Here is a 144,179-nt window from a genome sequence, read left to right as displayed (position 1 = left end):
CGGCACCTCCAGACCCCCTACACTACCCGCTACACCTCCACCCCTTCTCCACCCGCAGCTCCTCCGGACCCCCTCCCCCGTCTGCGGCCCCCACTCCTCCACCCCCTCTCCACCCCCTTCACCATCGGACGCCTTTTCGTCGTGCAATATTTAAACACTAACAAAACTAGGAATGCAGGTAATACACAGCCGTTTTTTGAGGCGGGCGAGGTGTGCATTCGGACGGGGTGCCCGCTGCGGCTCTAGGTCGCTCTGTTTGTGCTCCCTCTCCTCTCCGTCATTACTATTCCGCTCGGGGAGCAGAGTTTCATGCAATGATGCGTTTGCGTTGTGACGTCACAATGCAAATGCATCATTACGCGAAGCTCCACCCCTGAGCGGAGTACTGATGAAGGGGAGGAGCCACCCGGGACATGGAGGGAGAGGCGGCCCAGCGCGGGCTGAATGAAGAGCCGGAAGCATGATGGAAGAGGACCTCTGGCCGGCAGATGCCGCTGCAGTGCAAACGTAAGTAAAACTTTCTCTCTCTCTCTCTCTCTTTTTCTTTGTAAAAGGGGACTGTGCCTGCCGTAATGTGTGAAATGGGGACTCTTGCCTGCCGTAATGTGTAAAATGGGGACTCTTGCCTGCCGTACTGTGTAAAATGGGGACACGTGCCTCCCGTCATGTGAAAAATGGGGACTCTTGCCTGCCGTCATGTGAAAAATGGGGACTCTTGCCTGCCGTCATGTGTAAAATGGGGACTCTTGCCTGCCGTAATGTGTAAAATGGTGGCCGTGATCTGTTAGTGCAGGGGCAAAAACTGGGGCGTAAGTCTTGCACTAGGAGCCAAATTGGCTAGAAAGTAACAGCCCTGAGGTAATACTCCATATTATACAAATATTGAACCCCGGAAAGGCGTACAGAGGTTAAGGAGGCGTAGCCCCTTGCAACGGTGTGAAGAGTGCCCGTAGGGCGCGATGAAGCACCTAGTATATATATATATCTCCTATATAATAGCCCTGTGACTCTGTGCCTGGGCCTCTAATGCTGGGCGGAGTCACAGTGATGGGTGGAGTCACAGAGCCCACCCACCACATGTGCAGCAAGTCTCTGTGCAGCGTCTTAGCTCCTGCTGACTGTCCATCTCACCCCTCCGCCATCAGCAACTCTGACTCCCCGGACACGGCGTCGGGGGAACAACAACAACTGCTGCCGCCGCCATACACATTTATGAGGGGCGGGTGGCGCAGCAGAAGGCATTTCAAAGCCCTCCCTGCGCCGCATACAGAGACCCGGCGCCTCCTCCGCACACGTGATGTTACAACAACGCTGCCTCCCACCATCCCCAGAGGCCCGGACTCCACACCACAGGGCCTGGCCTGCCTCCCAAAAGCCCTGAGATGGGGGATGACCCGGACAGAGTGGGTGATATCTGGACGCTGAACCAATTTCACAGGTGAGAGTGCACCACTGTGAGTGTCAGGTGCGAGCTGGGGGCCAGTAGAGAGCTCTGCCACCCCGGTGATGTGTGTGGGGTCACCCTGTCACCACTTCCACCACTGGTCACATCCACCAGCCCTCCTATACTTTCCCTGTATACCCGGGTACAGGAGCAGACTCAGCTCACTGCCCTATCTAACCAGGGCAGTATCATTTCCTCTTCTCTGTTCCCTTGGTCTCCTCTTCTGGTCTCTACCCCCTGCACTAATTTCCCTGCTCTCCTTATCAGCTTCCACACTGGGGACCCTCCCTACCACCCTGCGTCTCTGTATCCCCTCGATACCGCCCAGCGTCTCTGTACCCCCTCCCTACCGCCTCACGTCTCTCTGTCCCCTCCCTACCGTCCTGTGTCTCTGTATCCCCTCCCTACCGCCCTGCGTCTCTGTATCCCCGCCCTGCCTCTCTGTATCCCCTCCCTACCGCCCTGTGTCTCTGTATCCCCTCCCTACCGCCTCACGTCTCTCTGTCCCCTCCCTACCATCCTGTGTCTCTGTATCCCCTCCCTACCGCCCTGCGTATCTGTATCCCCGCCCTGCCTCTTTGTATCCCCTCCCTACCGCCCTGCGTCTCTGTATCCCCTCCCTACCACCCAGCGTCTCTGTACCCCCTCCCTACCGCCTCACGTCTCTCTGTCCCCTCCCTACCGTCCTGTGTCTCTGTATCCCCTCCCTACCGCCCTGCGTCTCTGAATCCCCGCCCTGCCTCTCTGTATCCCCTCCCTACCGCCCTGCGTCTCTGTATCCCCTCCCTCCGCCCTGCGACTCTGTATCCCGTCCATACCGCCCCACGTCTCTCTGTCCCCTCCCTACCGTCCTGTGTCTCTGTATCCCCTCCCTACCAGCCTGCGTCTCTGTATCCCCTCCCTACAGCCCTGTGTCTCTGTATCCCCTCCCTACTGCCCCGCATCTCTGTATCCCCTCCCTACCGCCCCGCGTCTCTATCCCCTCCCTACCGCCCTGCGTCTCTGTGTCCCCTCCCTAAAAACCTGCGTTTCTCCATCAGCTTCCTCACTGGGGACTCCCCCCCCCTACCGCCCCGCGTCTCTGTATCCCCTCCCTACCGCCCGCACCTCTGTATCCCCTCCCTACCACCCTGCGTCTCTCTATCCCCTCCCTACCGCCCTGCGTCTCTCTATCCCCTCCCAACCGCCCCACGCCTCTGTATCCCCTCCCTACCACCCTGCGTCTCTCTATCCCCTCCCTACCGTCCTGCGTCTGTGTGTTCCCTCCCTACCGCACCGCGTCTCTGTATCCCTCCCTACCGCCCCGCGTCTTTGTATCCCCTCCCTACCGCCCCACGTCTCTGTATCCCCTCCCTATCGCCCAGCGTCTCTGTATCCCCTCCCTACCGCCCTGTGTCTCTGTGTCCCCTCCCTACCGCCCCACGTCTCTGTATCCCCTTCCTACCATCCCGTGTCTCTGTATCCCCTCCCTACCACCCTGCGTCTCTGCATCCCCTCCCTACCGCCCTGCGTCTCTCTATCCCCTCCCTACCATCCTGCGTCTCTGTGTCCCCTCCCTACCGCCCTGCGTCTGTGTGTCCCCTCCCTACTGCACTGCGTCTCTGTATCCCCTCCCTACCGCCCTACGTCTCTGTATCCTCTCCCTACCGCCCCATGTCTCTGTATCCCCTCCCTATCGCCCTGCGTCTCTGTGTCCCCTTCCTACCATCCCGCGTCTCTGTATCCCCTCCCTATCGCCCTGCGTCTCTGTGTCCCCTCCCTACCGCCCTGCATCTCTGTTTCCCCTGCCTACCGCCCCGCGTCTCTGTATCCCCTCCCTACCGCCCCGCGTCTCTGTATCCCCGCCCTACTGCCCCGCATCTCCGTATCCTCTCCCTACCGCCCCACGTCTCTGTATCCCCTCCCTACCGCCCCGCGTCTCTGTATCCCCTTACTACCACCCCGCGTCTCTATATATCCTCCCTACCACCCTGCGTTTCTGTATCCCCTCCCTACCGCCCCGCGTCTCTGTATCCCCTCCCTACTGCCCCTCGTCTCTGTATCCCCTCCCTACTGCCCTGCATCTCTCTATCACCTGCCTACCGCCCCGCGTCTCTGTATCCCCTCCCTACCGCTCCGCATCTCTGTATCCCCTCCCTACCGCCCCGCATCTCTGTGTCCCCTCCCTACCGCCCTTCATCTCTGTTTCCCCTGCCTACCGCCCCGCGTCTCTGTATCCCCGCCCTACTGCCCCGCATCTCTGTATCCTCTCCCTACCGCCCCACGTCTCTGTATCCCCTCCCTACTGCCCCGCGTCTCTGTATCCCCTTACTACCACCCCGCGTCTCTTTATATCCTCCCTACCACCCTGCGTTTCTGTATCCCCTCCCTACCGCCCCGCGTCTCTGTATCCCCTCCCTACTGCCCCTCGTCTCTGTATCCCCGCCCTACCGCCCCACGTCTCTGTATCCCCTCCCTACCGCCCCGCGTCTCTGTATCCCCTCCCTACCGCCCCGCGTCTCTGTATCCCCTCCCTACCGCCCCGCATCTCTGTGTCCCCTCCCTACCGCCCTGCATCTCTGTTTCCCCTGCCTACCGCCCCGCGTCTCTGTATCCCCTCCCTACCGCCCCGCATTTCTGTATCCCCTCCCTACCGCCCCGCATCTCTGTGTCCCCTCCCTACCGCACTGCATCTCTGTTTCCCCTCCCTACCGCCACGCGTCTTTATATCCCCACCCTGCATCTCTGTATCTCCTCCCTACCGCCCTGTGTCTCTGTATCCCCGCCCTGCATCTCTGTATCCCCTCCATACCACCCTGCGTCTCTCTATCCCCTCCACTACTTCCCTTCCTTTCTCCATCAGCTTCCTCACTGGGGACTCCCCTCCCTACCACCCTTCATCTCTGTATTCCCTTCCTACTGCCCCGTGTCTTTGTATCCCCTCCCTACCGCCCTGCATCTCTGTATCCCCTCCCCACCACCCCGCGTCCCTGTATCCCCGCCCTGCATCTCTGTATCCCCCCTCCGCCCCCCCCCCCCTGTAATTACCGGTATATTGGTGATGCTCCGCTCTGCCGTCTCCTCCTTATCCCTCACACACCGAGCACGTGACTGCGCTGCCCACGCCCATTGGCCCTGGGAGCAGCGCGAGGCCCCGCCCCCTCCTCCTACTTCATCTGAGTGGGGCACGCAGATAGCGCATGCAGAGGGGTCTGGTGCACCTGAGGCGTGCGGCCGTGTGGAGAGCTTGCGTGCGTCACGAGCCTGCGTTTCTCACCTGAAGGATCAGACGGTGTAGAGACAGGACACAGCTGCCCCTGTTAGTCATTGTACCAGCACTCCCCTCTGTGTCTAATAACACCATATACTTCTTCATGCGGGTATGTCTATATCACATACACCCTTATCCGTGTCCTATATATTGTTACACATACAGGGCGCGATGAAACACCTAATATATATATATATATATAGGTAGCATGCCTTTCCCACCTGTGGCTCAGGTATATCAGGAAGGGACAAAGGCGGCACTCCAAGGACTTAAAAATATTTTATGTGCAAAACATGGCAAATACAGAAAAAACTGTGCAGGCAATCAAACCATGGAAACCTTACGACGTTTCAAGGCAGAGCCTTTTCATCAGGTAAGTTGACCCATGTAGAAGCGTGTAGTGGGGAACAGCAAGAACCAAAACGTACCAAGAAAAAGACTCACCTTTTAAACCGTGCGAGGACAGGTGTTCCCGGCGTCCGTGTTCATTACTTCCGGGTGCGGCGCCCGAGTGGCGCATGGATGACGTCATCGTTGCTGGGCAACGTGTATGCGTCCAGCCGCCGGAGAGACCCGTCATCGTTACTAGGTAACGTGAATGCGCACAGCCGCCGGGTAGACCCGTCAGATCAAGAAAATATGTGAATGAAAGTGATGTTGAGAAAAAATGTACGACACCCAGACTGGGTGAATGATGCTAGTGAACGTAAACAAGTGGTTAAAACCTATTGAGAAGTTAAAAAACAGAAGCTCCGCTGTAGATTCGAAACATGTAGCATGCAAGGGGATTTAAGAAGACACCATATGATTAACCAATATAAGGACATGCAGAATAATGGAGCATTGGGCCACAAAGGGCTAGCAAGCTGCGGAGTAATCAAATTGAGTCCCCATAGGGCTATGACACCCAACATAAGGGGGGGGGGGGGGGGGGAGGGAACGATGGACGGGTCTCTCCGGCGGCTGGACGCATACACGTTGCCCAGCAACGATGACGTCATCCATGCGCCACTCGGGCGCCGCACCCGGAAGTAATGAACACGGACGCCGGGAACACCTGTCCTCGCACGGTTTAAAAGGTGAGTCTTTTTCTTGGTACGTTTTGGTTCTTGCTGTTCCCCACTACACGCTTCTACATGGGTCAACTTACCTGATGAAAAGGCTCTGCCTTGAAACGTCGTAAGGTTTCCATGGTTTGATTGCCTGCACAGTTTTTTCTGTATTTGCCATGTTTTGCACATAAAATATTTTTAAGTCCTTGGAGTGCCGCCTTTGTCCCTTCCTGATATACCTGAGCCACAGGTGGGAAAGGCATGCTACCTGCATTAATTTAAGGAAGGCACCCAGGCATATTTTTGTTTTATCCTGAGTGCCGGATGTATACATCGATATATATATATATATATATTAGTGATGAGCGGGTTCGGTTCCTCGGAATCCGAACCCCTCCGAACTTCACCCATTTTACAAACTCGGATCCTCCCGCCTTGCTCGCTTAACCCGAGCGCGCCCGAACGTCATAATCCCGCTGTCAGATTCTCGCAAGATTCGTATTCTATATAAGGAGCCGCGCGTCGCCGACATTTTCACTCGTGCATTGGAGATGATAGGGAGAGGACGTGGCTGGCGTTCTCTCAGTTTGTTCAGTGTGCTGCAAATATCTGTGCTCAGTGTGCTGCAAATATCTGTGCTCAGTGTGCTGCAAATATCTGTGCTCAGTGTGCTGCAAATATCTGTGCTCAGTGTACTGCAAATATCTACGTTCTCTGCCTGAAAAACGCTCCATATCTGTGCTCAGTGTGCTGCAAATATCTGTGCTCAGTGTGCAAATTGCTTTATTGTGGGGACTGGGGACCACCAGTATTATATAGGAGGAGGACAGTGCAGAGTTTTGCTGACCAGTGACCACCAGTTTTATACGTTCTCTGCCTGAAAAACGCTCCATATCTGTGCTGCATTGTAGTATATAGGAGTACAGTGCATAATTTTGCTGACCACCAGTATATAATAGCCACTGCTCTACCAACCTCTGTGTCGTCAAGTATACTATCCATCCATACCTGTGGTGCATTTAAGTTTTTGTGCACAGTATATATATAGTAGTAGGACAGTGCATAATTTGCTGACCACCAGTATATAATATATAGCAGTACAGTACAGTAGGCAACTGCTCTACCTACCTCTGTGTCGTCAAGTATACTATCCATCCATACCTGTGGTGCATTTAAGTTTTTGTGCACAGTATATATATAGTAGTAGGACAGTGCATAATTTGCTGACCACCAGTATATAATATATAGCAGTACAGTACAGTAGGCAACTGCTCTACCTACCTCTGTGTCGTCAAGTATACTATCCATCCATACCTGTGGTGCATTTAAGTTTTTGTGCGCAGTATATATATAGTAGTAGGACAGTGCATAATTTTGCTGACCACCAGTATATAATATATAGCAGTACGGTACAGTAGGCCACTGCTCTACCTACCTCTGTGTCGTCAAGTATACTATCCATCCATACCTGTGGTGCATTTAAGTTTTTGTGCGCAGTATATATAGTAGTAGGCCATTGCTGTTGATATATTACTCGCATATAATTCCACACATTAAAAAATGGAGAACAAAAATGTGGAGGGTAAAATAGGGAAAGATCAAGATCCACTGCCACCTCGTGCTGAAGCTGCTGCCACTAGTCATGGCCGAAACGATGAAATGCCATCAACGTCGTCTGCCAAGGCCGATGACCAATGTCATAGTAGAGAGCATGTAAAATCCCAAAATCTTAGCCATCCAGCGACCTTGGTGCACCTCTTTTTTTCTTTGCATCATGGGCTGTTTGGGGACAATTTTTTTAATCTGCCATCCTGTCTGACACTGCAGTGCCACTCCTAGATGGGCCAGGTGTTTGTGTCGGCCACTTGGGTCGCTTAGCTTAGTCACAAAGCTACCTCATTGCGCCTCTTTTTTTCTTTGCACCATGTGCTGTTTGGGGACAATTTTTATAATCTGCCATCCTGTCTGACACTGCAGTGCCACTCCTAGATGGGCCAGGTGTTTGTGTCGGCCACTTGGGTTGCTTAGCTTAGTCACAAAGCTACCTCATTGCGCCTCTTTTTTTCTTTGCATCATGTGCTGTTTGGGGACTATTTTTTGAAGTGCCATCCTGTCTGACACTGCAGTGCCACTCCTAGATGGGCCAGGTGTTTGTGTCGGCCACTTGGGTCGCTTAGCTTAGTCACAAAGCTACCTCATTGCGCCTCTTTTTTTCTTTGCACCATGTGCTGTTTGGGGACAATTTTTATAATCTGCCATCCTGTCTGACACTGCAGTGCCACTCCTAGATGGGCCAGGTGTTTGTGTCGGCCACTTGGGTTGCTTAGCTTAGTCACAAAGCTACCTCATTGCGCCTCTTTTTTTCTTTGCATCATGTGCTGTTTGGGGACTATTTTTTGAAGTGCCATCCTGTCTGACACTGCAGTGCCACTCCTAGATGGGCCAGGTGTTTGTGTCGGCCACTTGGGTCGCTTAGCTTAGTCACACAGCTACCTCATTGCGCCTCTTTTTTTCTTTGCATCATGTGCTGTTTGGGGACAATTTTTTTAATCTGCCATCCTGTCTGACACTGCAGTGCCACTCCTAGATGGGCCAGGTGTTTGTGCCGGCCACTTGGGTCGCTTAGCTTAGTCATCCAGCGACCTTGGTGCAAATTTTAGGACTAAAAATAATATTGTGAGGTGTGAGGTGTGAGGTGTTCAGAATAGACTGGAAATTAGTGGAAATTATGGTTATTGAGGTTAATAATACTATGGGATCAAAATGACCCCCAAATTCTATGATTTAAGCTGTTTTTGAGGGTTTTTTTGTAAAAAAAACACCCGAATCCAAAACACACCCGAATCCGACAAAAAATTTTCAGGGAGGTTTTGCCAAAACGCGTCCGAATCTGAACACGGCCGCGGAACCGAATCCAAAACCAAAACACAAAACCCGAAAAATGTCCGGTGCACATCACTAATATATATATCTAAGAAGTGAATAGGCAGAGTGGGCGCTGCATAGTGTATATCAGTTTAATCTTACAGATATAAAACTTTATACTCCCAGTGAATAAGACAGGTAATACTCACACCCAGAGTTTCCTCTGAGTGGACTCGATACCACTAGGTATAATACAATAGCCACCGGCATTTACTGCTTTATCATCTGCTTGCTTAGGATTGGGACATCACCATGCACTGCATTGAGGACGCCAACCCTGCGCGCTATGAAACTGTCAGCTGCCTGCAGGGCAGAAAATCCAATGGAAACCAAGGGAGTCACCAGGCCACACCCCTATGTGATTCGTCATAGGACTTCGTCAGAGGGCTTGATAAAGTGCTGAGTGCAGTCTTGTGTCTGTAATACAGTGTTTCCTGTGCCTGTATGGCCACATACTGTAATGCAGTGCTCTTTTGCTCCTGTTCAGCCACATACTGTATTGCAGTGCTCTCTTGCTCCTGTACAGTCGCATACTGTAATGCAGTGCTCTCTTGCTCCTGTACAGCCACATACTGTAATGCAGTGCTCTCTTGATCCTGTACAGCCACATACTGTAATGCAGTGCTCTCTTGCTCGTGTACAGCCACATACTGTAATGCAGTGCTCTCTTGCTCCTGTACAGCCACATACTCTAATACACTGCTCTCTTGCTCCTGTATGGTAATATATGGTAATACACTGCTCTCTTGCTCCTGTACAGCCACATACTGTATTGCAGTGCTCTCTTGCTCCTGTACATCCACATACTGTAATGCAGTGCTCTATTGCTCCTGTACAGTCACATAATGTATTGATGTGCTCTCTTCCACCTGTACAGTCACATACTGTATTGTAGTGCTCTATTGCTCCTGTACAGCCACATACTGTAACGCAGTGCTCTCTTGCTCCTATATAGTCACATACTGTAATGCAGTGCTCTCTTGCTCCTGTACAGCTACATACTGTAATGCAGTGCTGTCTTGCTCCTGTACAGCCACATATTGTAATACAGTGCTCTCTTGCTCCTGTATGACAATATATGGTAATACACTGCTCTCTTGCTCCTGTACAGCCACATACTGTATTGCAGTGCTCTCTTGCTCTTGTGCGGCCACATACTGTAATGCATTGCTCTCTTGCTCCTGTACAGCCACATACTGTAATGCAGTGCTCTCTTGCTCCTGTACAGCTACATACTGTAATGCAGTGCTCTCTTGCTCCTGTACAGCTACATACTGTAATGCAGTGCTCTCTTGCCCCTGTACAGTCACATATTATATTGTAGTGCTCTCTTGCTCCTGTTCAGCCTCATACTGTAATACAGTGCTCTCTTGCCCCTGTACAGTCACATACTGTAATGCAGTGCTCTCTTGCTCCTGTACAGCGACATACTGTAATGCAGTGCTCTCTTGCTCCTGTACAGCCACATACTGTAATGCAGTGCTCTCTTGCTCCTGTTCAGCCACATACTGTAATGCAGTGCTCTCTTGCTCCTGTACAGTCACATACTGTATTGCAGTGCTCTATTGCTCCTGTACAGCCACATACTGTAATGCAGTGCTCTCTTGCTCCTGTTCAGACAAATTCTGTAATGCAGTGCTCACTTACTCATGTTTGGCCACATACTGTACTGCAGTGCTCTCTTGCTCCAGTACTGAAACATACTGTAATGCAGTGCTCTATTGCTCCTGTACAGCCACATACTGTACTGCAGTGCTCGCTTGCTCCTGTACAGAAACATACTGTATTGCAGTGCTCTCTTGCTCCTGTACAGCTACATACTGTAAAGCAGTGCTCTCTTGCTCCTGTACAGAAACATACAGTAAGGCAGTGCTCTCTTGCTCCTGTACAGCCACATACTGTAATGCAGTGCTCTCTTGCTCCTGTACAGAAACATACAGTAAGGCAGTGCTCTTTTGCTCCTGTACAGCCACATACTGTAATGTAGTACTCTCTTGATCCTGTACAGCCACATACTGTAATGCAGTGCTCTCTTGCTCCTGTACAGAAACATACTGTAATGCAGTACTTTCTTGCTCCTGTACAGTCACATACTGTAATGCAGTGCTCTCTTGCTCCTGTACAGCTACATACTGTAATGCAGTGCTCTCTTGCTCCTGTACAGCTACATACTGTAATGCAGTGCTCTCTTGCCCCTGTACAGTCACATATTATATTGTAGTGCTCTCTTGCTCCTGTTCAGCCTCATACTGTAATACAGTGCTCTCTTGCCCCTGTACAGTCACATACTGTAATGCAGTGCTCTCTTGCTCCTGTACAGCGACATACTGTAATGCAGTGCTCTCTTGCTCCTGTACAGCCACATACTGTAATGCAGTGCTCTCTTGCTCCTGTTCAGCCACATACTGTAATGCAGTGCTCTCTTGCTCCTGTACAGTCACATACTGTATTGCAGTGCTCTCTTGCTCCTGTACAGCCACATACTGTAATGCAGTGCTCTCTTGCTCCTGTTCAGACAAATTCTGTAATGCAGTGCTCACTTACTCATGTTTGGCCACATACTGTACTGCAGTGCTCTCTTGCTCCAGTACTGAAACATACTGTAATGCAGTGCTCTATTGCTCCTGTACAGCCACATACTGTACTGCAGTGCTCGCTTGCTCCTGTACAGAAACATACTGTATTGCAGTGCTCTCTTGCTCCTGTACAGCTACATACTGTAAAGCAGTGCTCTCTTGCTCCTGTACAGAAACATACAGTAAGGCAGTGCTCTCTTGCTCCTGTACAGCCACATACTGTAATGCAGTGCTCTCTTGCTCCTGTACAGAAACATACAGTAAGGCAGTGCTCTTTTGCTCCTGTACAGCCACATACTGTAATGTAGTACTCTCTTGATCCTGTACAGCCACATACTGTAATGCAGTGCTCTCTTGCTCCTGTACAGAAACATACTGTAATGCAGTACTTTCTTGCTCCTGTACAGTCACATACTGTAATGCAGTGCTCTCTTGCTCCTGTACAGCTACATACTGTAATGCAGTGCTCTCTTGCTCCTGTACAGCTACATACTGTAATGCAGTGCTCTCTTGCTCCTGTACAGCTACATACTGTAATGCAGTGCTCTCTTGCTCCTGTACAGAAACATACTGTAATGCAGTGCTCTATTGCTCCTGTACAGCTACATACTGTAATGCAGTACTCTCTTGCTCCTGTACAGCTACATACTGTAATGCAGTGCTCTCTTGCTCCTGTACAGCTACATACTGTAATGCAGTGCTCTCTTGCTCCTGTACAGAAACATACTGTAATGCAGTGCTCTCTTGCTCGTGTACAGCTACATACTGTAATGCATTGCTCTCTTGCTCCTGTACAGCCACATACTGTAATGCAGTGCTCTCTTGCTCCTGTACAGCTACATACTGTAATGCAGTGCTCTCTTGCTCCTGTACAGCTACATACTGTAATGCAGTGCTCTCTTGCTTCTGTACAGCTACATACTGTAATGCAGTGCTCTCTTGCTCCTGTACAGCTACATACTGTAATGCAGTGCTCTCTTGCTCCTGTACAGCCACATACTGTAATGCAGTGCTCTCTTGCTCCTGTACAGCTACATACTGTAATGCAGTGCTCTCTTGCTCCTGTACAGCTACATACTGTAATGCTGTGCTCTCTTGCTCCTGTACAGCTACATACTGTAATGCAGTGCTCTCTTGCTCCTGTACAGCTACATACTGTAATGCAGTGCTCTCTTGCTCCTGTACAGCTACATACTGTAATGCAGTGCTCTCTTGCTCCTGTACAGCTACATACTGTAATGCAGTGCTCTCTTGCTCCTGTACAGAAACATACTGTAATGCAGTGCTCTCTTGCTCCTGTACAGCTACATACTGTAATGCAGTGCTCTCTTGCTCCTGTACAGCCACATACTGTAATGCAGTGCTCTCTTGCTCCTGTACAGCTACATACTGTAATGCAGTGCTCTCTTGCTACTGTACAGCTACATACTGTAATGCAGTGCTCTCTTGCTCCTGTACAGCTACATACTGTAATACAGTGCTCTCTTGCTCCTGTACAGCTACATACTGTAATGCAGTGCTCTCTTGCTCCTGTACAGTCACATACTGTAATGCAGTGCTCTCTTGCTCCTGTACAGCTACATACTGTAATGCAGTGCTCTCTTGCTCCTGTACAGCTACATACTGTAATGCAGTGCTCTCTTGCTCCTGTACAGCCACATACTGTAATTCAGTGCTCTCTTGCTCCTGTACAGCTACATACTGTAATGCAGTGCTCTCTTGCTCCTGTACAGAAACATACTGTAATGCAGTGCTCTCTTGCTCCTGTACAGAAACATACTGTAATGCAGTGCTCTCTTGCTCCTGTACAGCTACATACTGTAATGCAGTGCTCTCTTGCTCCTGTACAGCCACATACTGTAATGCAGTGCTCTCTTGCTCCTGTACAGCTACATACTGTAATGCAGTGCTCTCTTGCTCCTTACAGCTACATACTGTAATGCAGTGCTCTCTTGCTCCTGTACAGCTAAATACTGTAATGCAGTGCTCTCTTGCTCCTGTACAGCTACATACTGTAATGCAGTGCTCTCTTGCTCCTGTACAGCTACATACTGTAATTCAGTGCTCTCTTGCTCCTGTACAGCTACATACTGTAATGTAGTGCTCTCTTGCTCCTGTACAGCTACATACTGTAATGCAGTGCTCTCTTGCTCCTGTACAGCTACATACTGTAATGCAGTGCTCTCTTGCTCCTGTACAGCTACATACTGTAATGCAGTGCTCTCTTGCTCCTGTACAGCTACATACTGTAATGCAGTGCTCTCTTGCTCCTGTACAGCTACATACTGTAATGCAGTGCTCTCTTGCTCCTGTACAGAAACATACTGTAATGCAGTGCTCTCTTGCTCCTGTACAGCTACATACTGTAATGCAGTGCTCTCTTGCTCCTGTACAGAAACATACTGTAATGCAGTGCTCTCTTGCTCCTGTACAGCTACACACTGTAATGCAGTGCTCTCTTGCTCCTGTACAGCTACATACTGTAATGCAGTGCTCTCTTGCTTCTGTACAGCTACATACTGTAATGCAGTGCTCTCTTGCTCCTGTACAGCTACATACTGTAATGCAGTGCTCTCTTGCTTCTGTACAGCTACATACTGTAATGCAGTGCTCTCTTGCTCCTGTACAGTCACATACTGTAATGCAGTGCTCTCTTGCTTCTGTACAGCTACATACTGTAATGCAGTGCTCTCTTGCTCCTGTACAGCTACATACTGTAATGCAGTGCTCTCTTGCTCCTGTACAGCTACATACTGTAATGCAGTGCTCTCTTGCTCCTGTACAGTCACATACTGTAATGCAGTGCTCTCTTGCTTCTGTACAGCTACATACTGTAATGTAGTGCTCTCTTGCTCCTGTACAGCTACATACTGTAATGCAGTGCTCTCTTGCTCCTGTACAGCTACATACTGTAATGCAGTGCTCTCTTGCTCCTGTACAGCTACATACTGTAATGCAGTGCTCTCAACATTTTCTTCATACCCATGATGTTGCTTATAATTATATTAGCATACCAAGCATACTGCAAAGACCTTCTTTTAGATATTTGCCTGGTCCAAACTACGGGAAGTGGAGAATAGCCGAAACTTCCCCCTGTTGGTATTTGATTGATCGGGATCCCAAGCATCGGCAAATCATACTTAACTGCTAGTGTAATAAAACAGGTTGGACATACCGTATTATAATAATAACCGTATTTTTCGGACCATAAGACGCACTTTTTCTCCCCAAAAATGTGGGGGAAAAAGTATGTGCGTCTTATGGAGCGAATAAGAGCAGATGCAGATGGAGTTCGCGTGTAGCGGCGGGTCCTGGATGCTGCTGCTGCTGCTGAGCCGTCATCAGCAGAGCGCGGCGCATCTCAGAGCCCAGCAGCAGAGCCCAGCATCATGTGACTCACCCCCGCTCCCCCACACCTCCTCCCTCCTCAGGAGTTTCCCTGCAGGCAGCGTTAGCTGAGTGCCTGGACATGGGGGAACCGGCGGGTCCTGGATGCTGCTGCTGCTGCTGCGCCGTCATCAGCAGAGCGCGGCGCATCTCAGAGCCCAGCAGCAGAGCCCGGCATCTACCCCACACCTCCTTGGTCCTCAGGAGTGCACCCGGGGCAAGCGTTAGCTGAGAGCCTGGACGCGGGGAACCACTGGTACTGTCTACAATATATGTGTGTGTGTGTGTGTGTGTGTGTGTGTGTGTGTGTGTGTGTGTGTGTGTGTGTGTGTGTGTGTGTGTGTCTGTGTATGCTGGCTCTGATGTGTGTCTGTGTGTCTGTGTATGTGTATGCTGGCTCTGATGTGTGTGTGTGTGTGTGTGTGTGTGTGTGTGTGTGTGTGTGTGTGTGTCTGTCTGTCTGTGTATGCTGGCTCTTTTTTTTCCAGTTTACTTACTCTAAAAACTAGGTGCGTCTTATGGTCCGAAAAATACGGTATTTAAAATACTGTACAGTAAAAGTAAAATAAATTTAATCATTGCCATCTGCTCATATTACTATTACTCAGGAAACAAACAGAAACCCGCCACACGATTCAGACTGAGAGAAAATGTTAACTGTGTAGGATTCAGATTCAGACAGTATAAAAGTATAATTCTTCCAAAGTCATTCCGTGTCAGCGCCCCTTCATGGCGGAAAATACTTTATATCGCTTAAACTCTTCATGTATGTCATTAAGTTGTCTGAAACTACCTCGGAGAACTATAAAGAGAGGACCGAATGTTCTAAACTTCCTATTTAACTCCACAGTTGACTAATTCCAGAGTGATCAAGTCGCTGTATGGCTAAATTGTTTCACACATAAAATAGAAAGAGCACTTGTACCTTTGTTAATGTGCAATCAGTAGCTGAACTGACAATATTGTTTTTCAGTAATGTATTATGCTGTACTGCATGCAGTGATGTGGGCTCGTGCTGCAGATGGAAATGGGGCTTTTACCGGAGATTGGGCTGATATTACATTTAGTAGGCGAGAACATACGTCTGATGCTGGAGGTAAAGTGCACAGTGTGATGCACTGTAACAATAGGAATGTGATTTGAGGGTGTCCCTCAGAGGAGATTATATAATGTGTGTGCAGCAGATGAAGGATTTGCAGTATTTCCACTTTGCGTGCATGGAAATCATCTCTGCGCCCAATCTGATCACACAGACGTCATTATCACTGCACACATGCACCAGCGCTATCCCAGATGTAAAGGGACCGTCAACAGTTGTAATTAGTTACTTGCACTCACAAATCTATGTACTCTGGGCCTAAGTCAGACCTTATTGCAGCAGCAAATTTGTTAGCAGTTGGGCAAAACCATGTACAGTGCAGGGGGGGCAGATAATAGGATTTTGGTTACCTACCGGTAAATCCTTTTCTCGCAGTCCGTAGAGGATGCTGGGGTCCATATTAGTACCATGGGGTATAGACGGATCCACCAGGAGCCATTGGCACTCTAAGAGTTTAATAGTGTGGGCTGGCTCCTCCCTCTATGCCCCTCCTACCAGACTCAGTCTAGAAACTGTGCCCGAGGAGACGACATACTTCGAGAGAAGGAATTACACAGATAGTGGTGAGATTCACACCAGATCACACAAACATGAAAATCTGGCCAACATGCCGGAACAACTCAGCAACAGCTGAAACAGTAAATAATGCTGAACTTACCTAGGAAGCAGGTAACACTGAACTATAAAACCAATGCAGGAAACGAAGTACTTGGCGGGCGCCCAGCATCCTCTACGGACTGCGAGAAAAGGATTTACCTGTAGGTAACCCAAATCCTATTTTCTCTTATGATGCTGGGGTCCATATAAGTACCATGGGGATGTACCAAAGCTCTCAGTATGGGAAGGAGAGCGCGGAGGCTCCTGCAACACTACTTGACCAAACTTGAGGTCATCAGAGGCCAGATTGTCGAACTTGTAAAACTTGGCAAACGTTTTCGACCCAGACCAAGTAGCTGCTTGAAAGAGTTGTACAGCCGAGACACCCCTTTGTTCTTCTTACCAGTTGAAGAACTGTTGGCATCAGAGGAAGTGGAGGGAACACATACACTGACGTGAACACCCACGAAGTTACCAGTGCGTCCACTGCCACTGCCTGTGGGTCTCTTGACCTGGAACAGTACATCCGCAGCTTCTTGTTGAGGCGGGAGGCCATCATGTCTATGTGAGGAACCCCCCACCAACCGTTTACCTCCTCGAACACCTCCAGATGGAGGCCCCACTCTCCTGGATGGAGATCGTGGTCTGCGGAGGAAGTCTGCTTCCCAGTTGTCTACACCCGGAATGAAGATTGCTGACATCGCCACCGCGTGCCTTTCTGCCTAGAGGAGGATTTTCGACACCTCTGACATGGCAGCCCTGCTCTTCGTTCCGCCTTGTCGGTTTATGTAGGCCACTGTGGTCACGTTGTCCAACAGCACCTGAACAGCCCGATCCTGTAGAAGGTGTGCTGCTTGCAGAAGGCCGTTGTACACGGCTTTTAGCTCCAGAATGTTTATCGGGAGAAGGGATTCTTGATCCGACCACCGTCCTTGGAAGGTTTCCCTCTGAGCGATTGATCCCCAACCTCTTAGACTTGCATCTGTGGTTAGAAGGATCCAGTCTTGAACGCCGAAATTTCGGCCTTCCAGAAGGTGAGGCAGTTGTATCCACCAGAGGAGCGAAATCCTGGCCTTCTGAGAGAGACGGATCCTCTGGTGCATGTATAGGTGAGATCCCGACCACTGGTACAAGAGAACGAGCATGAAACCTTCCATATTGTAGAGCCTCGTAGGAGGCATCCATCTTCCCCAGAAGGCAGATGCACCGATGAACCGAGACCCGGGTAGGCTTTAAGACATCCCGGACCATTGATTGAATCACCAATGCTTTATTCACCGGCAGAAACACCCTCTGCACTTCTGTGTCTAGGATCATTCTTAGGAAAGACAGCCTCCTTGTCAGCTCCAGATGAGACTTCAAAAGGTTCAGGATCCAACCGTGCTCCTTGAGCAGATGTGTCGTGAGAGCAATGGATCGCAACAACTTCTCCCTGGACGACGCCTTGATCAGGAGATCATCCAGATCCGGAATTATGTTCACCCCTTGCTTGCGCAGGAGAACCATCATCTCCGCCATCACCTTGGTAAAGACCCTCGGTGCTGTGGAGAGGCCAAAAGGCAGTGCCTGAAACTCATAGTGATCATACATTGGTGCAAACCGGAGATATGCCTGATGCGGAGACCAGATGGGAATATGGAGGTATGCATCCTTGATGTCCAGGGACACTAGGAACTCCCCCTCCGTCAGACTGAGATGACAGCTTAGCTAACAAATGTGCTGCTGTGATCAGATCTGAATTAGGCCCTCAGACCTGATAGCAGCAGCAAATTTGTTAGCTAATGGGTAAAACCATGTGCACTGCAGGCGGGGCAGATGTAACATGTGCAGAGAGAGTTAGATTTGGGTGGGTTATATTGTTTCTGTGCAGGGTAAATACTGGCTGCTTTATTTTTACACTGCAATTTAGATTTCAGTATGAACACACCCCATCCAAATCTAACTCTCTCTGCACATGTTACATCTGCCCCACATGGTTTTGCCCATTAGCTAACAAATTTGCTACTGCGATCAGGTCTGAATTAGGCCCTATGTCTGTAGTTCTGTCCAAACTTAGCCATCCTGCCAACGCCCCGAACCCACCCTTTAGTGCAGTTGGAGGTGTGGCTGGGTTGCCTCCATCATCTATTCCTGTGTACGCTTGGCTCTGGATCATGCGCAGCACTAAAATACTCCCAATTATTCCCTAAAACTGATTTTGGTTCAACTCTGCATGGTTCCGACAATGTACGAATTTGATGGACATCTAAGATATTTTAGGCTTAATACAGTGCAAATCGCACTATGTATCAAAAGATCATCATTCTGAATCCTCCCTTTATCTGCAACCAACTCCCCTTGTTGTAGGACATGAGACTGGATTGCAGGTAGAGGCGGAGCTTCACTGGCGGTACTGAAAATGCTAAGAATTGCAGCACACAATCAAAATATTAACGTTAATGGCCGGAATGCACAGCTAAGTAGTATACATGTGGCTCGGAGCATCTGAATTGCTTCACGAAGCAATAATAATAATAATAATAATTTTATTTATATAGCGCTCTTTCTCCAATAGGACTCAAGGCGCTTAACAGATACATAGCATAATATAGTACAGAAAATAATGAAGTACATTTTCATAAAATACAGAAGCATGAAGATACTAAAAAGGACATTATGGAAAGCATACGGAAATATGTGTGTGTGTGTGTGTGTGTGTGTGTGTGTGTGTGTGTGTGTGTGTGCGTGTGCGTGCGTGTGTGTGCGCTTTTCCTTCTCTTAAACTATCTTCTACTCCATACTCCCTTTAACGGCACCAAATCTCTCGGTTTTCTGCCACGCCAGTACTTATGTCAGCATCGACTGCTGATGCAGCTATATTTATATATTCTGTACTTGTCCTATATTGTCTTGAACTGTGTAAGTCATTGTTTTCTTGTCTTGCTTATTCGTTTATGTACTCTGTAATGGGCGCTGCGGATCCCCTGGGGCGCCATATAAATAAAGGATAATAATACATATCTATGAAGACAAATTGGGCACCCACTGCTCACCCTGGTGCCCTCCGTGTAATGGAGTTCTGTAGTCCGAAATACATACATTCCTGTATATACAAATGTAGCAGCACTCAGGGATTTAAAATAAAAAAAATGATCGGACCACCTCGACTTTGTAATATTGACACATGCCCTGATAAAAATCGGTCAATACCGAAACGTCAACGTCAAAGTTGAGGTAGTCCTGTGGAGAGGTAACATTTTTAATAAAAGACATATATGTAAAACCTGATGTCACAGACCTGATGTCCATCACACATTTTATTGCACCCCAAAAAATTGGGCGTGCAGATTGTCTAACATGTAGCTACATGATAAGCAGTGATACATTGTATCACCCTCAGACAGATAAACATCCAGAATCAATCATTTTGAACTGTAACCTGCACAGAGCCGGCCCTAACCAATATGATGCCCTAGGCAAGATTTTGTCTGGTGCCCCCTAGCACCGCCGCTAGTTCTGCAGGACATGCCTGGCATGAGTCAGCTGGCAGCTCTGCTAACGCTGGGGCGCCTTTTATTTACGAAAATGCGTCTTATTTGCATTACTATGTGGCTAGGATGCACAAGCAGCTTTTGCGGATTAAAATGATATGCAGCATGCCTATATTCTGTGTGCAACTGCGGCAATATCTGCATACGAAATGCTACATTAAAGTTATTTCCACACAAATATAGGCATGCCGCATATCATTTTAATCAGCAGAAGTTGCTGGTGCCCCTAAGCATACCAAATGCCCTAGGCATTTGCCTAGTTTGCCTATACCTAGGGCCTGCTCTGAACCTGCACATCAGAAGTCATTATCTACATGATAAGCTGCCAATGCTGCAAGAACCACATTGGTAATTGGAAAGGACGTCCCATCATAGGAGAACCAATAGGAGCGCACTACACAAAGGCACTAGTAGTGCCAACCAGTGGCCAAGCGCTGCTTACAAGTGGGGCACAGTTTATCCTCAATAAGATACAGAATTATAGATTACGTCCCTCCCCTTCAGCGGGGAGGTGACCAATCACGTTTATTATTACAATCGGAGTCACAGTGGATTATTGTCTTGATACATTGGGCCTAATTCAGAGTTGATCGCAGCAGCAAATTTGTTAGCAGTTGGACAAAACCATGGCCCTCATTCCGAGTTGATCGGTCGCAAGGCGAATTTAGCAGAGTTACACACGCTAAGCCGCCGCCTACTGGGAGTGTATCTTAGCATCTTAAAATTGCGACCGATGTATTCGCAATATTGCGATCACAAACTACTTAGCAGTTTTAGAGTAGCTCCACACTTACTCTGCCTGTGCGATCAGTTCAGTGCTTGTCGTTCCTGGTTTGACGTCACAAACACACCCAGCGTTCGCCCAACCACTCCCCCGTTTCTCCGGCCACTCCTGCGTTTTTTCCGGAAACGGTAGCGTTTTCAGCCACACGCCCATAAAACGCTGTGTTTCCGCCCAGTAACACCCATTTCCTGTCAATCACATTACGATCGCCGGAGCGATGAAAAAGCCGTGAGTAAAAATACTATCTTCATAGCAAAGATACTTGGCGCAGTCGCAGTGCGAATATTGCGCATGCGCACTAAGCGGAATTTCACTGCGATGCGATGAAAAATACCGAGCGAACGACTCGGAATGAGGGCCCATGTGCAGTCCAGGTGGGGCAGATGTAACATGTGCAGAGAGAGTTAGATTTGGGTGGGGTGTGTTCAAACTGAAATCTAAATTGCAGTGTAAAAATAAAGCAGCCAGTATTTACCCTGCACAGAAACAAAATCTAACTCTCTCTGCACATGTTACATCTGCCCCACCTGCACTGCACATGGTTTTGCCCAACTGCTAACAAATTTGCTGCTGTGATCAACTCTGAATTACCCCTTCTGTCCCCGGAGGGCTTAAATGAACAACTAGCGTTACAATGTTTCCTGTAATAGCCATAGAGCAACTTGGTAACATACTTGTAAAATGAGCATTTTGTTACATAGAGTACCTGTGTTTCTGATTGGGCCTTTTCCCTTTTATTTCGGATACTGGTGGTCATTCCGAGTTGTTCGCTCATTGATGATTTTCGCTATGCTGCGATTTGTTGCTAAATGTGCATGCGCATGGTACGCAGCGCGCATGCGCTAAGTTATTTAACTAAAAACTTTGCAGTTTTGCTGGTGTTCGTGCGGCGCTTTTCAGTCGCACTGCTGATCGGTGAATGATTGACAGGAAGTGGGTGTTTCTGGGTGGTAACTGAGCGTTTTAAGGGAGTGTGCTAAAAAAACGCAGGCGTGTCAGGGAAAAATGTGGGCGTGTCTGGAGAAACGGGGGAGTGGCTGGCCGAACGCAGGGCGTGTTTGTGACGTCAAACCAGGAACTAAACGGACTGAGGTGATCGCAATCTAGGAGTAGGTCTGGAGCTACTCAGAAACTGCAATGAATTATTTATTAGCAATTCTGCTAATCTTTCGTTCGCACTTCTGCTAAGCTAAGATACAGGAACTAAGGGGGTCATTCCGAGTTGTTCGCTCGCAAGCTGCTTTTAGCAGCTTTGCACACGCTAAGCCGCCGCCTTCTGGGAGTGAATCTTAGCTTATCAAAATTGCGAACGAAAGATTCGCAATATTGCGAAAAGACTTCTCTGTGCAGTTTCTGAGTAGCTCGAGACTTACTCTGCCAGTGCGATCAGTTCAGTGCTGTCGTTCCTGGTTTGACGTCACAAACACACCCAGCGTTCGCCCAGACACTCCTCCGTTTCTCCAGCCACTCCCGCGTTTTTCCCAGAAACGGTAGCGTTTTTTCACACACTCCCATAAAACGGACAGTTTCCGCCCAGAAACACCCACTTCCTGTCAATCACATTACGATCACCAGAACGAAGAAAAAACCTCGTAATGACGTGAGTAAAATACCTACCTGCATAGCAAATTTACTTGGTGCAGTCGCACTGCGGACATTGCGTATGCGCATTAGCGACTAATCGCTCCGTTGCGAGAAAAAAATAACGAGCGAACAACTCGGAATGACCCCCTAAATAGTCTGCAGTGATCGCAAGCTAGGAGTAGATCTGGAGCTACTCTGAAGCTGCACAAAATAATTTTGTGGCCGCTCTGCGATCCTTTCGGTCGCACTTCTGCTAAGTAAGATACACTCCCAGAGGGCGGCGGCCTAGCGTGTGCAATGCTGCTAAAATCAGCTAGCGAGCGAACAACTCGGAATGAGGGCCACTGTCATGTTAATTTACTAATTAATGACATAAAAGGCTGGGTGACTTTATTAACCAACGGTATATAAATGTACATTTCCTGATTGGTAATTATTCACCGGGCAGCTAATTTATTAGCAAGTATTACGGCAGGTGATATCTATCGCAGCTTAATATTATTTGGATCAGTGTTAGTGAAGACATTGCGTAAATGCATTCTGCATTATTTTGTTCCTTCTAGGCTTCTGTAGTCAATGTTGCATTGCAAAGGTATATTGGTGGTCATTCCGAGTTGTTCGCTCGGTAATTTTCTTTGCATCGCAGCGATTTTCCGCTAATTGCGCATGCGCAATGTTCGCACTGCGACTGCGCCAAGTAAATTTGCTATAAAGTTTGGTATTTTACTCACAGCATTACGAGGTTTTTTCTTCGTTCTTGTGATCGTAATGTGATTGACAGGAAGTGGGTGTTTCTGGGCGGAAACTGGCCAATTTATGGGAGTGTGTGAAAAAACGCTACTGTTTCTGGGAAAAACGCGGGAGTGGCTGGAGAAACGGAGGAGTGTCTGGGCGATCGCTGGGTGTGTTTGTGACGTCAAACCAGGAACGACAAGTACTGAACTGATCGCACTGGCAGAGTAAGTCTCGAGCTACTCAGAAACTGCACAGAGAAGTCTTTTCGCAATATTGCGAATCTTTCGTTCGCAATTTTGCTAAGCTAAGATTCACTCCCAGTAGGCGGCGGCTTAGCTTGTGCAAAGCTGCTAAAAGCAGTTTGCGAGCGAACAACTCGGAATGAGGGCCAATGTTTGGTTATAGTTTCTTGCACTTTTAGATAACGTCAGATAAGTTCCTGGTTTGGACGGACTTCTGACGTTTGTTCACGTGGTGTTGGCTTGGCTATAGAGTTACAGTGTGTACACTGTCCATGTGATTATCTCCTGACAAAAGAACTCAAGTAAAGCGTTCTGAAACACTGATTTCTGAAAGGGGGCCCTGAGTGATCTTACAGCAGCTGTAAGATCACTCAGGGATTGTGTTCCTGTGCTAGGAATTGGTAATTCAGGAGGGCACTGATGCAAATACATTGAATGAAGCACGGGACTGCCAACTATATGGACAGAGTATGTATGGGATGCAGTCAATTTGCCGGCTGTCAGGATACCGACGTTCAGGATACCGACACTGAAATCCCTTACAGCAGTGAAAATGCCGTCAGTTGGAATCCTGACCACAACCCCGTATTCCCATTTGGGTGGTGTCCACGCCACCACCCGAGGGGGAATATAATAGTGTGGCGACTGAAGGTCACCAGCAGGCCCGATGCATGTCAAGCGCAGCTCATGAGGGGACTCGCTGCCCTCGCCGTCCAGCGTCAGTCTCCTGACAGCCTGGATCCTGACCACCGACAATACATACTGAATCTGTGTGTATACTGTATATTTTAGGATCCAGTGACAGCACTGAGAGAGCAGCCAATCCAGTCACTAGGAGCCAGTGACATCACTGTGAGTGCATCCTATCCAGTCACTAGGAACTAGTGACATCACTGTGAGTGCATCCTATCCAGTCACTAGGAACTAGTGACATCACTGAGAGTGCAGCCTATCAAGTCACTAGGAACTAGTGACATCACTGAGAGTGCAGCCTATCCAGTCACTAGGAACCAGTGACATCACTGAGAATGCAGCCTATCCAGTCACTAGGAACCAGTGACATCACTGAGAATGCAGCCTATCCAGTCACTAGGAACCAGTGACATCACTGAGAATGCAGCCTATCCAGTCACTAGGAACTAGTGACATCACTGTGAGTGAATCCTATCCAGTTACTAGGAACTAGTGACATCACTGAGAGTGCAGCCTATCAAGTCACTAGGAACTAGTGACATCACTGAGAGTGCAGCCTATCCAGTCACTAGGAACCAGTGACATCACTGAGAATGCAGCCTATCCAGTCACTAGGAACCAGTGACATCACTGAGAATGCAGCCTATCCAGTCACTAGGAACCAGTGACATCACTGAGAATGCAGCCTATCCAGTCACTAGGACCCAGTGACATCACTGACAGTGCAGCCTATCCAGTCACTAGGGGCCAGTGACATCACTGAGAGTGCAGCCTATCCATTCACTAGGAACCAGTGACATCACTGAGAGTGCAATCTATCCAGTCACTAGGAACCAGTGACATCACTGAGAATACAGCCTATCCAGTCACTAGGAACCAGTGACATCACTGAGAGTGCAGCCTATCCAGTCACTAGGAACCAGTGACATCACTGTGAGTGCATCCTATCCAGTCACTAGGAACTAGTGACATCACTGAGAGTGCAGCCTATCAAGTCACTAGGAACTAGTGACATCACTGAGAGTGCAGCCTATCCAGTCACTAGGAACCAGTGACATCACTGAGAATGCAGCCTATCCAGTCACTAGGAACCAGTGACATCACTGAGAATGCAGCCTATCCAGTCACTAGGACCCAGTGACATCACTGACAGTGCAGCCTATCCATTCACTAGGAACCAGTGACATCACTGACAGTGCAGCCTATCCAGTCACTAGGGGCCAGTGACATCATTGAGAGTGCAGCCTATCCATTCACTAGGAACCAGTGACATCACTGAGAGTGCAATCTATCCATTCACTAGGAGCCAGTGACATCGCTGAGAGTGCAGCCTATCCATCACTAGGGACCAGTGACATCACTGAGAGTGTAGCCTATCCAGTCACTAGGAACCAGTGACATCACAATGTCACTTCTATACATTTTTAGAGAATTGCCTTCTCATGAATATAAATTCAACCTATAAATCAGCAACTTCCATGGTTATCAGGTTTGCTTCATGTTTTTTTTTCTTCTTCCTATAATTATCATTTATTTATATATTTATGCATATTATTAATGGTAGTAAAAGTTCCAGTACTGTAAGCCACACGCACAATCATGAGTATTAGGGTGATCAGTTGTAATATAATGCCAGTTCACAAATACTGTAACCAGTAAACCAGCAATACTGTATGACTAATATAGCTGTAACATATGATGGAACTGTGGTTTTATTTTGCCTTCTGAGTCTGCACCAGTTAATAATGTCCATTATGTTATCAGACTGTTGATAAGAAATGTAAATGAATCACATTCATACCCACTTTTCTTTCACCTATGTATATAATGGAACTGCGCAGTGATTTATGGGCTGCAATAATGTGGCATCATCAGAACAATGTCTTTATATTCCAGTTATCACCGGAGGGCTGCACGACTCCAGAACGGGGCATAATTGTACATGTGGTGTCAGTAAAACATAACAACTTCATGTTATCTCAGCTTCGAATTAGACGACGTGTTATTTTTCCCCACCATCTGCACTTTGTACGCCATTAAGCACAGGAAAAACCAAATTTCAGCAATATCAATTTATTTTTATTGTCTACTATCACAAATGTATTTAATATTTATGCAGCTTCTCCAGACAAGAGATCTGGGAGACACGTCACATTTAGTAACATCCTTCAATCTCTCGGAGAAATCTCAGCAATGTTTCTTAATTTGCAGAGATGTTCCCATCAGCATCTATGATAAAAGGGGAGAAACCCTACGTGTCAGGTAACATATCTTACTGTAGTGATGTCACACCATCCGCTTTCTGTAAAGGCATCTGCCAATCAGGGCATAATGTATAAGATATACCGTAAGGGGCGTAATTTTATGTATCAAGTCTAATAAAATTCTGTAGCTTCTGTGAATATTGGGGGTCATTCCAAGTTGTTCGCTCGTTGCCGATTTTCGCAACGGAGCGATTAATGCGAAAATGCGCATGCGCATGGTACGCAGTGCGCATGCGCTAAGTATTTTAGCTCAAAACTTAGTAGATTTACTCACGGCAGAACGAAGAATTTTCATCGTTGAAGTGATCGGAGTGCGATTGACAGGAAGTGGGTATTTCTGGGCGGAAACTCAGCGTTTTCACGGCGTTTGCGGAAAAACGCAGGCGTGCCAGGGAAAAACGCGGGAGTTGCTGGAGAAACGGGGGAGTGGCTGGCCGAACGCAGGGCGTGTTTGTGACGTCAAACCAGGAACGAAACTGACTGAACTGAACGCTAATCGTGAGTAAGTCTCGAGCTACTCAGAAACTGCAAAGAATTTTCTATTCGCAATTCTGCTAATCTTTTGTTCACAATTCTGCTAAGCGAAGATACACTCCCAGAGGGCGGCGGCCTAGCGTGTGCAATGCTGCTAAAAGCAGCTAGCGAGCGAACAACTTGGAATCACCCCCATAGTTTCTAATTTAAAAATATAGTAGTATCACATATTATTATTATTACCAGTTATTTATATAGCGCACACATATTCCGCAACGCTGTACAGAGAATATTTGCTTATTCACATCAGTCCCTGCCCCAGTGGAGCTTACAATCTATGGCCCTCATTCCGAGTTGATCGGTCGCAAGGCGAATTTAGCAGAGTTACACACGCTAAGCCGCCGCCTACTGGGAGTGAATCTTAGCTTCTTAAAATTGCGACCGATGTATTCGCAATATTGCGATTACTAACTACTTAGCAGTTTCAGAGTAGCTTCAGACTTACTCTGCCTGTGCGATCAGTTCAGTGCTTGTCGTTCCTGGTTGACGTCACAAACACACCCAGCGTTCGCCCAGGCACTCCCACCGTTTCTCCGGCCACTCCTGCGTTTTTTCCGGAAACGGTAGCGTTTTCAGCCACACGCCCCTGAAACGCCGTGTTTCCGCCCAGTAACACCCATTTCCTGTCAATCACATTACGATCGCCGGAGCGATGAAAAAGCCGTGAGTAAAATTACTTTCTACATAGCAAAGTTACTTGGCGCAGTCGCAGTGCGAACATTGCGCATGCGTACTAAGCGGATTTTCATTGCGATGCGATGAAAAATACCGAGCGATCAACTCGGAATGAGGGCCTATATTCCGTATCACATGTACACACACACTAGGGTTAATTTTTGTTGGGATCCAATTAACCTACCAGTATATTTTTGGATTGTGGGAGGAAACCGGAGTACCCAGAGAGAAGCCACACAAATCCAGGGAGAATATACAAACTCCACACAGTTAGGGCCATGGTGGGAATTGAACCCATGACCTCAGTGCTGTGAGGCAGTAATGCTAACCACTACACCATCCGTACTGCCCATAGATATACATATAGCCAACAGCAATTGTACTGTATACTATATATACAGGCAGAGGCGATCGCAGGGCTGAGACGGCCGTCGGCTGTCTGGCATGTGCCGGCGCACTGCAGCGCCGGCGCATGCGCAACTCAGACCTGATCAGCTGCTGTGCGAAAATGCAAAGAAAGCGATCAGGTCTGAATTTGGCACATATTCGGATAAAGTTTTTATTATAGGTTTATCACAATTACCTGATCTTGCTTGCGGTGTGTGATAAGGGATTACAGAAAACCTACCTAGACAGAAATACATCACAATGCTTATCCCACTACAATTAAAGTCAAATAGAATAATCAATATGCAAATAATACAACTGAGCAATACATTTGTTAAGAACACAAAGACAGAACCTTATTTCATGAGGTTTATGAGATAATAAACACAGTTAATTTACTTGACATTTAGTTACCTTAAAGTGTGTGTGCGTGGGGGGGGGGGGGGGGGACTGGACTGCACACCCTAATTTTGAACATCACAGGTGCTACCATGCTGAGTCTTCTAGTGCCGCACAACACAATAGGAAAATGCAGGTGCACACTCTAAGCACTAAGAATACTTATAATCAAAACAATTAAAATAAACTACATTTTAATGAGTAAAACTGGGGTATATAGCACGTTTGGCCAAAAATGCTGGCCTACCTACCTCATCACAGTGACCTCATGAGTTGGGTCTTTAACATTCCTAATAATGACTTGTTATATAAATGTATCCAGGTCTTGTCTATAATAGTGCCCATACTAATATGAAGAGAGCAAATACAAGAACATGTACTAATTCTAAGCACCTGAGGTAGGTGGGTGGGTTGGTGATCCAGGTAGAAGTAAGTACATGCTGGTGCACAAATAGTTGCTCCCGCAGATGAGATGAGCTGGGAGGACTCCGTACTCCAGGGCTGAAACTAGGATTTTCCTCACCTGGAGCAAGGCAGTAATTTGACGCCCCCTCCCTCCAAAAAAACAAACAAACCTTGTCAGACTAAAATAATTAGATTATCAAAAATGTTGAATATTTGTCTATGTGCCCCAAATGCCCTAAGCGTCACATACCCCCCCCCAGCAGCGCGTTCCACTACATGCCCTCCTGTGTGTCCCCTTGCATTGCACTATATCATAACACTTCATCACTGCACTACATTCCCCTATCTCCTATCCACTGCACTACATCACTATACTACATTCCCTACACTACACTACACGCCCCTATACACTGCACTACATACCCTATACGCTACACTACATCACTACACTACATGCCCCTATACACTGCACTACATACCCTTATATGCTACACCACATCAGTGCACTACATCTCCTTATATGCTACAACACATCAGTGCACTACATCTCCTTATATGCTACACCACATCAGTGCACTACATGCCCCATCCACTGCACTACATCACTATACTACATCCCCCTACACGCTGAACTACATCACTACACTACACACCCCTATACACTGCACTACATACCCTATACGCTACATACATCTCCTTATATGCTATACCACATCACTACACTACATCTCCTTATATTCTATACCACATCAGTGCACTACATGCCCCTATATACTACAATACATTACTACATTACATGCCCTATATGCAACACCACATCACTGCACTACATGCCCCTATATACTGTACTACATCACTACACTACATCCCCCTACACGCTGAACTACATCACTACACTATACGCCCCTATGCACTGCATTACATACCCTATACGCTACACTACATCACTACACTACATCCTCCTATATGCTACACCACATCACTACATTATATCTCCTTATATGCTACACCACATGAGTGCACTACATGCCCCTATATACTGCAATACATTACTACATTACATACCCTATATGATACACTACATCACTACACTACATCCCCCTGTAAGCTACACCAAATCCCCACAGGTGTGCGCAGAACAATTTATTAGGGGGTGCACTGACGGAGGGGTGTGTTTGGCACCACCTACTGGACGTGTCTAGCACCGCCTATTGAACGTATCTAGCACCGCCTATTGGCACTCAATGCAATATAGACATATGCCCCCAGCGTTGCACCTTACTCAGTACCCCTAACGGTGCCAAATACACACTTGCTCCCAGCGGTGCCAGATACACACTTGCCCCCAGCGCTGTCAGATACATACTTGCTCCCAGCAGTGCCAAATAAACACATGCCCCCAAAGGTGCCAGATATACAAATGCCCCCAGCGGTGCCAGATACGTATGCTCCCAGCGGTGCCAGATACGTATGCTCCCAGCAGTGCCAGATACATAAATGCCCCCAGTGGTGCCAGATACATATGCCCCCAGTGGTGCCAGATACATAAATGCCCCCAGTTGTGCCAGATACATATGCCCCCAGTGGTACCAGATACATAAATGCCCCCAGTGGTATCAGATACATATGCCCCCAGTGGTGCCAGATACATATGCCCCCATTTATGCTCAGCCTCCTCTGTTGCCAGTGCCGCCGATTTCCGCATGCGTCTCTCCTGTGCCTCACTTCACTGAGTCCCTGGCTGTCTCCGGTGGCCATTTGAAATATGGCGCCAGCTTGTGAGCCAATCAACGCTCACGGGCCGGAAGCCAATCAAGAGCTGGTCCGTGAGCTCTGATTGGCTGACAGCCGAGAGACATGGTAAATGACTGCGGGAGACGGGGACACACAGTGAGGGGCAGGAGAGACACGCGCAGTGCTCTCCTCCCTTCAAGTTCAGAGTCAGACTGAGATGGGAATCGGCGGCAGCAGCAACAGACGTGCGCGTGTCTGCGGGGGGTGCCGGACATTAGGGGGTGCCTGTGCAGACCAGGCACCCCCCGTGCACACACCTACGCAAATCCCCCCATCTGGGAGGTAAAACGGAGGTTAATACTGCTTACTGGGAGCACAGTGCCGATAATAACGTCTGTCTTTACACTCACCACAAAGCTGCTGTAGTGATACTCGGTGAGAGTTGGAGGTTGTCCAGGCTCTTAGTGGATAGCTAGCAAAGTGAGCCTTTTATTTCTGTTACATCGGTGACTGCACCTGTTAAGCATTAGCCTGGAGCAACGTGTCCTCTCAATGGCGTCTAGCCGGCAGCTTGTTATTGGTTGGTGCTGGGCAGGCAGCTGGGATCATAGCCTGCTGAAAAACACAGCACCAACAGCTCACTTCTATAGCTTGCACTGTGCTCCGCACGCTAGTCGCAGAGAGTAGCCAGCATAGAAGAGATCCCAGGTACAGGAGATCACCAGCACAGCATCATAGCCAGCTGCGGAGCAGACAGGTGGGTCAGAGACACTGCCCCGGAAGCAATCTGCTATCTTACTGGAGCAGCACAGCACTGCCGGTAAAAAAACAAAACAAACCCTGCTCTTCTGTAACTCCTCAGTGCCCCCCAAAATCTGGCACCCGGGGCATATGCTCCTCCCTCTAGTTGCAGCCCTGCATATGCTCCTCCCTCTAGTTGCAGCCCTGCATATGCTCCTCCCTCTAGTTGCAGCCCTGTATATGCTCCTCCCTCTAGTTGCAGCCCTGCATATGCTCTTCCCTCTAGTTGCAGCCCTGCATATGCTCCTCCCTCTAGTTGCAGCCCTGCATATGCTCCTCACTCTAGTTGCAGCCCTGCGTACTCTAAGGCTCATGTAGAGTACTTTGTATTTTGCCTACATGCTATGATTTTCTGTTGCAGAACAAAAGTTTGTAAATGGCCATTACCATGCATATAGCATAAGTTCTCAGGGACCCTCAACCCTAACCTAAGGAAATGTTTTCTGGAGGTCCTTGAAGAAGGCCAATGTCGCTGTTCACCAGTGGTGCAAGTAGGAAAAATGTCTTACGGGTACTGTGTGCGCGCGCCGAAAGCGCGCGCGCAAAAATAGGTGTGGCCAAATGCCACATGGGGCGTGGCCAATGAAAATGGAGGCGTGATACACATATGGGGGGAGGGGCAGATACACGTTGCCTCACAGTGCCAGATACACAAATGCCCCCACTGTGTCAGATATACAATGCCCCCCCCAGTGCCATATACAGAAATGCCCCCACAGTGCCAGATATGCCCCCAGTGCCAGATACAGAAATGCCCCCAGTGCCAGATACACAAGTATGCCCCCAGTGCCAGATATGTTCCCAGTGCCAGGTACACAAGTCCCCCAGTGCCAGATATGTTCCCAGTGCCAGGTACACAAGTCCCCCCAGTGCCAGATATGTTCCCAGTGCCAGGTATACAAGTCCCCCCAGTGCCAGATATGTTCCCAGTGCCAGATATACATGCCCCCAGTGCCAGATATGCCCCCAGTGCCAGATATGTTCCCAGTGCCAGGTATACATGCCCCCAGTGCCAGATATGCCCCCAGTGCCAGATATGTTCCCAGTGCCAGGTATACATGCCCCCAGTGCCAGATATGCTCCCAGTGCCAGGTACACAAGTGCCCCCAGTGCCAGATATGCCCCCAGTGCCAGATATGTTCCCAGTGTCAGGTATACATGCCCCCAGTGCCAGGTATCCCCCAGTGCCAGATATGTTCTCAGTGCCAGGTATACATGCCCACAGTGACAGATATCCCCCAGTGCCAGATATCCCCCAGTGCCAGATATACATGCCCCCCCCAGTGCCAGATATCCCCTAGTGTCAGGTATACATGCCCCCCCACCCCTGCTTACCGCTGCCGCTCTGTCTGTGTGAGGGGAGGAGAGTGCATCCTGCGCCTCTCCTTTCCCTTAGTCTCCGGCGGGTGTCTCAGTTTAATTCAGCGCCGATCCGTGAGCCAATCAGAGCTCGCACCGCGAGCTCTGATTGGCTCACGGATCGGCGCTGAATTAAACTGAGACACCCGCCGGAGACTGAGAGGAAGGAGAGGCGCAGGCTGCGCCCTCCTTCCCTCACATCAGCGGCGGGTGTGGCGAGGTGCGGCGGGTGCGGCGGGGAGCAGCAGAGGGAGGGAGGGAAGAGGAGCGGCGGCCCATCGGTGTGGGTACGGCGTACCCACGGCTAAATTCTTACGGGTACGCCGTACCCACCCGTACCCACACACTTGCACCACTGCTGTTCACCTACTCTATGCCTACATCAGAGGCTGAACTACTGCCAGTGCAACCAGTGCGTTGCACTGGGGCCCGCCACTGTCCAGAGGCCCAAAGCATGTAATGAGCCAAACTGACTCATTACATGCCGCTGTTTGCTGCGGGCAACTGCTGCCCGCAGCACACAGCCGCCCGGACAGAGAGGAGCGGTTTGGGGGAGAAGGAGGAGGAGGGAGGTGGAGGAGGGAGCCGCAGCAGCGCTTTACTACTAGTGGAGGCGCTGCTGCTGCTGTCCATCTGCTTCACTATAGGCTGTCTTCCGAGAACAGCCTATAGTGAAGCAGAGGGGCAGCAGCAGCAGTGCCTCCACCAATAACACAGCGCTGCTGCGGCTCCCTCCTCCACCTCCCTCCTCCTCCTTCTCTCCTGCCCGGGAATCGTGACCAGAAGCTGCACCGAGGAGCCTGAGCCAGCATCTTTCCATGTACAAAAAGGGGGACTGTCTGCCGCAATGTGTAAAAAGGGGGAATCTGCTGGCCGCAATGTGCAAAAAGGGGGAATCTGCTTGCCGCAATGTGTAAATAGTGGGAATCTGCTTGCCGCAATGTGTAAAAAGGGGGAATCTTTGCCGCAATGTGTAAAAAGGGGGAATCTGCCTGACGTGATGTGTAAAGAGGGGGAATCTGTTTGCCGTGATGTGTAAAAAGGGGACACTGTCTGCCGCAATGTGTAAAAAGGGGGAATCTGCCTGCCGTAATGTGTAAAAAGGGGGAATCTGCTTGCCGCAATGTGTAAAAAGGGGGAATCTTTGCCGCAATGTGTAAAAAGGGGGAATCTGCCTGACGTGATGTGTAAAAGGGGGGAATCTGCCTGACGTGATGTGTAAAAAGGGGGAATCTGTTTGCCGTGATGTGTAAAAAGGGGACACTGTCTGCCGCAATGTGTAAAAAGGGGGAATCTGCCCGCCGTAATGTGTAAAAAGGGGGAATCTGCTTGCCGCAATGTGTAAAAAGGGGAAATCTTTGCCGCAATGTGTAAAAAGGGGGAATCTGCCTGCCGTAATGTGTAAAAAGGGGGAAACTTTGCCGCAATGTGTAAAAAGGGGGAATCTGCCTGCCGTAATGTGTAAAAAGGGGGAATCTTTGCCGCAATGTGTAAAAAGGGGGAATCTGCCTGACGTGATGTGTAAAAAGGGAGAATCTGCCTGACGTGATGTGTAAAAAGGGGGAATCTGCCTGACGTGATGTGTAAAAAGGGGGAATCTGTTTGCCGTGATGTGTAAAAAGGGGACACTGTCTGCCGCAATGTGTAAAAAGGGGGAATCTGCCCGCCGTAATGTGTAAAAAGGGGGAATCTGCTTGCCGCAATGTGTAAAAAGGGGAAATCTTTGCCGCAATGTGTAAAAAGGGGGAATCTGCCTGCCGTAATGTGTAAAAAGGGGGAAACTTTGCCGCAATGTGTAAAAAGGGGGAATCTGCCTGCCGTAATGTGTAAAAAGGGGGAATCTTTGCCGCAATGTGTAAAAAGGGGGAATCTGCCTGACGTGATGTGTAAAAAGGGAGAATCTGCCTGACGTGATGTGTAAAAAGGGGGAATCTGTTTACCGTGATGTGTAAAAAGGGGACGCTGTCTGCCGCAATGTGTAAAAAGGGGGAATCTGCTTGCCGCAATGTGTAAAAAGGGGGAATCTGCTTGCCGCAATGTGTAAAAAGGGGGAATCTTTGCCGCAATGTGTAAAAAGGGGAAATCTGCCTGCCGTAATGTGTAAAAAGGGGGAATCTTTGCCGCAATGTGTAAAAAGGGGGAATCTGCCTGACGTGATGTGTAAAAAGGGGGAATCTGCCTGACGTGATGTGTAAAAAGGGGGAATCTGTTTGCCGTGATGTGTAAAAAGGGGACGCTGTCTGCCGCAATGTGTAAAAAGGGGGAATCTTTGTCGCAATGTGTAAAAAGGGGGAATCTGCCTGACGTGATGTGTAAAAAGGGGGAATCTGCCTGCCGTAATGTGTAAAAAGGGGGATGCTGTCTGCCGTAATGTGTAACAAGGGCACGCTGTCTGCCGTAATGTGTAAAAAGGGGACGCTGTCTGCCGTTATGTGCAAAAAGGGCACGCTGTCTGCCGTTATGTGTAAAAAGTGTACGCTGTCTGCTGCTATGTTTAACAAAGGCACGCTGTCTGCCGTTATGTGTAAAAAGTGTACGCCGTCTGCCGCTATGTGTAACAACGGCACGCTGTCTGCCGTTATGTGTAGTGATGTGCCCGCAGCACACAGCCGCCCGGACAGAGAGGAGAGGAGCGGTTTGGGGGAGAAGGAGGAGGAGGGAGGTGGAGGAGGGAGCCGCAGCAGCGCTTTACTACTAGTGGAGGCGCTGCTGCTGCTGTCCATCTGCTTCACTATAGGCTGTCTTCCGAGAACAGCCTATAGTGAAGCAGAGGGGCAGCAGCAGCAGTGCCTCCACCAATAACACAGCGCTGCTGCGGCTCCCTCCTCCACCTCCCTCCTCCTCCTTCTCTCCTGCCCGGGAATCGTGACCAGAAGCTGCACCGAGGAGCCTGAGCCAGCATCTTTCCATGTACAAAAAGGGGGACTGTCTGCCGCAATGTGTAAAAAGGGGGAATCTGCTGGCCGCAATGTGCAAAAAGGGGGAATCTGCTTGCCGCAATGTGTAAATAGTGGGAATCTGCTTGCCGCAATGTGTAAAAAGGGGGAATCTTTGCCGCAATGTGTAAAAAGGGGGAATCTGCCTGACGTGATGTGTAAAGAGGGGGAATCTGTTTGCCGTGATGTGTAAAAAGGGGACACTGTCTGCCGCAATGTGTAAAAAGGGGGAATCTGCCTGCCGTAATGTGTAAAAAGGGGGAATCTGCTTGCCGCAATGTGTAAAAAGGGGGAATCTTTGCCGCAATGTGTAAAAAGGGGGAATCTGCCTGACGTGATGTGTAAAAGGGGGGAATCTGCCTGACGTGATGTGTAAAAAGGGGGAATCTGTTTGCCGTGATGTGTAAAAAGGGGACACTGTCTGCCGCAATGTGTAAAAAGGGGGAATCTGCCCGCCGTAATGTGTAAAAAGGGGGAATCTGCTTGCCGCAATGTGTAAAAAGGGGAAATCTTTGCCGCAATGTGTAAAAAGGGGGAATCTGCCTGCCGTAATGTGTAAAAAGGGGGAAACTTTGCCGCAATGTGTAAAAAGGGGGAATCTGCCTGCCGTAATGTGTAAAAAGGGGGAATCTTTGCCGCAATGTGTAAAAAGGGGGAATCTGCCTGACGTGATGTGTAAAAAGGGAGAATCTGCCTGACGTGATGTGTAAAAAGGGGGAATCTGCCTGACGTGATGTGTAAAAAGGGGGAATCTGTTTGCCGTGATGTGTAAAAAGGGGACACTGTCTGCCGCAATGTGTAAAAAGGGGGAATCTGCCCGCCGTAATGTGTAAAAAGGGGGAATCTGCTTGCCGCAATGTGTAAAAAGGGGAAATCTTTGCCGCAATGTGTAAAAAGGGGGAATCTGCCTGCCGTAATGTGTAAAAAGGGGGAAACTTTGCCGCAATGTGTAAAAAGGGGGAATCTGCCTGCCGTAATGTGTAAAAAGGGGGAATCTTTGCCGCAATGTGTAAAAAGGGGGAATCTGCCTGACGTGATGTGTAAAAAGGGAGAATCTGCCTGACGTGATGTGTAAAAAGGGGGAATCTGTTTACCGTGATGTGTAAAAAGGGGACGCTGTCTGCCGCAATGTGTAAAAAGGGGGAATCTGCTTGCCGCAATGTGTAAAAAGGGGGAATCTGCTTGCCGCAATGTGTAAAAAGGGGGAATCTTTGCCGCAATGTGTAAAAAGGGGAAATCTGCCTGCCGTAATGTGTAAAAAGGGGGAATCTTTGCCGCAATGTGTAAAAAGGGGGAATCTGCCTGACGTGATGTGTAAAAAGGGGGAATCTGCCTGACGTGATGTGTAAAAAGGGGGAATCTGTTTGCCGTGATGTGTAAAAAGGGGACGCTGTCTGCCGCAATGTGTAAAAAGGGGGAATCTTTGTCGCAATGTGTAAAAAGGGGGAATCTGCCTGACGTGATGTGTAAAAAGGGGGAATCTGCCTGCCGTAATGTGTAAAAAGGGGGATGCTGTCTGCCGTAATGTGTAACAAGGGCACGCTGTCTGCCGTAATGTGTAAAAAGGGGACGCTGTCTGCCGTTATGTGCAAAAAGGGCACGCTGTCTGCCGTTATGTGTAAAAAGTGTACGCTGTCTGCTGCTATGTTTAACAAAGGCACGCTGTCTGCCGTTATGTGTAAAAAGTGTACGCCGTCTGCCGCTATGTGTAACAACGGCACGCTGTCTGCCGTTATGTGTAGTGATGTGCACAGGACATTTTTCGAGTTTTGTGTTTTGGTTTTGGATTCGGTTCCGCGGCCGTGTTTTGGATTCGGACGCGTTTTGGCAAAACCTCCCTGAAATTTTTTTGTCGGATTCGGGTGTGTTTTGGATTCGGGTGTTTTTTTTTACAAAAAACCCTCAAAAACAGCTTAAATCATAGAATTTGGGGGTCATTTTGATCCCATAGTATTATTAACCTCAATAATCATAATTTCCACTCATTTCCAGTCTATTCTGAACACCTCACACCTCACAATGGGGCAGATGTATTAACCTGGAGATGGCATAAAGAAGTGATAAACCAGTGATATGTGCAAGGTGATAAAGGCACCAGCCAATCAGCTCCAATATGTAAATTAACAGTTAGGATCTGATTGGCTGGTGCCTTTATCACCTTGCACATATCACTGGTTTATCACTTCCTTATGCCTTCTCCAGGTTAATACATATGCCTCAATATTATTTTTAGTCCTAAAATTTGCACTGAGGTCGCTGCGTGACTAAGCTAAGCGACCCAAGTGGCCGACACAAACACCTGGCCAATCTAGGAGTGGCACTGCAGTGTCAGACAGGATGGCAGATTTAAAAAATAGTCCCCAAACAGCACATGATGCAAAGAAAAAAAGAGGTGCACCAAGGTCGCTGGATGGCTAAGCTAAGCGACCCAAGTGGCCGACACAAACACCTGGCCCATCTAGGAGTGGCACTGCAGTGTCAGACAGGATGGCACTTCAAAAAAATAGTCCCCAAACAGCACATGATGCAAAGAAAAAAAGAGGCGCACCAAGGTCGCTGTGTAACTAAGCTAAGCGACCCAAGTGGCCGACACAAACACCTGGCCCATCTAGGAGTGGCACTGCAGTGTCAGGCAGGATGGCACTTCAAAAAAATAGTCCCCAAACAGCACATGATGCAAAGAAAAAAAGAGGCGCACCAAGGTCGCTGTTTGACTAAGCTAAGCGACACAAGTGGCCGACACAAACACCTGGCCCATCTAGGAGTGGCACTGCAGTTTTCTAGCGAGAGGATGAGTGCTTCCATCCTCATGTGAATCTGAACCACTAGCCATGAACATAGGCCAGGGCCTCAGCCGTTCCTTGCCACTCCGTGTCGTAAATGGCATATTGGCAAGTTTACGCTTCTCATCAGACGCTTTTAATTTTGATTTTTGGGTCATTTTACTGAACTTTTGTTTTTTGGATTTTACATGCTCTCTACTATGACATTGGGCATCGGCCTTGGCAGACGACGTTGATGGCATTTCATCGTCTCGGCCATGACTAGTGGCAGCAGCTTCAGCACGAGGTGGAAGTGGATCTTGATCTTTCCCTATTTTACCCTCCACATTTTTGTTCTCCATTTTTTAATGTGTGGAATTATATGCCAGTAATATATCAATAGCAATGGCCTACTGCTATATATACTGCGCACAACTTAAATGCACCACAGGTATGGATGGATAGTATACTTGACGACACAGAGGTAGGTAGAGCAGTGGACTACTGTACCGTACGGCTATATATTATATACTGGTGGTCAGCAAAATTATGCACTGTCCTCCTACTATATATATACTGCGCACAACTTAAATGCACCACAGGTATGGATGGATAGTATTCTTAACGACACAGAGGTAGGTAGAGCAGTGGCCTTCTGTACCGTACTGCTATATATTATATACTGGTGGTCAGCAAACTGTGCAAAACTGAAATGCACCACAGGTATGGATGGATAGTATAATTGATGACACAGAGGTAGGTAGAGCAGTGGCCTTCTGTACCGTACTGCTATATATTATATACTGGCGGTCAGCAAAATTATGCACTGTACTCCTACTATATACTACAATGCAGCACAGATATGGAGCGTTTTTCAGGCAGAGAACGTATAATACTGGTGGTCACTGGTCACTGGTCAGCAAAACTCTGCATTGTACTCCTCCTATATAATACTGCTGGTCCCCAGTCCCCACAATAAAGCAGTGTGAGCACAGATATATGCAGCACACTGAGCACAGATATGGAGCGTTTTTCAGGCAGAGAACGTATAATACTGGTGGTCACTGGTCACTGGTCAGCAAAACTCTGCACTGTACTCCTCCTATATAATACTGGTGGTCCCCAGTCCCCACAATAAAGCAGTGTGAGCACAGATATATGCAGCACACTGAGCACAGATATGGAGCGTTTTTCAGGCAGAGAACGTATAATACTGGTGGTCACTGGTCACTGGTCAGCAAAACTCTGCACTGTACTACTCCTATATAATACTGCTGGTCCCCAGTCCCCACAATAAAGCAGTGTAAGCACAGATATATGCAGCACACTGAGCACAGATATGGAGCGTTTTTCAGGCAGAGAACGTATAATACTGGTGGTCACTGGTCAGCTAAACTCTGCACTGTACTCCTCCTATATAATACTGGTGGTCCCCAGTCCCCACAATAAAGCAGTGTGAGCACAGATATATGCAGCACACTGAGCACAGATATGGAGCGTTTTTCAGGCAGAGAACGTATAATACTGGTGGTCACTGGTCAGCAAAACTCTGCACTGTACTCCTCCTATATAATACTGCTGGTCCCCAGTCCCCACAATAAAGCAGTGTGAGCACAGATATATGCAGCACACTGAGCACAGATATGGAGCATTTTTCAGGCAGAGAACGTATAATACTGGTGGTCACTGGTCACTGGTCAGCAAAACTCTGCACTGTACTCCTCCTATATAATACTGCTGGTCCCCAGTCCCCACAATAAAGCAGTGTGAGCACAGATATATGCAGCACACTGAGCACAGACATGGAGCGTTTTTCAGGCAGAGAACGTATAATACTGGTGGTCACTGGTCAGCAAAACTCTGCACTGTACTCCTCCTATAATACTGCTGGTCCCCAGAATAAAGATAATTACAGCCCCCTGAAACAAAGTGAGGGGACGCCAGCCACGTCCTCTCACTATCATTTCCAATGCAAGAGTGAAAAATGGCGGCGACGCTCAACTCCTTATATAGAATCCGAATCTCGCGAGAATCCGACAGCGGGATGATGACGTTCGGGCGCGCTCGGGCTAACCGAGCAATACTGGAGTATCCGTGTAAAATGGGTGAAGTTCGGGGGGGTTCGGATTCCGAGGAACCGAACCCGCTCATCACTAGTTATGTGTAAAAAGGGCACGCTGTCTGCCGTTATGTGTAAAAAGCGGAATCTGTCTGCCGTAAGGTGTAAAAGGGTACCTACCTGGTGTAGTGGTGCTACTGTGCGGCGTAATTTGAACAATGGAGATTACTGTGCACCGTTTTATGAATTGGTATTATTTTGTGGCCACACCACTTCCCCACGAAGCCACGCCCCTATGCATTTTTGCGCGCGACTACGGCGCGCACTGCCCCTGTTTTGCATGCAGGGGTGGGGCTCCGATGCCGTTTCTTGCACACAGTGCTAAAATGTCTAGTTACGGCACTGTTGCTAGGTATCCATTTCTCTGGCCCTGAGCAGGTCCCCCTCACCAGATCCTCTCAAGGGGTGAGGGGGTGGACTTGGATGGGATGGGGGGGGGGGGCAAAGCATTTTGTCGCACCTGGGCCCACCGCTCGCTCGTTCCGCCACTGGCCTACATTATACTACTGTACTTGTTGGTACAATTTATGAGATAAAGGCCATTTATAGTAACAAAAATTGTGTTAAATGTGGTGCCCACCACCCGTGTTTTGTAAGAAAGTTTGAAGATCTGTATCAATCATTGAGAAAGTAGAAAGGTGACAGCATCCACAGAATTATGGGGGTAATTCAGAGTTGATCGCAGCAGCAAATTTGTTAGCAGTTGGGCAAAACTATGGCCCTCATTCCGAGTTGTTCGCTCGCTAGCTGCTTTTAGCAGCATTGCACACGCTAAGCCGCCGCCTACTGGGAGTGTATCTTAGCTTAGCAGAATTGCTCGAAAATCTTTTCATGCAGTTTCTGAGTAGCTCGAGACTTACTCCTACACTGCGTTCACCTCAGTCCGTTTAGATCCTGGTTTGACGTCACAAACACGCCCTGCGTTCGGACAGCCACTCCCCCGTTTCTCCAGCCACTCCTGCATTTTTGGCTGGCACGCCTGCGTTTTTTAGCACACTCTCGGAAAATGCTCAGTTACCACCCAGAAACATCCACTTCCTGTCAATCACTCACCGATCAGCAGAGCGACTGAAAAGCGTCGCTCGCCCTTGTGTAAAACTGCATAGTTTTGCGTGAAAGTACTTCACGCGTGCGTACTGCGGCCCGTACGCATGCGCAGAACTGCCATTTTTTTAGCCTGAACGCAATTCTGCTAAAACGGCAGCGAGTGAACAACTCGGAATGACCCCCCATGTGCACTGCAGGAGGGGCAGATGTAACATGTGCAGAGATAGTTAGATTTGGGTGGGGTGTGTTCAAACTGAAATCTAAATTGCAGTGTAAAAATAAAGCAGCCAGTATTTACCCTGCACAGAAACAAAATAACCCACCCAAATCTAACACTCTCTGCACATGTTACATCTGCCCCACCTGCACTGCACATTGATCGCTAATGAAAAATGTTCGCAGTGCAGCGATTAAGTATAAAAAGCGGCACTTCTGCGCATGCGGCGCAGTGCGCACGCGTGACGTACTTTCACAATGGGCAATGTATTTTTACACAAGGTCTAGCGATGCTTTTCAGTCGCAATGGCAGCAGCAGAGTGATTGACAGGAAAGGGGCGTTTCTGGGTGTCAACTGACCGTTTTCAGGGAGTGTTCCAAAAAACGTAGGCGTGCCAGAAAAAACGCAGGATTGTCAGGAAAAACGCAGGCGTGGCTGGCCGAACGCAGGGCATGTTTGTGATGTCAAATCCGGAACTGAATGGTCTGAAGTGATCGCAAGCGCTGAGTAGGTCTGGAGCTACTTTAAAACTGCACAATTTGTTTTTGTAGCCGCTCTGCGATCCTTTCGTTCGCACTTCTGCTAAGCTAAAATACACTCCCAGTGGGAGGCGGCACAGCGTTTGCACGGCTGCTAAAAACAGCTAGCGAGCGATCAACTCAGAATGACCCCCATGGTTTTGCCCAACTGCTAACAAATTTGCTGCTGCGATCAACTCTGAATTACCCCCTATGACAAATTGTACTTTTGCCAAGATGCAAGTTGTTATCTGGACCTGAAATCCTGCAACTGTGAAAGCTTTTCCCTAGTGAAATGCGAAAAGTCCATCCACATACGCACAAGTCAGTCAAAACATTTACTGTTTAAGTTCTGATTAGTTTAATGCAAATCTTCCTGCATTTGTTGGCCCTCTTTCCGAGTTGATCACTCTCTGCCGTCTTTTGCAGCGCTGCGATCAGGTTACTACTGTGCATGCGTATGCACCGCAGTGCACACGCACGTCGTACTGGTACAAACAGCATCTGTGCAATGCTTCTAGTGACGTATCCATTTGCAAAACCGATTGCAAGGAGATTGACAGAAAGAGGGCGTTTATGGTAGAGATGAGCGCCTGAAATTTTTCGGGTTTTGTGTTTTGGTTTTGGGTTCGGTTCCGCGGCCGTGTTTTGGGTTCGAACGCGTTTTGGCAAAACCTCACCAAATTTTTTTTGTCGGATTCGGGTGTGTTTTGGATTCGGGTGTTTTTTTCAAAAAACACTAAAAAACAGCTTAAATCATAGAATTTGGGGGTCATTTTGATCCCAAAGTATTATTAACCTCAAAAACCATAATTTACACTCATTTTCAGTCTATTCTGAATACCTCACACCTCACAATATTATTTTTAGTCCTAAAATTTGCACCGAGGTCGCTGTGTGAGTAAGATAAGCGACCCTAGTGGCCGACACAAACACCGGGCCCATCTAGGAGTGGCACTGCAGTGTCACGCAGGATGTCCCTTCCAAAAAACCCTCCCCAAACAGCACATGACGCAAAGAAAAAAAGAGGCGCAATGAGGTAGCTGTGTGAGTAAGATTAGCGACCCTAGTGGCCGACACAAACACCGGGCCCATCTAGGAGTGGCACTGCAGTGTCACGCAGGATGGCCCTTCCAAAAAACCCTCCCCAAACAGCACATGACGCAAAGAAAAAAAGAGGCGCAATGAGGTAGCTGTGTGAGTAAGATTAGCGACCCTAGTGGCCGACACAAACACCGGGCCCATCTAGGAGTGGCACTGCAGTGTCACGCAGGATGTCCCTTCCAAAAAACCCTCCCCAAACAGCACATGACGCAAAGAAAAAAAGAGGCGCAATGAGGTAGCTGTGTGAGTAAGATTAGCGACCCTAGTGGCCGACACAAACACCGGGCCCATCTAGGAGTGGCACTGCAGTGTCACGCAGGATGGCCCTTCCAAAAAACCCTCCCCAAACAGCACATGACGCAAAGAAAAAAAGAGGCGCAATGAGGTAGCTGACTGTGTGAGTAAGATTAGCGACCCTAGTGGCCGACACAAACACCGGGCCCATTTAGGAGTGGCACTGCAGTGTCACGCAGGATGTCCCTTCCAAAAAACCCTCCCCAATCAGCACATGATGCAAAGAAAAAGAAAAGAAAAAAGAGGTGCAAGATGGAATTGTCCTTGGGCCCTCCCACCCACCCTTATGTTGTATAAACAAAACAGGACATGCACACTTTAACCAACCCATCATTTCAGTGACAGGGTCTGCCACACGACTGTGACTGATATGACGGGTTGGTTTGGACCCCCCCCAAAAAAGAAGCAATTAATCTCTCCTTGCACAAACTGGCTCTACAGAGGCAAGATGTCCACCTCATCATCACCCTCCGATATATCACCGTGTACATCCCCCTCCTCACAGATTATCAATTCGTCCCCACTGGAATCCACCATCTCAGCTCCCTGTGTACTTTGTGGAGGCAATTGCTGCTGGTCAATGTCTCCGCGGAGGAATTGATTATAATTCATTTTAATGAACATCATCTTCTCCACATTTTCGGGATGTAACCTCGTACGCCGATTGCTGACAAGGTGAGCGGCGGCACTAAACACTCTTTCGGAGTACACACTTGTGGGAGGGCAACTTAGGTAGAATAAAGCCAGTTTGTGCAAGGGCCTCCAAATTGCCTCTTTTTCCTGCCAGTATAAGTACGGACTGTGTGACGTGCCTACTTGGATGCGGTCACTCATATAATCCTCCACCATTCTATCAATGTTGAGAGAATCATATGCAGTGACAGTAGACGACATGTCCGTAATCGTTGTCAGGTCCTTCAGTCCGGACCAGATGTCAGCATCAGCAGTCGCTCCAGACTGCCCTGCATCACCGCCAGCGGGTGGGCTCGGAATTCTGAGCCTTTTCCTCGCACCCCCAGTTGCGGGAGAATGTGAAGGAGGAGATGTTGACAGGTCGCGTTCCGCTTGACTTGACAATTTTGTCACCAGCAGGTCTTTCAACCCCAGCAGACTTGTGTCTGCCGGAAAGAGAGATCCAAGGTAGGCTTTAAATCTAGGATCGAGCACGGTGGCCAAAATGTAGTGCTCTGATTTCAACAGATTGACCACCCGTGAATCCTTGTTAAGCGAATTAAGGGCTCCATCCACAAGTCCCACATGCCTAGCGGAATCGCTCCGTGTTAGCTCCTCCTTCAATGTCTCCAGCTTCTTCTGCAAAAGCCTGATGAGACTGGCAGTGTCTGAACTGACTTCACGTGTGGCAAGTTCAAAGGGCATCAGAACCTTGCACAACGTTGAAATCATTCTCCACTGCGCTTGAGACAGGTGCATTCCACCTACTATATCGTGCTCAATTGTATAGGCTTGAATGGCCTTTTGCTGCTCCTCCAACCTCTGAAGCATATAGAGGGTTGAATTCCACCTCGTTACCACTTCTTGCTTCAGATGATGGCAGGGCAGGTTCAGTAGTTTTTGGTGGTGCTCCAGTCTTCTGTACGTGGTGCCTGTACGCCGAAAGTGTCCCGCAATTCTTCTGGCCACCGACAGCATCTCTTGCACGCCCCTGTCGTTTTTTAAAAAATTCTGCACCACCAAATTCAAGGTATGTGCAAAACATGGGACGTGCTGGAATTTGCCCATATTTAATGCACACACAATATTGCTGGCGTTGTCCGATGCCACAAATCCACAGGAGAGTCCAATTGGGGTAAGCCATTCCGCGATGATCTTCCTCAGTTGCCGTAAGAGGTTTTCAGCTGTGTGCGTATTCTGGAAAGCGGTGATACAAAGCGTAGCCTGCCTAGGAAAGAGTTGGCGTTTGCGAGATGCTGCTACTGGTGCCGCCGCTGCTGTTCTTGCGGCGGGAGTCCATACATCTACCCAGTGGGCTGTCAAAGTCATATAGTCCTGACCCTGCCCTGCTCCACTTGTCCACATGTCCGTGGTTAAGTGGACATTGGGTACAACTGCATTTTTTAGGACACTGGTGAGTCTTTTTCTGACGTCCGTGTACATTCTCGGTATCGCCTGCCTAGAGAAGTGGAACCTAGATGGTATTTGGTAACGGGGGCACACTGCCTCAATAAATTGTCTAGTTCCCTGTGAACTAACGGCGGATACCGGACGCACGTCTAACACCAACATAGTTGTCAAGGCCTCAGTTATCCGCTTTGCAGCAGGATGACTGCTGTGATATTTCATCTTCCTCGCAAAGGACTGTTGAACAGTCAATTGCTTACTGGAAGTAGTACAAGTGGGCTTACGACTTCCCCTCTGGGATGACCATCGACTCCCAGCAGCAACAACAGCAGCGCCAGCAGCAGTAGGCGTTACACGCAAGGATGCATCGGAGGAATCCCAGGCAGGAGAGGAATCGTCAGAATTGCCAGTGACATGGCCTGCAGGACTATTGGCATTCCTGGGGAAGGAGGAAATTGACACTGAGGGAGTTGGTGGGGTGGTTTGCGTGAGCTTGGTTACAAGAGGAAGGGATTTACTGGTCAGTGGACTGCTTCCGCTGTCACCCAAAGTTTTTGAACTTGTCACTGACTTATTATGAATGCGCTGCAGGTGACGTATAAGGGAGGATGTTCCGAGGTGGTTAACGTCCTTACCCCTACTTATTACAGCTTGACAAAGGGAACACACGGCTTGACACCTGTTGTCCGCATTTCTGGTGAAATACCTCCACACCGAAGAGCTGATTTTTTTGGTATTTTCACCTGGCATGTCAACGGCCATATTCCTCCCACGGACAACAGGTGTCTCCCCGGGTGCCTGACTTAAACAAACCACCTCACCATCAGAATCCTCCTGGTCAATTTCCTCCCCAGCGCCAGCAACACCCATATCCTCCTCATCCTGGTGTACTTCAACACTGACATCTTCAATCTGACTATCAGGAACTGGACTGCGGGTGCTCCTTCCAGCACTTGCAGGGGGCGTGCAAATGGTGGAAGGCGCATGCTCTTCACGTCCAGTGTTGGGAAGGTCAGGCATCGCAACCGACACAATTGGACTCTCCTTGTGGATTTGGGATTTCGAAGAATGCACAGTTCTTTGCTGTGCTGCTTTTGCCAGCTTGAGTCTTTTCATTTTTCTAGCGAGAGGCTGAGTGCTTCCATCCTCATGTGAAGCTGAACCACTAGCCATGAACATAGGCCAGGGCCTCAGCCGTTCCTTGCCACTCCGTGTCGTAAATGGCATATTGGCAAGTTTACGCTTCTCCTCCGACAATTTTATTTTAGGTTTTGGAGTCCTTTTTTTTCTGATATTTGGTGTTTTGGATTTGACATGCTCTGTACTATGACATTGGGCATCGGCCTTGGCAGACGACGTTGCTGGCATTTCATCGTCTCGGCCATGACTAGTGGCAGCAGCTTCAGCACGAGGTGGAAGTGGATCTTGATCTTTCCCTAATTTTGGAACCTCAACATTTTTGTTCTCCATATTTTAATAGGCACAACTAAAAGGCACCTCAGGTAAACAATGGAGATGGATACTAGTATACAATTATGGACTGCCTGCCGAGTGCAGACACAGAGGTAGCCACAGCCGTGAACTACCGTACTGTACTGTGTCTGCTGCTAATATAGACTGGTTGATAAAGAGATGTCTATGTAACTATGTATGTATAAAGAAGAAAGAAAAAAAAACCACGGTTAGGTGGTATACAATTATGGACGGACTGCCTGCCGAGTGCAGACACAGAGGTAGCCACAGCCGTGAACTACCGTACTGTACTGTGTCTGCTGCTAATAATATAGACTGGTTGATAAAGAGATGTCGTAGTAGTATGTATGTATAAAGAAGAAAGAAAAAAAAACCACGGTTAGGTGGTATACAATTATGGACGGACTGCCTGCCGAGTGCAGACACAGAGGTAGCCACAGCCGTGAACTACCGTACTGTACTGTGTCTGCTGCTAATATAGACTGGTTGATAAAGAGATGTCTATGTAACTATGTATGTATAAAGAAGAAAGAAAAAAAAACCACGGTTAGGTGGTATACAATTATGGACGGACTGCCTGCCGAGTGCAGACACAGAGGTAGCCACAGCCGTGAACTACCGTACTGTACTGTGTCTGCTGCTAATATAGACTGGTTGATAAAGAGATGTCTATGTAACTATGTATGTATAAAGAAGAAAGAAAAAAAAACCACGGTTAGGTGGTATACAATTATGGACGGACTGCCTGCCGAGTGCAGACACAGAGGTAGCCACAGCCGTGAACTACCGTACTGTACTGTGTCTGCTGCTAATATAGACTGGTTGATAAAGAGATGTCTATGTAACTATGTATGTATAAAGAAGAAAGAAAAAAAAACCACGGTTAGGTGGTATACAATTATGGACGGACTGCCTGCCGAGTGCAGACACAGAGGTAGCCACAGCCGTGAACTACCGTACTGTACTGTGTCTGCTGCTAATATAGACTGGTTGATAAAGAGATGTCTATGTAACTATGTATGTATAAAGAAGAAAGAAAAAAAAAACACGGTTAGGTGGTATACAATTATGGACGGACTGCCTGCCGAGTGCAGACACAGAGGTAGCCACAGCCGTGAACTACCGTACTGTACTGTGTCTGCTGCTAATATAGACTGGTTGATAAAGAGATGTCTATGTAACTATGTATGTATAAAGAAGAAAGAAAAAAAAACCACGGTTAGGTGGTATACAATTATGGACGGACTGCCTGCCGAGTGCAGACACAGAGGTAGCCACAGCCGTGAACTACCGTACTGTACTGTGTCTGCTGCTAATATAGACTGGTTGATAAAGAGATGTCGTAGTAGTATGTATGTATAAAGAAGAAAAAAAAACCACGGTTAGGTGGTATACAATTATGGACGGACTGCCTGCCGAGTGCAGACACAGAGGTAGCCACAGCCGTGAACTACCGTACTGTGTCTGCTGCGACTGGATGATAAATGATATAAAAAATATATATATATCACTACTGCAGCCGGACAGGTATATATTATATATTATATAATGACGGACCTGCTGGACACTGTCTGTCAGCAGAATGAGTTTTATTTTTATAGAATAAAAAAAAAAACAACACACAAGTGAAGTCACACGACGAGTGTTTAACTTTTTCAGGCAATCACAATATAAGTATACTACTAACTATACTGGTGGTCAGTGTGGTCAGGTCACTGGTCAGTCACACTGGCAGTGGCACTCCTGCAGCAAAAGTGTGCACTGTTTAATTTTAATATAATATTATGTACTCCTGGCTCCTGCTATAACCTATAACTGGAACTGCAGTGCTCCCCAGTCTCCCCCACAATTATAAGCTGTGTGAGCTGAGCAGTCAGACAGATATATAATATATATAGATGATGCAGCACACTGGGCTGAGCCTGAGCAGTGCACACAGATATGGTATGTGACTGAGTCACTGTGTGTATCGCTTTTTTCAGGCAGAGAACGGATATATTAAATAAACTGCACTGTCTGGTGGTCACTCACTATATAATATTATGTACTCCTGGCTCCTGCTATAACCTATAACTGGCACTGCAGTGCTCCCCAGTCTCCCCCACAATTATAAGCTGTGTGAGCTGAGCAGTCAGACAGATATATAATATATATAGATGATGCAGCACACTGGGCTGAGCCTGAGCAGTGCACACAGATATGGTATGTGACTGAGTCACTGTGTGTATCGCTTTTTTCAGGCAGAGAACGGATATATTAAATAAACTGCACTGTCTGGTGGTCACTCACTAGTAAACTCTCTGCACTCTCTACACTTCTACAGTACTCCTCCTAGTCCTAAGCTCCAGTAAATCTCTCTCTCTTATAATCTAAATGGAGAGGACGCCAGCCACGTCCTCTCACTATCAATCTCAATGCACGTGTGAAAATGGCGGCGACGCGCGGCTCCTTATATAGAATCCGAGTCTCGCGAGAATCCGACAGCGTCATGATGACGTTCGGGCGCGCTCGGGTTAACCGAGCAAGGCGGGAGGATCCGAGTCTGCTCGGACCCGTGAAAAAAACCATGAAGTTCGGGCGGGTTCGGATTCAGAGAAACCGAACCCGCTCATCTCTAGTTTATGGGTGTCAACTGACTGTCTTCTGGGAGTGGTAGGGAAAATGCAGGCGTGTCCAGGCGTTTGCAGGGCGGGTGCCTGACGTCAATTACGGGACCGGACAGGCTGAAGTGATCGCACCGGCTGAGTAAGTTCAGAGCTACTCAGAAACTGCAAAATACTTTTTCGTACCGCTCGGCTGCACATGCGATCGCACACATGCAAAGCGAAAATACACTCCCCCGTGGGTGGCGACTATGCGTTTACACGGCTGCAAAAATTAGCTAGCGAGCGATCAACTCGGAATGAGGGCCGTTACACGGAAATAACAGTGTAAATATTTGCATTTATATTTGTAGACATTTAGATACCGCTGCACCCAACCCCTCTTTGTACCCTTGTTCTGCCACTAGTCATTACCATAGGAGCCCATAGGCAAATGCAGGGGGGGTTTCAGTTGCCCACAAACCTCCCTTCCCCACTGCCTGGCTGCTGTGCCCACTACATGCAGTAAAAAGGGTGGATTGAGCAGGTGCACATCCCAGCAGTGGCAGATTTTCCTATGAAGTTTGCTGTGTGCGTCTGGGCACTCATTCATTGTCCCAGAGAGAATCAGGTAAGTGGTTTCATGTGATTATTGGCCCTGCATACATCTGAAGTGCTATAATACATAAGCTTTTTATATGATAATTATGCATCCTTCATGGGCTGGTGGCACTCGCCCTAATTTGGAAACCCCCTACAGAAATTCTGTGTTTGCCCTTTAAATTCAGTTCTATGGGTGCCGCCATCACATGCTCCCTGATCTTGGCCTCTGTGAGAACGCCCATTTACAATCCAGTGCCAGCCCATCGGTCTGGGGTTAAAACTGGAGATGAAATTGGAGTGAGTACAACTTTGCATCGTCTGAACTTACATGAGCTCGGTTCCGGAGAAGTTGCAGATGTGAAAACACACTAGGTACACTTGTAAACTAGACTGGCCAAATCCGGGATTGTGATCGGCAGGACCCCGGGATTCTGGCCCAAAAATGCCGGGACTTGAATCCCAAGATTGGAGCCTCCAATCCTGGGATTCACGGGATTAGGTGGCACATGCGCAGTTTTGCCGGGTAGCGCTGAGCACTATAGCACAGCGCTGCCCGGCTGTCAGCGAAGTATTTACAGTAGCTATGGACACACACAGTGACCGCGCCGGCGGCATTTCAAATGTAGCACCGGCCACCAGCCAATCAGTGCTGGCAGACCGGCAGCCAATCAGGGAAGCGGCAGCAGCCGAGGCTCCTGATTGGCTGACGAAAAAACAACACACAATGGGGTATATTTACTAAGCTCCCGATTTTGACCGAGATGCCGTTTTTTCATCAAAGTGTCATCTCGGTAAATCTCGGTCATTTACTAAACACTAATCACGGCAGTGATGAGGGCATTCGTAATTTTTTGCTAGTTCAGGTTAAAAATTACGAATGAATACACCATCGGTCAAAACGCGGCTGTTTAAGTATGAATCTCGGTCATTTACTAAGAAGTGCAAAGCAAAAAAACACAAAACACTGCCGTGAAAAATTACAACTCGTAAAAAAGTCCTAAAAAAAAACAGACCTGCTTTTTTTTATCCGTGATTTGAGATGCATGCAGGGATCCATGAGATCCGTGCATGTATATCAGTGGGAAGGGGTGTGAAAGTTCTTATTTTTGCTAAAAAAATTGCGTGGGGTCCCCCCTCCTAAGCATAACCAGCCTCGGGCTCTTTGAGCCGATCCTGGTTGCAGAAATATGGGGGAAAAAATGACAGGGGTTCCCCCATATTTAAGCAACCAGCATCGGGCTCTGCGCCTGGTCCTGGTCCCAAAAATACGGGGGACAAAAAGAGTAGGGGTCCCCCGTATTTTTAAAACCAGCACCGGGCTCCACTAGCTGGACAGATAATGCCACAGCCGGGGGTCACTTTTATACAGCGCCCTGCGGCCGTGGCATCAAAAATCCAACTAGTCACCCCTGGCCGGGGTACCCTGGGGGAGTGGGGACCCCTTCAATCAAGGGGTCCCCCCCCCCAGCCACCCAAGGGCCAGGGGTGAAGCCCGAGGCTGTCCCCCCCCATCCAATGGGCTGCGGATGGGAGGGCTGATAGCCTTTGTTGTAAAATAAAAGATATTGTTTTTTGTAGCAGTACTACAAGGCCCAGCAAGCCTCCCCCGCATGCTGGTACTTGGAGAACCACAAGTACCAGCATGCGGCGGAAAAACGGGCCCGCTGGTACCTGTAGTACTACCACTAAAAAAATACCCAAAAAAAGACAAGACACACACACCGTGAAAGTATAATTTTATTACTTACATACACACATACATACATACTTACCTATGGCCCCACGCAGGTCGGTCCTCTAGTCCAGTAGAATCCAAGGGTACCTGTTGAATAAATTATACTCACGAGATCCAGGGGTCCAGGCTCCTCGGCAAATCCAGGGTTAATCCACGTACTTGCCAAAAATAAAAAAACGGTGTCCCGACCACGAACTGAAAGGGGACACATGTTTGCACATGGGTCACCTTTCCCCGAATGCAAGAAACCCACTTTGCCTTCTGGCTAAGTGGGTTTCTTCAGCCAATCAGGGAGCGCCACGTTGTAGCACTCTCCTGATCAGCTGTGTGGTCCTGTCCTCACTGACAGGCAGCACACGGCAGTGTTACAATGTAGCGCCTATGCGCTACATTGTAACCAATGATGGGAACTTTCTGCTCAGCGGTGACGTCACTTTAGGTCAACCGCAGGGCAGAAAGTTCCCATCATTGGTTACAATGTAGCGCATAGGCGCTACATTGTAACACTGCCGTGTGCTGCCTGTCAGTGAGGACAAGAGCACACAGCCGATCAGGAGAGTGCTACAACGTGGCACTCCCTGATTGGCTGAAGAAACCCACTTAGACATCAGTCAGAGTGGCTTTCTGGCATTCGTGGAAAGGTGACCCATGTGAACACATGGGGCCCCTTTCAGTTCGTGGCTCGGCTTTCCGTTTTCTTATTTTATGCAAGTACGTGGATTACCCCTGGATTTCCCGAGGAGCCTGGACCCCTGGATCTCGTGAGTATAATTTCTTCAACAGGTACCCCTTGGATTCTACTGGAGAAGAGGACCGACCTGCGTGTGAACATAAGGTAAGTATGTATGTATGTTTGTGTGGATGTATGTAATAAATCTTTACTTTCACGGTGTGTGTGTCTTGTCTTTTTTTGGGTATTTTTTTAGTAGTAGTACTACAGGTACCAGCGGGCCCATTTTTCCGTCGCATGCTGGTACTTGTGGTTCTCCAAGTACCAGCATGCGGGGGAGGCTTGCTGGGCCTTGTAGTACTGCTACTAAAAACAATATCTTTTCTTTAACAACAAAGGCTATCAGCCTCCCCATCCGCAGCCCATTGGATGGGGGGGGACAGCCTCGGGCTTCACCCCTGGCCCTTGGGTGGCTGGGGGGGGGACCCCTTGATTGAAGGGGTCCCCACTCCCCCAGGGTACCCCGGCCAGGGGTGACTAGTTGGATTTTTGATGCCACGGCCGCAGGGCGCTGTATAAAAGTGACCCCCGGCTGTGGCATTATCTGTCCAGCTTGTGGAGCCCGGTGCTGGTTTTAAAAATACGGGGGACCCCTACTCTTTTTGTCCCCCGTATTTTTGGGACCAGGACCAGGCGCAGAGCCCGATGCTGGTTGCTTAAATATGGGGGAACCCCTGTCATTTTTTTTCCCATATTTCTGCAACCAGGATCGGCTCAAAGAGCCCGAGGCTGGTTATGCTTAGGAGGGGGGACCCCACGCATTTTTTTAAATTATTTTACAGTGTTTAATTAAAAAAAAAAAAAATAAGAACCCCAGCACGGATCACACAGATCCGGCCGAGATTGATTGTAAAAAAAAACGGCAGTGTTTTGCTAATCACTGCCGTAAAAATAGGTAAAAAAAAACGAATGACATCGACATCGGAAGAAAAGAAAAACCCGAATACGACAGCTTAGTAAATCCATCGTAATCAATTCAAAAAGTTGCAGTTTTACACTGTCGATGTCATTCGTGATTGAACTTTGACCTTTTTTCGGAAATTACGAATCTTAGTAAATTTACCCCAATGTGTCAGGCGCTATATTGGATACCAATGTACTAGGAAAAAATGTATAAAAATATATATGGACAATTTTCTGGCTGCCTTCACAAGGTGGACCTGGAAATCCACATAAAGTGCATGTATGGACAAAAGAAATTAATGAAGGCGCACAAAATGGGTGAAGTATTTTCAAACAGCACCACACATTGCATGTGATATATCATCAAATTCATCTCCCTCAAGTGGCCATACTTTTACAGCTTAAACTTTGGTGGTTGAACTTTTTAGTAAATCAGCAGCCAGCTTGTGTGGAGCCATCAACAAACATATGCTTGTGCGTGCGATTGAACTTTTATTGCTCTAACCAAAGCGTCAGTCTGTGTGGAGCCATTTACAACTCATGTGGAGTTACTAACAATTGTATGCTGTTCCCTGGTTCTGCATATGTTATTTATGTTTTAGTTTGCTTATTTTAAAGTAACTTTTAAAATCACTCTTAATAAATTGCTATATGTATTTGTATCAAAACAGCAGCTGACATTTATTTATTGATTGGCTGACGGACTGCCAGTTCTGACTGGCTGGCGGCCAGCGCTACATGTGAAATGCCGCCGGCGCGGCCACTGTGTGTGTCCATGGCTGCTGACCGCCTAATAGTAAGAGTATTAAATAATATTTAAGTATCGCTGACGCTACCTACTGTACACCCACCCTCCCTCACTGCTCCCGACATCCTCCTTCCCTCCCTGCTTCTTCCTACACCCACCTTCCCTTCCTGCTCCTAACATCCATTCTTCTGTGCTGCTCCCTACATGCTCCCTGCTCCTTACACCCACCCTCCCGCTGCTCCCTACATGCTCCCCACACCCACTCTCCCGCTGCTCCCTACATGCTCCTTACAACCACCCTCCCGCTGCTCCCTACATGCTCCCTACATCCACCCTCCCGCTGCTGCCTACATGCTCCCTACACCCACCCTCCTGCGCTGCTCCCTTCATGCTCCCTACACCCACCCTCCCGCTGCTCCCTACATGCTCCCTACACCCACTCTCCCGCTGCTCCCTACATGCTCCCTACACCCACCCTCCCTTCCTGCTCCTAACATCCATTCTTCTGTGCTGCTCCCTACATGCTCCCTGCTCCCTACACCCACCCTCCCGCTGCTCCCTACATGCTCCCTACACCCACTCTCCCGCTGCTCCCTACATGCTCCCTACACCCACCCTCCCTTCCTGCTCCTAACATTCATTCTTCTGTGCTGCTCCCTACATGCTCCCTGCTCCCTACACCCACCCTCCCGCTGCTCCCTACATGCTCCCTACACCCACTCTCCTGCTGCTCCCTACATGCTCCCTACACCCACCCTCCCTTCCTCCTCCTAACATCCATTCTTCTGTGCTGCTCCCTACATGCTCCCTGCTCCCTACACCCACCCTCCCGCTGCTCCCTACATGCTCCCTACACCCACTCTCCCGCTGCTCCCTACATGCTCCCTACACCCACCCTCCCGCTGCTACCTACACCCACCCTCCCGCTGCTCCCTACATGCTCCCTACACCCACCCTCCCGCTGCTACCTGTCACGATCCGGGTATCTGGACGCCATTTCTTACCCATCAGATGCCTCCTAAGGCTGGCTCAGCGCTCCAGGACCGGATCCCATCTGTTATCCTAATGTTCACATTCCTGCATCCTCTCCTGTCTCTCTGAGACGCTGTCACAGTAACGCCTTATTACATCTGGCATGGCGTCTTCCGCGGCCTCCGCCGCCGTCCCTGAGCTTCTGCATGCAGAGTGTCAGAGTGGCGATTACGTCAGCCGCGGCCTCCGCTGTGTCCGCGTGGTTGGATGTGCACTTGTCAGCCTGGCGTCTCCTGTCTCCAGTGGCCGGCGCCGCCATTACTGTTTTCATTACCACATGGATTACAAACCAAACTTCCCTCCAAGTGTCTGCATGGGCGCAGCCATCTTGGATTCTGTCAGCTGATCATTTCCTCCAATCTGTTGTCAGTATTTTTAATCTGCATAATTGCCAAGCCAATCCCTTCCTTGCTGCAGGTATAAATACACTGTGCCTGAGCAAGGAAGGCGTCAGTGCTTTGGTTGTCAAACCTAGTTCCTGTTTGTCTCTCTCCTGTGATTGTCTTCCAGGTTCCAGCTCCTGTCTCAAGACTTCCACCATAGAGACCCGCACCAGCATTCCACCTGCGGTGTAGCCTGACTCTCCAATCCTTTGTGGATTCATCTGTTTCCAGCTACAACATTACCTGCTTCCAGCTCAGCTTCCAGCAGAGTACAGCTTCCCTTAAAGGGCCGGTGTCCTTTCTACACTTTACCACTCTCCACCGGTATTATTATTTCTCCGCTCTCAAGTTCTACATTTCAGTTCATATTTCATCGCTCCCAAGTTCATTTATTATTTAACTGGTTCCAGCCAGTATCCACTCCGTGCTAACAACAGTCTGGTTCCAGCCAGTATCCACAGCAGCTGTTTTATCTTCAGCAACCCAGCTTTTCCTGGAACACCAGCTGGCACAATCCTGGGTTATCTCCATTGCTACAGTCGGGCCTGGTAAGGACTTTCCATCTAGAAGATCATAAGAACTATCTCACACTACCAGTGCCCTGTGGCTCCTGCCATCCTGTAGTACCCAGGAACTGTATTTATTCTTTGCTGACTTTTACGTTTTCTTTTACTGCTGCTGTGTTGCGGAGTTGTCATAATAAACATCATTGACTTTTATCCAAGTTGTCGTGGTCACGCCTTCGGGCAGTTATTATCCATGTTACTTACATGTCCAGGGGTCTGATACAACCTCCCAGGTTCCGGTACATCTCAGCCCCTACAACTGAGGCTGCCTCCCGTCAGCTCAGGCCCTCAGTTGTGACAGTAAGCACTGACCTAATGAATCCAGCCGGAGACCAGGATCAAGCGGCCAGGCCGATGCAAGAACTGGCAGCCCGACTAGAACATCAGGAGGCTGCACAGGGCCACATCATCCGCTGTCTCCAGGATCTCTCTACTCGGCTGGATGGGATTCAGACAACTCTCCGTGGATCAGGCGCGTCTGGTGCGTCAACCACAGTGACTCCAGCTATAACCCCACCCACCTTACCCATTTCTGCTCCACGTCTTCATCTTCCAACGCCAGCAAAATTTGACGGATCTCCAAGATTCTGCAGGGGATTTCTCAACCAGTGTGAGATTCAGTTTGAGCTACAACCTGGCAATTTTCCCAGTGACCGTACAAAAATTGCCTACATTATTTCTCTTCTCAGTGGCTCAGCCCTTGATTGGGCATCACCGTTATGGGAGAGGTCCGACACCCTGCTATCTTCCTACACTGCCTTCGTGTCAACATTCAGGCGCATCTTCGACGAGCCAGGCCGGGTAACCTCAGCTTCATCCGAGATTCTCCGTTTACGCCAGGGGTCACGTACTGTAGGACAATATCTGATACAGTTCCAGATCCTGGCATCCGAACTGGCATGGAACGACGAGGCCCTGTATGCTGCATTCTGGCATGGCTTATCTGAGCGTATTAAAGATGAGTTAGCTACCAGAGACTTACCTTCTAAGTTAGATGAGCTAATCTCACTCTGCACGAAAGTGGATTTACGTTTCAGAGAGAGAGCAACTGAGCGTGGAAGATCATCTGCTCCAAAATATTCTGCTCCTCCTCCTCGTCAACTGTCACCATCTAAAGATGAGCCCATGCAACTTGGCCGTTCCCGTTTAACTCCTGCTGAGCGCCGAAGACGTCTCTCCGAGTTTCTCTGTCTCTATTGTGCAGCTCCGTCTCACACCATTAATGCCTGTCCCAAACGTCCGGGAAACTCCAAATCCTAGCTCGCCAAGGAGAGGGCCGGCTAGGAGTAATGATCTCCTCTCCATCTCCTCAAGATTGTAATCTCCCAGTCTCGCTTCAAGTTGCTCAACGTTATCGGAACGTCATTGCCCTCCTTGATTCCGGAGCAGCTGGGAACTTTATTACCGAAGCCTATGTTAAACGGTGGTCCCTACCCATCGAGAGACTTCCTTCGTCCATTTCTTTAACTGCCGTGGATGGCAGCAAAATTTTTGATGCAGTTATTTCTTTAAGGACTCTACCAGTTCGTCTGAGAGTGGGAGTTCTTCATTCCGAACTTATTTCTTTTTTAGTGATTCCAAAAGCCACACATCCTGTGGTCCTGGGCCTTCCATGGCTCCGTCTTCACAATCCTACAATTGATTGGACGACTACGCAAATCCTGGCATGGGGTTCCTCCTGTGCTGAGACATGTTTGTTTAAAGTATTGCCTGTCTGTTCTTCCTCCCCCAGGTCGTCTGATGTTCCACCTCCTCCATATCAAGATTTCACGGATGTGTTCAGTAAAGCTTCTGCTGATATCCTTCCTCCTCATAGAGAATGGGACTGTCCGATTGATCTCGTTCCAGGGAAGGTTCCACCTCGAGGCCGAACTTATCCGTTGTCTCTGCCTGAGACGCATTCTATGGAGGAATATATTAAAGAGAACCTAGCAAAGGGGTTCATTCGACCTTCTTCTTCTCCAGCCGGCGCAGGCTTCTTTTTTGTAAAAAAGAAAGATGGTGGTCTGCGGCCGTGCATCGACTACAGAGGTTTGAACGACATTACCATCAAGAACCGTTATCCTTTACCCCTGATTACTGAGCTCTTTGACAGAGTTAGCGGAGCTACCATCTTTACAAAGCTGGACTTGCGAGGTGCATACAATCTCATCCGGATCCGTGAGGGTGACGAGTGGAAGACCGCCTTTAACACCCGTGACGGACATTATGAGTACCTCGTCATGCCCTTCGGATTGAGCAATGCTCCAGCTGTCTTCCAGCATTTTGTCAATGAGATCTTCAGAGACATTCTATACCGTCATGTCGTGGTCTATCTAGACGATATCCTCATTTTTGCCAACGATTTAGAGGAACATCGTTTTTGGGTTAAAGAGGTTCTGTCCCGTCTCCGTGTCAATCATCTCTATTGCAAATTAGAAAAATGCGTCTTTGAAGTCAAGTCCATTCCGTTTCTAGGGTACATTGTGTCCGGTTCCGGACTAGAGATGGATCCTGAGAAACTACAAGCAATCCAAAATTGTCCGGTACCCTTAACCCTCAAAGGGGTCCAGAGGTTCTTAGGGTTCACCAACTGTTACCGAAAGTTTATACGAGACTTTTCCACCATTGTGGCGCCTATTACTGCTTTCACTAAGAAGGGTGCTAACCCGTCCAAGTGGTCTGAAGAAGCCATGCAAGCATTTCATCTTTTAAAACAAAGGTTCATCGCTGCGCCTGTTCTGAAACAGCCTGACATCGACTCTCCTTTCATCTTAGAGGTGGATGCCTCCTCCGTTGGAGTAGGAGCGGTGTTATCTCAGAGGGCTAAAGATGGCCATTTACACCCTTGCAGTTTCTTCTCCCGGAAGTTCTCCCCAGCTGAGCGCAACTATGCCATTGGCGACCAGGAGTTGCTAGCCATCAAGCTCGCTCTAGAAGAGTGGAGGTATCTGTTGGAGGGAGCTTCTCATTCAATCACCATACTTACAGACCACAAGAACCTTTTATACCTGAAGGGCGCACAATGTCTCAACCCTCGTCAGGCCAGATGGGCACTTTTCTTTTCCAGGTTCGACTTTAAACTCCAGTTCTGTCCGGGCTCTCAGAATCGCAAGGCCGATGCCCTTTCCCGCTCATGGGAGCAAGAAAATGAGTCAGAGTCTTCAGACAAGCATCCTATTATAAATCCGTTGGCATTCTCCACGGTAGGGATGGACTCTACGCCCCCATCAGGGAAAAGTTTTGTGAAGCCGATGCTAAGGAAGAAGCTCATGCATTGGGCCCATGCTTCCCGTTTTGCCGGACATACAGGTATCCAAAAAACCCTGGAGTTTATCTCTAGGTCCTATTGGTGGCCAACTCTGAAAAAGGACGTCTTGGAGTTTATTGCATCTTGCCCAAAGTGTGCCCAACATAAAGTATCCCGCCAGTCGCCTGCGGGGCAACTGGTTCCACTATCCGTTCCCCGTCGACCATGGACCCACTTGTCGATGGATTTCATTACAGACTTACCCATGTGCAACAAGTACAATACCATCTGGGTGGTAGTTGACCGGTTCACCAAGATGGCACACTTCATTCCTCTCACCGGTCTTCCGTCAGCTTCCAAGTTGGCTCAAGTATTCATACAAGAGATCTTCCGACTCCACGGTCTTCCTGAAGAAATTATATCAGATCGAGGAGTTCAATTCACAGCCAAATTCTGGCGAAGTTTATGTCAAGTCCTCCAAGTCAAGCTAAAGTTTTCCACGGCTTACCATCCTCAGACCAATGGTCAAACCGAGAGGGTGAATCAGGACTTGGAGGCCTTCCTCCGCATCTATGTGTCCTCCTCTCAAGATGACTGGGTTCAATTACTTCCCTGGGCCGAGTTCTGTCATAACAACCAGTATCATTCTTCATCTGCTTCAACACCATTCTTCACTAACTTTGGATTCCATCCTAAAGTCCCTGAGTTCCAACCGCTTCCAGCAACTTCTGTTCCCGCAGTGGATATCACCTTGCATCAGTTTGCCAATATCTGGAAGAGCGTACGATCAGCTCTGCTCAAGGCATCGTTCAGGTACAAGAAGTTTGCGGATAAGAAGCGTCGAGCAGTTCCTGCTCTCAAGGTGGGTGATCGGGTATGGTTATCCACGAAGAATTTGAGGTTAAGAGTTCCCAGTATGAAGTTTGCACCTCGCTATATCGGTCCTTTCAAGATTGAACAAGTCATCAATCCTGTTGCTTACAGACTCCAGTTGCCTCCCTTCTTAAAAATACCCAGGACATTCCATGTTTCCCTGTTGAAACCGCTGATCTTGAATCGGTTTCATTCCTCACTTCCTCCAACTCCGAAAGTCCAAACTCAACGAGGCGTTGAGTATGAAGTGGCCAAGATCCTGGACTCACGTCACCGTTACGGTCAACTACAATATCTTATTGACTGGAAGGGTTATGGTCCTGAGGAACGTTCATGGACCAATGCTTCTGATGTCCATGCTCCTGCCTTGGTCCGGAGATTCCATTCCAAGTTTCCTCAAAAGCCAAAGAAGTGTCCTGGGGCCACTCCTAAAGGGGGGGGGTGCTGTCACGATCCGGGTATCTGGACGCCATTTCTTACCCATCAGATGCCTCCTAAGGCTGGCTCAGCGCTCCAGGACCGGATCCCATCTGTTATCCTAATGTTCACATTCCTGCATCCTCTCCTGTCTCTCTGAGACGCTGTCACAGTAACGCCTTATTACATCTGGCATGGCGTCTTCCGCGGCCTCCGCCGCCGTCCCTGAGCTTCAGCATGCAGAGTGTCAGAGTGGCGATTACGTCAGCCGCGGCCTCCGCTGTGTCCGCGTGGTTGGATGTGCACTTGTCAGCCTGGCGTCTCCTGTCTCCAGTGGCCGGCGCCGCCATTACTGTTTTCATTACCACATGGATTACAAACCAAACTTCCCTCCAAGTGTCTGCATGGGCGCAGCCATCTTGGATTCTGTCAGCTGATCATTTCCTCCAATCTGTTGTCAGTATTTTTAATCTGCATAATTGCCAAGCCAATCCCTTCCTTGCTGCAGGTATAAATACACTGTGCCTGAGCAAGGAAGGCGTCAGTGCTTTGGTTGTCAAACCTAGTTCCTGTTTGTCTCTCTCCTGTGATTGTCTTCCAGGTTCCAGCTCCTGTCTCAAGACTTCCACCATAGAGACCCGCACCAGCATTCCACCTGCGGTGTAGCCTGACTCTCCAATCCTTTGTGGATTCATCTGTTTCCAGCTACAACATTACCTGCTTCCAGCTCAGCTTCCAGCAGAGTACAGCTTCCCTTAAAGGGCCGGTGTCCTTTCTACACTTTACCACTCTCCACCGGTATTATTATTTCTCCGCTCTCAAGTTCTACATTTCAGTTCATATTTCATCGCTCCCAAGTTCATTTATTATTTAACTGGTTCCAGCCAGTATCCACTCCGTGCTAACAACAGTCTGGTTCCAGCCAGTATCCACAGCAGCTGTTTTATCTTCAGCAACCCAGCTTTTCCTGGAACACCAGCTGGCACAATCCTGGGTTATCTCCATTGCTACAGTCGGGCCTGGTAAGGACTTTCCATCTAGAAGATCATAAGAACTATCTCACACTACCAGTGCCCTGTGGCTCCTGCCATCCTGTAGTACCCAGGAACTGTATTTATTCTTTGCTGACTTTTACGTTTTCTTTTACTGCTGCTGTGTTGCGGAGTTGTCATAATAAACATCATTGACTTTTATCCAAGTTGTCGTGGTCACGCCTTCGGGCAGTTATTATCCATGTTACTTACATGTCCAGGGGTCTGATACAACCTCCCAGGTTCCGGTACATCTCAGCCCCTACAACTGAGGCTGCCTCCCGTCAGCTCAGGCCCTCAGTTGTGACACTACCTACACCCACCCTCCTGCTGCTCCCTACATGCTCCCTACACCCACCCTCCCTTCCTGCTCCTAACATCCATTCTTCTGTGCTGCTCCCTACATGCTCCCTGCTCCTTACACCCACCCTCCCGCTGCTCCCTACATGCTCCCTACACCCACTCTCCCGCTGCTCCCTACATGCTCCCTACACCCACCCTCCCGCTGCTCCCTACACCCACCCTCCCACTGCTCCCTACACCCACCCTCCCACTGCTCCCTACATGCTCTCTACACCCACACTCCCTTGCTGCCCTCCACATCCACTCTCCCTGCTCCCTACAATGATCCCTACTGCAATCCCGGGATCCCAGGAATCCCAGGATTGAGCATTTTTCAATCCCAAATCCCGGGATAGAAAAAATGACCCGGGATTGGCCTCTCTATTGTAAACAGATGCACACTCTACACTATACAGAACAAAAAGACAGACGTGCAGCTATTCATTCAGAATAATAATTAGTGACGTTTAGAGATGAGCGGGTTCGGTTCTCCGAGAACCGAACCCCCCCGAACTCCACGTGGTTTACACGGGTCCGAGACAGGCTCGGTTGTTCCCGCCTGACTCGGAAAACCCGAACGAGGGAAAACATCATCATCCCGCTGTCGGATTCTCGCAAGATTCGGATTCCATTTAAAGAGCCGAGCGTCGCCGCCATTTTCACTTGTGCATTGTAGAGAGTACAGAGAGGACGTGGCTACGTTCTCTCAGTGGCAAATCTCAATATCAGTGCTCAGTATCAGTGCTTACTTATTGCTGCTCAGTAATGCTAGTGGTGTGTCTCTCTTGTGCTGCATCTTGCTGCTCAGTATCAGTTCTCAGTAGTATCCTCATCAGTGCTCAGTACCACTGCTCATTGTCTTGTGCTGCATTGTGGTGCTCAGTAATACTACAGTACATTACTAATATACTAGTCCAGTGTCTTGTGCTGCATCTTGCTGCTGTAGGGTGCTGTGGTAGTGTCCTGTCACTGTGCATAGGTCATCATCATTCCAGTCACAGTGGTATCTGGTATCTATCTAGTGGTATCTAATTCCAGACATTACTGCCATCTAATTACAGATATATTACTGGCATATAATTCCACACATTAAAAAATGGAGAACAGAAATGTGGAGGGTAAAATAGGGAAAGATCAAGATCCACTTCCACCTCGTGCTGAAGCTGCTGCCACTAGTCATGGCCGAGATGATGAAATGCCATCAACGTCGTCTGCCAAGGCCGATGCCCAATGTCATAGTAGAGAGCATGTAAAATCCAAAAAGCAAAAGTTCAGTAAAATTACCCAAAAATATAAATTAAAATCGTCTGAGGAGAAGCGTAAACTTGTCAAAATGTCATTTACGACACGGAGTGGCAAGGAACGGCTGAGGCCCTGGCCTATGTTCATGGCTAGTGGTTCAGCTTCACATGAGGATGGAAGCACTCATCCTCCCGCTAGAAAAATGAAAAGAGTTAAGCTGGCAAAAGCAAAGCAAAGAACTGTGCGTTCTTCTAAATCACAAATCCCCAAGGAGAGTCCAATTGTGTCGGTTGCGATGCCTGACCTTCCCAACACTGGACGGGAAGAGGTGGCTCCTTCCACCGTTTGCACGCCCTCTGCAAGTGCTGGAAGGAGCACCCACAGTCCAGTTCCTGATATTCAAATTGAAGATGTCACTGTTGAAGTACACCAGGATGAGGATATGGGTGTTGCTGGCGCTGAGGAGGAAATTGACGAGGAGGATTCTGATGGTGAGGTGGCTTGTTTAAGTCAGGCACCCAGGGAGACACCTGTTGTCCGTGGGATGAATAAGGCCATTGACATGCCTGGTCAAAATATAAAAAAAATCACCTCTTCAGTGTGGAATTATTTCAACAGAAATGCAGACAACTGGTGTCAAGACGTGTGTTGCCTTTGTCAAGCTGTAATAAGTAGGGGTAAGGACGTTAACCACCTCGGAACATCCTCCCTTATACGTCACCTGCAGCGCATTCATAATAAGTCAGTGACAAGTTCAAAAACTTTGGGTGACAGCGGAAGCAGTCCACTGACCACTAAATCCCTTCCTCTTGTAACCAAGCTCCGGCAAACCACACCACCAACTCCCTCAATGTCAATTTCCTCCTTAGACAGGAACGCCAATAGTCCTGCAGGCCATGTCACTGGCATGTCTGACGAGTCCTCTCCTAACTGGGATTCCTCCGATGGATCCTTGCGTGTAACGCCTACTGCTGCTGGCGCTGCTGTTGTTGCTGCTGGGAGTCGATCGTCATCCCAGAGGGGAAGTCAGAAGACCACTTGTACTACTACCAGTAAGCAATTGACTGTCCAACAGTCCTTTGCGAGGAAGATGAAATATCACAGCAGTCATCCTGCTGCAAAGCGGATAACTGAGGCCTTGACAACTATGTTGGTAATAGACGTGCGTCCGGTATCCACCGTTAGTTCACAGGGAGTTAGAGAATTGCTTGAGGTAGTGTGTCCCCGGTACCAAATCCCATCTAGGTTCCACTTCTCTAGGCAGGCGATACCGAGAATGTACACAGATGTCAGAAAAAGTGTCCTCAGTGTCCTAAAAAATGCAGTTGTACCCAATGTCCACTTAACCACGGACATGTGGACAAATGGAGCAGGGCAGACTAAGGACTATATGACTGTGACAGCCCACTGGGTAGATGTATTGCCTCCCACAGCAACAACAGCGGCGGAACCAGTAGCAGCATCTCGCAAACGCCAACTCGTTCCTAGGCAGGCTACGCTTTGTATCACCGCTTTCCATAAGAGGCACACAGCTGACAACCTCTTATGGAAACTGAGGAACATCATCGCAGATTGGATTACCCCAATTAGACTCCCCTGGGGATTTGTGATATCGGACAATGCCACCAATATTGGCCCTCATTCCGAGTTGTTCGCTCGTAAGTTTTTTTCACAACGGAGCGATTAGTCGCAAACTGCAGATGCGCAGCATTCGCAGTGCGCCTGCGCCAAGTAAATTAGCTAAAAAGTTTGGTATTTTACTCACGGCTTAACGAAGAAATTTCATCGTTCTGGTGATCGGAGTGTGATTGACAGGAAGTGGGTGTTTCTGGGCGGAAACTGGCCGTTTTATGGGTGTGTGCGAAAAAACGCAGGCGTTTCTGGGAAAAATGCGGGAGTGTCTGAAGAAACGGGGGAGTGTCTGGGCGAACGCTGGGTGTGTTTGAGACGTCAAACCAGGAACGAAACTGACTGAACTGATCGCAGTGGCAGAGTAAGTCTCGAGCTACTCAGAAAATGCTAAGAAATTTCTATTCGCAATTCTGCTAATCTTTTGTTCGCAATTCTGCAAAGCTAAGATTCACTCCCAGTAGGCGGCGGCTTAGCGTGTGCAAAGCTGCTAAAACCAGCTAGCGAGCGAACAACTCGGAATGAGGGCCATTGTGCGTGCATTACATGTGGGCAAATTCCAGCACGTCCCATGCTTTGCACATACAATTAATTTGGTGGTGCATAATTTTAAAAAAAACGACAGGGGCATGCAAGAGATGCTGTCGGTGGCCCAAAGAATTGTGGGCCACTTTCGGCATTCAGCCACCGCGTGCCGAAGACTGGAACGCCAGCAAACACTCATGAACATGCCCTGCCATCAGCTGAAGCAAGAGGGGGTAACGAGGTGGAATTCAACCCTCTATATGCTTCAGGGGATGGAGGAGCAGCAAAAGGCCATTCAAGCCTATACATCTGCCTACGATATAGGCAAAGGAGGGGGAATGCACCTCACTCAAGCGCAGTGGAGAATGATTTCCATGTTGTGCAAGGTTCTCCAACCCTTTGAACTTGCCACACGTGAAGTCAGTTCAGACACTGCCAGCCTAAGTCAGGTCATTCCCCTCATTAGGATTTTGCAGAAGCAGCTGGAGAGATTGAAGGAGGAGCTAAAACAGAGCGATTCCGCTGGGCATGTGAGACTTGTGGATGGAGCCCTTCATTTGCTTAACCAGGATTTACGGGTGGTCAATCTGTTGAAATCAGAGCACTACATTTTGGCCACCGTGCTCGATCCTAGGTTTAAAGCCTACGTTGTATCTCTCTTTCCGGCAGACACAAGTCTGCAGTTGTTCAAAGACCTGCTGGTGAGACAATTGTCAAGTCAAGCGGAACGTGACCCACCAACCGCTGCTCCTTCATTTTCTACCGCCACTGGAGCTGCAAGGAAAAGGATAAAATTTCCAAAACAACCCACTGGCGGTGATGCAGGGCAGTCAGGAGCAAGTGCTGACATCTGGTCCAGACTGAAGTACCTGCCAACGATTACTGACATGTTGTCTACTGTCACTGCATATGATTCTGTCACCATTGAAAGAATGGTGGAGGATTATATGAGTGACAGCATCACTGTAGGCATGTCAGACAGTCCGTACGTATACTGGCAGGAAAAAGAGGCAATTTGGAGGCCCTTGTACAAACTGGCTTTATTTTACCTAAGTTGCCCCCCCTCCAGTGTGTACTCCGAAAGAGTGTTTAGTGCAGCCGCTCACCTTGTCAGCAATCGGCGTACGAGGTTACTTCCAGAAAATGTGGAGAAGATGATGTTCATCAAAATGAATTATAATCAATTCCTCTGTGGAGACATTTACCAGCAATTGCCTCCAGAAAGTACACAGTGTGCTGGTGGATTCCAGTGGGGACGAATTAATACACTGTGAGGAGGAGGATGTACACAGTGAAAGGGGTGAGGAATCGGGGGATGAGGATGAGGTGGACATCTTGCCTCTGTAGAGCCAGTTTGTGCAAGGAGAGATTGATTGCTTCTTTTTTGGTGGGGGCCCAAACCAACCAGTCATTTCAGACACTGTCGTGTGGCAGACCCTGTCGCTGAAATGATTGGTTTGTTAAAGTGTGCATGTCCTGTTTATACAACATAAGGGTGGGTGGGAGGGCCCAAGGACAATTCCATCTTGCACCTCTTTTTTATTTATTTTTGCATCATGTGCTGTTTGGGGACTGTTTTTTTAAGTACCATCCTGTCTGACACTGCAGTGCCACTCCTAGATGGGCCAATCTGGGTCGCTTAGCTTAGTCATCCAGCGACCTCGGTGCAAATTTTAGGACTAAAAATAATATTGTGAGGTGTTCAGAATAGACTGGAAATTAGTGGAAATTATGGTTATTGATGTTAATAATGCTATAGGATCAAAATGACCCCCAAATTCTATGATTTAAGCTGTTTTTGAGGGTTTTTTGAAAAAAAAACCACCCGAATCCAAAACGTATCCGAATCCGACAAAAATTCGAAAGGGGGGTTTTGCCAAAACGCGTCCGAATCCATAACACGACTGCGGAACCGAATCCAAAACACAAAACCTGAAAAGTGTCCGGTGCACATCTCTAGTGACGTTGCGTGCGGTCAGTGGCTGGGGAGGCACTGGCTAGTATCAGACCCAGGATTACACACACATATATCACTTGGTGGTGAATTTTGACTATAAAGTGATTAGAATAATACAAAGGTAATATAAGTTATAAATATCTTCTTTACCGTGCCCCACTGATAATTATACACTCTGGAGAAGTAGTTTTCACCTGGATTTATTTTGATAAAGCAGCTATTGTTTTTTAGGGTTCAGTATGATTTCCTGGAAGGTGGGATGGTGGAATATTACTGATGCCGGCATCCCAATATTTTAAAGGATAGGTATGTTTACCCCTAACCCTCCATACCCGCAACCTAACCCTAACCTCCCCCTTAGTGCCTAGCCCTAACCTCCCCCCGATGGTGCCAAACCCTACCCCACGTCCCTGCAGACTAAACCTAATTCCCCCCCTGGGTCCCTCCCCACCAACACTAAACCTAACCCACCTGCAATACTTACATTCGGGATGCGGTTGTCAGGATTCCGGAATTGTTCTCCTGACCCTCTCAGGATTCCGGCATTGAGATTCTGACTGCCTGGATCCCAATAGCCGACATTTTAACCACATTACGTTTTCTATGCTTCTTTTATTCATAGACCTGTTGGAACGAACCCTCTACTGTATATTCTGGCTACATTCAACTACAGTATTAACAACTTAATTTGAAAATTAACTTTTCTGTGTTTCTGCATATTGTACAGTTTCTCTATTATCCTGTTTATCCCAGAATATAATATATATCCTATATAATAGCCCAGATCTGTGACTCTGTGCCTGTGTGGATAACGCTGGGTGTGGCTAGGAGCTCTCATTGGGTTAACAGCAGGTCTATCACACCCAGTCCACTGCTGATTGGACGAGAAAAGCCCTCCCACACACGTTACATCCAATGGGAGCCTCTGCCCTTTGGCTGCTGTGTGTTCCCAGAGCAGGATTAACAATGGGGCTGATGGAGCTGCAGCTCCAGGCCCACACCCCAAAATAGTCCCACTGCATCTGCAGCAACATACCCTCCAACAATTTACACATAAAAATCGGTACAAATTCGAAAAGGGGGAGTGGCCACGGGTAAAGTGATGTGGCCAAGCCCCTTTTCCTATACTTTCAATGGAAGTTTGGAGAGTCAAAAATCGGTACAGACCATAAAAAAAGGTACTGCACCTGCCAAAAAGGTGCAGCTGGAGGGTATGCCACTGCATCTACAGCAAGTCTCTGCGCTGTAGATAGGGAAACAATCCTTTTACTGCAGCGTCCTATGTCCTGCTGCCAGTCCTCCTGCTCCCTCCGGCATCAACAATCCCCACTCCCTAGCCGAGGTGCAGATGGAACAAAAGCTGCTGTAGCCACCGCCATAGATGTGTATGAAAGCGGTGCAGCGGAAGCATACATGCCTACATTTTGGCTGCTCCCTCCGGGAGGGAGAAGCCATATTATATAGGAGGGGGCATGGAGGAGGCTGTATGGAGGCATGGAGTAGGCGGTACAGGGCGTGGTGACGCGATTGCTCATCGTAGCCCCACTCCCCGCTTTACAATGCTCACATTACCAGCATTGCAAAGCGGGGGGCGAGGCCACAATGACGCCATTTAACACACATTGCATCGTTGCCCCGTCCCCTTCTTTGTGATGGGATGCCGCTGTGACCGTGTCTTGCGGCAGAGGATGAGCACCATGCAAGAGACTTGCCTACTTTCCTGGGGGGCCGGGAGTGCCACCCGATTTTCGGGAGCCTCCCGGACTTTCTGGGAGAGTAGGCAAGTATGAGCAGAAGACTTTCATAGCCCTACCAGCGCCGCATACTCTCTGAGCCCCGGAGCCTCCTCTGCACGTGATGTCACAGAAGTGCCTCCCAGCCACAGCCACGCCCAGATCCCCAGAGGCCCTGACTCCGCAACACAGCACCTGGCCGGCTGGCCTGGAAGCCCCGAGATGGCTAATGTAACGGATAGAGTGGGTGATATCGCAGAGGGTAATGTCTGGACAGTGAATCAATGTAAAAGGTGACAGTGCTGTGCAGTGCAGTGGGTGTGCAGTGTCACTGACACTGCACAGCACTCTCACCTTTTACATTGATTCAGCGAGTCAGTCAGTTCTGCCAGCCAGTCACTATTGTTAGCGCCGGTGTCCCAATGCGCCGCATTACAGGGAAGTAGACACACTAAATAGACTACAGCTCCCAGAAGCCCTTAGCGCCGAAGCATTCCGTCCCTTAGGGCTGCTGGGAGCTGTAGTTTATTGAGTGCATATTCTTCCCTGTAATGCAGTGCATTGGGACACCGGCGCTACCAATAGTAACTGGCTGCTTGGCTGCTGTGCGAGTCTCCGGGAGAGCCACTGCGAAGGGAGGACAGCAGCTTAGCTGCTGACAGGAGGAGAAGCAGGAGAAGCATTACCCGCCCCTCCCCCACTTGCAGTACCTCCGGGCCTCATCCGTGGCACCCCTACACCCCCATTCCCCACCTGAGGCACCAACGCACCTGCCCCTCCCCCACCCACGGCACCACCGAATACCGCTCCTTCCCCACCCGCGGTGGCTTTGGACCCCCGCCTGCGACATCCACGCACCTGCCCCTCCCCCACCCGTGGCACCACGGCACCAGCCCCTCTCCCACCCGTGCATCCCCGCAACCACCCCTTCCCCACCCGCGGCACCCCTGGACCCACTCCCCCATCCGCGTCTCCCCGCACCCGCCACTCCCCCAACCACAGCACCTACTAGGTGATTCATCAGGCCCTGCATGCGCTGTTCACGCCGTTGCAAGGGGCTACGGACCCTTAACCATCACACGCCCTTTGTCCTTACAATATTTAACCACTCACACAATTATGATGGGAGGTAATACTCCATATAATAAAAATATTGCACGCACCAAGGGCGTGCAAGGGTTAAGCGGGCGTAGCCTCTTACGACGGCGTGAAGAGCGCCCGTAGAGCGCGATGAATCACCTAATATATATATTTATAAATTCAGAAAAAAAGAGTGCGACATTTTGAGTGAAATGCATTTCAGGTGGCAAACATTGTGCTATTCTGAAAGCATGTTTATTACAGTACAGTCTCTCTGTGCTATTAGTATAATATAGGCTTGTCTTCTTACTCTGATAAGTGTAAATTCCATTTTGACATAATTTTATTATTCTTGAGACTTTTTACGTTCAGAAAGAAAAAAATATTTTCAACAGACGACCAAAACTTTTCATTTTTTTTTTTCACTTCCAGCAGATGAAAACTATAGTGATTTTTTTACTCATCTGTAATTTAAAACACTTTTAGATGTCCTGGGTTCCAACCAAATAATGAACTGAATATAAATGTAATTACAATTATAAGTCCCTATTTCAAAATGGAAAATTGAAAACCTCTCTGGCTTATCACTAGAGCTGTTCAAGCAGGTTTTCATTCACTCTGTAATAAAATGGATAAGTACAATAATGATCACACTGAAATTAGTTACTATGGCATGCATATTGATTATACTGTATAAACAGGCCTGATGCTATGTTTTTAACCACTTCTTGGCTGGACGTTTTTTCCGCCATTATGATCAAAGCAATTTCCATACTTTGGCGATGGGGAAGTTTCTTATTATATTTCTTCGATACTGAGACAGAGGCGACTGCTCAATCTTAATCCTTCTGGATCTCTCGGCAGCATTTGATACCGTGGACCATGGGCTTCTGATTGCGAACCTGATAAATTTATCTAGATTGGATGGCACAGTTCTAAGCTGGTTCAAATCATTTCTCACAGGCAGGTCACAAATTGCTATGGAAGAAGTGCATTGGGATAAGGCCGGGTTTGTGAGGGCAAATTTTGGCGGGTGCCGATACCATTTGGCAAAATATGGAGTGACCCACAACTAGAGATGAGCGGGTTCGGTTTCTCTGAAACCGAACCCGCACGAACTTCATGTTTTTTTCACGGGTCCGAGCAGACTCGGATCCTCCCGCCTTGCTCGGTTAACCCGAGCGCGCCCGAACGTCATCATGACGCTGTCGGATTCTCGCGAGACTCGGATTCTATATAAGGAGCCGCGCGTCGCCGCCATTTTCACACGTGCATTGAGATTGATAGGGAGAGGACGTGGCTGGCGTCCTCTCCATTAGAAATTAGATTAGAAGAGAGAGAGAGATTGTGCAGAGTCAGACAGAGTTTACCACAGTGACCAGTGCAGTTGTTGTTAGTTAACTTTTATTTATTTTAATATAATATATCCGTTCTCTGCTATATCCGTTCTCTGCCTGAAAAAAAACGATACACAGCAGCAGCCAGTCACACAGTGTGACTCAGTCTGTGTGCACTCAGCTCAGCCCAGTGTGCTGCACATCAATGTATAAAAGGCAAAGCTTATAATAATTGTGGGGGAGACTGGGGAGCACTGCAGGTTGTTATAGCAGGAGCCCCCAGGAGTACATAATATTATATTAATTTAAAATTAAACAGTGCACACTTTTGCTGCAGGAGTGCCACTGCCAGTGTGACTAGTGGTGACCAGTGCCTGACCACCAGTATAGTAGTATATTGTTGTATGTATTGTATACTATCTCTTTATCAACCAGTCTATATTAGCAGCAGACACAGTACAGTGCGGTAGTTCACGGCTGTGGCTACCTCTGTGTCGGCAGTCGGAACTCGGCAGGCAGTCCGTCCATCCATAATTGTATTACAATATATACCACCTAACCGTGGTATTTTTTTTTCTTTCTTTATACCGTCGTCATAGTGTCATACTAGTTGTTACGAGTATACTACTATCTCTTTATCAACCAGTGTACAGTGCGGTAGTTCACGGCTGTGGCTACCTCTGTGTCGGCAGTCGGCAGGCAGTCCGTCCATCCATAATTGTATTATTATTATAATATATACCACCTAACCGTGGTTTTTTTTTCATTCTTTATACCGTCATAGTGTCATACTAGTTGTTACGAGTATACTACTATCTCTTTATCAACCAGTGTACAGTGCGGTAGTTCACGGCTGTGGCTACCTCTGTGTCGGCAGTCGGCAGGCAGTCCGTCCATCCATAATTGTATTATTATTATAATATATACCACCTAACCGTGGTTTTTTTTTCATTCTTTATACCGTCGTCATAGTGTCATACTAGTTGTTATGAGTATACTACTATCTCTTTATCAACCAGTGTACAGTGCGGTAGTTCACGGCTGTGGCTACCTCTGTGTCGGCAGTCGGCAGGCAGTCCGTCCATCCATAATTGTATTATTATTATAATATATACCACCTAACCGTGGTTTTTTTTTCATTCTTTATACCGTCGTCATAGTGTCATACTAGTTGTTACGAGTATACTACTATCTCTTTATCAACCAGTGTACAGTGCGGTAGTTCACGGCTGTGGCTACCTCTGTGTCGGCAGTCGGCAGGCAGTCCGTCCATCCATAATTGTATTATTATTATAATATATACCACCTAACCGTGTTTTTTTTTCCATTCTTTATACCGTCGTCATAGTGTCATACTAGTTGTTACGAGTATACTACTATCTCTTTATCAACCAGTGTACAGTGCGGTAGTTCACGGCTGTGGCTACCTCTGTGTCGGCAGTCGGCAGGCAGTCCGTCCATCCATAATTGTATTATTATTATAATATATACCACCTAACTGTGGTATTTTTTTTTCTTTCTTTATACCGTCGTCATAGTGTCATACTAGTTGTTACGAGTATACTACTATCTCTTTATCAACCAGTGTACAGTGCGGTAGTTCACGGCTGTGGCTACCTCTGTGTCGGCAGTCGGCAGGCAGTCCGTCCATCCATAATTGTATTATTATTATAATATATACCACCTAACCGTGGTTTTTTTTTCATTCTTTATACCGTCGTCATAGTGTCATACTAGTTGTTACGAGTATACTACTATCTCTTTATCAACCAGTGTACAGTGCGGTAGTTCACGGCTGTGGCTACCTCTGTGTCGGCAGTCGGCAGGCAGTCCGTCCATCCATAATTGTATTATTATTATAATATATACCACCTAACCGTGGTTTTTTTTTCATTCTTTATACCGTCGTCATAGTGTCATACTAGTTGTTACGAGTATACTACTATCTCTTTATCAACCAGTGTACAGTGCGGTAGTTCACGGCTGTGGCTACCTCTGTGTCGGCAGTCGGCAGGCAGTCCGTCCATCCATAATTGTATTATTATTATAATATATACCACCTAACCGTGGTTTTTTTTTCATTCTTTATACCGTCGTCATAGTGTCATACTAGTTGTTACGAGTATACTACTATCTCTTTATCAACCAGTGTACAGTGCGGTAGTTCACGGCTGTGGCTACCTCTGTGTCGGCAGTCGGCAGGCAGTCCGTCCATCCATAATTGTATTATTATTATAATATATACCACCTAACCGTGGTTTTTTTATACCACCTAACCGTGGCAGTCCGTCCATAATTGTATACTAGTATCCAATCCATCCATCTCCATTGTTTACCTGAGGTGCCTTTTAGTTCTGCCTATAAAATATGGAGAACAAAAAAGTTGAGGTTCCAAAATTAGGGAAAGATCAAGATCCACTTCCACCTCGTGCTGAAGCTGCTGCCACTAGTCATGGCCGAGACGATGAAATGCCAGCAACGTCGTCTGCCAAGGCCGATGCCCAATGTCATAGTACAGAGCATGTCAAATCCAAAACACCAAATATCAGAAAAAAAAGGACTCCAAAACCTAAAATAAAATTGTCGGAGGAGAAGCGTAAACTTGCCAATATGCCATTTACCACACGGAGTGGCAAGGAACGGCTGAGGCCCTGGCCTATGTTCATGGCTAGTGGTTCAGCTTCACATGAGGATGGAAGCACTCAGCCTCTCGCTAGAAAACTGAAAAGACTCAAGCTGGCAAAAGCACCGCAAAGAACTGTGCGTTCTTTGAAATCCCAAATCCACAAGGAGAGTCCAATTGTGTCGTTTGCGATGCCTGACCTTCCCAACACTGGACGTGAAGAGCATGCGCCTTCCACTATTTGCATGCCCCCTGCAAGTGCTGGAAGGAGCACCCGCAGTCCAGTTCCTGATAGTCAGATTGAAGATGTCAGTGTTGAAGTACACCAGGATGAGGAGGATATGGGTGTTGCTGGCGCTGGGGAGGAAATTGACCAGGAGGATTCTGATGGTGAGGTGGTTTGTTTAAGTCAGGCACCCGGGGAGACACCTGTTGTCCGTGGGAGGAATATGGCCGTTGACATGCCAGGTGAAAATACCAAAAAAATCAGCTCTTCGGTGTGGAGGTATTTCACCAGAAATGCGGACAACAGGTGTCAAGCCGTGTGTTCCCTTTGTCAAGCTGTAATAAGTAGGGGTAAGGACGTTAACCACCTCGGAACATCCTCCCTTATACGTCACCTGCAGCGCATTCATAATAAGTCAGTGACAAGTTCAAAAACTTTGGGTGACAGCGGAAGCAGTCCACTGACCAGTAAATCCCTTCCTCTTGTAACCAAGCTCACGCAAACCACCCCACCAACTCCCTCAGTGTCAATTTCCTCCTTCCCCAGGAATGCCAATAGTCCTGCAGGCCATGTCACTGGCAAGTCTGACGAGTCCTCTCCTGCCTGGGATTCCTCCGATGCATCCTTGCGTGTAACGCCTACTGCTGCTGGCGCTGCTGTTGTTGCCGCTGGGAGTCGATGGTCATCCCAGAGGGGAAGTCGTAAGCCCACTTGTACTACTTCCAGTAAGCAATTGACTGTTCAACAGTCCTTTGCGAGGAAGATGAAATATCACAGCAGTCATCCTACTGCAAAGCGGATAACTGAGTCCTTGACAACTATGTTGGTGTTAGACGTGCGTCCGGTATCCGCCGTTAGTTCACAGGGAACTAGACAATTTATTGAGGCAGTGTGCCCCCGTTACCAAATACCATCTAGGTTCCACTTCTCTAGGCAGGCGATACCGAGAATGTACACGGACGTCAGAAAAAGACTCACCAGTGTCCTAAAAAATGCAGTTGTACCCAATGTCCACTTAACCACGGACATGTGGACAAGTGGAGCAGGGCAGGGTCAGGACTATATGACTGTGACAGCCCACTGGGTAGATGTATGGACTCCCGCCGCAAGAACAGCAGCGGCGGCACCAGTAGCAGCATCTCGCAAACGCCAACTCTTTCCTAGGCAGGCTACGCTTTGTATCACCGCTTTCCAGAATACGCACACAGCTGAAAACCTCTTACGGCAACTGAGGAAGATCATCGCGGAATGGCTTACCCCAATTGGACTCTCCTGTGGATTTGTGGCATCGGACAACGCCAGCAATATTGTGTGTGCATTAAATATGGGCAAATTCCAGCACGTCCCATGTTTTGCACATACCTTGAATTTGGTAGAGATGAGCGGGTTCGGTTTCTTTGAATCCGAACCCGCACGAACTTCACTTTTTTTTCCACGGGTCCGAGCGACTCGGATCTTCCCGCCTTGCTCGGTTAACCCGAGCGCGCCCGAACGTCATCATGACGCTGTCGGATTCTCGCGAGGCTCGGATTCTATCGCGAGACTCGGATTCTATATAAGGAGCCGCGCGTCGCCGCCATTTTCACTCGTGCATTGAGATTGATAGGGAGAGGACGTGTCTGGCGTCCTCTCCATTAGAATAGAGATAGATAGATTAGATAGAGAGAGATTGTGCAGAGTCGCAGACAGAGTTAGTTTACCACAGTCAGTGACCAGTGCAGTTGCTAGTTAACTTTTATTTAATATAATATATCCGTTCACTTCTCTCTGCTATATCCGTTCTCTGCCTGAAAAAAAAAACGATACACAGCACAGTCAGTCACACAGTGTGACTCAGTCTGTGTGCACTCAGCTCAGCCCAGTGTGCTGCACAGTCATCAATGTATAAATTAAAAGCTTATAATTAATTGTGGGGGAGACTGGGGAGCACTGCAGGTTGTTAGCAGGAGCCAGGAGTACAATTATATTAATTAACAGTGCACACTTTTGCTGCAGGAGTGGTGACCAGTGCCTGACCACCAGTATAGTATTGTTGTATACTACTAATATCTCTTTAAATATCAACCAGTCTATATTAGCAGCAGACACAGTACAGTGCGGTAGTTCACGGCTGTGGCTACCTCTGTGTCGGCACACGGCAGGCAGTCCGTCCGACCAGAATTGTATTATTTATTATTATATACCTACCACCTAACCGTGGTTTTTTTTTCATTCTTTATACCGTCATAGTGTCATCCTAATTGTTACGAGTATACTACTATCTCTTTATCAACCAGTGTACAGTGCGGTAGTTCACGGCTGTGGCTACCTCTGTGTCGGCACACGGCAGGCAGTCCGTCCGACCAGAATTGTATTATTTATTATTATATACCTACCACCTAACCGTGGTTTTTTTTTCATTCTTTATACCGTCATAGTGTCATCCTAATTGTTACGAGTATACTACTATCTCTTTATCAACCAGTGTACAGTGCGGTAGTTCACGGCTGTGGCTACCTCTGTGTCGGCACACGGCAGGCAGTCCGTCCGACCAGAATTGTATTATTTATTATTATATACCTACCACCTAACCGTGGTTTTTTTTTCATTCTTTATACCGTCATAGTGTCATCCTAATTGTTACGAGTATACTACTATCTCTTTATCAACCAGTGTACAGTGCGGTAGTTCACGGCTGTGGCTACCTCTGTGTCGGCACACGGCAGGCAGTCCGTCCGACCAGAATTGTATTATTTATTATTATATACCTACCACCTAACCGTGGTTTTTTTTTCATTCTTTATACCGTCATAGTGTCATCCTAATTGTTACGAGTATACTACTATCTCTTTATCAACCAGTGTACAGTGCGGTAGTTCACGGCTGTGGCTACCTCTGTGTCGGCACACGGCAGGCAGTCCGTCCGACCAGAATTGTATTATTTATTATTATATACCTACCACCTAACCGTGGTTTTTTTTTCATTCTTTATACCGTCATAGTGTCATCCTAATTGTTACGAGTATACTACTATCTCTTTATCAACCAGTGTACAGTGCGGTAGTTCACGGCTGTGGCTACCTCTGTGTCGGCACACGGCAGGCAGTCCGTCCGACCAGAATTGTATTATTTATTATTATATACCTACCACCTAACCGTGGTTTTTTTTTCATTCTTTATACCGTCATAGTGTCATCCTAATTGTTACGAGTATACTACTATCTCTTTATCAACCAGTGTACAGTGCGGTAGTTCACGGCTGTGGCTACCTCTGTGTCGGCACACGGCAGGCAGTCCGTCCGACCAGAATTGTATTATTTATTATTATATACCTACCACCTAACCGTGGTTTTTTTTTCATTCTTTATACCGTCATAGTGTCATCCTAATTGTTACGAGTATACTACTATCTCTTTATCAACCAGTGTACAGTGCGGTAGTTCACGGCTGTGGCTACCTCTGTGTCGGCAGTCGGCAGGCAGTCCGTCCATCCATAATTGTATTATTATTATAATATATACCACCTAACCGTGGTTTTTTTTTCATTCTTTATACCGTCATAGTGTCATACTAGTTGTTACGAGTATACTACTATCTCTTTATCAACCAGTGTACAGTGCGGTAGTTCACGGCTGTGGCTACCTCTGTGTCGGCAGTCGGCAGGCAGTCCGTCCATCCATAATTGTATTATTATTATAATATATACCACCTAACTGTGGTTTTTTTTGCATTCTTTATACCGTCGTCATAGTGTCATACTAGTTGTTACGAGTATACTACTATCTCTTTATCAACCAGTGTACAGTGCGGTAGTTCACGGCTGTGGCTACCTCTGTGTCGGCAGTCGGCAGGCAGTCCGTCCATCCATAATTGTATTATTATTATAATATATACCACCTAACCGTGGTTTTTTTATACCACCTAACCGTGGCAGTCCGTCCATAATTGTATACTAGTATCCAATCCATCCATCTCCATTGTTTACCTGAGGTGCCTTTTAGTTCTGCCTATAAAATATGGAGAACAAAAAAGTTGAGGTTCCAAAATTAGGGAAAGATCAAGATCCACTTCCACCTCGTGCTGAAGCTGCTGCCACTAGTCATGGCCGAGACGATGAAATGCCAGCAACGTCGTCTGCCAAGGCCGATGCCCAATGTCATAGTACAGAGCATGTCAAATCCAAAACACCAAATATCAGAAAAAAAAGGACTCCAAAACCTAAAATAAAATTGTCGGAGGAGAAGCGTAAACTTGCCAATATGCCATTTACCACACGGAGTGGCAAGGAACGGCTGAGGCCCTGGCCTATGTTCATGGCTAGTGGTTCAGCTTCACATGAGGATGGAAGCACTCAGCCTCTCGCTAGAAAACTGAAAAGACTCAAGCTGGCAAAAGCACCGCAAAGAACTGTGCGTTCTTTGAAATCCCAAATCCACAAGGAGAGTCCAATTGTGTCGTTTGCGATGCCTGACCTTCCCAACACTGGACGTGAAGAGCATGCGCCTTCCACTATTTGCATGCCCCCTGCAAGTGCTGGAAGGAGCACCCGCAGTCCAGTTCCTGATAGTCAGATTGAAGATGTCAGTGTTGAAGTACACCAGGATGAGGAGGATATGGGTGTTGCTGGCGCTGGGGAGGAAATTGACCAGGAGGATTCTGATGGTGAGGTGGTTTGTTTAAGTCAGGCACCCGGGGAGACACCTGTTGCCCGTGGGAGGAATATGGCCGTTGACATGCCAGGTGAAAATACCAAAAAAATCAGCTCTTCGGTGTGGAGGTATTTCACCAGAAATGCGGACAACAGGTGTCAAGCCGTGTGTTCCCTTTGTCAAGCTGTAATAAGTAGGGGTAAGGACGTTAACCACCTCGGAACATCCTCCCTTATACGTCACCTGCAGCGCATTCATAATAAGTCAGTGACAAGTTCAAAAACTTTGGGTGACAGCGGAAGCAGTCCACTGACCAGTAAATCCCTTCCTCTTGTAACCAAGCTCACGCAAACCACCCCACCAACTCCCTCAGTGTCAATTTCCTCCTTCCCCAGGAATGCCAATAGTCCTGCAGGCCATGTCACTGGCAAGTCTGACGAGTCCTCTCCTGCCTGGGATTCCTCCGATGCATCCTTGCGTGTAACGCCTACTGCTGCTGGCGCTGCTGTTGTTGCCGCTGGGAGTCGATGGTCATCCCAGAGGGGAAGTCGTAAGCCCACTTGTACTACTTCCAGTAAGCAATTGACTGTTCAACAGTCCTTTGCGAGGAAGATGAAATATCACAGCAGTCATCCTACTGCAAAGCGGATAACTGAGTCCTTGACAACTATGTTGGTGTTAGACGTGCGTCCGGTATCCGCCGTTAGTTCACAGGGAACTAGACAATTTATTGAGGCAGTGTGCCCCCGTTACCAAATACCATCTAGGTTCCACTTCTCTAGGCAGGCGATACCGAGAATGTACACGGACGTCAGAAAAAGACTCACCAGTGTCCTAAAAAATGCAGTTGTACCCAATGTCCACTTAACCACGGACATGTGGACAAGTGGAGCAGGGCAGGGTCAGGACTATATGACTGTGACAGCCCACTGGGTAGATGTATGGACTCCCGCCGCAAGAACAGCAGCGGCGGCACCAGTAGCAGCATCTCGCAAACGCCAACTCTTTCCTAGGCAGGCTACGCTTTGTATCACCGCTTTCCAGAATACGCACACAGCTGAAAACCTCTTACGGCAACTGAGGAAGATCATCGCGGAATGGCTTACCCCAATTGGACTCTCCTGTGGATTTGTGGCATCGGACAACGCCAGCAATATTGTGTGTGCATTAAATATGGGCAAATTCCAGCACGTCCCATGTTTTGCACATACCTTGAATTTGGTGGTGCAGAATTTTTTAAAAAACGACAGGGGCGTGCAAGAGATGCTGTCGGTGGCCAGAAAAATTGCGGGACACTTTCGGCGTACAGGCACCACGTACAGAAGACTGGAGCACGACCAAAAACTACTGAACCTGCCCTGCCATCATCTGAAGCAAGAAGTGGTAACGAGGTGGAATTCAACCCTCTATATGCTTCAGAGGTTGGAGGAGCAGCAAAAGGCCATTCAAGCCTATACAATTGAGCACGATATAGGAGATGGAATGCACCTGTCTCAAGTGCAGTGGAGAATGATTTCAACGTTGTGCAAGGTTCTGATGCCCTTTGAACTTGCCACACGTGAAGTCAGTTCAGACACTGCCAGCCTGAGTCAGGTCATTCCCCTCATCAGGCTTTTGCAGAAGAAGCTGGAGGCATTGAAGAAGGAGCTAACACGGAGCGATTCCGCTAGGCATGTGGGACTTGTGGATGCAGCCCTTAATTCGCTTAACAAGGATTCACGGGTGGTCAATCTGTTGAAATCAGAGCACTACATTTTGGCCACCGTGCTCGATCCTAGATTTAAAGCCTACCTTGGATCTCTCTTTCCGGCAGACACAGGTCTGCTGGGGTTGAAAGACCTGCTGGTGACAAAATTGTCAAGTCAAGCGGAACGCGACCTGTCAACATCTCCTCCTTCACATTCTCCCGCAACTGGGGGTGCGAGGAAAAGGCTCAGAATTCCGAGCCCACCCGCTGGCGGTGATGCAGGGCAGTCTGGAGCGACTGCTGATGCTGACATCTGGTCCGGACTGAAGGACCTGACAACGATTACGGACATGTCGTCTACTGTCACTGCATATGATTCTCTCAACATTGATAGAATGGTGGAGGATTATATGAGTGACCGCATCCAAGTAGGCACGTCACACAGTCCGTACTTATACTGGCAGGAAAAAGAGGCAATTTGGAGGCCCTTGCACAAACTGGCTTTATTCTACCTAAGTTGCCCTCCCACAAGTGTGTACTCCGAAAGAGTGTTTAGTGCCGCCGCTCACCTTGTCAGCAATCGGCGTACGAGGTTACATCCAGAAAATGTGGAGAAGATGATGTTCATTAAAATGAATTATAATCAATTCCTCCGCGGAGACATTGACCAGCAGCAATTGCCTCCACAAAGTACACAGGGAGCTGAGATGGTGGATTCCAGTGGGGACGAATTGATAATCTGTGAGGAGGGGGATGTACACGGTGATATATCGGAGGGTGAAGATGAGGTGGACATCTTGCCTCTGTAGAGCCAGTTTGTGCAAGGAGAGATTAATTGCTTCTTTTTTGGGGGGGGTCCAAACCAACCCGTCATATCAGTCACAGTCGTGTGGCAGACCCTGTCACTGAAATGATGGGTTGGTTAAAGTGTGCATGTCCTGTTTTGTTTATACAACATAAGGGTGGGTGGGAGGGCCCAAGGATAATTCCATCTTGCACCTCTTTTTTCTTTTCTTTTTCTTTGCATCATGTGCTGATTGGGGAGGGTTTTTTGGAAGGGACATCCTGCGTGACACTGCAGTGCCACTCCTAGATGGGCCCGGTGTTTGTGTCGGCCACTAGGGTCGCTAATCTTACTCACACAGCTACCTCATTGCGCCTCTTTTTTTCTTTGCGTCATGTGCTGTTTGGGGAGGGTTTTTTGGAAGGGACATCCTGCGTGACACTGCAGTGCCACTCCTAGATGTGCCCGGTGTTTGTGTCGGCCACTAGGGTCGCTAATCTTACTCACACAGTCAGCTACCTCATTGCGCCTCTTTTTTTCTTTGCGTCATGTGCTGTTTGGGGAGGGTTTTTTGGAAGGGCCATCCTGCGTGACACTGCAGTGCCACTCCTAGATGGGCCCGGTGTTTGTGTCGGCCACTAGGGTCGCTTATCTTACTCACACAGCGACCTCGGTGCAAATTTTAGGACTAAAAATAATATTGTGAGGTGTGATGTGTTCAGAATAGGCTGAAAATGAGTGTAAATTATGTTTTTTGAGGTTAATAATACTTTGGGATCAAAATTACCCCCAAATTCTATGATTTAAGCTGTTTTTTAGGGTTTTTTTAAAAAAACACCCGAATCCAAAACACACCCGAATCCGACAAAAAAAATTCGGTGAGGTTTTGCCAAAACGCGGTCGAACCCAAAACACGGCCGCGGAACCGAACCCAAAACCAAAACACAAAACCCGAAAAATTTCCGGCGCTCATCTCTAGAATTTGGTGGTGCAGAATTTTTTAAAAAACGACAGGGGCGTGCAAGAGATGCTGTCGGTGGCCAGAAAAATTGCGGGACACTTTCGGCGTACAGGCACCACGTACAGAAGACTGGAGCACCACCAAAAACTACTGAACCTGCCCTGCCATCATCTGAAGCAAGAAGTGGTAACGAGGTGGAATTCAACCCTCTATATGCTTCAGAGGTTGGAGGAGCAGCAAAAGGCCATTCAAGCCTATACAATTGAGCACGATATAGGAGATGGAATGCACCTGTCTCAAGTGCAGTGGAGAATGATTTCAACGTTGTGCAAGGTTCTGATGCCCTTTGAACTTGCCACACGTGAAGTCAGTTCAGACACTGCCAGCCTGAGTCAGGTCATTCCCCTCATCAGGCTTTTGCAGAAGAAGCTGGAGGCATTGAAGAAGGAGCTAACACGGAGCGATTCCGCTAGGCATGTGGGACTTGTGGATGCAGCCCTTAATTCGCTTAACAAGGATTCACGGGTGGTCAATCTGTTGAAATCAGAGCACTACATTTTGGCCACCGTGCTCGATCCTAGATTTAAAGCCTACCTTGGATCTCTCTTTCCGGCAGACACAGGTCTGCTGGGGTTGAAAGACCTGCTGGTGACAAAATTGTCAAGTCAAGCGGAACGCGACCTGTCAACATCTCCTCCTTCACATTCTCCCGCAACTGGGGGTGCGAGGAAAAGGCTCAGAATTCCGAGCCCACCCGCTGGCGGTGATGCAGGGCAGTCTGGAGCGACTGCTGATGCTGACATCTGGTCCGGACTGAAGGACCTGACAACGATTACGGACATGTCGTCTACTGTCACTGCATATGATTCTCTCAACATTGATAGAATGGTGGAGGATTATATGAGTGACCGCATCCAAGTAGGCACGTCACACAGTCCGTACTTATACTGGCAGGAAAAAGAGGCAATTTGGAGGCCCTTGCACAAACTGGCTTTATTCTACCTAAGTTGCCCTCCCACAAGTGTGTACTCCGAAAGAGTGTTTAGTGCCGCCGCTCACCTTGTCAGCAATCGGCGTACGAGGTTACATCCAGAAAATGTGGAGAAGATGATGTTCATTAAAATGAATTATAATCAATTCCTCCGCGGAGACATTGACCAGCAGCAATTGCCTCCACAAAGTACACAGGGAGCTGAGATGGTGGATTCCAGTGGGGACGAATTGATAATCTGTGAGGAGGGGGAAGTACACAGTGATATATCGGAGGGTGAAGATGAGGTGGACATCTTGCCTCTGTAGAGCCAGTTTGTGCAAGGAGAGATTAATTGCTTCTTTTTTGGGGGGGGTCCAAACCAACCCGTCATATCAGTCACAGTCGTGTGGCAGACCCTGTCACTGAAATGATGGGTTGGTTAAAGTGTGCATGTCCTGTTTTGTTTATACAACATAAGGGTGGGTGGGAGGGCCCAAGGATAATTCCATCTTGCACCTCTTTTTTCTTTTCTTTTTCTTTGCATCATGTGCTGATTGGGGAGGGTTTTTTGGAAGGGACATCCTGCGTGACACTGCAGTGCCACTCCTAGATGGGCCCGGTGTTTGTGTCGGCCACTAGGGTCGCTAATCTTACTCACACAGCTACCTCATTGCGCCTCTTTTTTTCTTTGCGTCATGTGCTGTTTGGGGAGGGTTTTTTGGAAGGGACATCCTGCGTGACACTGCAGTGCCACTCCTAGATGTGCCCGGTGTTTGTGTCGGCCACTAGGGTCGCTAATCTTACTCACACAGTCAGCTACCTCATTGCGCCTCTTTTTTTCTTTGCGTCATGTGCTGTTTGGGGAGGGTTTTTTGGAAGGGCCATCCTGCGTGACACTGCAGTGCCACTCCTAGATGGGCCCGGTGTTTGTGTCGGCCACTAGGGTCGCTAATCTTACTCACACAGCTACCTCATTGCGCCTCTTTTTTTCTTTGCGTCATGTGCTGTTTGGGGAGGGTTTTTTGGAAGGGACATCCTGCGTGACACTGCAGTGCCACTCCTAGATGGGCCCGGTGTTTGTGTCGGCCACTAGGGTCGCTTATCTTTCTCACACAGCTACCTCATTGCGCCTCTTTTTTTCTTTGCGTCATGTGCTGTTTGGGGAGGGTTTTTTGGAAGGGACATCCTGCGTGACACTGCAGTGCCACTCCTAGATGGGCCCGGTGTTTGTGTCGGCCACTAGGGTCGCTTATCTTTCTCACACAGTCAGCTACCTCATTGCGCCTCTTTTTTTCTTTGCGTCATGTACTGTTTGGGGAGGGTTTTTTGGAAGGGACATCCTGCGTGACACTGCAGTGCCACTCCTAGATGGGCCCGGTGTTTGTGTCGGCCACTAGGGTCGCTTATCTTTCTCACACAGTCAGCTACCTCATTGCGCCTCTTTTTTTCTTTGCGTCATGTGCTGTTTGGGGAGGGTTTTTTGGAAGGGACATCCTGCGTGACACTGCAGTGCCACTCCTAGATGGGCCCGGTGTTTGTGTCGGCCACTAGGGTCGCTTATCTTTCTCACACAGTCAGCTACCTCATTGCGCCTCTTTTTTTCTTTGCGTCATGTGCTGTTTGGGGAGGGTTTTTTGGAAGGGACATCCTGCGTGACACTGCAGTGCCACTCCTAGATGGGCCCGGTGTTTGTGTCGGCCACTAGGGTCGCTAATCTTACTCACACAGCTACCTCATTGCGCCTCTTTTTTTCTTTGCGTCATGTGCTGTTTGGGGAGGGTTTTTTGGAAGGGACATCCTGCGTGACACTGCAGTGCCACTCCTAGATGGGCCCGGTGTTTGTGTCGGCCACTAGGGTCGCTTATCTTACTCACACAGCGACCTCGGTGCAAATTTTAGGACTAAAAATAATATTGTGAGGTGTGATGTGTTCAGAATAGGCTGAAAATGAGTGTAAATTATGTTTTTTGAGGTTAATAATACTTTGGGATCAAAATTACCCCCAAATTCTATGATTTAAGCTGTTTTTTAGGGTTTTTTGAAAAAAACACCCGAATCCAAAACACACCCGAATCCGACAAAAAAAATTCGGTGAGGTTTTGCCAAAACGCGGTCGAACCCAAAACACGGCCGCGGAACCGAACCCAAAACCAAAACACAAAACCCGAAAAATTTCCGGCGCTCATCTCTACCCACAACCTGTGTTGCAGTCAAGTGTTGTTTCATATACTATATATATATATATATATATATATATATATATGTAACAATCAATAAACAGAACATTTATAGAGCTGATGGACTGTTTAGGGAACAAAATAATTTTATTTCTGTTTTTACATATATGCACATACTTTAAAAGAGCAATAGCTAGAATCTCCTCATGTGGAAACTCATACTTGCCGACATTCTGGCTGGCCCGGCACAGTGAGGGTCACGGCGCGGCATGACATGCGTCAAAGACATTCTATAGGGGTGGAACAGGGTACGTGACCGTGCGATCACATCATCATAGCTCCGTTCTCTCCATGCAATGCAGAGTAATACTGGCATTGCATAGAGCAGCCATGATGGTGCAATTCTGCGCACATAAAGTAATCCCACTTTGGACACTGGGATCAGGGGCATTGTGTTAGCAATGTGGGGGAGATGTGGGGGGGGGGGGGGGGGGGCTGAATTCAGGTGGCGCCAGTTGGGAGACTTGCCCACTCTTCCGGGAGGGCCACTGAATTTTCGGGAGCCTCCTGGCCATTCCAGGAGAGTGGGCAAGTATGGAAACTTCCATAATTAGCATGCTGTGTTAAGCCTGTGTTGGGAAAGATGGTCACAAGCCAAAATATCTAAATACGGTATGAGAGTGGACCCGGTCAGGGACTTCAATGTTTGCCTGCTGCACCAGAGTAGCCCTGGGCTTCGTAAAGGTAGCGGCCATTGTGTCATCACTGCCCACTGTACAACTGCTACAGGGGAGCAGAGTAGTGAGCACTGAGTACAGTACCTCACCCGAATACAACTCTGGTGATTATTCAGCTTGGATCACTTGTGTGATCCTCAGCACAGTTTCCCGATAATCGTGAAACTGCTCATGCACGGGACCGGTTCTACGGATGTGCAGAATGGGTCCGGCAATCATATAGCAGCATTGTGAACGCCTCTGCCTGACTGACAGGCAGAGGTTTTGAGTGGAGGAGCAGGGGATGGCTGGCATTGGCGGAAACGGAGGCACATCACTCTCATTTTACGGGGGTGGTGAGGCCAAGTCTTGCAAGCTGCCCTGTGAAGGCAAGGCTGAGTAAGTTGAGGCTGTGCAATTGAAATCCATGCTGAATGAGGGCCTCTGTCCAGCCTCCTGGAGGAGAGAGAGGGAGAGATGATCAGCGGAGCTGTCCACAAGAGTTGGTGCTGAATCTGGCTGCTGCATCTGGTGCTGCATTACAGAAGGCAGTCAGAAGTTAGTAAACCTTAAGCAATATTACATCCCTAATCACTCATAATGCCACTGGCCACCTTATGGTTACTGTAAGTCCAAATTCAAGTGGGCTAAAAGACCTCTGATGTCACAACTATGTGACCGAAGAGATCAGGCGGAGGGGGAAGGTCGGCTGAAGTTTAGAACATGGGACCCCCTTGAAACTTGCAACCTTGGAGTCTCACTTCGCTTGCCACGCTTCAGGCATCGTGGCTTCCTGTGCTTGCCACAGGTTACTATTCCCAATAGATGCCCACATGGATAGTAACCTTGCCCCTCCACCTGCCATCACTAGTCACATGGTTGTGACATCAGAGGTACTTTAGCCCACTTACTGTATATCTAGCATCTACCACCACCACACCTCACTGATTAATACAAGTGGAACACTATTACAGAGGCAGTCATTTATCCAGGACTTGCATAGATTTGCTTTAAGATTTACAATGTATCCAAGAGTGAATGGAGTATACTGTTGCATTTATACAAATTCCAGTAAATAAATCTTATTTTAACTTTTTGTTGGTTTTCTGGTTTTCTCTTATGTATCAAAAATTTGTCATTACAGTATGTAAACTGAAATTCCACCTATAGTAAAATCCCAAGCCAACGGCGGTGGAATTCTTAGTAAAAGTGTGGTTTGGATGGAGGTTCTGTTGTCCAAGAACAGGAAGAAGTCCTCTCTCATCCATAGTCAGTAACCCTGATAGTATAAACTAGTAAGGTTGATCACAGAAACAGGGTTATATAGTGATCTCAACAGTCCTACCTCTACTAGTGCAGCAACATTTATTAGTTTCCAGTGTCTATAGAAGGTTTGAGACAAATTTGAGACAATTTTACAAGAAGATTATTTATCAATTATCTATAAATGTGGTTCTATGAACCTTCCTGGGAATTTTGTACCTCATATTCGCTGTAACAAAATGTCACCGAGCAATAACAACAAACTGATTTATATTTTACATATATACTCTCCAGAGGCAAGAACTGTAGTCAGTTGTCTCTGTCCATCTCCATTTAACCAGCATTGCCAGACATATAAAAAAAATACTTGAAGACAATCATTTAAACTGACCAGCTTCCAGAAAGCATTTTAGTTACCATCTTAGTTTCTAAGAACCCAATGGCTTCTTAATGAGGATCCTTATTAGATAGTAATAGATATTGAATTTGTTAGGGCCATTTCTCTTTGCTTAAATGAATAATGGAGAGACACTGCCAAGGATCAGTCAAAACTGAGGAAAAGTGGAGATTATTTAATTTGATTGACTAGGAAATAGAGCAAAATGTTTTGTCGCGAAAAGGCACATTGTATTTTCTGTTGTGCTGTACATCTGCTGAAAGATTTTGGGGGTCATTCCGAGTTGATCGGTTGCTAGCTAGTTTTAGCAGCTGTGCAAACACTATGCCGTCGCCCACTGGGGAGTGTATTTTAGCTTAGCAGAAGTGCGAACGCATGTGCAGCCGAGCTCTACAAAAACATTTTGTGCAGTTTCAGAGTAACTCTGAACCTATTCAGCGCTTGCGATCACTCCAGCCTATTCGTGTCCGGATTTGACGTCACACACCGCCCAGCGAACGCCCAGCCACGCCTGCGTTTTTTCAGACACGCCTGCATTTTTGCAAACACTCCCTGAAAACGGTCAGTTGACACCCAGAAACGCCCCCTTCCTGTCAATCTTCTTGCGGCCGTCAGTGCGAAGAAAAACTTCGCTAGAACCTGAGCACAACCACAAAGAGCTTTGTACCCGTACGACGCGCATGCGCATTGCGGCCCATATGCATGCGCAGAAATGCAGATTTTTTACCTGATCGCTGCACCGTGAAAATCGGCAGCGAGCAATCAACTCGGAATGACCCCCTATGTACCCCCTTGGAAGTGGTGATATTCCATTTGCACCACATGTGTAGGTTGAGAAAAAAGCTACAGGGGGGGGGGGGAATAGGACATGGATAGTATATAAGCCTCTCTTCTCCCACGGACCAGGGGGTCTGCAATGGCGAAAAGTGTTCTTGAGAAGCAAATCATTCATAAAATAACTGAGGGGTCTATTTACTAAGCCTTGGACGGAGGTAAAGTAGACAGAGATAAAGTACCAGCCAATCAGCTCCTGTCATTTTTCAAACACAGCCGGTAACGTGACAGAAGCTGATTGGCTGGCACTTTATCTCCGTCCACTTTATCTACATCCAAAGCTTAGTAAATAGACCTCTTAGTCTCTTCACTAGGTGGGCACTGAAAGACCCATTTTTTTTTTTGCTTTTTTACAAAATAAGGACGAGACAGGGTCTTAAACCAATATTATTAATCAAGCCCTGCTGAGAGCAGTTTGAAAAAAAAACAAGCCATTAGAGGTGAGGCATAAGGTTGACTTGTAAGCCTGAGATCATTATAAAACCCCTACGCTGTGAGTTACCCAGCTCTCTTTAAGTAAAAGGTGATTGAGAGTTTTGTTTTTCCCAAGTGATTAGGGAGCATATTGTATGCGAAGGGCAGTGTTTTTGAATTGTTATTCAGGTTGACAGGTTGCAACATTTGTCTTGTCTTCTGGAATTTCTCTCCATACCTCCCTATTGTGAATCATCTTTGTATTATTGTACTGTCAGATGTGGGTGGCAGAGAGAACTATATTTATTTATTTATTTATTACCAGTTATTTATATAGTGCACACATATTCCGCAGCGCTTTACAGAGTGTATTTGACCATTCTCATCTGTCCCTGCCCCAGTGGAGCTTACACTCTATATTCCCTACCACATGTACACACACACACATTCCTGCTAGGGTTAATTTTGTTGGGAGCCAATTAACCTACCAGTATATTTTTGATTATGGGAGGAAACCAGAGTACCCGGAGGAAACCCACACAAGCACGGGGAGAATATACAAACTCCACACGGTTAGGGCCAAGGTGGGAATTGAACCCATGACCTCAGTGCTGTGAGGCAGTAATGCTAACCATTACACCATCCGTACTGCCCATAGGTTTTTTTGTGTATATGTTATTCTGTATCAGTAGGGTGCACTCTCTCCCTCAAATGATGTTGGGCTAGATGCATCATCGTTTGGAGAATGATAAAATGGAGAAAGAAAAAGTGCCAACCAATCAGCTCCTAGCTGCCATGTCACTGGCTGTGTTTGAGAAATGGACGTTAGGAGCTGATTGGCTGGCACTTTTTCTTTCTCCATTTTATCACTTTCCAAGCAATGATGCATCTTGCCCGTTAGGGTAGACATTTGTTGTACCATCTGTTAATTGGACTCTAGATGTCTGTGAGAGTTTTGCTAATTGGGGAAGAGTTGAACACCAACGATTGATTTGTCCGTATCTAAGTTATCATCCTGTTTGCCATTCTTTTTGTCATTTATCATACTAACAATTTTAATACAAAAATGATCAATTTTTAAAACCAACTCCAGTTGTCATGTGTCATTAATTATTTAGTTAATATTCTTTTTTAAATTGTTAGATATTTACTAAAGGAGGGGACAGAATGTCAGTCGTGAACACTTACGGAGTTTATAAAGATGAGTGAAGTTGCAGTGAATGTTCACACAAGTCCTAAGATAAATTTTTGGTGATGCAGTCTCCGAGATTGCTTTTGCTTTGACATTCTGCTTTACATTAGTTTTTCAAACTATTTAATCACAACAGAAAATGCTTTAAATTGGATGCCGTATAAAATTAGATTTTTATCATTAAGGAAACAGCTGCTCATTATTCTAGAACGATACATTAATACTTAAAACAAGAACACAAGTAGTAAAATCGTAATACAGTGATTAGCAATTTACTTAGAATTTTTGTTCTCTGGTAGATTTTCTAAGAATATATATATTTTTTTTTTTACATGTGATGATGTCAGGATTAGGAATATATAGATCTGATAAACCACTGCACCAATAGGTTTTTTAGTGGTTTACAAATTTATGAAGACAAACATCCTGTCTCTCCTCTAACTAGATCTATCAAAAATGTGGTAATAATTTATAAAGTCAAATAGATATCTTTTCATATTATATATGTTTGATTATGAAAGGAGAAACAGGTTCTGTACAGCTACAATCATTCACTTCAATAGGAATGGTGTCATATTATGTGTGTTTGGTGAATCATGTAAGTCTGCTCCATCTCTGGGGGTAATTCAGACCTGATCACTCGCTAGCGTTTTTTGCAGCACTGCGATCAGGTCAGAACTGCGCATGTGTATGCACCACAGCGCGCAGGCGCGTTGCACGGGTTCAAAGTGGATGGTTGCTGTGCGATGGGTTTTACGAAGAATCCATTCGCACTGCCGATCGCAAGGAGATTGACAGGAAGAAGGCATTTGCAGGTGGCAACTGACCATTTTCAGGAAGTGGTTGGAAAAACGCAGGAGTGTCCAAGCGTTTGCATGGCGGGTGTCTGACGTCAATTCCGGCCCAGGACAGGCTGAAGTGATCACAGCGGCTGAGTAAGTCCTGGGCAACTCAGAAACTGCACATTTTGTACCGCTTGGCTGCACATGCGATCGCACACTTGCACAGCTAAAATACACTCCCCAGTGGGCGGCAACTATGCGAACGCAGGACTGCAAAAAACAGCGAGCGATCAGGTCTGAATTACCCTCTCTTTCTCTTAAATACAGATGTGTTCTCATACAGTACACCTAACATATATATGCCATATGTTGCGAGACACATGGCACGACTGAGACGCTCCAAGAGGTGTAGGGTACTGTAAGTTTCTTTCAATATTGCATCATATCCGCATTCCAGATGCAGTGAAACACGGATCACAGGGTGCTAGGGATGATGACACCCTGGCTGCAACTTTAACTGCACTGGTCTGCATATGTACAACGTCACGGATGAAGTATAATGGAACTTGGCGTGAGAAAAAAAATCAGGGCCGCTGCACTGTAGCACTTCATATACAGGCTCAGACTCAGTCGCACATAGATGTACAAATGTAGCACATTAAAAATAACACTGTAATCTAGTAGATAGTTTTTGCGCTCCCAGTTGTTTTATTTATGCAAATAAGATTCCCCTTTTTGAGCGAGAAAGACATTCTGTGCACCCAAGTCGCATGGGATCTAATAATGTCAACACCATAATATCGACATTAGAATGTTGACATGATTCAAACTATTGACATGTACCATTTTGACATCCTAAGAATGTTGACACAACCTCATGTGCCCCAGAGTAAGTCTAGGTGCATTCATGCAGATGAAGGCACATGGAATACCCCAAGCTGTTTTGCACCATTGTGTTCCCCCAAGTGCCTGTGCTGTCAAAATACTTATTTTTTTAATACAGTACTTATCAAAAGTTAGTATTTGTGTAATAAATTCAGGTTGTCACACTGTGGGAGTGGGTGTGGTACAGGATCCCGGTGGTCACATGACTGACACCGGCATCCCAACAATTAGAATGCCGACAGCAGATGGGGTAATTATTTTACCCCTCCCCTGTCCTCTAAACTAACCCTAACCTGCCTGGGGTGGTGGCTAGGGCTAAGATAGTGGGAGTGGCGGCTAGGGCTAAGTTACATGGGGGGGTGTAGCTAGGGCTAAGACTCAGAGTGGTGGTGGCCACGGCTAACCCCCCTCTAGTGCCTATCCCTATATATTGTTTATTCATTGATTTTTTTTGCCCGGTTAGTGAGACTCAATGGAAAATGACGACACCACCAGTTGCCTAAGCCCACTGTAGAGACAGTGGAGAGTTGTCATCTGTGACGTTACGCCAACAGAGGTCTCGATGGGACCTTGTCATTGTTTTTAGGATTAAAGGGTTTCATAGACTAAACAGTTATGTTCTGGAGCCACTCTTCTAAAGTTTTCACCATCTGAAGTTAGATTTTGACACACAGTATTTGTTTCTTCTGTAATTATACAATACACTATAACAGAAAAAAAATGCTCATTAAATAATCAATACATAATTATAAACCTTTTTGTGGTATCCATAGCAGGATCTTCTGAGGAGATAATCGGGTTCACATCCCATGGTCACTGATACACAGGTCAGATCCTCAACAACTCCAACCACACAATAAAGGACATGTCTACATCATATGTCAAGCTCAAACACAGACGTTTCCGTCAGCCTCTGCACAACATGGCCGGAATGGAGAGGGGGTGTACGAAGTATAATTCTTGACCTCAGTCCCTTGTTCCTTTGCAGCATGGAAAGAAAAATTCATGAGAAAAGTTTCTATCTTCTAGCACTAGTCGCCAAAATATTTTAGGATGAATTGTTATACGCTCTTTCATATATAATCAGCTTCATTTATTTTCGGTGTACTTTTGATTTAATACACGTATTGCCAGATTGTCAGTTTTAGTGTTCCCTGGGGAAGTAAAGATTAAAGTGAAATCTCAATTGATTTACTTTAATCATTGACAGGACAAGATAGGAGACGTTTGTTGACAGACTCAAAGGCATCAAAGTTGTGTTCTCAAATACTTACCTAAAAAAGTTGTCACCAATTTTACTAAATATATTCAGTTTATCTAGGGCTTGTTATTTCATCTACATGTTATCCAATGCCAGGTACAGTACAGTATTCAAGCGTGCTTAAGCCGGCCACTTTATAGTACAGTGTTATTGTAGATGGACAGGTTCTAAAACCAATAAACTTTGATTTGGGGAACAAGATAATAAAAAATGTGGGTGCTTATTTAAAGGTGTTCCTGCTTATTCTAGGAGTTGTAAAGTTTTGTAATCATGTAAAATGACCTGAAACTTAACTAAATACTGTACTAAAATTCCGAGTTGCAGGTGTAAGTATCTGCTTTGTAAATTGCAAATAAGTGACGGTGCAAATAAATATGTACCACAAACTAATGCAGTAATTATATAAATTAGAGACCTTATTTGCACCAGTGAAGAAAGTGTGCCGGGGAATCTCAGCTTCAAAACTCATACAAATGCCACATATCTAATTATCAAATGGACCATGAACTGACTTAGTGAGGCCATGAACTATTGCTCATGCAATAATATATATACAGGTTTAGTCTCCCATATCCGAAAATCCAATATCCAAAATATACTGAAATCCACAAGTTTTTTTGGATTGATATAATGACACCTTTCCTTTCTCATGGTTGAGTGTACACAAACAAAATTATTTAAATAAACTATTGTATAAAATTACCTTCATGTGTATACGGTGTATATGGTCCATAAAAGCATTATGTGTTTAGGCTTAGTACCGATCCCCAAGACATCTAATATGGTATGAAAATATTCCAAAATACAGAAAAATCAGAAATCCAAAATACTTCTGGTCCCAACCATTTTGTATATGGGACACTCAACCTGTATATCTATCTATCTATCCATCTATCTGTCTGTCTATCTATCTATCTATCTATCTATCTATCTATCTATACACACTGCACCAAGTAAATAATTCTATACATAACTAATCCTATGCCCTGGAATGAGTCTCATAAGTAGAGCATGGGCTCCAACTGGTTAATGTTTTTAATGTACTATTAAGGATTACTCTCTGTGGCTTTTAAGCTCACACTCACTTTCAGGGGCAGATTGGGATTGAAAACCAGCTTGGGAAATTTATGGAAGCAGCCCTCATGGCCCCCACAGGAAAAACACACACATCGGCCCCCACAGGAAACAATAAAATAAATTGTCCCCCGCAGGGAAAACAAATAAATGTGTAATATAGCTTTTGGTATTACAATTTGTTTCAATTTCCACTGCTGTTTGAAGGGCCCAGTTACCACAAAAGGTTCTATAATTATTGGCTGTAACATCTATATATTAATATATTTGTGAACATTTATGTAGCACTAGCATATTCCATTGCAGTTTCTTTTAAATTGTGTAGGGGCAGATTGAGGACTGAAAGTGGCCCTGGAAAAATTTGTAGAAGTGGCCTCACATGGGCAGCATCAGAGGTATACCGTGTAACTATGGCAGCAGCACCACCACTCACATGTCAACAAACAAAACAGGCCACATACATCGGCCCACTGGGACTCTTCCGTGAGCGTCCTATGGCCAATCCGCCCCTGCTCACTTTTCACTTTAAAAATGTTGGGAAAGTATAATTTCACTCATATTTCATCTTATTCCATCTTGTGAAGTTCTGACATCACAAGATAAAACAATGGATTGTCCAACATTGCACAATTACTAATTGTAAAACAATAATTATAAAATGTTGCAGAACAGAAAAATTCTTACGGTGACCCATGAGTGTTAACTGCTGGCTATTCGGCATAAATGGACAGCCGGTGTAAGTAACTTCTCTGGTACACAAGAGCTAGCTCTATGAATTTCCTCACCTCTGCTGAAGCTCTACCTACCACTGTACTACTGTGTATGCTGTCTCTGACCAGTGAATGAGACCAGAGTATTGCAGCAGACTTTTATAAGTTTCTGACAGTTACTAAACACAACCGGACAGCGCAATCCTCTCAGTGATAAAGAGGTGTATTAGCCACTGGTAGAAATTAGACCAATTAGGAAAATGTTTCTGTGAAATGTTTGGCTCATTCTGCATTTGGCCACACAATGTTTTAGATTTTTCAGGCCATAATTGGCCTACTTACAGCAGAATGAGGTAATCACCATTATCCCGGCTCATTTCACAGCCTGTAAGTTACATGAAATGCGACTTTACAAATATACTGTAGGATGCCAAATACAACAATGCATCTCGGTAAATTTTCACTGCAACTTTGTTCAACAAAACAAGTATTTTAGAAATTCCTTCAAATAGTCACCAAAATAGCAATTAAGCAGGAGTTTTAACAATTTAAAATGATCCTTAATTTGGAATCTACACCTAATAGTGTTAAAACTTCCTCTGACCTTCAGCAAAGGCTGTTTATTGGCAAATGCAAATTAGACATTTCTACCTAGATTTTATACATACCTTGCTTGGCAGCAGTGGCATCTAGACATTCTTAAAATATACTTCAGATTAAAATTAAATAATAGATGAGTGACAGATTGATGGGAAAGTACCTGGGAAGATGTCACTGCAGATGGTAGAGTTTGTTGTAGAACACTAGTGATTGATTATTTCATTGTCATTGATGTGCTAGTATATTAATGTGCAGGATAACGAGACTTTCACCTGAATAATAAAACCTGCCTTTGCCAATCCATCATTGACTTTCTGTTGGAGTACGCACAGTATTGGATTCTGTCTGCAGGTTCTTGGGTGGTTTCTACTGTAGTTGTCCCTTTTGTTCTTATCTTACTAAAATATTTTATGAAGCCAATTTGTAAAAGTAATTTATTTGTTATACATTGGCATTTCATACATTGAAGCATTGGTAGCCAAAGTTCCACGCATCAGTGCGAAACTTGCTGCATTCAACTTCCCATGTCAGTCCCATTCTAGGCTGCCTTACTGCAACTGTACGCTTCCTTGTGAAATTAAATACTTTGTTTTGATTAACAGTAATTATTGTTTATTTATCCATTAAGTACCAACATACAGTGTTATGCAGTATTGTGCATTGAGAGCATATTGATGCAGACAAATGACATACAATAACATGGAACAGAAGGCAAATATGTCCCTGGCCACATGAGCTTACACTCTAAGAGGTGCAGGTAGTTGTTTACTTCTATTATACCATATTCTATTGGAATGTAATATTTATTGTCTATTGTATACACACACACACACACACACACACACACACACACACACACACACACAAACAAACATAAAATATGTATGAAATGTTTTCTGCAAATGTCAAAAATTAAGCGTTAATAAAATACTAATTTCACTAATGTGATAGTTTTCATTCCACAATATATATTACACATCTGGATCTTTCCACAATTCTAAGATCTTGTCAAGACATTTTTGAACCATGCACATATCGGTTCTCAAACAGGTTCAATGATTCGGTTTTAAGTGTCAGGAATCTGACTTTCAACACTCCCACAGGTCAGGTTTTCTTGTTGTACTTGCTCTGTTAGCTGATGCATGGACATCGACATGTTGGATCTTGTCAGCTGACCACATCTCCTCCAGTCTGAATGCTTCTTTCCCTCAGCTAACTCTGGCAGCCAATCTGTAACCTGCAGCTCCTATATGATCCCTTCCTGTTCTCCAGCTCACTGCCAAAGCAATAAGTCACATTGCTAAAATCCTGGCTCCTGTTAAGCATCATGTCTGCAATTCCTAGTGATATTGCTGGGTTTTCCTTCTTCAAGTTATATTTCTACTGTACTTTCCAAGCTGCATTTATTTTGTATTTCCAGTGTATCGATTAAGCTAAAGCCTCATAGTTCCTAGCTACAGTTTTTGCTTGTCTCTCAAACTCGCAGATTACAAGACTCTACAGTGAGCTCAAGTTTTCTGCATTTTGGAATCTGCTTCTGAAATATACAGCCTTTTTTATTTGCATGCATTGTAGTTCTGCTGTGACTTTCTCCTGAGTGAGCTTTCACCTGAGAGCTTCACCTAATCTACTCTAGTGTATCCTGTCTGCTGAGTTCAAGCACTGCAGAGTCCAGCCCATATCTCTATATAACCAACTGCATTCTACCTTTGGAACAGTGCACCCTTCACTTCCTGCAGATCTCCTGAACCTCAGTGTGCAGTTAACCTCTCACAATGCTGCAAGCAAGTTATCGCTCTGCTTTGTGTGCAAATTCCAGCAAGATTACTCTGCAGCAATACTGGTCCGGCCAGTAAACTCCAGTAACAGCTCCAGCCTGGTCCCAGGCCTGTCACATCCTGGTATACTGCATAGCTGGCCCCAGCCCAGTATCCTGCATTGCCAGTCTCTTCCAGTATCCTGTGTAGCCTCTCAGCCTGGTATCCTGTGCAGCTGGTCCCAGTCCGATATCTTCAGTAGCAAGTCCCAGCCCGGTATACTGCATAGCTGGTCCCAGCCCAGCATCCAGTTTATTTGATCCCAGCCCAACATCCACTCCATAATCTGGTTCCAGCCATAATCTGATTCTGGATCATAATCTGTTTCTAGTCATAATACGGTTCCTCTCTGTAAACCAGTTCCAGCCATAAACCGGTTCCTGTCCATATTCTGGTTCCAGTCATAATCCAGGTCCTGCTCATAATCCAGTTCTAGATGTAATCTGGTTCCTGTCTGCAGTCTGGTTCCAGCCGTGAAACAGAACCTGTCTGTAATCTAATTCCAACTGTCATCCAGTTCTAGTCCAGTCTCCAGTCTGCTTCTGCCTTGCCTCGATCCTAGAGTCTTCTCCATTAAAGTGTTTAGCTAATCTCATTACAGCTTCATCTATAAAGCCCAATGGTCCTAGTTTCTGTGTCCACAGACAAATACACGGATCCAAACAGGATGAATCCTGACACTAAATTTCAAAAATTTCCTGGAATTTCTCAAATTTGACATCAATTAATATAACCATGTTTAGTTGATGAAAGTCAAACAGGTTCAACCATATTTGAGACAGTTCGCACACAAGCCAGCCTGAAAAATTTTAAGATGACATTAATATATTTTATCATTTTTATTTAAGTGGTAACCTCAAATTGAAACAAACCAAGATCAATGACACAGCATTATTCAAAATTTGATTTGATACATGTTAACATTTTGAAGTTTTATTCATTACATTATTATTTACATAGTGAATCTAAAACATGCAAACTGAAATGCAAAAGAACATTGAAAATTTCAAAGATCAAATTCAAATCTGGGTTTATTGATGATTGTATCATGAACATGTTTATGTCCATTGAGTCATTGAAATTCAATTGTATTTTGAATGGATTTTAATATTTAAGCATCTGTACTCTTGCCCCCGGTTAAGCTATCCATGAGGAACATCACTACTAACCAGGGATGCCGTTAGACATTTTTGGGACCCAGGACTGCCCACATAAGAAGGACCCCCACCCCCCCTGCCTCACCTTCCGCTCCCTCAGCAGCCCCCACAACTTACTGTTCTAGGTGCCGATTGCCGCTCCTGGTCCAAGGCAGTAGAATACTAAGTGGCGCTCGTAGGCATAATCTCGGTGTGCTGAGACCACAGCAGCAACACAGGGAAGGAGTCCAGCTAAGGAAGCTCAATGACCTTCAGACATTCAGAAGCTGCTGTTACAAATTCAAAATGACACCGGTGCTGCCCCTCTACCGCAGCTGGCGGTGCACTCCAATCCACAATGCTGCCATGCGGGCCCCTCATGGTCAGGTCCCGGGACTGGATTTCTGGCAGTCCCCCCCTGTTGGCAGCCCTGCTACCAACTACTGAATGTTTCCTCCTGTCTCTCCACCTCTTTGATTTCATCTAGGCACAGCTAGCACTGTACACAGCAGGCTCATTCTATATTATATATTCTATATTCTATATCATTAACTGAAGGGCAGAACCAAAAATAATCATTCCGCTTTTTATCATTCTTTGAATCAAGCATTTTTATGTATAGAACACAGTGGATTGCAACAGTCAGGTCATGGAATAAAGATTAATGGTGTATATGTGCACTTGTATCGCGGCCTGGTCAGCTACGCCTCCCCCAGACTCCATTAGCTTCCTGTGTTCTGCAATTTGCACTTTAGTTTAGTAACAGAAATGTTTTTTATTATCACGTTTCTCTAGAAGCATTTTCAGAATCCTTGTTGCAAAGTAGGTTTTATATTTAACCATAGCAAATTAGCCTTGAGTCACTCTAAATTCACAGCTGCCAAGACCAATTTTGGCTGAGCTGAAACAAATGCGGTGACACAAAATGCACACTCTATAGCTCAGTGCTGGAGTAAAACAATGCTTACAGTATTTTTACTGATCTGACCTCTGCTGTCTCCAGCTACAGTAGCCTGTGATTGCTAACTCCATCTCTCAGTGCCGCAAACATTTACACAGCATAACATAACTATGACCAGCACATTCAATACGTGACATTAATAAAATAATGTCAACTGCAGCCTGCCCTTGATTTTAAAGTAGATTAGCAGCATGAAATGTGGATGTTCACGGAAGCTTTTTTTGTAATTAGGGTCTTGTTACATTGTATTATTCTCAAAAATAAAAAGTTTTGCAATGTATGTGAGAACTGTACCAGCTAACGCGAATGTTAGACCTTGACTTTATTTCAGCATATTGTTGCATTGATGAGTGAGTGTATCCAAATGATAACACAATTATGCAGCATCCATAGATTTGATGACAGTTCTGCAGGGCTACTTCCAGAATTGTTTTTACAGCTGCATTTTCTGGGGGATGTGTTCAATTTGCTGGCTGTCGGGATCCCAGGGGGTCAGGATACCGATGCCGCAATCCTGACACCCGGCAATGCCGCCAGCCGGAATCCCGGCAAAACAGGACTATTCCCACTTGTGGTTTTTGATAACACCCATAGAGTAGGAATAGATCCTGTGGGAGGCGTAGGGAGCCCGCAAGAGGACACTTTGCACTTGCCCCGCTGCCAGCATTCTCACCCACCCACCGGTAAATCATACTGATTCCTGTTTTAACACCTTATTCATATTGATTCTATTGTTTGTGTTCATCACAAGAACATAAGGGTTTAGAAGAAGAGGGTTACTTATAATTGGATGTGAGTATGAGGGTGAAGTTATTAATGATCTAAATTGTAATTGTAACGATTATGTTAAATTAAGTTATAATGATGATGATGATGATGATGATGATGAATGGGTTAATACATTTTGAGCACCAAGAATCCTGTATTTTGCTGTCAGTAGGATGTTCTCTGTATTGTAAGACATTCATTGACTAGGATGCTCCCTGTACAGTATGGAGGACAATAGTATGCTCTTTGTATTGCACGTGCTCTGTACAGTGTGCACTCTGTATTGCATAGCAGTTCCTAGGATGCTTTCTATATTGTATGGTGGGTTCTGGAATGCTCTCTGCTTTGTATGGCAATCACTGCATGTCACTAAGGTGCTCCCTGTACTGTATGGGGTCTATTTACTTAGCCTTGGAGAGAGATAAAGTAGACAGAGGTAAAGTACCAATTAATCAGCTGCTAACTGCGTTTGAAAAATTATAGTTAGGAGCTGATTGGTTGGTACTCCGTCAACTTTATCTTTCTCCAGGGATTAGTAAATAGACTCCTATGTCACTTGGATGCTCTAAGCTGTATGTAGGCAGACAGGCAGAGGCAATGTGATTTCTTTCTTTCTGTATAATGGGGGTGATTCCGAGTTGTTCACTTGCTAGCTGCTTTTAGTAGCATTGCACACGCTAAGCCGCCGCCCTCTGGGAGTGTATCTTCGCTAAGCAGAATAGCGAACGAAAGATTAGCAGAATTGCGAATAGAAAATTCTTAGCATTTTCTGAGTAGCTCGAGACTTACTCCTACACTGCGATCAGCTCAGCCAGTTTCGTTCCTGGTCGGACAGCCACTCCCCCGTTTCTCCAGACACTCCCGCGTTTTATCCTGGCACGACTGCGTTTTTCCGCACACTCCCTGAAAACGGTCAGTTTCCGCCCAGAAACACCCACTTCCTGTCAATCACACTCCGATCACTTCAACGATGAAAATTCTTCGTTCTGCCGTGAGTAAATCTACTAAATTTTGTGTTAAATTACTTAGCGCATGCGCACTGCGTACCATGCGCATGCGCATTTTCGCCTTAATCGCTCCGTTGCAAAAATCGGCAATGAGCGAACAACTCGGAATGACCCCCAATGATAGGGAAAATATTTTTTAAATTCACCAACTTTTATGTCCCCCCCCCCCCACTTCCCCACCCCCACACCATAGATGGTTTGATCCAACCTACCTTATGGCTATTTTCATGAATTATTCTTGGTCCACTTTAGGCTTCCTGGGTTCTTAATCAAAACCAGTCTTCCATGCCCTCTTAGGTCCCTGTCATATACATTCATCTGTTTTGCCACGTTATTTAGAGTCTTGTTGCCCTTCTGCTGCTACAGGTCATAATGTTTGTGCAATGAAGTTTCTACCTTAACTGTAAATGAGACATTTGCCCCAAAACACTGGGAATGAAGACACTTTGGCACAGAGTCATTGTAATAGCAGAATTAAAATGACAAAACCCAGATCACCATTAATACAGAATGAAATTCACTTATAAATTCTGTCAGTAGCTGGGGAATTATTAGAATGAAAATGTCCCCAATATTCAGGTTTCTACACAGCCAGCTCAGGTGGCACGGTGTCTGATATTGCTTTCATCCCAGTGAGGGAGTCTCTCTAATGAGAGAACATGTGTAATCTTGTCTGTACAGCCAGCGTGGTTTGTCTTAAATTGATCCATTATTCTTTTGGACAGTTTCTATCCATTTAATGAAAAATCATTTTCTGTTCCCGGGCTAACCACTCTTTTCTGTGGAGCTGGAACTATAACTCCCATCTGTGGAGGTGACTCCATTTATTCAGGTCACCCGCAGTAAGACATCTCATGGTCACATGTTTATTTTGGACAATGGCGATTGAAGCTACAAAGAAATATTGGTGTAAACTAGAGATGTTCACCGGAAATTTTTCGGGTTTTGTGTTTTGGTTATGGATTCGGTTCCGCGGCCGTGTTTTGGATTCGGACGCGTTTTGGCAAACCCTCCCTGAAATTTTTTTGTCGGATTCTGGTGTTTTTTTTTCCAAAAAACCCTCAAAAACAGCTTAAATCATAGAATTTGGGGGTAATTTTGATCCTATAGTATTATTAACCTCAATAACCACAATTTCCACTCATTTCGAGTCTATTCTGAACACCTCACGCCTCACAATACTATTTTTAGTCCTAAAATTTGCACCGAGGTCGCTGGATGACTAAGCAAAGTGTCCCAAGAGGGCGGCACAAACACCTGGCCCATCTAGGAGTGGCACTGCAGTGTCAGACAGGATGGCACTTAAAAAAATTGGCCCCAAACAGCACATGATGCAAAGAAAACAGAAAAAGAGGTGCACTGTGGTCGCTGGACGGCTAATCTAAGCGACACAAACACCTCAATATCAGAGGAATTATTTGTTCTAATCAATGGTATTATTGGTCCAAATGACTGGAAGAAAATGGCAAAATCACTGGAATTATTCGTTCTAATCAATGGTATTATTGGTCAAAATCACTGGAAGAAAATGACAAAATCACTGGAATTATACGTTCTAATCAATGGTATTATTGGTCCAAATCACTGGAAGAAAATGACAAAATCACTGGAATTATTTGTTCTAATCAATAGTATTATTGGTCCAAATCACTGGAAGAAAATGACAAAATCACTGGAATTATTTGTTCTAATCAATGGTATTATTGGTCCAAATCACTGGAAGAAAATGACAAATACACTGGAATTATTTGTTCTAATCAATGGTATTATTGGTCCAAATCACTGGAAGAAAATGACAAATACACTGGAATTATTCGTTCTAATCAATGGTATTATTGGTCCAAATCACTGGAAGAAAATGACAAAATCACTGGAATTATTCGTTCTAATCAATGGTATTATTGGTCCAAATCACTGGAAGAAAATGACAAATACACTGGAATTATTCGTTCTAATCAATGGTATTATTGGTCCAAATCACTGGAAGAAAATGACAAAATCACTGGAATTATTCGTTCTAATCAATGGTATTATTGGTCCAAATCACTGGAAGAAAATAACAAAATCACTGTAATTATTTTGTTCTAATCAATGGTATTATTGGTCCAAATCACTGGAAGAAAATGACAAAATCACTGGAATTATTCGTAATCATTTGTAGAAAGTCGCTGCTTTCTGATTACAGAAATGCTCAGATATTCCTGCGAATCCACAATCCCTTCCCAGAGGAAAAAGAAATTGAGAAACCGTTGTTTGAGAACGTTTGTTCTCTTTCCCTTACAAAGGAACAAACCACTTTCCAAGGAGACTGATGTTTTGGGGATTATGGAGACATAATGTTTTTGAATGTAAATCCTAAAGCAGGTGGTGTATTAGAGCAAAAGAGTGCAAGAGACCAGCCATGCAGTTTCTGAAATATTATGACAAAATGTTACTGTATTTCATAAGCAGTCATTCCTAACTCTGCTAAGTACTGTTTGGTATACTGTATCTGGCTTCCATGAGGTAGTTGTCCATTATTTCAGCTTACATTGACCTTTTTGAAAGTGGTAGAAGTTATCGATTCTTTTTTTTATTTTTATTTCCCCCTATTTTTAATTTTCTCCTGCATAGCCCAGTAAAATGTTGCAATGTTAAGTATTGACTTGTGCCTTCTGGGGGTCCACTTATTCACCAAACCCAGCCAAATCTCATCCTAACCCTCTGTTCCACGTTCTCTATGTACCCCATCTGTGTCATTCATGTCTGTCTACCCCTCCCCTTTGGATTGTAAGCTCTCACGAGCAGGGCCCTCTTCCCTCATGTGCTTATCCTTTGTCTTACTTTAATAATCTTCAACTATACCACATCCAGCAGTCTTCTGCCACCTGATACTTATTCCAGTGTCATCTGCTGATGTAACTATGTTTATTTACCCTGTACTTGTCCTATACTGTCATCAACTGTAAGTTGCTGTTTTCCTATTTGATTATTTATGTACTCTGTAATTGGGCGCTGCAGGACCCTTGTGGTGCCATATAAAATAAGAATTTACTTACCGATAATTCTATTTCTCATAGTCCGTAGTGGATGCTGGGGACTCCGAAAGGACCATGGGGAATAGCGGCTCCGCAGGAGACTGGGCACAAAAGTAAAAGCTTTAGGACTACCTGGTGTGCACTGGCTCCTCCCCCTATGACCCTCCTCCAAGCCTCGGTTAGGATACTGTGCCCGGACGAGCGTACACAATAAGGAAGGATTTTGAATCCCGGGTAAGACTCATACCAGCCACACCAATCACACCGTACAACTTGTGATCTGAACCCAGTTAACAGCATGATAACAGAGGAGCCTCTGAAAAGATGGCTCACAACAATAATAACCCGATTTTTGTAACAATAACTATGTACAAGTATTGCAGACAATCCGCACTTGGGATGGGCGCCCAGCATCCACTACGGACTATGAGAAATAGAATTATCGGTAAGTAAATTCTTATTTTCTCTGACGTCCTAGTGGATGCTGGGGACTCCGAAAGGACCATGGGGATTATACCAAAGCTCCCAAACGGGCGGGAGAGTGCGGATGACTCTGCAGCACCGAATGAGAGAACTCCAGGTCCTCCTCAGCCAGGGTATCAAATTTGTAGAATTTAGCAAACATGTTTGCCCCTGACCAAGTAGCTGCTCGGCAAGGTTGTAAAGCCGAGACCCCTCGGGCAGCCGCCCAAGATGAGCCCACTTTCCGTGTGGAATGGGCTTTTACAGATTTTGGCTGTGGCAGGCCTGCCACAGAATGTGCAAGCTGAATTGTACTACAAATCCAACGAGCAATAGTCTGCTTAGAAGCAGGAGCACCCAGCTTGTTGGGTGCATACAGGATAAACAGCGAGTCAGATTTTCTGACTCCAGCCGTCCTGGAAACATATATTTTCAGGGCCCTGACTACGTCCAGCAACTTGGAATCCTCCAAGTCCCTAGTAGCCGCAGGTACCACAATAGGCTGGTTTAAGTGAAAACGCTGAAACCACCTAAGGGAGAAATTGAGGACGAGTCCTCAATTCTGCCCTGTCCGTATGAAAAATTAGGTAAGGGCTTTTATAGGATAAAGCCGCCAATTCTGAGACACGCCTGGCTGAAGCCAGGGCTAACAGCATTACCACTTTCCATGTGAGATATTTTAAGTCCACAGTGGTGAGTGGTTCAAACCAATGTGATTTTAGGAACCCCAAAACTACATTGAGATCCCAAGGTGCCACTGGAGGCACAAAAGGAGGCTGTATATGCAGTACCCCCTTGACAAACGTCTGAACTTCAGGAACTGAAGCTAGTTCTTTTTGGAAGAATATCGACAGGGCCGAAATTTGAACCTTAATGGACCCTAATTTTAGGCCCATAGATAGTCCTGTTTGCAGGAAATGCAGGAAACGACCCAGTTGAAATTCCTCTGTAGGGGCCTTCCTGGACTCACACCACGCAACATATTTACGCCAAATACGGTGATAATGTTGCACAGTTACATCCTTCCTGGCTTTGATCAGGGTAGGGATGACTTCATCCGGAATGCCTTTTTCCTTCAGGATCCGGCGTTCAACCGCCATGCCGTCAAACGCAGCCGCGGTAAGTCTTGGAACAGACAGGGTCCCTGCTGGAGCAGGTCCTTTCTTAGAGGTAGAGGCCACGGGTCTTCCGTGAGCATCTCTTGAAGTTCCTGGTACCAAGTCCTTCTTGGCCAATCCGGAGCCACGAGTATAGTCCTTTCTCCTCTCCTTCTTATGATTCTCAGTACCTTGGGTATGAGAGGCAGAGGAGGGAACACATACACTGACTGGTACACCCACGGTGTTACCAGAGCGTCCACAGCTATTGCCTGAGGGTCCCTTGACCTGGCGCAATATCTGTCCAGTTTTTTGTTGAGGCGGGACGCCATCATGTCCACCTTTGGTTTTTCCCAACGGTTCATAATTACGTGGGCGACTGCCGTGATGTTGTCCGACTGGATCAACACCGGCTGACCCTGAAGCAGAGGCCTTGCCTGACTTAGGGCATTGTAAATGGCCCATAGTTCCAGGATATTTATGTGAAGTGACGTTTCCATGCTTGACCACAAGCCCTGGAAATTTCTTCCCTGTGTGACTGCTCCCCAGCCTCTCAGGCTGGCATCCGTGGTCACCAGGACCCAGTCCTGAATGCCGAATCTGCGGCCCTCTAGAAGATGAGCACTCTGTAACCACCACAGGAGAGACACCCTTGTCCTTGGAGACAGGGTTATCCGCTGATGCATTTGAAGATGCGATCCGGACCATTTGTCCAGTAGATCCCACTGAAAAGTTCTTGCGTGGAATCTGTCGAATGGAATCGCTTCGTAAGAAGCCACCATTTTCCCCAGGACCCTTGTACATTGATGCACTGACACTTGGCCTGGTTTTAGGAGGTTCCTGACTTGGTCGGATAACTCCCTGGCTTTCTCCTCCGGGAGAAACACCTTTTTCTGGACTGTGTCCAGAATCATCCCTAGGAACAGCAGACGTGTCGTCGGAATCAGCTGCGATTTTGGAATATTTAGAATCCACCCGTGCTGTCGTAGTACTACTTGAGATAGTGCTACTCCGACCTCTAACTGTTCTCCCTGACCTTGCCCTTATCAGGAGATCATCCAAGTAAGGGATAATTAAGACGCCTTTTCTTCGAAGAAGAATCATCATTTCGGCCATTACCTTGGTAAAGACCCGGGGTGCCGTGGACAATCCAAACGGCAGCGTCTGAAACTGATAGTGACAGTTCTGTACCACAAACCTGAGGTACCCTTGGTGAGAAGGGCAAATTGGGACATGGAGGTAAGCATCCTTGATGTCCAGAGACACCATATAGTCCCCTTCTTCCAGGTTCGCTATCACTGCTCTGAGTGACTCCATCTTGAATTTGAACCTTTTTATGTAAGTGTTCAAGGATTTCAGATTTAAAATAGGTCTCACCGAGCCGTCCGGCTTCGGTACCACAAACAGCGTGGAATAATACCCCTTTCCCTGTTGTAGGAGGCGTACCTTGATTATCACCTGCTGGGAATACAGCTTGTGAATGGCTTCCAATACCGCCTCCCTGTCGGAGGGAGACGTTGGTAAAGCAGACTTCAGGAACCGGCGAGGGGGAGACGTCTCGAATTCCAATTTGTACCCCTGAGATACTACCTGCAGGATCCAGGGGTCCACTTGCGAGTGAGCCCACTGCGCGCTGAAATTCTTGAGACGGGCCCCCACCGTGCCTGAGTCCGCTTGTAAGGCCCCAGCGTCATTCTGAGGACTTGGCAGAAGCGGGGGAGGGCTTCTGTTCCTGGGAAGAGGCTGCCTGCTGCAGTCTTTTTCCCCTTCCTCTGCCCCGGGGCAGATATGAGTGGCCTTTTGCCCACTTGCCCTTATGGGGACGAAAGGACTGAGCCTGAAAAGACGGTGTCTTTTTCTGCTGAGAGGTGACCTGGGGTAAAAAGGTGGATTTCCCAGCCGTTGCCGTGGCCACCAGGTCCGATAGACCGACCCCAAATAACTCCTCCCCTTTATACGGCAATACTTCCATATGCCGTTTGGAATCCGCATCACCTGACCACTGTCGCGTCCATAACCCTCTTCTGGCAGAAATGGACAGCGCACTTACTCTTGATGCCAGAGTGCAAATATCCCTTTGTGCATCTCGCATATATAGAAATGCATCCTTTAAATGCTCTATAGTCAATAATATACTGTCCCTGTCCAGGGTATCAATATTTTCAGTCAGGGAATCCGACCAAGCCACCCCAGCACTGCACATCCAGGCTGAGGCGATTGCTGGTCGCAGTATAATACCAGTATGTGTGTATATACTTTTTAGGATATTTTCCAGCTTCCTATCAGCTGGTTCCTTGAGGGCGGCCGTATCAGGAGACGGTAACGCCACTTGTTTTGATAAGCGTGTGAGCGCCTTATCTACCCTAGGGGGTGTTTCCCAACGCGCCCTAACCTCTGGCGGGAAAGGGTATAATGCCAATAATTTTTTAGAAATTAGCAGTTTTTTATCGGGGGAAACCCACGCTTCATCACACACCTCATTTAATTCATCTGATTCAGGAAAAACTACGGGTAGTTTTTTCACACCCCACATAATACCCTTTTTTGCGGTACTTGTAGTATCAGAAATGTTCAAAACCTCCTTCATTGCCGTGATCATGTAACGTGTGGCCCTACTGGAAAATACGTTTGTTTCCTCACCGTCGACACTGGAGTCAGTGTCCGTGTCTGGGTCTGTGTCGACCATCTGAGGTAACGGGCGCTTTAGAGCCCCTGACGGTGTTTGAGACGCCTGTACAGGTAATAACTGATTTGCCGGCTGTCTCATGTCGTCAACAGTCTTTTGTAAAGTGCTGACACTATCACGTAATTCCTTCCATAAGACCATCCAGTCAGGTGTCGACTCCCTAGGGGGTGACATCACTATTACAGGCAATTGCTCCGCCTCCATACCATTTTCCTCCTCATACATGTCGACACAACGTACCGACACACAGCACACACACAGGGAATGCTCTGATAGAGGACAGGACCCCACTAGCCCTTTGGGGAGACAGAGGGAGAGTTTGCAAGCACACACCAGAGCACTATATATATACAGGGATAACCTTATATAAGTGTTTTTCCCTTATATAGCTGCTGTATAGATTTATCTGCCAAATTAGTGCCCCCCCTCTCTTGTTTTACCCTGTTTCTGTAGTGCAGGACTGCAGGGAAGAGTCAGGGAGCTTTCCTCCAACGGAGCTGTGAGGAAAAATGGCGCCAGTGTGCTGAGGAGATAGGCTCCGCCCCCTTCTCGGCGGCCTTTCTCCCGCTTTTTTAAGGAAAAATTGGCAGGGGTTAAATGCATCCATATAGCCCAGGAGCTATATGTGATGTTTTTTTTGCCATATAAGGTGTTTTTATTGCGTCTCAGGGCGCCCCCCCCCAGCGCCCTGCACCCTCAGTGACCGGAGTGTGAAGTGTGCTGAGAGCAATGGCGCACAGCTGCGGTGCTGTGCGCTACCTTATTGAAGACAGGACGTCTTCTGCCGCCGATTTTCCGGACCTCTTCAGTCTTCTGGCTCTGTAAGGTGGCCGGCGGCGCGGCTCTGGGACCCATCCATGGCTGGGCCTGTGATCGTCCCTCTGGAGCTAATGTCCAGTAGCCTAAGAAGCCCAATCCACTCTGCACGCAGGTGAGTTCGCTTCTTCTCCCCTTAGTCCCTCGGTGCAGTGAACCTGTTGCCAGCAGGATTCACTGAAAATAAAAAACCTATACTTAAACTTTTTTACTAAGCAGCTCAGGAGAGCCACCTAGTGAGCACCCTTCTCGTTCGGGCACAAAAATCTAACTGATGCTTGGAGGAGGGTCATAGGGGGAGGAGCCAGTGCACACCAGGTAGTCCTAAAGCTTTTACTTTTGTGCCCAGTCTCCTGCGGAGCCGCTATTCCCCATGGTCCTTTCGGAGTCCCCAGCATCCACTAGGACGTCAGAGAAATAAAGGATAATAATAATAATAATAATAATAATATAGGGTGTATAGTCCCCAGGTGTATCTCACACATCACACAGTACAGTATATAGTGTGTTTAATCCCCAGGTGTATCTCACACATCGCTCAGTACAGATTACAGAATGTATAATCACCAGGTGTATAACACACGTCGCACAGTACGGTATACATACTGGTCACAACAATGCAGCAGATATTGAGCACTGATCAGGATACTAGAAGTGACACAGAGTTGCAAGATACAGCAATGGCCTACTGTACTTTATATGTATACTGCTGGTCACCAAAATGCTGCACTGTCCTACTATATACTGCTCACAATAATGCAGCACAGATATGGAATGGATACTTGCAGTGACACAGAGCTGCAAGATACAGCAATGGCCTGCTGTACAACTATATACTGTTGGTCACCAAAATGCTGCACTGTAATACTATATATACTGCTCACAAAAATGCAGCACAGATATGGAATGGATGCTTGCAGTGACACAGAGCTGCAAGATACAGCAATGGCCTACTGTACTGTACTATATATGTATACTGCTGGTCACCAAAATGTTGCACTGTCCTACTATATACTGCTCACAACAATGCAGCACAGATATGTAATGGATACTTGCAGTGACATAGAGCAGCAAGATACTACAGCAATGGCCTAATGTACTGTACAACTATATACTGTTGGTCACCAAAATGCTGCACTGTCCTACTATATACTGCTCACAATAATGCAGCACAGATATGGAATGGATACTTGCAGTGACACAGAGCTGCAAGATACAGCAATGGCCTACTGAACAACTATATACTGTTGGTCACCAAAATGCTGCACTGTAATACTATATATATATATATATATATATATATATATATATACTGCTCACAAAAATGCAGCACAGATATGGAATGGATACTTGCAGTGACACAGAGCTGCAAGATACAGCAATGGCCTACTGTACTGTACTACTATTATACTGGTGGTCCCCAGTCCCCACAATAAAGCACACTGAGCACAGATATTTGCAGCACACTGAGCACAGATATGGAGCGTTTTCAGGCGGAGAACGTAGATATTTTCAGCACACTGAGCACAGATATTTGCAGCACACTGAGCACAGATATTTGCAGCACACTGAGCACAGATTACGGAGCTTTTCAGGGAGAGAACGCAGCCACGTCCTCTCCGTTCAATCTCCAATGCACGAGTGAAAATGGCGGCGACGCGCGGCTCTTTATATAGAATACGAATAGGGATGAGCGGGTTCGGTTTCTCTGAATCCGAACCCGCCAGAACTTCATGGTTTTTTTCACGGGTCCGAGCAGACTCGGATCTTCCCGCCTTGCTCGGTTAACCCGAGCGCGCCCGAACGTCATCATGACGCTGTCGGATTCTCGCGAGGCTCGGATTCTATCGCGAGACTCGGATTCTATATAAGGAGCCGCGCGTCGCCGCCATTTTCACACGTGCATTGAGATTGATAGGGAGAGGACGTGGCTGGCGTCCTCTCCATTTAGATTATAAGAGACTGAGAGAGATTTACTGGAGCTGACTAGGAGGAGTACTGTTACTGTAGAAGTGTAGAGACTGAGTGGAGAGAGTTTACTAGTGAGGACAGTGCAGTTTACTTTATAATCCGTTCTCTGCCTGAAAAAAGCGATACACAGCACACAGTGACTCAGTCACATACCATATCTGTGTGCACTGCTCAGGCTCAGGCCAGTGTGCTGCATCATCTATTATCTATATATAATATTATATATATCTGTCTGACTGCTCAGCTCACACAGCTTATAATTGTGGGGGAGACTGGGGAGCACTACTGCAGTGCCAGTTATAGGTTATAGCAGGAGCCAGGAGTACATAATATATTATATAGTGAGTGACCACCAGACACACAGTGCAGTTTATTTAATATATCCGTTCTCTGCCTGAAAAAAGCGATACACACAGTGACTCAGTCAGTCACATACCATATCTGTGTGCACTGCTCAGGCTCAGGCCAGTGTGCTGCATCATCTATATATATTATATATCTGTCTGACTGCTCAGCTCACACAGCTTATAATTGTGGGGGAGACTGGGGAGCACTACTGCAGTGCCAGTTATAGGTTATAGCAGGAGCCAGGAGTACATAATATATTATATAGTGAGTGACCACCAGACACACAGTGCAGTTTATTTAATATATCCGTTCTCTGCCTGAAAAAAGCGATACACACAGTGACTCAGTCAGTCACATACCATATCTGTGTGCACTGCTCAGGCTCAGGCCAGTGTGCTGCATCATCTATATATATTATATATCTGTCTGACTGCTCAGCTCACACAGCTTATAATTGTGGGGGAGACTGGGGAGCACTACTGCAGTGCCAGTTATAGGTTATAGCAGGAGCCAGGAGTACATATTATATTAAAATTAAACAGTGCACACTTTTGCTGCAGGAGTGCCACTGCCAGTGTGACTGACCAGTGACCTGACCACACTGACCACCAGTATAGTTAGTAGTATACTTATATCGTGATTGCCTGAAAAAGTTAAACACTCGTCGTGTGACTTCACTTGTGTGTTTTTTTTTTTTTATTCTATAAAAATAAAACTCATTCTGCTGACAGACAGTGTCCAGCAGGTCCGTCATTATATAATATATAATATATACCTGTCCGGCTGCAGTAGTGATATATATATATTTTTTATATCATTTATCATCCAGTCGCAGCAGACACAGTACGGTAGTTCACGGCTGTGGCTACCTCTGTGTCTCTGCACTCGGCAGGCAGTCCGTCCATAATTGTAATACCACCTAACCGTGGATTTTTTTCATTCTTCTTTATACATACATAGTTACATAGACATCTTCTCTTTATCAACCAGTCTATATTAGCTGCAGACACAGTACAGTACGGTAGTTCACGGCTGTGGCTACCTCTGTGTCTGCACTCGGCAGGCAGTCCGTCCATAATTGTATACCACCTAACCGTGGTTTTTTTTCATTCTTCTTTATACATACATAGTTACATAGACATCTTCTCTTTATCAACCAGTCTATATTAGCTGCAGACACAGTACAGTACGGTAGTTCACGGCTGTGGCTACCTCTGTGTCTGCACTCGGCAGGCAGTCCGTCCATAATTGTATACCACCTAACCGTGGATTTTTTTCAGTCTTCTTTATACATACATAGTTACATAGACATCTTCTCTTTATCAACCAGTCTATATTAGCTGCAGACACAGTACAGTACGGTAGTTCACGGCTGTGGCTACCTCTGTGTCTGCAGTCGGCAGGCAGTCCATAATTGTATACTAGTATCCATCTCCATTGTTTACCTGAGGTGCCTTTTAGTTGTGCCTATTAAAATATGGAGAACAAAAATGTTGAGGTTCCAAAATTAGGGAAAGATCAAGATCCACTTCCACCTCGTGCTGAAGCTGCTGCCACTAGTCATGGCCGAGACGATGAAATGCCAGCAACGTCGTCTGCCAAGGCCGATGCCCAATGTCATAGTACAGAGCATGTCAAATCCAAAACACCAAATATCAGAAAAAAAAGGACTCCAAAACCTAAAATAAAATTGTCGGAGGAGAAGCGTAAACTTGCCAATATGCCATTTACCACACGGAGTGGCAAGGAACGGCTGAGGCCCTGGCCTATGTTCATGGCTAGTGGTTCAGCTTCACATGAGGATGGAAGCACTCAGCCTCTCGCTAGAAAAATGAAAAGACTCAAGCTGGCAAAAGCAGCACAGCAAAGAACTGTGCATTCTTCGAAATCCCAAATCCACAAGGAGAGTCCAATTGTGTCGGTTGCGATGCCTGACCTTCCCAACACTGGACGTGAAGAGCATGCGCCTTCCACCATTTGCACGCCCCCTGCAAGTGCTGGAAGGAGCACCCGCAGTCCAGTTCCTGATAGTCAGATTGAAGATGTCAGTGTTGAAGTACACCAGGATGAGGAGGATATGGGTGTTGCTGGCGCTGGGGAGGAAATTGACCAGGAGGATTCTGATGGTGAGGTGGTTTGTTTAAGTCAGGCACCCGGGGAGACACCTGTTGTCCGTGGGAGGAATATGGCCGTTGACATGCCAGGTGAAAATACCAAAAAAATCAGCTCTTCGGTGTGGAGGTATTTCACCAGAAATGCGGACAACAGGTGTCAAGCCGTGTGTTCCCTTTGTCAAGCTGTAATAAGTAGGGGTAAGGACGTTAACCACCTCGGAACATCCTCCCTTATACGTCACCTGCAGCGCATTCATAATAAGTCAGTGACAAGTTCAAAAACTTTGGGTGACAGCGGAAGCAGTCCACTGACCAGTAAATCTCTTCCTCTTGTAACCAAGCTCACGCAAACCACCCCACCAACTCCCTCAGTGTCAATTTCCTCCTTCCCCAGGAATGCCAATAGTCCTGCAGGCCATGTCACTGGCAATTCTGACGAGTCCTCTCCTGCCTGGGATTCCTCCGATGCATCCTTGCGTGTAACGCCTACTGCTGCTGGCGCTGCTGTTGTTGCCGCTGGGAGTCGATGGTCATCCCAGAGGGGAAGTCGTAAGCCCACTTGTACTACTTCCAGTAAGCAATTGACTGTTCAACAGTCCTTTGCGAGGAAGATGAAATATCACAGCAGTCATCCTACTGCAAAGCGGATAACTGAGGCCTTGACAACTATGTTGGTGTTAGACGTGCGTCCGGTATCCGCCGTTAGTTCACAGGGAACTAGACAATTTATTGAGGCAGTGTGCCCCCGTTACCAAATACCATCTAGGTTCCACTTCTCTAGGCAGGCGATACCGAGAATGTACACGGACGTCAGAAAAAGACTCACCAGTGTCCTAAAAATGCAGTTGTACCCAATGTCCACTTAACCACGGACATGTGGACAAGTGGAGCAGGGCAGGGTCAGGACTATATGACTGTGACAGCCCACTGGGTAGATGTATGGACTCCCGCCGCAAGAACAGCAGCGGCGGCACCAGTAGCAGCATCTCGCAAACGCCAACTCTTTCCTAGGCAGGCTACGCTTTGTATCACCGCTTTCCAGAATACGCACACAGCTGAAAACCTCTTACGGCAACTGAGGAAGATCATCGCGGAATGGCTTACCCCAATTGGACTCTCCTGTGGATTTGTGGCATCGGACAACGCCATCAATATTGTGTGTGCATTAAATATGGGCAAATTCCAGCACGTCCCATGTTTTGCACATACCTTGAATTTGGTGGTGCAGAATTTTTTAAAAAACGACAGGGGCGTGCAAGAGATGCTGTCGGTGGCCAGAAGAATTGCGGGACACTTTCGGCGTACAGGCACCACGTACAGAAGACTGGAGCACCACCAAAAACTACTGAACCTGCCCTGCCATCATCTGAAGCAAGAAGTGGTAACGAGGTGGAATTCAACCCTCTATATGCTTCAGAGGTTGGAGGAGCAGCAAAAGGCCATTCAAGCCTATACAATTGAGCACGATATAGTAGGTGGAATGCACCTGTCTCAAGCGCAGTGGAGAATGATTTCAACGTTGTGCAAGGTTCTGATGCCCTTTGAACTTGCCACACGTGAAGTCAGTTCAGACACTGCCAGCCTGAGTCAGGTCATTCCCCTCATCAGGCTTTTGCAGAAGAAGCTGGAGACATTGAAGGAGGAGCTAACACGGAGCGATTCCGCTAGGCATGTGGGACTTGTGGATGGAGCCCTTAATTCGCTTAACAAGGATTCACGGGTGGTCAATCTGTTGAAATCAGAGCACTACATTTTGGCCACCGTGCTCGATCCTAGATTTAAAGCCTACCTTGGATCTCTCTTTCCGGCAGACACAAGTCTGCTGGGGTTGAAAGACCTGCTGGTGACAAAATTGTCAAGTCAAGCGGAACGCGACCTGTCAACATCTCCTCCTTCACATTCTCCCGCAACTGGGGGTGCGAGGAAAAGGCTCAGAATTCCGAGCCCACCCGCTGGCGGTGATGCAGGGCAGTCTGGAGCGACTGCTGATGCTGACATCTGGTCCGGACTGAAGGACCTGACAACGATTACGGACATGTCGTCTACTGTCACTGCATATGATTCTCTCAACATTGATAGAATGGTGGAGGATTATATGAGTGACCGCATCCAAGTAGGCACGTCACACAGTCCGTACTTATACTGGCAGGAAAAAGAGGCAATTTGGAGGCCCTTGCACAAACTGGCTTTATTCTACCTAAGTTGCCCTCCCACAAGTGTGTACTCCGAAAGAGTGTTTAGTGCCGCCGCTCACCTTGTCAGCAATCGGCGTACGAGGTTACATCCAGAAAATGTGGAGAAGATGATGTTCATTAAAATGAATTATAATCAATTCCTCCGCGGAGACATTGACCAGCAGCAATTGCCTCCACAAAGTACACAGGGAGCTGAGATGGTGGATTCCAGTGGGGACGAATTGATAATCTGTGAGGAGGGGGATGTACACGGTGATATATCGGAGGGTGAAGATGAGGTGGACATCTTGCCTCTGTAGAGCCAGTTTGTGCAAGGAGAGATTAATTGCTTCTTTTTTGGGGGGGGTCCAAACCAACCCGTCATATCAGTCACAGTCGTGTGGCAGACCCTGTCACTGAAATGATGGGTTGGTTAAAGTGTGCATGTCCTGTTTTGTTTATACAACATAAGGGTGGGTGGGAGGGCCCAAGGATAATTCCATCTTGCACCTCTTTTTTCTTTTCTTTTTCTTTGCATCATGTGCTGATTGGGGAGGGTTTTTTGGAAGGGACATCCTGCGTGACACTGCAGTGCCACTCCTAGATGGGCCCGGTGTTTGTGTCGGCCACTAGGGTCGCTAATCTTACTCACACAGTCAGCTACCTCATTGCGCCTCTTTTTTTCTTTGCGTCATGTGCTGTTTGGGGAGGGTTTTTTGGAAGGGACATCCTGCGTGACACTGCAGTGCCACTCCTAGATGGGCCCGGTGTTTGTGTCGGCCACTAGGGTCGCTAATCTTACTCACACAGCTACCTCATTGCGCCTCTTTTTTTCTTTGCGTCATGTGCTGTTTGGGGAGGGTTTTTTGGAAGGGACATCCTGCGTGACACTGCAGTGCCACTCCTAGATGGGCCCGGTGTTTGTGTCGGCCACTAGGGTCGCTAATCTTACTCACACAGCTACCTCATTGCGCCTCTTTTTTTCTTTGCGTCATGTGCTGTTTGGGGAGGGTTTTTTGGAAGGGCCATCCTGCGTGACACTGCAGTGCCACTCCTAGATGGGCCCGGTGTTTGTGTCGGCCACTAGGGTCGCTAATCTTACTCACACAGCTACCTCATTGCGCCTCTTTTTTTCTTTGCGTCATGTGCTGTTTGGGGAGGGTTTTTTGGAAGGGACATCCTGCGTGACACTGCAGTGCCACTCCTAGATGGGCCCGGTGTTTGTGTCGGCCACTAGGGTCGCTTATCTTACTCACACAGCGACCTCGGTGCAAATTTTAGGACTAAAAATAATATTGTGAGGTGTGAGGTATTCAGAATAGACTGAAAATGAGTGTAAATTATGGTTTTTGAGGTTAATAATACTTTGGGATCAAAATGACCCCCAAATTCTATGATTTAAGCTGTTTTTTAGTGTTTTTTGAAAAAAACACCCGAATCCAAAACACACCCGAATCCGACAAAAAAAATTCGGTGAGGTTTTGCCAAAACGCGTTCGAACCCAAAACACGGCCGCGGAACCGAACCCAAAACCAAAACACAAAACCCGAAAAATTTCAGGCGCTCATCTCTAAATACGAATCTCGCGAGAATACGACAGCGGGATGATGGCGCTTGGGCACGTTCGGGTAAACCGAGCAAGGCGGGAAGATCCCAGGCTGCCTTGGAACCGTGTAAAATAGGTGAAGTTCGGGGGGGTTCGGATCTCGGAGAACCGAACCCGCTCATCTCTAGTATAAACGTGTAAACATATAGTAAGTTAATGTTACACTTACAGCAATGACATCACTTACCTATCACCTGTTCTTTTACCAGGCAGTTCATATGAACTTTTTTCCTCACAAGACAGTTTCGTGATGGAAAAGGGTGCAGCTAATCATTTTACGCTTGGCGCTGTGGGTGTGGACTTGCGGACAAGGGTTCACTGTGCAGACATCAGGAGGTGGCATTGGTGCGTCAGGGGTCAGTGGTGACCAGGGCCGGACAGGGACTAAAAATAGGCCCTGGCATTTTTGAAGCACACAGGCCCACCTTTGTGACTCCTCCCCTTACTATTCCTGACTCCTCCCACTTATTAGTCTATGCTCTTACAAATATAATTAATATTCTAACAACATACAGGCGTACATCATTTTCTATTAAAATACACACAACCTGTGGTTGAAGTGGAAATTTTTAAGTGGGGATATGTAAATGTGAAGTTAGTAAATAAGCGCGCGCCGAAGGCGCGCACGCTTCGGTAAAGGGGGAGTGGCCACTCAAAAGGGGCGTGTCCTTCAGTGTAGTTTATCACACCATACACCCCTTATACGCATAATGCACCACAATAGTAGGACCCCTTATACTATCTAGTACTGGTGCCTCTTTCACATTATAGCACCCAGTATGAGCCGAAATTTACATTATATGCCCCCAATAGTGCAGTGCCAGATCCACAATTGCCCCCACAGTGCCAGGTATACAAATGCCCCCACAGTGTCAGGTATACAAATACCCCCACAGTGCCAGGTAAACAATTGCCCCCACAGTGCCAGGTATACAATTGCCCCCACAGTGCCAGGTATACAATTGCCCCCACAGTGCCAGGTATACAAATGCCCCCACAGTGCCAGGTAAACAATTGCCCCCACAGTGCCAGGTATACAAATGCCCCACAGTGCCAGCCAATTGCCCCCACAGTGCCAGATATACAATTGTCCCCACAGCAGCCAGTGCTGCAGCTACTTACCGCTGCTGCACTGCTGCTGCTGCTCCTCCGGGCTGTGAGGGACGGGGGTGAATCAGGAGAGCAGAGCTCCCGCCAGCGCGGCTGTGTCTGGTGCTGCTGCGGCTTCGTTCAATCCAGCCGCCGGTTCGTGAGCCAATCAGAGCTCGCGGACCGGCGGCTTCTGATTGGCTGCCGGTCCGCGAGCTCTGATTGGCTCACGAACCGGCGGCTGGTTTGAACGAAGCCGCCGCAGCACCAGACACAGCCGCGCTGGCGGGAGCTCTGCTCTCCTCTCCTGACAGCTGAGACATGCTGCCGCCGGACTGAGCGGCAGCGTGTCTCAGTGACCGCTGGACCGGCCCAAGTGGCCATCGGCCCTTTTGGCATTTGCCAGATGGCCAGTCCGGCCCTGGTGGTGACCAAACGCGGCCTTTGAACCCCTTATGGCACATGCTCCATACCTCCTGTGACTCTTTTAGTTAATCTAGTACTGAGGAAAAAAAATCTATTAGATAACTAAAGTAATATCATGGATTCTTGGCTACTGTGAATGGACTCTGGTTAAGCAGTGCACCACCAATTGTATATGTAAGGAATCTTCAGCAACTTGAATCACAGAGCATAAAGGCAATAAATAGATAACATTTGTGGTTCTATATCTGTGGTCAGATATAGGCCGGGATGTAAGGAGTTGACTTTTGTGGCCCCTGTACACATCCGCATACAGTACCTGTCAACATCATATATATCTCTGCATACATGTCCCTTATTATTTACACTCATACATACATGTCCCTCATCAGATACACCTGTACATACATGTCCCTCAATATTTACATTCATCAATACATATCCCACATCATTTACACCTGTACATACATACCCCTCAATATTTACACTCATACATACATGTCCCCCATCATTTAACTCATTATTTGAGCCTGTTGGAGAAATTCAACTAATACAGTATGGGGGATATTCAATTAAGTGCCGGTTTTTTTCGACCAGTCGAAAAACGGCACTAATTCAACACAGGGTTTTTAGTTTTGAGCATCTTTACCCATTTTTGAATCCATTTTCACCCATGCCGTTTCACTTTTTTTTTTTTTGAATCAGCAATTGTGCCAAAAACAAGCAAAAACACCCACGAATTCGCCGATACACGTGGTTTTCGTCAAAGCCAGATTTTTCGACCATTCAAAAAAATGGCACGGGCATTGAAAAGATCGAATGTAAATACAAGCTAAAAACTGGCGAAAAGTGCCGTTTGTTTTTTTTGACTGGTCAAAAAAATGGCGCTAATTGAATACCCCCATATGTTTTTATTGGCCAAATTATGCTATTTAAATGCCTCCAAGTATGTGATTATTCATTGGCAGGGATGTACCAGAGGGTCAGCACTGTGTCCCCACATTTTTACTAAAATAAAGACTTTGCCTGCCTTTTGAACTGCTTAGGCGCGGTGTGCACAAAAAAAACTTGAATTTCCGCAGAAAAAAACAATGAGCTTGGAATTGAATTGCAAATTGCAATTTGTTATGCAGGTCACAGTACGTACGGCTTCGTAGGACCCAGGCTGTACCTACAGAATCGACCCCTTAGAGCAGGCATTCCCAACCTCGGTCCTCAAGGCACACTAACAGTCCAGGTTTTAGTAATATCCATCCTTGACCACAGGTGACTTAATTAGTTCCACAGTTGTTTTGATTTAACTATCTGTGCTGAAGCCTGGATATCACTAAAACCTTGACTATTGGTGTGCCTTGAGGACCGCGGTTGGGAATGCCTGCCTTAGAGTAAAATCCGGTGAAAAATTAAATAATATATTTTACTATAAAAATGCCTTTTGTCGATTTCCTTACAGATGAGTCAAATCAAAATCCCTGATGAGGAGTGGGCGCAAACACTGAATTTAAATTAAACATTGTAACTTCTGTAAAATACATTGAAAGTTCAATTATACTTAATATAATAAACCCTTGAATCACAGCTCACAAAGCAAATTGAGGGACCCACTCTTGATTTGAATATGACAAACAAGACAATTATAATATCTAATTTTAGAAAACTGTTCTTGAATATTTGACAGAGATCCCAGATTAATAGCATCATTGTGTTGACTATGAAAGATTATGATATATAACAGTAATATATCACTAGAATGTAACTCATACAACATTCTCAGCAATAAATCCGTTGAGTCTTGTATTTCAGGTGGTTTTAAAGGAATGACTTAATGTACAGTACAGCTGGCGCCCCATACATCAAAGGCACAGGTAAAAAGACTGTAATCTATCAAAGCATCAGCTGCACAACATCTAATTTATGTATTCATTATCCGCAATAAACTACGCCCTGGACCCTCATCCTCAACTATTCTTAGGAAACAAGCAGCGGTGCAAGTATGCGGGTACGGGTGGGTACGGCGTACCCTTAAGAATTTCACAGTGGGAACGCCGTACCCACACCGATGGGCCGCCGCTCGCTACCGCTGATGTGAGGGGAGGAGAGCGCAGCCTGCGCCTCTCCTGCCCCTCAATGTCTTCGTTCAAATCAGCGCCGCCCGTGAGCCAATCGGAGCTCGCGGAGCTTTGATTGGCTCACAGATCGGCGCTGAATTGAACTCACCCGCCGGAGACTGAGGGGAAGGAGAGGCGCAGACTGCGCTCTCCTCCCCTCACACAGGGGAGACAAGACAGCAGCAGCGGTGAGCAGGGGAAGGGGGGGGGTGCTGCTGCTTCATGAATACCTGGCACTGTGGGGGGCAATGTATATCTGGCACTGTGGGGGGCAATGTATACCTGGCACTGAGGGGGGCAATGTATATCTGGCACTATAGGGAGCAATGTATACCTGGCACTGTGGGGGGCAATGTATATCTGGCACTGTGGGGGGCAATGTATATCTGGCACTGTTGTGGGCAATGTATATCTGGCACTGTGGGGGGCAATGTATATCTGGCACTGTGGGGCAACGTGTATCTAATAGAGATGAGCGCCTGAAATTTTTCGGGTTTTGTGTTTTGGTTTTGGGTTCGGTTCCGCGGCCGTGTTTTGGGTTCGAACACGTTTTGGCAAAACCTCACCGAATTATTTTTGTCGGATTCGGGTGTGTTTTGGATTCGGGTGTTTTTTTCCAAAAACACTAAAAAACAGCTTAAATCATAGAATTTGGGGGTCATTTTGATCCCAAAGTATTATTAACCTCAAAAACCATAATTTACACTCATTTTCAGTCTATTCTGAATACCTCACACCTCACAATATTATTTTTAGTCCTAAAATTTGCACCGAGGTCGCTGTGTGAGTAAGATAAGCGACCCTAGTGGCCGACACAAACACCGGGCCCATCTAGGAGTGGCACTGCAGTGTCACGCAGGATGTCCCTTCCAAAAAACCCTCCCCAAACAGCACATGACGCAAAGAAAAAAAGAGGCGCAATGAGGTAGCTGTGTGAGTAAGATTAGCGACCCTAGTGGCCGACACAAACACCGGGCACATCTAGGAGTGGCACTGCAGTGTCACGCAGGATGTCCCTTCCAAAAAACCCTCCCCAATCAGCACATGGACGGACTGCCACGGTTAGGTGGTATAAAAAAACCACGGTTAGGTGGTATATAATACAATTATGGATGGACGGACTGCCTGCCGAGTGCCGACACAGAGGTAGCCACAGCCGTGAACTACCGCACTGTACACTGGTTGATAAAGAGATAGTAGTATACTCGTAACAACTAGTATGACGACGGTATAAAGAATGAAAAAAAAACCACGGTTAGGTGGTATATATTATAATACAATTATGGTTGGACGGACTGCCTGCCGAGTGCCGACACAGAGGTAGCCACAGCCGTGAACTACCGCACTGTACACTGGTTGATAAAGAGATAGTAGTATACTCGTAACAACTAGTATGACGACGGTATAAAGAATGAAAAAAAAACCACGGTTAGGTGGTATATATTATAATACAATTATGGTTGGACGGACTGCCTGCCGAGTGCCGACACAGAGGTAGCCACAGCCGTGAACTACCGCACTGTACACTGGTTGATAAAGAGATAGTAGTATACTCGTAACAACTAGTATGACGACGGTATAAAGAATGAAAAAAAAACCACGGTTAGGTGGTATATATTATAATACAATTATGGATGGACGGACTGCCTGCCGAGTGCCGACACAGAGGTAGCCACAGCCGTGAACTACCGCACTGTACACTGGTTGATAAAGAGATAGTAGTATACTCGTAACAACTAGTATGACGACGGTATAAAGAATGAAAAAAAAACCACGGTTAGGTGGTATATATTATAATACAATTATGGTTGGACGGACTGCCTGCCGAGTGCCGACACAGAGGTAGCCACAGCCGTGAACTACCGCACTGTACACTGGTTGATAAAGAGATAGTAGTATACTCGTAACAACTAGTATGACGACGGTATAAAGAATGAAAAAAAAACCACGGTTAGGTGGTATATATTATAATACAATTATGGATGGACGGACTGCCTGCCGAGTGCCGACACAGAGGTAGCCACAGCCGTGAACTACCGCACTGTACACTGGTTGATAAAGAGATAGTAGTATACTCGTAACAACTAGTATGACGACGGTATAAAGAATGAAAAAAAAACCACGGTTAGGTGGTATATATTATAATACAATTATGGTTGGACGGACTGCCTGCCGAGTGCCGACACAGAGGTAGCCACAGCCGTGAACTACCGCACTGTACACTGGTTGATAAAGAGATAGTAGTATACTCGTAACAACTAGTATGACGACGGTATAAAGAATGAAAAAAAAACCACGGTTAGGTGGTATATATTATAATACAATTATGGATGGACGGACTGCCTGCCGAGTGCCGACACAGAGGTAGCCACAGCCGTGAACTACCGCACTGTACTGTGTCTGCTGCTAATATAGACTGGTTGATAAAGAGATAGTATACAATACTACTAATATACTGGTGGTCAGGCACTGGTCACCACTAGTCACACTGGCAGTGGCACTCCTGCAGCAAAAGTGTGCACTGTTTAATTTTAATATAATATTATTTATCATGTACTCCTGGCTCCTGCTATAACAACCTGCAGTGCTCCCCAGTCTCCCCCACAATTATAAGCTTTATATACAATACATTGATGTGCAGCACACTGGGCTGAGCAGTGCACACAGACTGAGTCACTGTGTGACTGTGTATCGTTTTTTTCAGGCAGAGAACGGATATATTAAATAAAACAAACAACTGCACTGTCTCTGGTGGTCACTGGTCACTGTGGTCGTCAGTCACTAAACTCTGTCTGCACTCTCTTCTAATCTACAGTATCACAGCAATCTCTCTCTCTCTCTCTCTTCTAAATCTAATCTAAATGGAGAGGACGCCAGCCACGTCCTCTCCCTATCAATCTCAATGCACGTGTGAAAATGGCGGCGACGCGCGGCTCCTTATATAGAATCCGAGTCTCGCGATAGAATCCGAGCCTCGCGAGAATCCGACAGCGTCATGATGACGTTCGGGCGCGCTCGGGTTAACCGAGCAAGGCGGGAAGATCCGAGTCGCTCGGACCCGTGAAAAAAAAAGTGAAGTTCGTGCGGGTTCGGATTCAAAGAAACCGAACCCGCTCATCTCTAGTATCTGACACTGTGGGGCATTCGTGTATCTGGCACTGTTGGACATTTGTGTATCTGGCACTGTGGGGCAACGTGTATCTGGCACTGTGGGGCAACGTGTATCTGGCACTGTGGGGCAACGTGTATCTGGCACTGTGGGGCATTCATGTATCTGGCACTGTGGGGCATTCATGTATATCTGGCACTGTGGGGCATTCGTGTATCTGGCACTGTGGGGCAACGTGCATCTGGCACTGTGGGGGTCATATGTGTATCTGCCCCTCCCCCATATGTGTATCACGTCCACATTTTCATTGACCACGCCCCATATGGCATTTGGCCACACCCATTTTTTGGTGCGCGCAGTACCTGTAAGACATTTTTTCTACTTGCACCACTGGAAACAAGACAACAAATAGTGATAAGAAATACTTTCAAAACTATTATTAGCTGTTATTACTACTACATTATGTAGGTTTTTGCAGAATATTGTGCAATGTGCAGCTATGTTCGTTTGTGGTAATTAGGGAAAACATGCTACTGTAATTTTTGGTTGCAGTTCTGTTAGTTGTGCGCAAAAAACAACAAGATTATACTCATCCAATATCATGTGCTACAGTAAATGGAATCAGAATGGCGCAGTACACACAGAGATTAAAGATCAAATCACATTAACTGTGTTTGCTAGATATTGCTTGATTGCTTTCCCATTTACACACCAATTCCCTCTCACATTACCTGGTTGTAGAGACACGTGGCTGCATATTAGTTCAGGTCAGTGGCAGTGCACCAACACTGGCATTGCAACTGCCTAAAAATTGCAAACCACATTTGGAAAAGTAAATTAATAATGGTCCTAATTCTGAGTTGATCGCAGCAGCACTTTTGTTAGCAGTTGGGCAAAACCATGTGCTCTGCAGGTGGGGCAGATGTAACATGTGCAGAGAGAGTTAGATTAGGGTGGGGTGTGTTCAAACTGAAATCTAATTTGCAGTGTAAAAATAAAGCAGCCAGTATTTACCCTGAACAGAAACAAAATAACCCACCCAAATCTAACTCTCTCTGCAAATGTTATATCTTCCCCCCCTGCAGTGCACATGGTTTTACCCAATTGCTAACAAACTTGCTGCTGCGATCAACTCAGAATTACCCCCCATATGAACAGTAAATGCACATGATTTTGATATATTGTTCACATTATAGTTTTCTGAAAAACCAAATTCACTTGCATTTGGCATATTCGAGTTGTTCTGAGTCAAGGCTCGGGTTTTCCCGGCAAACCCGGATTCCAAAATGAGGCCAAAAATCCTGAAATTGGAATTTGCATGTTTTGAATTTGATAAAAATTCCCTCCCCTACAGGATGCTGGAGAATTTAGTTATGGGGCTGTGGGGTGCACCACTAAGACTGTGTCAGTGAAGGGCTGTGGGCTGGCTGTGCGTCCATCTCCTCACATGGTGGGGGCCGCCCAGCACAAGGCAAGGCCGCTCAGTGTGTGTGACGGACCGCCTCCCAATGCGCCAACAATAATATTGCCGATGCATCAAATTAAGGTTGGTGCACTGACATTTTTTTAATTGGAGTGACGTAAAGCAGCCGCTCCGAAAATGCTCCCAGACTGGCCCTGCACACCGCAAACCCCCCTAATGCCCTACGAACACCCACCACTGTCAATCACATTGCGGCTGGATCCTTCCGGGACACAAGTTAGCTGATAGGCTGTGACGAGACCAGCAAACTGCAGAGAGGAGGAGACATGTGGCCGACAAGTGGGACTGGGTAAGTAGGTGCGCAGGGAGTCGGGACATTTTCTGACTACTGAAAAGTATTAATGACAGGTTCCTATACGGTCCCAGTGTATGAGACCTGCACACTGCGATTCTTTATTTGTCTTTATCTGGTCCATCATTCAAAATAATACAACTTATTTTCAAAGAATTTTCTCTTATTGACCATATTTCGTCAATTTTCTCTCCAAAAAGATAGAAGATGAATTTGGAACTGTTTGGACCTTGAAATCCATATTCTTGAGGACTGGGTTTATTTAGGACCACGCTGTCTCTGTATTGCATGGTGAAGTAGTTTGTCTATTATTGCTAACTAAAAGTACATAATGATTTAAGTGAGTGGCTGACAAGCACTTGATGTGATTCATTCTGAATGGTGACGACTAACCTTGCATTACTAACACGCTTTCCCTGGGGATAATAAATTAAATCTCTTCAGCAGACAATGAAGGAAGAGTTCATGGGCACCACTCAGAGTTCTCTACCATCTGGAGAACAGGATGACTTGTCACCTAGAACCTCTCTCTCTCTCTCTCTCTCTCTCCGTGATTGTGCTGAGGAGGGTCAGTGTACATTAAGTGCCTGCATAGACATCTTTCATACAAACTCAGTAATATTCCTGAAAGAAAAGAAAAAAAGCATTTTCAAACGTTTCTTGCACTTACTTAATCGTGTACGCTAACAGCCAAGCATGGTACATACAATGTTTTATCTACCCATCTGCAGTTCTTATAGCAGACTAATTCTCTCTAGGTTGTATATGAAGACCTCCTCAGGTCAGATTTTTTTGGAACCCGAAACATTTTCTGCAGTACCACGGAAGAACAGTCTTACTTGTGCATTTTGACCGTCTTAAATGTCTTGCAATATGTCTGGTATGATAGGATATGCGTAGCTTCAAGTGGGAAGTGCTTCCTACCACAGCCGCAATCATCATCATTGGTATTGACAGTTGTGCTAGGTGCATAAGATCCATCTAAGACAGTTCTCCATATGCATGATTTGAAATAGCACAGATGTACAGATAAACATGCAGGACACTCCTACACCAGTAACACAAGATGGTCCAGTTCCACCTAGCCGCATGGTCACCTGTCAACATTCATTTGACTGAGAATCAGCCTGATATATGCAAAAATGCGTAAATTTGCTTCTGTGCGAGCACTGTATGCTAAACTCACTATTTGTATGCATGAAATTAGATTTGTCCTCTCAGAATAAGCCTTCTGATCATTTATAGGATAATTATTACAGTATATACTAAGGATCATGCACTATCATATCACCTTTTCATCGCCAGTCATTCATGTAAATTACGTTGCAGAGATATTGGAGGAATTCACTTCTAACAAAATAGACTTCAGAGTAGAGAGGGAAACAGCTAGCAACAGCTCCGTAGTATATAGATACTGCAGATAGATAGATAGATAGATAGATAGATAGATAGATAGATAGATAGATAGATAGATAGATAGATAGACACAGAATAAAACTTGCTCAATCAGTTTATTGGCTTACCACAGGTGCATGTAAGGGAGGGGTTAATCTTAATAAGAAAAAAAAATTCCCAACAAAAGAGATTTGCATCCTACATAATAATAAAGGGCCTCATTCCGAGTTGATCGCTCGCTGACATTTTTTGCAGCGCAGCGATCAGGTAACTACTGCGCAAGCGTATGCTCCACAATGTGCAGGTGCGTCATATGGGTACAAAGCGGATCGTTGCTGAACGATGGATTTAACGAAGAATCCATTCGCACAGCCGAACGCAAGGAGATTGACAGGAAGAAGGCATTTGTGGGTGGCAACTGACCGTTTTCTGGGAATGGTTGGAAAAACGTGTCCAAGCGTTTGCAGGGCGGGTGTCTGACGTCAATTCCGGGACCAGAGAGGCTGAAGTGATCACAGCGGCTGAGTAAAGGTCAGACCTACTCAGAAACTGCACAAAATGTTTTTGCAGAGCTCGGCTGCGCAGGCGTTCGCACACTTGCAAAGCAAAAATACACTCCCCTGTGGGCGGCGACTATGCATTTGCACGGCTGCTAAAAACAGCTAGTGAATGATCAACTCGGAATGACCCCCCCATAGTAAGCCACCAGCCACGTCAAGGCGTCTCTGCTCTGGTCATCTTACACTAAATAATAATAGCACCAAATGTATGTACAGTAGCTTGTATTTGCACAAGTGCAACAAGATGGAACTGCCTAATGCACAGTAAGGTATACAAGTCCTTTCTGCATCTGCAGTATAAGCATTTCTATAATGGGTGCAGTGTGTGCATTGCACAGGGCCCCTGGGTCCAGGGGGGCAAACACCACACACACTGCACCCAAATATTATACTTCCCCTCCGGTGTCCTACAACGACGGCGCTGCACTGCGGACAGAAATCACTCGGAAAAAGGCCGCCACGGCCATTTCCGAGTGATTTCCACATGCGCACTGTAGGTGTCCCCGGGAACAAGACGCGGGCTGCACACAGGTCCCCTCTTCTCTTAAAACGCCCCTGATTTGCAGGTAATATTGTGAATCAAAAAGCAGAACTTTTTTTTGAGATGTACCCAGGGACATTTTAAGAGAGGAGGAGGCCCATGTTCAGCCTCCTCCGTTCGGGCCCCCTCCTCTCTGCCCGGAGCGCTGTAGAGTCTGAGCACTAGAGGGCTCAGACTCTACTGCGCATGCGCAGATCTCCGGAAAAATGACGCAGCGGCCATTTTCCCTGGGATTTCTCTACTGCGCATGCGCATAACTCCGTGAAAATGGCCGCTGAGCCATTTTCACTGTGTTCTAATAGCGCTGCGGATGCCGGCGCTGGACTTTGAAGGGGTGAGTATTTTAAAAATGGGTGCAGTGTGTGCAGTGGGGGCCCCCTCTGGACTCAGGGGCCCGTGTGCACCACACACACTGCACCCATTCTAGAAACGCCAGTGGATGTACCATGTAAAGGTGTAAGTGCCAAATTCCTACTGCATTAGAGCTACCCCTTTAAATAATTAAGTTTAATATTTTTCTTTTCAAATTCTGCTGGTTTTAGCCTCAGTTGCAACTTAATTAAAACCAGAGAGTGAAGGCATATTGGGACTTTATTACTTTATTGGGAATTTTATTACATTGCTCAGAATGTGCCTAGAAATTGTCTTTTCCGTAACAAGATGGAAGTGATGAGGGGTTGTCCTATATGTTTTGCTGGAACTTGTTCCATAAAGAAGAAAATGAGCATTTTTGAGAAAAGTATTACACTTTACACAAAGAATTGCCACCTCTAATGATATTGTCCCGGTGTACCGTGTGTAATATTCAATCTGAGAAATAAAATGTTTAGAAATCCTAAACCATTGCTGAAAGAATAATTATAAAATGGGCAACCACCCAATGACATAAGGTCATCCCCAATGACATACAGCCTGGGCTTCCCCCTGCCATAGAGACAACCCATCCAGATGCTTATGTGGGGTGGGAGAGAGCAAGACAGGAATTCTAGTGCTGTGTCTGGGAACCGTTTGCTTGGATAAAATTATAGAATGAGACTTGACCACAACCAATTTTGAGCTTGTGTAAAATTTTCACTTTCGACATTTCTCATGTTGTCATTCTTGTGTCGACTTTTTGAATGTAAACAAAATGACTGCATACCCCACAGGGCACCTTGTTGCCTGCCCTCTTTTGATGGAGCTTGCTTTCAACGTTGTACCTATCCACAGCTACTGTATCTTGTCAAAGCTGATGATGTTGATCAATGTGGATAGGACAATGTCATCACTTTATCCTACCTCACCCAATGTGCATGGCTCTGCCAGCTCCCCCATTGGCTGGCTTAGTGGACTTCTTAGTCTCTTTCCACCTGCCTACACTATTTGTGATTTCAAATGAGATACCAATTCACCCTGTGTCCTTCATCTGTCCTATTATTTGCAGAGGCATCTACTTCCAAACTGTTCTCTGACTGCTATAGATTGGCCCGATTTGGTTAGATCCCCTACAACTTGATTGCCGATGTCTCTGCTCAGCTGACAAAGCTTCATGTCTTTTATTATTCTCCAGCTTTGTGTGGCCATCTCACCTTCCACTTCATCTACTGTAGACCCCTACAAGAATCAAGCATTGGCTGACAGCTGTAACATTTTTCCAGCAAGGCCCATGGTCCATCCAAGTCCCCATACCACCTGACCTTTACTACTTTTGGGTCCAAACTCTACATTGGACCTCTTCATCATTTAACCACGTATTGCAACCAGTCCTTGCTGATAGCTTAGTGTCCACCTCGTTTCACTCATTTGGGGGTCTATTTACTAGGACTTGGAGAGAGATGAAGCAGAGAAAGATAAAGTATCAATCAATCAATCAATCAATCAATCAATCAATCAGCTACTAACTATCATTTTTCAAGCTTTTACTGCACCATCCTGCACTGTAGAGAGTCTATTTACTGTAACACGTTATTGGATCAGAATAATTTTGCTGTTTTTTGCTCGCACCCAATAAAACTGCAACCAAAAATGAGTATGTCTTCCCTAATTACCCACAATGGACACAGTTGCATGTCGAACTAGGGGGTAATTCAGACCTGATCGCAAGGGTGCATTTTTTGCATCCCTGCGATCAGGTAGTCGCCGCCTACAGGGGGAGGGTGAATTCGCTGTGCAAGTGTGCATTCGGATGTGTAGCAGAGCTAATTTTATGCAGTCTCTGTGCAGCCCAGAACTTACTCTTCCTGATGCGTTCGTCGGTTCGGAATTTATGCACCATCCCATCGCTGCCCGGCGATCCCCATTGCTGAGGTCCATCGCGCCTGCGCATTGCGGTGCATACGCATGCGCAGTTCAGACCTGATTGCATGCTGTACAAAAAACGCACAGCAGCGATCAGGTCTTAATCGGGCCCAAGGTTCTAGATTAACAATGGGGCCGATGAGACTACAGCTCCAGACCTCCACATAAAAATAGGCCCATCATCATGTTGGGAAAATAAAACCAGCTGGCTACATGGCTGACGATAAATCATAATATTAAAATTGTATTTCTATGTAACTCAGAATAGAAAAAAAAGTTTCTGCTTTTACATACTGTACTTTGGAAGACATTGGGGTTCATAGTAGAGGGGAGTACACGCCCACAGGGCACTGGCCACACCCAAATGGCACAGACCACACCCACACAGCACTGGTTATAGCTCCTCTGCATCTCACTATAGGCCGTTGAGCATTTTCAGTCCCTTACCCACGTGGTCCTTAATCCGGCCCTGCTGTTCTGCCTGTCTTGTGTGTCTTTTTGATAAATTCTCCTGTCTGCTTTTGCATCCATTTATTTTTATTCTGCTTAACTGTAATGTCAATGTACCTCATTGTCTTGCCTTGCAATGATGATGATTATAATGAAGATAGAGAAAGGGTAGAAGTCCCTTCGTATTGCCTCTGCTGTTGTTGGAGATGGATTGCTATGTGTGGCCGGCAGATGGTCCCAAAGCTGACGCCAGGATCCCGATGATCACGATCCAAACAGTAGAGAGGTTAGTATTCTATGTACCCCCCTAACCCTAACCCCATAGGTGTTTCTATCATGGGTGCAATGTTTGCAGTGCACACGGGCCCTGGGTCCAGGGGGGGCCCCAAACCACACACTTTGCACCAATGTTTTAATAGGAGTCCAGCGTTGGACGCTGCAGATGTCACAGCAAAAATCAAAATGGCTGCCACGCATGTGCAGTACGAATTTTGTCTCCGGAACATGGTGGGCGCCATCTTTTTGGAGACCTGTGCATGTGCAGTAGACTCCGGCACAATGCCGGAGCCTACAGTGCCATGGAAAAGAGGGGACCCACCCGGAGTCTGCACACAGGCCCCCTCCTCTCTTAAGATGCCCCTGCCTAACTCTACCTTACCGCAGCCAATCCCTAACCCTCCCCCGCTTAGTGCCTAAACCACCCCCCGCAGCCTAACCCTAGCCACCCCCCTGTGTGTCGCCTAAACCCAACCACTTCCCCACAGCCAGACCCTAAGCCTCCAGGTTATTCTTCCCTCTGGGATTCTGGCGTTGGGATGTTGACCTGTTCTGGACTCCAGTGTCGTTGTTCTGATGGGTGTCTGGATTCCAGTGTTGGTATTCTGACCGCCTTGATCCCAACAGCCATTATCTTGCTCGTATACTGTTGGGGGCCAGCACTCATATGAATGAGACATCAGACACCCAACATTTCTCTATCGTCCTAGTGGATGCTGGGGTTCCTGAAAGGACCATGGGGAATAGCGGCTCCGCAGGAGACAGGGCACAAAAAGTAAAGCTTTTCCAGATCAGGTGGTGTGCACTGGCTCCTCCCCCTATGACCCTCCTCCAGACTCCAGTTAGATTTTTGTGCCCGGCCGAGAAGGGTGCAATCTAGGTGGCTCTCCTAAAGAGCTGCTTAGAAAAAGTTTAGCTTAGGTTTTTTATTTTACAGTGAGTCCTGCTGGCAACAGGATCACTGCAACGAGGGACTGAGGGGAGAAGAAGTGAACTCACCTGCGTGCAGGATGGATTGGCTTCTTGGCTACTGGACATCAGCTCCAGAGGGACGATCACAGGTACAGCCTGGATGGTCACCGGAGCCGCGCCGCCGGCCCCCTTGCAGATGCTGAAGTAAGAAGAGGTCCAGAATCGGCGGCAGAAGACTCTTGCAGTCTTCTAAAGGTAGCGCACAGCACTGCAGCTGTGCGCCATTTTCCTCTCAGCACACTTCACACGCAGTCACTGAGGGTGCAGGGCGCTGGGGGGGGGCGCCCTTGGAGGCAAATGAAAACCTATATATTGGCTAAAAATACCTCACATATAGCCCCCAGAGGCTATATGGAGATATTTAACCCCTGCCATAATCCGTTGAAGAGCGGGAGACGAGCCCGCCGGAAAAGGGGCGGGGCCTATCTCCTCAGCACACAGCGCCATTTTCTCTCACAGAAAGGCTGGAGAGAAGGCTCCCAGGCTCTCCCCTGCACTGCACTACAGAAACAGGGTTAAAACAGAGAGGGGGGGCAAAAATTGGCGATATTAGTATATATATAAAGATGCTATAAGGGAGAAACACTTATATAAGGTTGTCCCTATATATATATATATTATAGCGTTTTTGGTGTGTGCTGGCAAACTCTCCCTCTGTCTCTCCAAAGGGCTAGTGGGTCCTGTCCTCTGTCAGAGCATTGCCGGTGTGTGTGCTGTGTGTCGGTACGTGTGTGTCGACATGTATGAGGACGATGTTGGTGAGGAGGCGGAGCAATTGCCTGTAATGGGGATGTCACTCTCTAGGGAGTCGACACCGAAATGGGTGGCTTATTGAGAGAATTACGTGAGAAGGTCAACACGCTGCAAGGTCGGTTGACGACATGAGACGGCCGACAAACAATTAGTACCGGTCCAGGCGTCTCAGAAACACCGTCAGGGGCTTTAAAAACGCCCATTTACCTCAGTCGGTCGACACAGACACAGACACGGACACTGAATCCAGTGTCGACGGTGAATAAACAAACGTATTTCTCATTAGGGCCACACGTTAAGGGCAATGAAGGAGGTGTTACATATTTCTGATACTACAAGTACCACAAAAAAGGGTATTATGTGGGAGTGAAAAAACTACCTGTAGTTTTTCCTAAATCAGATTAAATAAAATGAAGTGTGTGATGAAGCGTGGGGTTACCCCGATAGCAAATATTGGCGTTATACCCTTTCCCGCCAGAAGTTAGGGCGCGTTGGGAAACACCCCTTAGGGTGGATAAGACGCTCACACGCTTATCAAGTGGCGTTACCGTCTCCAGATACGGCCGCCCTCAAGGAGCCAGCTGATAGGAAGCTGGAAAAATATCCTAAAAAGTATATACACACATACGGTGGTTATACTGCGACCAGCGATCGCCATCAGCCTGGAGATGCAGTGCTGGGTTGGCTTGGTCGGATTCCCTGACTGAAAATATATTATTGATATAGAGCATTTAATAGGATGCATTCTATATATATGTACGCGAGATGCACAGAGGGATATTTGCACTCTGGCATCAAGATAAGTGCGTTGTCCATATCTCCCAGAAGATGTCATGGACACGACAGTGGTCAGGTGATACAGATCCCATACGGCACATGGAAGTATTGCCGTATAAAGGGAAGGAGTTAGTTGGGGTCGGTCCATCGGACCTGGGGACCACGGCAACAGCTGGGAAATCCAACCTTTTTACCCCAAGTTACATCTCAGCAGAAAAAGACACCGTCTTTTCAGCCTCAATCCTTCCGTTTCCATGAGGCAAACGGGCAAAAGGCCAGTCATATCTGCCCAGACATAGAGGTAAGGGAAGTAGACTGCAGCGGGCAGCCCCTTCCCAGGAAAGGAAGCCCTCCACCACGTTTGCCAAGTCCTCAGCATGACGCTGGGGCCGTGCAAGCGGACTCAGGTGAGGTGGGGGGGTAGTCTCAAGAGTCTCAGCGCGCAGTGGGATCACTCGCAAGTTGACCCCTAGATCGTACAAGTATTATCCCAGGGGTACAGATTGGAGAGTCGAGACATCTTTTCCTCGCAGGTTCCTGAAGTCTGCTTTACCAACGGCTTCCTCCGACAGGGAGGCAGTATTGGAAAAGATTCACAAGCTGTATTTCCAGCAGGTGATAATCAAAGTACCCCTCCTACAACAAGGAAAAGGGTATTAGTCTTCCACACTATATTGTGGTACTGAAGCCAGACGGCTTGGTGAGACGTAGTCTAAATCTGAAATCTTTGAACACTTACATAAAAAGGTTCAAATCAAGATGGAGTCACTCAGAGCAGTGATAGCGAACCAAGAAGGGGACTATATGGTGTCCCTGGACATCAAGGATTACCTCCATGTCCAAATTTGTCCTTCTCAACAAGGATACCTCTGGTTCGTGGTACAGAACTGTCAATATCAGTTTCAGGCGCTGCCGTTGAAGTATCCACGGCACCCCGGGCCTTTACCAGGGTAATGGCCGAAAAGATGATTCTTCAAAGGAAAAAGGCATCTTAATTATCCCTTACTTGGACGATATCCTGAAAAGGGCAAGTTCAAGAGAACAGTTGGACGTCGGAAGAGCACTATCTAAAGTAGTTCTACGACAGCACGAGTGGATTTTAAATATTCCAAATATCGCAGCCGTTTTCCGACGATACGTCTGCTGTTCCTAGGAATAATTCTGGGCATAGTCCAGAAAAAGGTTTTCTCCTGGAGGAGAAAGCCAGGGAGTTATCCGAACTAGTCAGAAACCTCCTAAAACCAGACCAGGTATCAGTGCATCAATGCACAGGAGTCCTGGGAAAAATGGTGGCTTCTTACGAAGCGATTCCATTCGGCAGATCTCACGCAAAAAATTTTTTTAGGGGGATTTGCGGGAAGAATGGTCCGGATCGCATCTTCAGATGCATCAGCGGATAATCCTGTCTCCAAGGACAAGGGTGTCTCTTCTGTGGGGGCTGCAGAGTGCTCATCTTCTAGAGGGCAGCACGTTCAGCATTCAGGACTGTGTTCTGGTGACCACGGATGTCAGCCTGAGAGGCTGGGGAGCAGTCACACAGGGAAGAAATTTCCAAGGAAGTGTGGTAAAGTCTGGAGACTTCTCTCCACATGAATATACTGGAGCTAAGGGCAATTTACAATGCTCTGAGCCTAGGAAGACCTCTGCTTCAAAGTCAACCGGTGCTGATCCAGTAGGACATCATCATACCAGTCGCCCACGTTAACAGACGGGGCGACACAAGAAGCAGGAGGGCAATGATAGCAAGGATTTTTCGCTGGGCGAAAAATCATGTGATAACACTGTCAGCAGTGTTCATTCCGGGAGTGGACAACTGGGAAGATTTCCTCAGCATGTATGAATTCCACCCGGAAAAGTGGGAACTTAATCTGGAAGTTTCCACATGATTGTAAACCGTTGGGAAAGACCAAAGGTGGTCATGATGGCGTCCCACATGAAGCGCCAGGTCAAGAGACACTCAGGCAATAGCTGGGACGCTCTGGTAACACCGTGGGTGTACCAGTCGGTGTATGTGTTCCATCCTCTGCCTTTCATACCCAGTGTATTGAGAATGATAGGAAGGAGAGGAGTAAGAACTATACTCGTGGCTCCGGTTTGGCCAAGAAGGACTTGGTACCCGGAACTTCAAGAGATACTAAGAAGGGTCTTGATTCAGCAAGAATCATGTCTGTTCCAAGATTTACCGCAGCTGCGTTGACGCCAGGGCGGGTGAACGCCGGATCCTAAGGGAAAAAGGCATTCCGGAAGAGGTCATCCCTACCCTGGTCAGAGCCAGGAAGGAGGTGACCGCACAACATTATCACCGCTTAGGTGAAAATATGTTCCATGGTGTGAGGCCAGGAAGGCTCCACGGAAGAATTTCAACTAGGTTAATTCCTACATTTCCTGCAAACAGGAGTGTCTATGGGTCTCAAATTGGGGTCCATTAAGGTTCAAATTTCGACTTGTCGATTTTCTTCCAGAAAAGAAATTGGCTTCAGTTCCTGAAGTCCAGAAGTTTGTTAAGGGAGTACTGCATATACAACCCCCTTTTGATGTCTCCAGTGGCACTGGGAGATCTCAACGTAGTTTTGGGATTCCTAAAATCACATTGGTTTAAAACAACTCAAATCTGTGGATTTGATATATCTCACATGGAAAGTGGCCATGCTGTTGGTCCTGGCCGCGGCCAGGCGAGTGTCAGATTTGACGGCTTTGACTCACATAGCCATATCTGATTGTCCATTCGGACAGAGCAAAGCTGCGGACTCGTCCCCAGTTTCTCCTTAAGGTGGTGTCAGCGTTTCACCTGAACCAGCTTATTGTGGTACCTGCGGCTACTAGGGACTTGGAGGACTCCAAGTTGCTGGATGTTGTCAGGGCCCTGAAAATATAGTTTCCAGGTCGGCTGGAGTCAGGAAATCTGACTTGCTGTTTATCCTGTATGCACCCAACAAGCTGGGTGCTCCTGCTTTTAAGCAGTCGATTGCTCGTTGGATTGGTAGCACAATTCAACTTGCACATTCTGTGGCAGGCCTGCCACAGCCTAAATCTGTTAAAGCCCATTCCACAAGGACGGTGGGCTCATCTTGGGCGGCTGCCCGAGGGGTCTCGGCATTACAACTCTGCCGAGCAGCTACGTGGTCGGGGGAGAACACGTTTGTAAAATTCTACAAATTTGATACCCTGGCAAAAGAGGACCTGGAGTTCTCTCATTCGGTGCTGCAGAGTCATCCGCACTCTCCCGCCCGTTTGGGAGCTTTGGTATAATCCCCATGGTCCTTTCAGGAACCCCAGCATCCACTAGGACGATAGAGAAAATAAGAATTTACTTACCGATAATTCTATTTCTCGGAGTCCGTAGTGGATGCTGGGCGCCCATCCCAAGTGCGGATTATCTGCAATACTTGTACATAGTTATTGCTAACTAAATCGGGTTATTGTTATTGTGAGCCATCTTTTCAGAGGCTCCCCTGTTATCATACTGTTAACTGGGTTCAGATCACAGGTTGTACAGTGTGATTGGTGTGGCTGGTATGAGTCTTACCCGGGATTCAAAATTCCTCCCTTATTGTGTACGCTCGTCCGGGCACAGTACCTAACTGGAGTCTGGAGGAGGGTCATAGGGGGAGGAGCCAGTGCACACCACCTGATCTGGAAAAGCTTTACTTTTTGTGCCCTGTCTCCTGCGGAGCCGCTATTCCCCATGGTCCTTTCAGGAACCCCAGCATCCACTACGGACTCCGAGAAATAGAATTATCGGTAAGTAAATTCTTATTTTTGCTGATTTCCATTTATCTAATCACAAATCAAGCAGCGCGGTGGAAATATATCTACTTTCTGAATGACATGTTGAGTCTGGACTTTTTGCAGACTTAGATATAATCTATTTCAATTCACAACACATCATTAATGGTGACCTTGCGAGGCCACAAGTCCCCAGAGATTTGCCTTGATAATATCCTAATCGGAACACTTTGAGCCTAGAGGATAGCCTGCTTTATACTTTGCTTTTAGTCTCAATCTATTTATATCAAAATTGCTTTGTTACGAGATTTGCTACTATAAGAAACATCCATTTCACACCTCATGCAGTTCTATTCAATGCATCATGGCAGATACAAATAGGAAATAATAATAATAATAATAATAATAATAATAATAATCATAATAATAATTATACTTCTGTTTGACAAATGCAGCCGTATAAAGCGAAGTAGGGTTTTTTCTATTATTATATTGTTGCAGGTTTTTGTTTGTACAATTTCTTCTATTTTTGTACTAATTGCTTTAGATCTTTAGCAACTGCAAAGTCGTCAAGAATAACTAACATCAGCATAACGTATACAGACTGAAATACATTTTCGTGGTATGGATCACTTAGGTGACACCTAGAAAATGCACATTTATTATAAACAAAAATTTTAATAATTTGCAGCACAAAGTTTAGGCATTGAAGTTTGACCATTAACATCCAAATGCTGTTAAACAAAATTGGGAGAAGTATCCGGTAGAGATGTGCGGCGGGCACTTTTCGTGTTTTGTGTTTTGGTTTTGATCTAATTCCATTTTCGTGTTTTGGTTTTGGCTTGGTTTTGACAAAACCACCCTTTTGAGTTTTGGTTTTGGTTTTGGATCTGGATGATTTTTTTAAACAAACAAACAAACAAACAAACAAACATAAAAACAGCTAAACTCACAGAATTTGGGGGTAATTTTGCTCCTATAGTATTATTAACCTCAATAACAATAATTTCCACTCATTTCCAGTCTATTCTGAACACCTCACACCTCACAATATTGTTTTTAGGCCTAAAAGTTGCACCGAGGTGGCTGTATGACTAAGCTAAGCGACACAAGTGTGCGGTACAAATACCTGGTCCATCTAGGAGTGCCAGATACATTGCCCCACAGTGCCAGTTACATTGCCCCACAGTGCCAGTTACATGCCCCACAGTGCCAGATACATGCCCCACACTGTCAGATACATTGCCCCACAGTGCCAGATACATTGCCCCACAGTGCCAGATACATGCCCCACAGTGCCAGTTACATTGCCCCACAGTGCCAGTTACATTGCCCCACAGTGCCAGATACATTGCTCCACAGTGCCAGATACATGCCCCACAGTGCCAGTTACATTGCCCCACAGTGCCAGATACATGCCCCACAGTGCCAGTTACCTCCCCCCCCCCCGTCAGTCACTCACCGCTGCGGCGCTATCACTCTGCTATGTGAGGGGAGGAGAGCGCAGCGCCTCTCCTGCCCCTCACCGCTCCAGGTCTCCGGCGGCGGCTGTGTGGCGCCGGTTCGCTAGCCAATCAGAGCTCGCGGACCGGCAGCCAATCAGGAGCCGGTCCGCAAGCTCTGATTGGCTAACGCCGCCGGAGACCGGACACACGCAGCGCTGCTGGCAGCGCTGCTAGTGCTGGCAGCGGCAGTGAGGGGAGGGAGAGACGCTGCGCTCTCCTCCCCTCACATTTCGGCATGACGGGGGCGAGTGGGGCATGATGCCCTGGCCGGCGGCGGCGCCCCCGTCTCCTGGGCCTGCCAAGGCGCCCAGGGCACGTGCCCCACTCGCCCTACCCTAGTTACGCCTCTGGTGGCACTGCAGTTGCAGACAAGATGGCACTATTCAATAACTAGTCCCCAAACAGCACATGATGCAAAGAAGAAAAAGAGGTGCAATTAGGTAGCTGGATGGCCAAGCTAAGCGACACAAGTGTGTAGCACAAACACCTGGCCCATCTAGGAGTGGAACTGCAGTTACAGACAGGATGGCAGATTTAAAAAATAGGCCCCAAACAGCACATGATGCAAAGAAGAAAAAGAGGTGCACTGAGGTAGCTGTATGACTAAGCTAAGCGACACAAGTGTGCGGCACAAATACCTGGCCCATCTAGGAGTGGCACTGCAGTGGAAGACAGGATGACAGATTTAAAAAATAGGCCCCAAACAGCACATGATGCAAAGAAGAAAAAGAGGTGCAATGAGGTAGCTGGATGGCCAAGCTAAGCGACACAAGTGTGAGGCACAAACACCTGGCCCATCTAGGCGTGGCACTGCAGTTACAGACAGGATGGCACTTAAAAAAACTAGTCCCCAAACAGCACATGATGCAAAGAAGGAAAAGAGGTGCAAGATGGAATTGTCCTTGGGCCCTCCCACCAACCCTTATGTTGTATAAACAGGACATGCACACTTTAACAAACCAATCATTTCAGCGACAGGGTCTGCCACACGACTGTGGCTGAAATGACTGCTTTGTTTAGTCCCCCACCAAAAAAGAAGCAATCAATCTCTCCTTGCACAAACTGGCTCTACAGAGGCAAGATGTCCACCTCATCATCATCCTCCAATTCCTCACCCCTTTCACTGTGTACATCCTCCTCACTGAGTATTAATTTGTCCCCACTGGAATCCACCATCACAGGTCCCTGTGTACTTTCTGGAGGCAATTGCTGGTAAAGGTCTTCCCGGAGGACTTTATAATTCATTTTGATGAACATCATCTTCTCCACATTTAGTGGAAGTAACCTCCTACGCCGATCGCTGACAAGGTTACCGGCTGCACTAAACACTCTTTCGGAGTACACACTGGAGGGGGGGGGCAACTTAGGTAAAATAAAGCCAGTTTGTGCAAGGGCCTCCAAATTGCCTTTTGACTGCCAGTATACGTACGGACTGTCTGACATGCCTACTTGGATGCTGTCACTCATATAATCCTCCACCATTCTTTCAATGGTGACAGAATAATATGCAGTGACAGTAGACATGTCAGTAATCGTTGGCAGGTCCTTCAGTCCGGACCAGATATCAGCTTTCACTCCTGACTGCCCTGCATCACCGCCAGCGGGTGGGCTAGGAAATCTTATCCTTTTCCTTGCAGCCCCAGTGGCGGGAGAAATTGAAGGAGGAGCTGTTGACGGGTCATGTTCCACTTGAGTTGACAATTTACTAACCAGCAGGTCTTTGCACCTCTGCACACTTGTGTCTGCTGGAAAGAGAGATACAATATAGGCTTTAAACCAAGGATCGAGCACGGTGGCCAAAATGTAGTGCTCTGATTTCAACAGATTGACCACCCTTGAATTCTGGCAAAGCGAATGAAGGGCTCCATCCACAAGTCCCACATACTTTGCGGAATCCCTCTGTCTTAGCTCCTCCTTCAATTTATCCAGCTGCTTCTGCAAAAGCCTGATGAGGGGAATGACCTGACTCTAGCTGGCAGTGTCTGAACTGACTTCACGTGTGGCAAGTTCGAAGGGTTGGAGAACCTTGCACAAGACGGAAATCATTCTCCACTGCGCTTGAGTCAGGTGCATTACCCCTCCTTTGCCTATATCGTAGGTGGATGTATAGGCTTGAATGGCATTTTGCTGCTCCACCATCCTCTGAAGCATATAGAGTGTTGAATTCCACCTCGTTACCACCTCTTGCTTCAGTTGATGGCGGGGCAGGTTCAGGAGAGTTTGCTGGCGCTCCAGTCTTCGGCACGCAGTGGCAGAATGCCGAAAGTGGCCCGCAATATTTCAGGCCACCGACAGCATCTCCTGCACACCCCTCTCATTTTTAAAAAAATTCTGCACCTCCATATTAATTGTATGTGCAAAACATGGGACATGCTCGAATTTGCCCAGATGTAATGCATGCACAATATTGGTGGCGTTGTCCGATATCACAAATCCCCAGGAGAGTCCAATTGGGGTAAGCCATTCTGCAATGATGTTCCTCAGTTTCCGTAAGAGGTTGTCAGCTGTGTGCCTCTTATGGAAAGCGGTGATACATAGCGTAGCCAGCCTAGGAACGAGTTGGCGTTTGCAAGATGCTGCTACTGGTGCTGCTGCGGGAGGCCATACATCTACCCAGTGGGCTGTTACAGTCATATAGTCCTTAGTCTGCCCTGTTCCACTTGTCCACATGTCCGTGGTTAAGTGGACACTGGATACAACCACATTTTGTAGGACACTGGTGACTCTTTTTCTGACATCTGTGTACATTCTCGGTATCGCCTGCCTAGAGAAGTGGAACCTAGACGGGATTTGATACCGGGGACACAGTACCTCAAACAAATCTTTAAGTGACTCTGAACTAATGGTGGATACCGGACGCACATCTAACACCAACATAGCTGTCAAAGCCTCAGTTATCCGCTTTGCAGTAGGATGACTGCTGTGATATTTCATCTTCCTCGCAAAGGACTGTTGAACAGTCAATTGCTTACTGGAAGTAGTACAAGTGGGCTTCTGACTTCCCCTCTGGGATGACGATCGACTCCCAGCAGCAACAACAGCAGCGGCAGCAACAGCAGGCGTACCACTCAAGTATCCTACGGAGGACTCCTCAGTCTTGACAGTGACATGGCCTGCAGGACTACGGACGTTCCTGACTAAGGAGGAAGTTGACATTGAGGGAGTTGGTGGTGTGGCTTGCAGGAGCTTGGGTACAGGAGGAAGAAGGGATTTAGATGTCAGTGGACTGCTTACGCTCTTACCCAAAGTTTCACAACTTGACACTGACTTCTGATGAATGCGCTGCAGTTGACGTATAAGGGAGGATGTTCCTAGGTGGTTAACATCCTTACCCCTACTTATTACAGATTGACAGAGGCAACAGATGGCTTGACACCTGTTGTCCGTATTTGTGGAGAAATAATTCCACGCCGAAGAGGTGGCTTTTTTGGTAGTTTGCCCAGGCATCACAATGGGCTTCTTCGTCCCAAGGACAACAGGTGTCTCCCCCGGTGCCTGACTTAAACAAACCACATCACCATCAGAATCCTCATTGTCAACTTCCCCCTCAGCGCCAGCAACACCCATATCCTCATCCTGGTGTACTTCAACAGTGACATCTTCAATTTGAATATCAGGAACTGGACTGTGGGTGCTACTTCCAGCACTTGCAGGGGGTGTGCAAATGGTGGAAGGAGCCAACTCTTCCCGTCCAGTGTTGGGAAGGTCAGGCATCGCAACCGCCGACATACTTGGACTGTCCTTGGGGATTTGTGATACCATCTCAGAGCGCACAGTGCATTTCTGTGCTCTTTCCAGCTTAACTATTTTAATTTTTCTAGCGGGAGGATGAGGGCTTCCATCGTCATGTGTAGCTGAACCACTAGCCATGAACAAAGGCCAGGGCCTCAGCCGTTCCTTGCCACTCTGTGTCGTAAATGGCATATTGTCAAGTTTACGTTTCTCCTCAGACAATTTAAATTTCTTTTTTTGGTTCTTTTTACTGAACTTTGGCTTTTGGATTTTACACGCCCTCTACTATCACGTTAAGCATTGGCCTTGGCAGACGACGTTGATGGCATTTCATTGTCTATGTCATGGCTAGTGGCAGCAGCTTCAGCACTAGGAGGAAGTGGTTCTTCTTGATCTTTCCCTATTTTCTCCTCAAAATTTTTGTTCTCCATTATTTTTTGGGAGTTATATGAGACAATATGCGGCACAGGAATGACTGGAATGACTGATGAGACAGGACTCTACCACTGGTCTGATGCAGCACAACAGGTTGTTGTTATAATTGTTATACTGCAGCAGTGGACATATAGCAGCAGTGTATATCGTCACTGGAATTCTGATGACACAGGACACTACCACTGGTCTGATGCAGCACAACAGGTTGTTGTAATAATTATTATACTGCAGCAGTGGACATATAGCAGCAGCGTATATCGTCACTGGAATTTATCTACAAGCTACAAGAATCAGGGCTAGGAAGCACAATATGCACTTGGGTCAAAAACTGGTTAGATAATAGGAAGCAGCGCGTTGTGGTTAATGGATCTTTTTCAACTTGGACTGAAGTGCTAAGTGGTGTGCCGCAAGGCTCAGTATTAGGACC

The sequence above is a fragment of the Pseudophryne corroboree genome, chromosome 8 (genome assembly GCF_028390025.1).
Source record: "Pseudophryne corroboree isolate aPseCor3 chromosome 8, aPseCor3.hap2, whole genome shotgun sequence".
Lineage (NCBI taxonomy): Eukaryota > Metazoa > Chordata > Amphibia > Anura > Myobatrachidae > Pseudophryne > Pseudophryne corroboree.
Note: the sequence above shows the minus strand (reverse complement) of the source record.